This window comes from Anas platyrhynchos, chromosome 6 (genome assembly GCF_047663525.1).
Source record: "Anas platyrhynchos isolate ZD024472 breed Pekin duck chromosome 6, IASCAAS_PekinDuck_T2T, whole genome shotgun sequence".
Taxonomy (NCBI): Eukaryota; Metazoa; Chordata; class Aves; order Anseriformes; family Anatidae; genus Anas; species Anas platyrhynchos.
Window position 1 is genome coordinate 40,186,423 of NC_092592.1, and position 131,676 is coordinate 40,318,098.

General features: G+C 42.2%; 3 long non-coding RNA genes across 5 annotated transcripts; all 3 read left to right on the plus strand.

Moving 5' to 3' along the window:
- The first annotated feature begins 2,599 nt into the window (after positions 1-2,599).
- LOC113843931 (uncharacterized) lies at positions 2,600-10,665 on the plus strand. Its single transcript, XR_011810384.1, has 2 exons — positions 2,600-3,106; positions 9,846-10,665. It is a non-coding gene; the product is annotated as an uncharacterized lncRNA (long non-coding RNA).
- Positions 10,666-35,893: 25,228 nt separating this feature from the next.
- LOC106014879 (uncharacterized) lies at positions 35,894-98,700 on the plus strand. Of its 3 annotated transcripts, XR_011810189.1 has the most exons (10): positions 35,894-36,053; positions 42,590-42,720; positions 44,475-44,566; positions 44,815-45,905; positions 47,006-47,174; positions 56,841-56,959; positions 60,177-60,548; positions 65,506-65,675; positions 80,568-80,731; positions 96,378-98,700. It is a non-coding gene; the product is annotated as an uncharacterized lncRNA (long non-coding RNA). The 3 variants fall into 3 exon arrangements; XR_011810190.1 differs by lacking the exons at positions 35,894-36,053; positions 42,590-42,720; positions 44,475-44,566; ... (4 more) ...; positions 65,506-65,675; positions 80,568-80,731 and adding exons at positions 81,963-82,420; positions 82,632-82,729; positions 83,144-83,265; XR_011810191.1 differs by lacking the exons at positions 35,894-36,053; positions 42,590-42,720; positions 44,475-44,566; ... (4 more) ...; positions 65,506-65,675; positions 80,568-80,731 and adding exons at positions 82,032-82,420; positions 82,632-82,729.
- A 6,581-nt stretch (positions 98,701-105,281) lies between these two features.
- LOC106018537 (uncharacterized) lies at positions 105,282-106,339 on the plus strand. The gene is made up of 3 exons (XR_011810371.1): positions 105,282-105,358; positions 105,712-105,824; positions 106,243-106,339. It is a non-coding gene; the product is annotated as an uncharacterized lncRNA (long non-coding RNA).
- Positions 106,340-131,676: the final 25,337 nt, after the last annotated feature.

The window sequence follows — 131,676 nt, forward strand, 5'->3', positions numbered from 1 at the left end:
AATGAGACTAAACACAGAAATGAGACTAAATTTCTCATGTAATAGCTTTTTTTCTTTTAAAAAGCCTTTTCCTTGAAAATTCTAGTGGAATTTAACTTCCCAGGATTTATAGTCCTCACAATACATTTAGACATGTGAAAGACCAGCAGTGAACAGCAGTTGTTTTTCTGAGACGTTCTTCCTATATTCCCTATAATCCAGTGCTACACTTTCACCAAAACGGAGTTTATTCTTGAAGTGAAAGTACTGTGCTGCTTCAGAAACCTGGGATTATTTTTTCTTTGGTGTTCTCTCAACTTCTCATTGTGGGCCCGTGCTTTGGTAATGAGCAACACTTGAAATAGGTGGTACCATTTTTTTTTATAAATCAGAATTCATTGTAAAGTAACTCAATTTAAGTCAAAATGTCACGCTGTTCAGACAAAGCCAGACTTTCTGGAAATAAGCACTTTTAAAAGTGCTTTTCCCAAGGAGCACTTTTCTCAGTGGCTGTCCTGCCTGTGCCTGGATGCGGTGCCGGGTGGTGCAACTGGAGTATCAGCCTCCTGTGGCTTTATAGTATGAGTGAAGCATCATCACATCGGAATTTTGTGCCGGTGCAGTTAAAAAGCATTAGAAAGTGGCAGTATTTTTGCACTGCTGTGTTGTGGTTATACCCCTGCAGCTGGGCAATTTAAGACTTTGTACCGAGCATGCATGTGGGCTTTCCTGCAGCTGAATTTTTGGGTAGGATCTGCTTGTGTCTCAGCTTTCCTGGCTCAGGGAGGGATGTGTGGGTGGAGGCTGCCTCTCGGTGGTGGGAAGGTGTACGGCGTGCTCATGTGCCGGGCTCTGGGAGAGCAGCAAAACCGCACCAAGTGTTCATTATGCATATCCCATTACGTATCCTACAGTGGGTGTGCAGTTTGTCTGCACTCACTGTGAGATGGGGATGAGGTATTTAGCACTGAGGACTGCAGCAGTTTGAGGGTGAAGCAGTGCCAGTGAGAGTTCCCTGGTAGGTGCCTGAAACCGCTTAAGGTGTTGGTTCCTATTGCAGGTTTATGCACTCCTGTGAATACATTGCCTTCTGCAAATACATTTCTTGGTACTTAAAGTCGGCCTTTTGGGTCCTTTGACCTCCTAATGGAAAAGTACCGACTAAGCTCTTTGGCTGTTTTTCTGTAAATGGGGCTGAATTAGGCAGTGCGTTTCAGGGGGCACTCCCAGGCTTCTGGAGGTGGCCGGAGTGAGGCACGGGGTCACTGAGCTGGGAGACACCAAGGAAAAACAGAAGGGGTAGAGCAGTAGTGTTTGAGCTGCAGTCCTCTAGGTGGACTGAAGTAAGTGAGGTCTTGTACTTTTCGTGGTTGCCAAAGGGGCGTGTTTTTATTTGTTTATTTATTTATTTACCGGTGGAAAAGTATTTGTTACCCATGTTTGGTGCAGTGATTAACATCACCTAGCTTATATTCTGCTTATTTTCTCTTTCTCCCTTTTCTTTCCCTTGCTTGTCCAAAGATTTCTGCTAGATTCTTGTTTTCCTACACTTCCCTTCTAGGGTATAAGGAGAAAAGAAAACAACAAAAACAAAAAATTAGAATGGTCAAATGAGTTGCCTTGAGAGGTTGGGGCTCTTCAGAGGTGTTCAGGACTCAACTAGACAATCCCCCAAGCAACCTGATCTAATTTGACAGAGGGTCAGGCTAGATGACCTGCGGGGTCTGTTCCAACCTAAATTAGTCTGGTTTTAATGATAGAGCAGTGGAGTGCTAGTGAATAGTGAAGAGTGTTAGAGAACAGAGTGCAGAACGGGGCTTCTCTTGCCCTGAGTGCCAGCTCTGAGTCCTGCTGCATGGCATTAACTATCTGCAACAAGGCTGGTAACCAGAAAGCTCCTTTCCCATCACTTCTGTGCTTCAATAAGAAATACTTTGAAAATGCTATGATTTTTTTTTTTTTAAGGTAAGTGCCATATAGCTGAAGTAGGTAACGCAATATCGTTTTTAAATTAAAACTTAATCTGGAACTACGTGAATGTTGGTTAAAGGCTTCAGGCAGCCCAAGGAGAAATGCGATGCAGTTAACATTTTTAATTGGGGGAGCATTTCATTTAAAGTAATCACAAAGATACAGTATCTCATAGTACTGAGGCAGAAGTGGAGGAAAACTTTTTTTTTTTTTTTTTTTTAAGCTTAGAAAATAAGCTTTCTTAAACCTTAGAGCTTCTTCTTTTTTTTTTTTTTTTTTTTTTTTTTTTTTTTTTTTTTTTTTCCCCTTCTCTCTCTCTCTTTTTTTTTTTCTTTTGTAGTTCTGGGCAGCTGATTCAGTTGAGACTACCGAGTTATGCAGAGAGCAATCAGTGAGCACAGGGTTACCAAGCCTGCAAGCCTGCTTTCAGCCCATTTCTGACCAGGACTTCCCTTGTTTCCTTGGTGTGGCTGTAGCCTGCTCTGCTGCAGCACGAGCAAGGAGTGTAATGACTTTTGCCCAGCTTTGCTTAGAGGAAAGAACTGTCTGCCCGTTCTCCTGGCAATATTCATCTGCTCTGTCCTGTGCATGGTCAGGCTGAGTGGAGTCCCTTTCCAAGCCAGAGAAGTGCTGCCAAGTGTGACACAGAGGGCGAGGAGGCAGGAGCTGGTACAGCCCTTACCGCTTCCTTCCCATCCCCAGTTACCTGCGGGTAGGTCCTCCTGCCGCGTGTCTCTCAGCTGCAGCTCCTTTTCTCCTTCAGATGCAAAGGATCAGAGAACAGGCAGCAACAGCTGCTGCTGGTAGCACCAAGGACACTTGGTGACACCTGTGGTGCTGCTGACAAGGGAGTTAAGTGCTGTGCTCGCCCTCCCGCAGGGAAGGCAGGAGTTGAGCATGGTGGTGGTGGCTGCTGTCCTCTTGCAGTGCGGCTGTGAGCTGTGTGTGTCGGGGGAGTGCTTCCCCCACTATACAGGAACCACTCGTGCCTGTGGGCACACTGGCACTTCTACCAACCCTATTGCATGTGTACTAAGTGTTTAAGACCCCACAGAAAGCGTGCAGGAAGGGCCACACCTGGTGCGAGCCAGAGGTGAAGGTGGCTGTGGCGCTGCTGATCTGAGAGTAGGACGTGGGTCGTGGTTCATCAGAGCAGGTAAGTGGCTGGTTTTGCTTCATGGTCTCTTAAAATGCCTCTCCCATTGAGCCGTTTCCCATCTTATTTCCTATCTTAAATTGAGATCTGTTTAAGCTTTGACCCTCGTTAGAAGATGTGAAGGCACGGGGCAGGATGGCTCACAGACTGTCTCAGCCTCCTGTAAAGGTGCAGAGGAAGGCACCTCTTGAGTTCATGTGGTGAAAGGCTGCAGGCTGACCGTGTCTGAGTGCTGGGGGCCTCCTGTGTGAAAGAATACATTTCCAACACTCCTCCCATGTCCTGCACGAACACTGAGCAAGGCAAGGCAGCAGTGGGGCTGGTGAACAGTCAACTCCAAAACCGCTCCGGTGGGCTCAGAGCTCCAGGCCTGTCCTGGACCTGAGTGGTTTGAAGTGGTTCTGGGAGGCAGAGCTGCATGTCCTGTGCTGCAGCAGGCTCAGATCAGGGTGTTTGGGGGGCTGCAGATGCTGTGGTTGGCCCATCAGTGCCTTTGCCCTGGTCTCATCCCAGCCACTGCCGTAGCCATGAGATCCATCTTCAGGAAAACAACGGAAAACAACGGGGCAGTGGTGTGCAGCTGGGGGCAGGCGTGATGGAAATGGAGGGGTTGGAGCTGGGGGTCTGTGCTGAGCCCCTGGGGGGGGGTCCCGAGAGCCTGGGTGAGTGGTGGGAGCAGCCCCGCAGCTGGGGGGATGGCTCGAAACCCTGTGGTGCCAGGGCCCCTCCTGGAGGAGGGAGAGGCACACAATGTTGTCTTCCAACCTGGGAAAACTCACATGAAATTAAAAGGCCATACACTAGTGCTGCATGTGAGTCAGGGCAGTAGGGTATGGTCCTCAGCTGGCTTGGTTCGTAAACACTTATTTTTATAATCCCTCATTTGTTAGGAGGTGCTGTGTCATGTTTTACCTGTGATGTGACTTTTTGTACCAGGTTCAAGGTACAAAAAATCCATCTTTAGCCATTTCTGGATGGAGAGCTGTGATCCTCAACAGCCCCACGACCACTGGGCAAGCAGGGAACTCCTCATACATGGCAGGGAAGTCCAGTTGTTTTGCTAGGACAACTGAAAGCCCTGTGTCAGTTACTTCTCCCAGCTGTCTCTTTTCCCGTTTAATTTTTTTCCCCTGGATTACACACGTTTAACGCTAGATGGAGCCTTCTGTGCGCTGGAGGAACTGGGGAGAGTGAAGAGTTCAGAGAAACATCCTTCGCTTAGAGCAGTGTCTTGTGAAATGTGTTAATGGAAGTATCGCTGGCAATAAGGGTGTTGTTTAATGAGAAAAACACAGTGGGAGATTCCTTTTTACACCAACAGAAAGCAAAAATTCTGTGGTGCTTCCCTTTATGTGAGAAATACATCAGATCTCAGAATTAGAATGGTTATAGGTTATTCAAGGTTACATACACATCAATTTTAAAATACTTCTTGAAGTATGCAGAGAGGAGGGGCAGTGTCTGTGGCTTTCAGAAAACGTGCCTGCATATAGATGCACGTAGAATTGTTTCTGTCCTACAGATGTCTGTGGCTTTCCCTGACTGCTTCTGCAGCTCTCCTTAGAAAAATTATTCAAAATATGCTGAGTTGTTTGATGTTTCCTTAATAAGCTGCTTATTATGTTGCACTACAGCCTTGGTGTTGGTTGTGTAGCTGCTGATCTTTCTGGATGACGCAACGGTGATGATGCTTGTGTTGGGAAGCTCTTCGATATTATTCTTACAGAAGCTGGGTGGTGTCAGCATTCTGCACACATCCACAGCCTCTGAAAGCAACCAAGAAAGTAGATTACAGAAGACGAGTTTCCAAGAAGACAAAATTGCAACATCATTATGAAATGAACCATGTCGTCTTAATTCTCTGCAAGTTTTAGGCTGCATACAAACAACGGGTGCATCTTGCTGACATCAAGAACAGCTATAGGATATTGAGACAATGCAAATATAAAACATTTTAGGCAAATTACATGTTTGCACTGAGAATGTTAACTGAGAGAAATTCTGGTAGAAAACTCCCTGACGGACGAAGGTTGCCGTGCAAAGGATACATCCTCTGAACCAGATGATTGCCAACAATTTTCAAACCCCACAGGAAGGGATCTTTGATGGGTTAATGGCCTAGTTCTGCAAATATTTATGCATAGGGCTTTAATTTTATGCTCAGCTGAATAGTTCCCAATGAATTTACCAGAATCACTTCATGATAGCTTCTTAAGTGGAGGAAAAAAAAAAAGATAATTAAAACATGCATACTTCTACATGTATGGACATAATTTTTTTTTGATTCTTCCATTTAAGCAAATGAATGCTTAAATGGTTTTTTACTTAGAAAAAGAAAAAAAATAAAGGTCTATAATTTACATTCTTCTCAACCATTGTTTGCTTTGCTCTACCTTCATATGCTTTTGCACTGTGCAAGACACTGGTTTATTGCAGTAAGGGATGTAACAGCAGAGGTTGCCATTGACTTTGCAATCAGTCTATAAAATGGGCTGCGAGTCTCTTCAGCGAGAGCTAGCACACTGACTGCTCCCCCTGCTCAGCAACCCACCGAGAGACTCCGTAAGGCTTTGGGTTGAGGGATTCCATCTAGCAAAGTAATGAAAAACTTGAAAATAATGACAAAATAACCCACCGCATGTTTTGTCTTCGAAGTTAAACTCATTGCCAACAGCGTGTTGAATTTCCAATGAATTTCCATAAGTAATTCAGAACAATCTTATTACTCCTAAACCACCTGAACTGGCCTGTGCCTTCCTGAGTTTGTCTTGTAGAAGTCATCAGATATGCAGGCTGCTTTGACTAAGTAGCTTTCCCTTTGTTTCCAGGTGAACATGACTTGCACGTGCTGCTCAGAGTTTCAGTGCCCTTTTAAAAGATTATCACAGCCAATTGAAGAAGTAACCTGTCAAAGCTGACGTTCATCCCCTCCCCCCTAAATCTCTCTCTTCCTAATTCAGCTGTGCTGAGTAGCAAGGTAGAGAGGTATTAGTGGAACCAGTCCATAAAGTTCACTCTATTTTTGTATTAAAAAGTTACCTGTGATTCTGGTAGCGATAGGGGATGTGCTCATAATGAAAATACTGCTGTCTAGATCTTGATACTGATAATACCCCAAGGCATTGGCAAACAAGTAATTGTGGAGCTGATATTTGGCTGCTCTCACCAGGGGCTGCAGGGAAAGTGGTTTTAAGCCATTTGCAAGCTACAGATTGGGAGTCCCTTGGGGCATCTGAATGTGTCATTTTGGGGTCTTTGCTCAATCCCTTGTTGTCCTGGGGCTGGGTGTGGGCAGTTCTGAGGCTGGCTGTCATTTACAGTGACTTTAGGGCGCAGGGATGGGTTGTGGGGATGAGTAACCCAGGTGGAGCACTATGGAAATGCAGTGGGATTACTGCAGGGATGAAGCACAAATCTCACTGTTTTGACTCCCTGTAGCCCGTACGGGGTTATTGGCAGCCTGCTTGGTCACCTCTGCAAAGCTCTGAATTGTGCAAGCTGCACAGCCTGCAGCTCCTGCGTGTGTTTGGGTACACGACTCCTTTCCGTAGGCACCTAACAAGGCCAGCAACATTTTCTTCCTCATATGTCTGCTGAAGCATGAAGCATTTTTGATGGAGAGTACATAAGTGTTTTGGAGAGATCAATCACCCTGTAGGTAACTAGGCATTGGTCATGTACATGCATGGTTTTGCTATACTTTTTTCTTAGGAATGAGTGTTACTGAGGATGATCTGACCTCCTCTGTCCCAAGTACCTAAGAGGCTTTTACTGCAAACTACCTCCCTGGATGTGCATCCGATCCTGTGTGAATTCCCAGGGGATTCAGGGAATTCCTCGGTGGCACTGATTTCTTGCACTTCTTTTCTTCTTCTCTTACGTGTTCACAACTATCTGGAAATCCCAGGCACTCTCAGGCGTCTCTGCCCTATTTTCCCACTGCTGGGCTCAGGGACCGGAGCACAGCCGGCTTGGTGTGCTCTGGCTGTTGTCCCTTCTGTGTCTGCCCAGCTTCCCCTGCTTGCAGTTGACCTAAAACAATTTTGTCAGGTGCTCTCACTGCCTTGCTATTCACCACTTCTTGCAGGCTGTTAATGAATATATTGAAAAACACCAGCCCGAAGACTGATCCCTAGGGCACTACACTATTAACCTTTCTCCATGCTGAGAATTGGCCATTTATTTCCATTCTCTTTCCTATCTCTTAACTTGCTTTAATCCATGACAAGACTTGATCGTTCACCCGGCGGTAACCGTGTTTCCTTTGCAGCCTCCAGGTAGGTAGGAACTTTATCAAATGCCTTTGGAGGCATTTTGGAACAAATCAGCCTTCCCAGTCGTCCTTTGCATGATGTCTCCTTTGTCCTGCGAAAGGCTCCTGGTAAGCAGAGGAGGTGCAGGTCTTGAGGTGTCGTTGGGGAATGCTGCGGTCTGAACGTGCCAGCAAGGTGCCGCTTTTACAGTGCTGAGGGGGGGACGAAGTCAGCTTCTCACTTCTTGTCTTCCCGAATGTCCATATTTAATGTATCTCGGGGCTTTCATGGGCTGCGACATGTTGTGTGGCTTCTGCCCAGCCAGGGGATTTGAGCTGTGTTCTCTTCTTGCCCGGGTTAATGCTCTCCTGACTTTTTCCACAGACTTCCCTATTTTTGCATGTGGCGCCAGCTTGTGTTCTTTGCCCGGGGTTGTTGCTTAGATCTGATATCATACAAAGTTTTTTCTTACCACACTAAGCATGCGGAGGAACCGAAGAAATTATATATGTCAATTGGTTCATATCTCCTGTGGTTAAAAATACGTGGGTTTTACTGGAAATGTGGGTTGGCTGTATTGGAGCAACAATGGATATGGGCACTCCTTGCAAGAAAACTGAAGATGAGTGAAGTGACTTGGCATAACGCAGAGAAACAAGGACCTCTGCTCCCTGCTAGAGAGCTCTGGAGATGGAAACACAGAAAGCTGCCTTCTGTGATGGTGCAGGGACAAGGAAAGAGGACCAAGTGTGGGAGCATGTGTATGGGCAGGCTTCGGACAGGGGGATGATGGCAATCCTCACTTATCCTGGTTGTAGGGAGTGTGACACAGCGCTGCTGGAGTCACTGAGGATATTACACGCTGGTAGATCACGGTTTGCATGTGATCTGTCACACATCTAACATCTTCAATGGTAAAGTTCCCTTATTTTATAAAATAACTTGTTTATTTCTTGAATCAGGTCAAGCTATAATAAAAAATAATTTGGTTTGTGGACAGGGAAGGATTGTTGTAGTGTCTCTTAGTTTGGCAAATGAATTACTTTGTGTGAGATAAGTCACAAATTTCAACGTGGCAAAAGCTCCTACACTATTTATCAAGGGAATCAGGTTCGTGAACACCATTGCTTCAGAAAGTCCCTTCTGAAACTCCTGAAATATGGGTGATGTTGTTGGGAAGTAATGAGCACATAATGAGAGCACCCATTAGCTCTTTAAAAAATGAGTTTAGGGCGCTCAGCTCTGCAAAGTCACATGCAGATTAGAAGACTGAGTGGAAATTGGGGCGATACTTCCAGTTTTGAACCATGCAGCAATCATCTAAAACTAATACATCATTTTAGAATGAGTGGAACTGATATGTCCTATCTACCTGTGGGTGGGAGCACAAAATGCAGTGTGTTTTTTTTGGCCTCCATTTGAAGTATTTCAGAGGTGCTGATACAAAACAAAGCATCAACATTGTGTGCAGAGGTGCCTGTCTACACTTTAATTTTTGTGTGAGAATGGCTTGGAAAGCTATTTTAGGCTTGCAATGGTTGATGTATCATTAGGGTAAATATCTGGAATGCGTCTGGAATCTGGATGGCATCTGCCATCTTTTTCATATCTCTTTTGTCCTTGGCTTAACGTAATGTGTCTGTTCAGTGAAGATAGTGCAAAGAGAGAACTTTCTGAATAAGAGGCTGGTTTTGTTCAGTAGGACAGCCAAATAACTGAGCAGAGACCTTATTAGTTTCAGTTCAAATGCAATACAATCTCATCCCTGAAATGGAAATTTTCAAAAAAATGTTTTTTCTTGAAAGGTGTCTTTTTTCCCCTCACTTAACTTTTATACAGAATTCATTTCCAGTCACGTTGAGAACAAACACTACAATTTCTGTCTTTCAGGAAATGTTCTCAAATTCTTTAGCTAAGAACTATTTGAAAATCTATTTTGAGTTTTTTAAACAGGTTTGCCCGCCTCAAATGACTTTTTCCAAAAGAACAATCTTCACCTGAAAAGTTTTTCCCAGCCCCAGGGAAGAGCTGTATCTGCATGCTAAAGCATCCGAGGAGTGGTGTGCGGGAAGCTGTGGTGTGCATCTGTGGGATGTGGCTTTCTGAAGTAGAAAAGGGAGATAGGAAACCAACAGCGTGAGGGAGAAGTCATTTCACATTAGTGAAACCTTAATTCTTAAAAATAAATACAATACATTAGGCATTGATGCTCGGGAGAAGCAAAATATGAAAGAGAAGCACAGGGTTTAAACACAGCATCCTGGTAGTGCAAGGCATTCTCTGTTTCTTCTGTTCTCCTGAAAGCTCAGGTTAAATCATGTTTTCCTGTCTGTGCAAAGAGTGTTTAATGAGACAATTAGGCACTATGGACTCTAGCGGGCAATGGTAACTCCTGGGTTACCTTTTTTTTTATTATTTATTTTTTTTTTTCAGTACTTTTAGTTGGAAAACTGGTATTTTAGTGCCTTGTTTGTTTCTCCACCAAGTGACAGATCTGGATTTTGCTCACCTACCTCCTGGCTGAACTTTGGTGTCACCTGTGCCTGCAGGGCCGTGCAGCTCTGCAGCCGTGTTTCGGATGAAGCACAGGAATGAATGCAGACTTCAGATTCTCTGAAACAAAAAATGTGGTGCACATGCACTGAAATAATCATGATCTCATTCCCAGGCTGGAGCCTGTGTCCCTGCCTGGCAGCTTGTGCCCTGGGCAGGGAGAGCGGCTGGCGCGTTGGCACCCAGAGCCTGCGTGGGGACAGTGGATGTCAGTGCATTGGCCAAGTGCAAAAACAAAACAGCCAACAGCAGCCAAAATCCTCTTGTGCACCGTGTTCAGAAAGTTCAGAAAATCGTTGGCTTAAGGAAATACGATTTCAGCCTTCAGCATTCTCTTCTGGCAATATGCATTTCCTGTAAATAGACAGTTATTTCTGCCAGGGGTGGAATTTTTCTCTCTTTGAAGCTGAAAACTCATTAAAATCTGATGTTAAACAATTAATGTTCCTAGGGACAAATTGTTTCATGTACTAGGACTTCCTCCAGCCAGAGAAAACACAGTATCCCAGAAAATTACAGGACTCATAAAAAACTTCATACTAACAAAATGCTCGGCAGTGTTTGTTTCAAGCCCCAATATTTTTTACTGAACCTGTGAGAATCTGTTTGCAGATCTGCCATCTGCTTGCTGATGAATGATCTCGGTAAATAATGTGTCTTGCCATAGCTTATTCTGAGTTTGATGGACAAAGAATGAAGTTAAGCACGTTTATCTACAGAATCAGTATTAAAACTAGTATTAAAATTTGAAAACCAGTAGTCTCTTTTTTGTTTGTTTGTTTTGAAAATAGTCTCCCTTCAAACTTGAGGACCTGCTGCTCTGCTCGGTGTCTGGGAAGCCAGTCACCACCTTCCTGCTGCGCTCTCCAGCCGCGTTGGGCAGTGCAGGGTCTGTCCAGCCCTAATGGGCTCAGGGCTCCTAATGTCTTCTGGGGTCACCAGAGCCCTTCAGGCTTACACGCTTTGTGTGCTGGGGAAACCAAAATGAGATTCTGCTTTCCTTAAGGTTTTGTTGAAAGCATGAGAATTGGAGGTTGGGTTGTGCGTGTTGCCTTGGCTTGTTGGAGCCTACAGGTTGTGCCTCCATCCTGTGCAGCAGTGCTGTAGGGGCTCAACCTCTTGTCCTCTGGGGCAGGAGGAGGCACGGGTGTAAAGGTGCTCTATGGGTTCACAGCCTCCCTTTCGCATGGCAGAAAAAAGCCATAAACACTGTTAGACAGACTTATGGCATCATGTCAGGATGGAGGGGGACAGCTTTGGGTCGAGAAGGCCTGGGGGAGGACCAGGCTGGCACACACAGCGTCTTCTGTACTAACGCAATCCTGCGAGTGCAGAGCAGACACAGCAAATGTGGAATACTCACACGAGGAGGCAATCTAAAATATCGATCCTGTGTTCAGCTCAGGAGCGAACCTGAAGATGTGTTAGTGAATGGTTACGGTGTGGGAATCTGTAGAGATGAGCACACTGATCTGGTGATTTTGTCTGTTCATCTGAAAAAAAAATTTAGAGATTTCTCTGGAATTATGAAACTGTATTTATTGGCTTTAAACTTGACCAGAATGAACAAGTCCATTTACTGGCTATTTGCTGAATTTAGCCCTAAACATTACAAAGAATTGATCCAGAGAATGTAATGAGAATTCCATTTTAGATTGAACTATATTTTTCCCCATGTATCTTAATAAAAACAATTCAAATAATAAGAGAATTACTTAGGCAAAAACCCCACTTCCTAGTTCTCGCATTTATTGTCGTCATTACCCTCGGTTTGTGGGTAAGGGCATTGTTCATGCAAATAGCCTTTTACTACTGAACCTTATGGTCCTAATGACCGTTTCTGATCCTAATCCAGTTTGCTGCATTTTCTGACACAAGCTGCTGCTCTGAAACCTGCAGAGCCACGTGGAGACCGAAACAACCCTGTAGCTGAAGACTGAGTGTCCTGGTGGTAGGTGCTGGCACAGCCGTGCACCAGCAGCAGTTGTCCCTTCTCATTGTATCCCTAATTTTATATGAGAAACCAATTAGTTTTTTTTTTTTTTTTTTCTCCAAAATTTTAAGATCTCCTTTTCTTGCATCAAGATGAAACTATATCACACTTCATTAACCTAACTCCGATAATTCTCTTTTCCTGAGGGGCATGATGAGCTTCTCAGCAGTAGAAAGTAATTGGTCATTAAATGCTAGTTTTGGGGGCGCCCGGCACATCTCACACCCCCAGTGGCATAAATGGAACGTGGCCGTGCTGCTGATCTCCAGATCCATCGCTGCTGAAGGGGCAGGCTGCGGAGGGAGGAAGGGAGGTGACTTCTGAACTCATCCTTGCTTGCTCTTCTCAAACTGATTATGTCCTCCAAGAACAAACATTTATCACATCCAACTTTTCATTTACTTATTTTCCTCAAAATGGTAAACTGTTACTAGGATGTATCCTTATGTCCTCATATTATGTATCTCATTAATCAATTTCTTTGGAAAATGTTTGGTCTGGCTCTCTGGGAATGGGTTACCAAAAAGGCTACACTTCCATCCCAGCAGACCAACATCACCTCATCTGTATTCTTTGAGCTCCCTCAGTCCACGAGGACTCCACCCTACTCACATTAATGTTAATGCTCTCAAACAATTCTTTTCTTCTACGTTCATATGGATTTCTAATTGTTCAGTTTCTTCTAGGTTATAAAACGTTCCTGGGCTGCTTACATCACTCGTCTACTCAAGGCTTTTTATGTGCATCTCCTTCGGTCAATCACAGAGCAAATCCTGGTGGCTGTCTCACTAATGCTCATCCCTCAGACTTTAACTTTCTGCTCAAGCTTTTTGCTGTTGGCCTGGTTACATTTCTTGTCCACCTTGCCCTGACTGTCCTCCTCATCAGGTGTTGGCAATAGTAAATAGTGGGTAATCGTGATTATTTGGGAAACAAATCTCTCTCCTCCACCTCTCTTTAAGGCTCTTACACTTGACTTACCTAAAGTCTAGTCTTATTATTACTGTTTTAAGTCCATGCAAAAAAATTGTGACTTCTGTCCTTTTAATAGCAGCCTGCAGAACAAAGTAGCAGAGTTTGAAGTGTAGGAAACCCACGTATACCTGTGCTAAATCTTGCTTATTTATAGCAGCCCAGGGTTTCCTCGTGCTACAGCAGTGCAGCTGTAGCAGAAGTTTCAGAGTGAGCCACTGCAGTGAAAAATTTCAGTCTGTGTGTTCAGGTGTTGAGGTATTTATGTATTGGAGCCGGTTGCTTCTGAGGCATTGCAGGACTGCAAGCAGGTGACTGAGACACGACGCTCCTTAATAATTTAAAGCGGGGATGAACTACGAGACCATCAGTTAAAACGGATTCCTACTAAATCCTGGCATAAAATCAATGATCGGCAAAAACAAACAGCAGCCTTTGGAGCCTTTGATGCTGCTTTTGCAGGGACTGGACGTCAGCTTAGACCAGCTCTTGAATGCTGCGGAGCTGCCTGCTGCCCTAGGCACGTGAGCAGGCTCCCATCGGCTGCATGAGATGCTGCCCATCCCCATGGACCCTGGGCTGGGCGTCCCTCTGCATCCTACCACCCAGCCTGTGCTCGGGGTGGGAGCATGCAGCCAGCAAGGGCACCTGCCCTCCGTGCAGAAAAAGGAGCTGAGCAGCTTCAGACGGTTGAAAAACACATAACTGTAATAATTAGCTTATTATCTGCAACACGGTTGTAAACATGTTAATAATTAAGCAGCATCTATGTTGTATAGATGCTTTGGTTAATGTGGTGATGGTTATTAAAATGCATTAATGATTCTGAGAAAGTTGGTGTAGATACTGCAAATCCTTTTTCCAAGTTTAGCACTTTTTTTTTTTTTTTTTGGGTGTTCACAGCAATTGCATATTTTGCAGAAGAGCACATAAAGATAATTCTTCTGTAAACTACATTTTTTAATGTGTCACTTAATGTGCATTTTCCTAAAATCATTTTGTGGGAATAAAGATGATGTCTGGTAGCTAAATTATTTGTTATCAGACTCTATACCATGAAAAGTCTGATTAGAATTGCGGGCAATAAAAATAAAAAACAAAATATTTAATGCACCCACTAACAAAATAGTCTGCTTCTGTAAATGATCTTTGTGGGTTGTCTACTGTAAAACCAACAAAAAAAGAAGAATGAAAATTGAGATGAGATATTTTCCCTTACCCTGTGATATGAGGTAAAATGTATATAAAATACCCAAATGTAGCGCTAGCTTATGGCTGTCGGTATATGCCCAAATCCTGCAAACAGCCGTGCATATTTTAAGCACTGCACTTCTAAGCGAATGAAAATAGTAAGCCCTTAATTTGGGCTTTTCAGAAAGTACGTCTGGATATGATGGAAAGACGCATAGGAAAACACTCATCTGGTTCAAATAATCAATTATTTAAGACTGTGATCCTAGAAACTCGCACACAGACATGTAACTTTACGCTGAGGAGCAACCATCCCAATCAAGATGCGTTCATTTGACTTTAATTGCTTATGTGCTTCAAAATTTACATAATTAGATAAGAATTGAAATAAAAGAGGAGAAGGAATAACACGCATACAACTTGATCTGGATTGCAGTTAGGCGATGGTGTGGCTGGGAGGACGATGGTGCCTTGATCTGTGGCTGAACCTTTTATTGCTCCCTCAGTGGTCAGTCGCACCATATATTATTTTTCTTTTATTATTTTATAATATTCTATTTATTATTTTATAATATTCTATGATTTTTCTTTTCTTTTCTATGTTTTAATTTCCAATAAATACCATTTTCTGGAGGGCATCGCTTGCTGGCTCACATGCTGGTGATCATTGTGGCCTATCTTCCCGCTTCACCAGGGGTTTGTTTTAGCTCTGGTTATTGGTATACACGTTTTGAAAGCGTTGCTGAAATCCAAGTGAACGACATCCCTTTTTTTTCCCATGCCCACTGCTCCCATCGCCTCACCCAGCAGCAGTTCAGTGTGGGTGGGCACAGTGTGTCTGCACTGAAGCCATCCCCGTTCCCTTCTTGGGAACTTCTGTTGCATTCCCTCCCTTTCTAGCTCACAGCCTGTGTGTTTGCAGAGCTTTTCCCTGTGGCTTTGCCTCCTGGGGCTTTGCCTCTGTCTCCAGTGCCTGATGTGTTTTCAAGCAAACAGCACGTGTTTGCTGGCACGCGGACCTGTTTGTCTCCTGGTAGGTGGAGGAGGTGAACGTGTGGTTTTTGTCTTTGTCTTTGACCATGGACAGTGTTAATCTGGCTGTGAGTAACCTCTGATGTTTATTTTAAACAGAATCAAAGCGTACATTTATTTGTTTTGGACTGGAAATAGCAATAAGGAGTGACGGAGAGGTATTTTTCTGTCTTCTGGGAGCACAATGCATGTGTTCTTTTGCAATACAGAGCAGCCTTACCTGCTAAGCACCTGATCCTGACCCATAAACCATCCTTGCCATGCTTCGGATTGCTGGAATTTCATCAGGCTTTAGCCAGAAAGCCCCGATCACTTAATCAGAGGATTATTGTGAAGTACACAAGTAGTATAATTAAATGTCTTAGTACCTGATTAGACTATGGATTTAGAGATGGAGCGGAATTATGCAGAGATACAATGTAACTGGGTTAATAACAATCAACTGATTAATGTAGTACATCTCATTCAGGCCTAAAGGAGAATAGACCGAGATGATTAGCACAGTTGCAAATATGCTGGAGTGCACAAAGCAGAATGTATGCGACAAGACTGAGTAAATGAGGGGGAATTTCATCAGTGTACCAAAATACGAAGATGTTTAAAGGAGGAACAGTGTTAGACAACTTGCTGAAAGTAGCCTGGAAGCTGCAGTGATTCCTGGCATGTTTGTTGTGCCGCGTGCTTACGATTGCAGTGAGTGAGTGCTCGTAATGGAAGCAAACAGAACATTTTGTGTTAATAAACAAATCCGACCGCATTTATCTGTGGAAGGAAACAGAACTGAGTGGGTACCCTGATCTTAATGCTTGCCTGGCTAAAAAAAGTACTAGAAAACAAAACAGAGCAGAAACCTTTAAGGGCTGTGAGCCCCCTGTGCTAACCCACCAACCTGGCACAGGGTACAGACAGGGCAGGGCTCTGGAGAGGTCATGGGTTTGTTTCCTGTGGTGTCCAGGTGGTTTTGGTAGGCTTTTGGTAAATTCTAGGAGTTGGGGCTGGCTTAGCTTGAAATCAAGGAAAAACTTGTTCACTGACAGCCAAAGGAGCAATGGAAAGCTGCTCTTTGGTGCTCACAGTGCGCAGTGGAGATGGATGTGATGTTTGGGACTATGGAGAACACTTCTGAGCTGCTTTTTCATAAAACTCTCTGGACAACACCTATTGAACCTTTAGCAGGTTCCTCTGTAGGTCACCTCCTTCAGAAAGATCCCTTGTAGCTACCTCAGGGCCCGTGGTGTGCAGGAGGGGCGCGGGACCCCGCTCTGACCCTCCCAGGGTGATGCTGGTGCTGTGGGAGCTGGCAGCTGCTGCAGTGGGTGAGAATTAACCATCATCATCTGGGGATGGACGGCGGCTACAAAGGAGGATTTGTGTTGTTCCCGGATGCCTAATTCTCTTCTGCAGTTCAATGATTTGTTTTAATGGCACATAAACTGACGGATTGCAGAGCAGTGCTCTAGAGATAAGCCGTGCATACACAGTCAGACTTCTCCCTGGTCTTTCTGGTGATAAAAGACTGCATTAACGGAGGATAAGGATTATGGCACCTGCTGTAATCCACCTACCCCTGGGACTGCACAGCACACCTGCGTGGCACGAAGCAGGACCTGACATCTCGAGTGATGCCATTCAGGAGCTGGAGTGATGCCACATGGAGCTGGAGTTGCTGTGGGAGTTATCCCACCTTCTGCATTTTGGTAGCAGAAAACTGCCCAGCTACTGCCCATTTGTGTTTAAAGACCTTTGGAGAAGCCCTCCAAAATTTGTTTTTTTAAGACATGGGGCATAGGGGTGGGAGCTTTTAGGTGCAGCGTCATAATAAAGACTTTATTAATTAGCTGTGTATTAGAAGATGTATATTAGAAAGCTTAACTTGCAATAATAAATGAACAATAAAGCACAGTAAATGAAAGGAAAGAGGCTGTGAAAATTATATAGGATTTTAAACTATAAATAGAACTTAAGATGTTATATTGCCTTAGAAAACAGCTCCAGTCACCTCTGGGTAAGATGTAAAGAAAAGTCAGCATGTGTCTGGATTGGGGGTAAAGGGAGGGAAATAACTTCTTAGCTGATACAATCCAAAAGTGGAGGTGGTAATATAAGGAAAAGAGAAAATAAACATTCGCTTGAGTTATAGACTGAAATATGACTGTGATGTGATTTGGACCAGGTGATCTCTGCAGGTCTGTTCCAGCCTCATTCATTCTGTGGTTTGAGCTTGGACAGCCTGAGTTCTCATTTCTGCTGTCACTTCCTATCTTTAAAGGCTTTAGAAGGAAGATTGAGCAAGCTATATTTAGTTGGGCTTGAAAAGCACCTGTTTTTTCTTTTATTTTCCTTTTTTTTTTTTTTTTTTCCTTTTTTCTCCACACTGCATTTATAGGCTGCTGAGGTCAGGTACCTGAGAGGCAACTTTGATTGCTTCCTATTATTTTTTCTCTTAACTGTTGCTCTCTTGAAATGCAGCCTTACCTTGACCAGCAGCATCCTGCTCGTGCCTCTGCACAAGCTGCTGTTGCTGTTTGCAGATTCATACCCAGAAGGGATTCAAATATATCTTCTGCCTTACAGGAGCAGGCATAGGTAATAGCTTGTTTTTGGTTGCAAGCAAAATAGTGGAACAAGGGAGAAGCTATAGTGAACTAAAAACAAAAATTACGAGAAGAATCCTAATCTCATCATGTCTGAACCTGGTACAAATTCAAGTTAATGGAATCTCGCATTGGAATAGTTACTAAAATGGGTAGTTTTACCACTGACTGCTGAAAGGCCACGAGTTCACCTTCTTTGATTGTATTTGTGGTACGTAGGTGTGTGAATAAAGGCATCTGGAGACGTGAGTGCAAACCTTGTTCTGCGCTTGTACCTGCTACCACTGGTCGATCTGGGTGTTCCCCACAGGGCAGGTGATCTCTTGTCACCGTGTGCTTGACCCCAGTGTATTTAGATTTTCTCTCCCTATTTCTGTTTTGCATTTCCTTTCCATCTTATTTTCTTAGATGGAGGGAAATATCATCCATATCTAAGACTTTTATATATTATTCCCAATTATTAGAAGACGGCAAAATTAAATTAAATTTATCCCAAGTAGATGGATCTTTCTTTCATGACTTAACTGTCTTCTTTTGCCTTACACTCCTATCGTTTTATAAATCATGAAGCCTCTCTATAATTCTTTTCAACTTAGTGAACGTACTCCATGTGTTCTTTGGTTACATACAATTCTGTTCATTTCACATCTCCTGGGGCTTTTGTAATAGGATACAAGACACCATTATGAGCAATCTGTCTTCTTTCTCCAATACAGAGAGAAGTAGATCTGATTTTAGAGGTAGACTAATGTACGGTTTCTTATTTAGAAGAAAGATGTATTGTGGGAACAAAACAGATTATCTATGGTAGCTTTGATTCATAAAGCTGACAAATGTATAATTTATCATTTGGGATGAGAACATGTGATTAGACTTTATGGTAGAGTACAGAAGTCCCAGCAATTGTACGAACCAGTCTTAACCAGACTAAACGCTTTCCTTCTCTGTTGTTTCGGGTTCAATCCGAGTGATGGGGGCTCTGCATCAGGCATGCAAGACGGGCTGCTGTGTTTGACAATATTTGATGGAAGGTGAGAGAAGCTGACAGCAGAGAGAGAAATTTCATTTGTCTAATAGTCTGGGAGATTTAATTCTGGTTTTATTTATTCTTCCTTTCTGTTGAAAGGTGCTAAAACCCCTAACTTCAAGAAAATACAAAAATAGGCCATGCACTCTTGAACCTTAATTGATGTGGAGAATTTTGTAGCTTCTGAGTTGAGGAAAAGTGATGTAGGGAGCTACTGTGACTCCTGAGATCCGTGCACATTTGCTTGTAATTCATGATAAAAGACTTGCAATAGATCTGCAAAGGAACCGAATATCAGATATGAATGACAAAACAATAAGGTAGCAGTGAGTTCAGGGAATTTTGCTGTTTGACCCTGTCGTTTGTTACTGGTTTGTTTCTCTCTCTTGGAGATTTGTGAAGATCTGCAGGGGTGTGAGGGTTAAGACACTTTTCTTACCTGGACAGAGAAGGGCAGAGTAACAAGAAACACACTTGCCCCTGTCTGCACATACATCCTCCTCCTCCTCCTCACAGGGGGAGCTCAGGAAGGCCCCTTAGCAATTCAAAACCTTGGTGCCAAGGGCCGTGCAGAAGCAATGTTCCTCCTGGCAGCCTGAGATCTGGGGCTCTTCATTGGCCTGCCATCCGCTGCACAGCACCAGGGGAGGCTCAGGAAAAAGTCTGAAACAGGGGAGAATTAGAAAAAGGAGCAGGGTGATGAGAACCCGAAATGTGAAAGCTGCATCAGACCGAGGTATCCGCAAAGGCGCGTGTTAGGATGCAAACAAGGCCACTAATTATCATTCAGGAAGCCAACACTTCGGTGATGCAGGTGCCCTTTTCCCTCCCTCCCTCCCCCCGACTAGATTTTATGAACTTTATAGGAGTAGATTTATTGTTGAAGCAAGAAAAGAGGAAAAAGAGCTGAGATGTATGATTTATGTGCATTTCAAAGGGCCACGGGAAGTCACTCTGGATGTACTGTAAATCATGCCACATGCATCATTTTCTGGAAAGTGCGGCGTGCAAGGAGGAGATTCAGTGCTCGTTGGTTATGATGGGTGGGGAGAGCTTTCTTTAGAGCAGTGTGTGTAATTAGGTTTCCTACAGAGCACAGAGTGAATTGCTAATGGCATGATTTTTTTTTGTAGTCTCTCTGAAGGGCAGGTTGATCAGAAGTGCAGATAGTCTGGTTGATCCTTTATACAACACTATACCTCCTTCACAAAAATTACTACAGAGGAAATTTGATCAGTCACTTCCTTCTGTTTCTGTTATGTGGTCTGCAATCTCCTCTCACCTCTTTTGCTTTTCTCACCTATTTTTCTTTACTTACTTACTTATTTTTGCAAATACTTACTGCATAGTAGCCAAACATTAGAAGAATGCCAAGAAGCCATGCAATGGGAAAGGAAGAGAAGAAAATCTTTCCAGCTCCTGATTTTTGTGACTATACACATTTTATTTTATTTTATTTTTTCTGAAAAACCTCTGAAAACCTTTTGAAACCTCAATATTTCCCCTAATCAGAGGACCTGCCTTTGCAATACGTTGTATGCTGGTACTCATGCTGTGTCCTAGTTAACAGTAGACTCACCCTCATCAAAGAGATTTGCATGTAATCTCCTGATTTGGTGTACGTACCCAATATTCGGCTTCCTGCTTTGACAATGCACATAGTAATTCTGGAAAATACTTTAATAATAAAACTAGCTTTGACCATGTTGCTAAACACTCATCAAAACACCCAAGGTGTGATACAGCTTTTGCTACAGTGCTGATTAGCAAGTTGCCTGAACAAAAGTTGCCTCCTTTAGCACTGTGGTGTCCTAGGAATACTCTGATGTACATTAAAAAAGGATTTGAAAAAGCTGCAAAGATGAAAAATGAGTCGTTTCCTATCAATTATTTACCTCTCTAAGGGCATGGGATATGTTGCATCATGCAGATGCTAAAGTGCTTGTATGAGAATAGTCTCCAACGAGATCACTTGATACTGGTAGTTAATATAGTGGAATAATTCCTGAGCACATAATAAATCTAACTCTTCCTACATCAAATTCTGTAGCGTGGGAGGTCTTGAAGTGATATGTTGAAAAGCACCTGTTCCTTCTTAGAATAAATGCTAATTAAGTTTGATTCATAAGTCTATGGATAGTGTCAAGATGTGTGCAGCAAAGAACTTTGGTAATATGGCTGTGAAAGGCAGACAAGGTTTGGGATCCTTGGTATTCTATAAATGGGGTTTACATTTTTCCTTAATACATTTCAAAGTAAAAAATTCATTACTGAATTCTGTGTGACCATCGTATCTTGATTCTTCAATAATTATTTGTACATGCAAGTGTAAGACAACCATCCTCAGAATATACTGTGCTGTTGTCAATGTATGTAAAATCATTTTCAGTTTGCTTTAGACTTTGTAGGTCTGGATCACCATCAGGGACTATTGAGTTGTCTTTGTATGATTTTTTCTCCCAATTTCTCAAACTGGGTAAAACTGTAGAAGTAGAGGTGAAGTACTACAGAGTACACATCTGCTGACGTCAGTTAATTTTTATTGTTCCTACTGTACGGACAATTGGGAAAGACATCACCCAGTTGGACAAATTAACTCAAAAAGGAAGGCTTGGACCAAGAAGAGTTTGGTTTGAGTTGATACTGCTTCTGACCAGCAACTTCACTTCTCTGGGGAGAAAAGCAATTGTAGAGAAAGCAGCAATGAGATGAATTTCAACAGACTAAAGTACTGTGGTTCAGGATCTCTTCTCCTGGTAGGTGTGAGCAAGGGACTGAAGTTGTGTTACTGGTGCTGTACTGCTGGGGGACACCTTCAGCTGAAAACTGCTGCCTTGTTGGAAATACTGAAGGTTGACCTCAGTGTTAATCAGGTACGTTGATGTGTTTGTCATTCACGGCCAGGTTATCTAGAGTCTCCTTGCAATGGTTCGACTTTTCCTCAGGGAAATGAAAGGCTATTTATGTGCAGATATTTATGTATATCTTGTTGCTCAGTGCATGATGTCAACATGACATGTAATTGGTAGGAATAATTGTCAGTAACATGAGTAAATAACAGAGAATTAAGGGTTTTAGTAAGTAGCTTCTGCGGCAGAGAGATGCATATAATCCATTCGGTGGGGAGTTTACGCTGTGAAGAGGAGGAGCATGTCAGGCTGTGGGCAGTGGTTGCCCACACTGATTACCCCAGAACAGTTGCACATCAACTGAACAACAGTTTGGAGAAGAGTCCTCTCCAAAAAGAAGGTAGGGTAACCCTGGGGAATTTCCATTAGAAATTTCTTCTGGATGCTTTCTTCTCCTTTAAGAGATAAGAAAATGTATTTTTTAAAATCTAATCCTAGTAGCTGAATCTGCAGTTCTTGTGGAGATGGATGGTACTTAGACAAGTATTCAGCTTACGATCATTATTTCCTAATTGCCCAGAAGGGTTGCTGAAGGGATAGTTAAATACTATAGTAATTCGTTCTTTAATTTAGTTAGCTAGACTTTTGTAAAACCAAGTCATGTATCACAGAGGGTTATGATAATACAGGTGATATGATAAAAAGGAAGAAAAAAGTACAAATGACAAGAGGAAAGAAGAAAACGCCGCACTGAATGAATAGACCTGGAAGATGCTTCGGAACACGGTGTGTTATTGCAGCAGTAATTATTTCCTTCTCATCCAGTCCATTTCATGTGATGCTCCTTCTTCCCTTGTGCCTCCTTAAATGTTTTATAGCTGTTCATTATGAATATTTTTCTCCAAACCATTAAAAAAACATAGCATTGTTTCATAACGGTATTTAAACTATAGCGTTCCTTGAGTCTTGGCCTTTTATTTCCCATGGCGCCTCAGCTGCTTCTGGGATGTTTATTTATCATTTTCCCTGCAAAACCTGGCTTTGGAATATGCTGTTGATTACAGAAAAGCTCACTGATGGCCTTTTGACATTTTGCTTTTTCTAATGCTTGCCTTCACCATTGAATTCTATGGAAATTCATTGCATCATGAGCATTTTAAGGCTGGAAAAGTGCTGGAGGAAAAGACCTACTTCAGCCAGACATCAGAGGATCATGTATTGACCTAGCTGTGTCCTAATGAATTATTTGTGTCAGGAGTAAAGTGGAAAATAAGTTTTCACATAGTGCAAAAAGTTACTTCTAAAAAACAACAACAACAACAACAACAAAAAACTGTTTAGTTCTTAATAGCAGAGGCATGCGAGAGTAGCCCTCTGCTCTACCACAGAAGCAAGCACTTTAAAGATTTTAAAGATAATAATACACATTAAGTATGAGGGGCAGGTCTTCAGGCAGTGTAAGCTGCCACTCATATTGGTAAAAATCCAAAAAATACAGAATAAATCACTGACTCAGAGCCAGCCCGATAACTTCCAGAAAGTTTACCTTGTCCCTCCTCCTCTAATTCACTGCAACTTCTTCTTTCATTGCAGCAATTGGTGCCCAGTTAACTTCTGTCTTTTTTTTTTTTTTTTTTAACAGATTTGACTTATCAAGATCATTTAAGTTATCAAAGATAATATCAGTACAGTCTCTTTTTGCTCCTAGGCAAAGATGGTTGGAGAATGCTTAATCTTTAACAAGGCTTTTGAAAGTGGATGACAGCAGCGTAGAGAAAGTTACCGTGTCTCTTATTAGTGCTTTTGGAGAACACTTACTTTAGCCGAGGAAAACTAAGGTAATAGAAAATGCTGGGAGTAAGGAAGCAATGGCCTTGCCTTGAAGTACAAGTATTGTTAATTTGCCACCCCTCTCTCTTGCATACTTCTAAGATACTCAGCAAATAACGTAGTCGTGATTGTTCCACCTTCTTGACCTGCCCTTTCCAGCTAGCAGGTGTTGCTGTGCCTCTCTGTGGAATCAAGCACCATGGAATAATTGTTTCCAGGGGGGTTCTTCACCTCTGAGGCCTGGTTTTATGACCATTCACAAGAAAATTGGCTCCACCTTTCATGCGGCTTCTCCAAGTATTTGGCTTTCTCTGGAGTCAGAATTGATGACCTACCCTAGCAGGAATTTATTTTGGGCTGTCTTATTGCCTGGCACTCATGCTATTCAATTAGAAGAAATATTTTCTTCATTCTTTATATTCTGCAAGGTTTGGAAACAGCCTTCCGTTCTGTCACAAAGGAATTGGCTCTTCCCTGCCTAACCCATGGAAAAGTAACACCGCCTTTATTTTCCTGTTGGCGTCTTTGGAGAATTGACTTCATACAACGCTCTCTCAGCCTGTTTAAAAAATAACGATGTGTTGGATATCAGGAAAAATCTATGTCTGTTTTCTGATGGAATGTGTTAACTATAGTCTGGGTTCAAAAGTCAAAGGCAAATTTAGATCCTGCTGCTCTGCCAGCGTTCATCTCAAGTAGCCCTGTTAAAGAGCGAGGGGTAGGGGAAGGCAACGAAACGCAGAGAGGTGAATATGAGAGCGCACCACTAATGAGAACCCAGCGAGCTGAGGGCTGGAGAAAGCAGGAGAATGGGCAATAGTTCCCAAGGAGAAGACATTTCTTTGCCTGGGGTGGCAGGGCTCAACAAGTTGAAAGGCAATTAATCTGCGTGCCACTTGCAGTGATATACCTTAAGTGACCCCTAGGAAAGCTGAGTGCCTTTACTGACATTCTGACTTTAAAGCAGAAATATTTATGAATTCTTTAATTGGCTTTAAAAAAAAAAGGCATAAAACACAACATCAAAACGTGTCCAGTTCTTTAAAGAGCTTACATGAGGTGGCATCAAAATAAATTAAAAAAGGATACAAACAAAAGTGCTTCTCATCTGGCACACCGTTTACTATCCAAAGTAATGTGGTGTAGCTATACGTGGGCTAAGCAGAGCTGATCAGAGCTCTGGGTCCTTTCTGTCCATTTGAAATCCTGTATCTTATATCTATTTAAGTCAAGCGTACAAAAATATCTAACGAAGCACTCTGAGCAGCAAGTGGAGCACTCTGAACATTCACCCAGCCATGTCTTTTTCTCTTGGTTGCAAACTTGTATTGCTGTTATTGATTTTTCTGTTTCTGGTTAACATATTAAAGTACAATTCATTTTTAACCATATATATATATTTTATCACAGTGTGCCCTTTGAGAGACTTTTCTACATAATATTGAAATGCTTTCCTTCTGGTCAAGTACTGTATTTTATATTAACACCTCTGTTATTTCCCCCGACTAAGGTGCTGGGGTTGCTAGAGAATGAAAACATTGATTTCAAGACTAGCAGGGGTTTTCTCCTTGTTGACGCTGAAACAATCTCAGAGTGCTAAAAATCTAATTTCATTCTTTCTATTTTGGAAGCGGTTGATGAAGAAAATAAATTACTGCTGATGTTGCTTACTCTAATGACAGCAATAATAGCTACGGAGAGGTTAGCTCCGACGCAGCTCCGGCTCAGGGTAACAACACAACCTCTGTCCTGCACTGCGGTGAAGCTGTTACGTGGCACAGGATGGGGCTGTTACGTTTGGGGAGCACCAAAACAGTACAGGCTAAAATCCTTCTAGCTACTGTCTACCTGGATATTGTGTAGATTGTTTGTCCAGCTGAGTGGGAGAGTACGTAAATAATCGGTATTACTTGCTATAGAGTGGCTTAGGAAAACCAGAGCAAGATATGCATCAGTTTTCTAAGCCAGAATATTTCCTTTCTATTAAAAAAAATAAACCATAAGGGTGTGAAAGACATCTCTAATATCATTGAGAACAAGCAGTTTCTGGCTTTTTTTTTTTTTTATTGTATTTTATTTTTTTTTTATCAGAGGTAAGATTTTTGTGTTATTTAACACAAAAATCACAGAAGTGCAGATACAAGGACAAGATATGCTTTTTAAAGTCAGTGTGACTTCTGTAGCAACTTTTAGTAGAAGTTAAAGCATTGTCAGCTAGAATTCATTTACTGAAAGATTTGACTATATTTTAGGACTGTAGAAATCTTGGAGAAAATCTGTATGGAAAAACCTGTAAGAAGAGTCCCACGTGCCTCCTCCTCTGATGGAGGATTCAGGGAAGTGTGGGACAGAGACGACCAGATGACTTCTTGGCTTTCTTCCCTCTCCCTTGTTCATTTTAGATTATTTCTTCGGGAAGATTTCTCACCAATGGGACAAACTAACTTAAGAACTCAAATAGAACCAAAAATAGATTTAATGGGCTTGGCCATTAAATGTTTGTTTTAAACCCTGCACTAGTACCAATGCCTGGAGGATGGCCTCAGCAAAATGCAGCCCCCAGAGCCATGCAGCAGGGCGAGCAGGTCCATGGGGCAGGGACCCCAAACCTGGGGTCCTTATCAGCCACCCAGGATAACTCCACAGAGCTGTGGACCAGCTGAGGGCCGGCTCCTAAGTGCAGATAATGAGACACAAAACTAAAAGGTTGTTTTACATTACTGGATCTTCCTCTGTCCTGTGCTGCTCTAACTGCACACAGTTAAATTTTCATCATCAGAGTCCTTCCCAGTGCTTCCTCTTTCCATAGCGCACTGAGTTTTGTGTGCTAGATATTGCTGTTGTGATTCTCAGTTTTTATTCATTAAATTTACTGCGTCCAATTAAAAGCTGAGACTGATTTGCAATTTCAGTAAAACCAGCATGTAAATACATTTCATGCCATGTAACTGCAACTGGCAAAAATGTTGATACAAATTATAATTTGCAGACTAACCATCGTGATGATAGAATAAAAAAAAAATCAGAAAATGCTTTGCCTTTGGGGGCAAACTGTTAGATTTGCTTCCTGGTTTGAAGGTCACCATGACACTGCATGCTGTGCCTGGAAAATAACACAGGTGGGTATGGATGGGATGCTACCCAGCACCCTGAGATGGAGTTGACTGAAATCAGAAGAAGCAATGGTTTGATATTCTTAAATGTCAGAGGATAAAAGTGTTATTCTCTGCAGGATGTATTCTGAAGGTATTTCTTCCACTTTCTGTCCATTTCCTCCAACCCAAGGAATGGGGTTGGGCCAGTGACCCCTTCCAACCCCAGCCAGCCTTTGTTTTTTTGGGAAGTGAAGACCCTTCACGGCGTGTGGTGGGTGCTGTGTTCTCAGGTGGGAACCTGGCTGTGTGGTTGTTGCTTTCTGATGTGCTCTGATGAGACTTGAGAAGAAGGAGGGAAACCAACTGCTCTGTGGCTGGCTTGCAAGCCTGGGAGCTGAAAAGTCTGAAAGCCAGTGGCAAGGAATTCCCTCCTCCCAGGTTATGTGGAAATCTGACATTTGGAAGTTGGGATGCTTTCCAGTAAAAGGGTTTCTCAAGAGGTTTGTCTGCTACAACTAGGGTGATGTGAGCTGTGACTTGTTACCCAACCTTTTCTCCCAAGGAACATGAAATAAAGCCTGGAATTACTGCAAAATCTTAAGGAGGAAACAGAACCAAGGTGTGGAGGGGAGGAGAGCTCACCTGGGGCTGCCCTTCCTCAAGCCACGGAGCTGCCCCTCATTTCCCCCAGCGCACGGGCAAGTCTAATGGAGCACTCAGAGCCCAGCTGCTCAGCTGTCTGAGATGTTTCCGAATTTTCCTTTTTGTGCAGGGAGCTGAGAGCTTGCCTCCTTCCATACGTCTGGGCATGGGGAAGGAGAGAGAAATATGGGCTGAACTTACTGTCGGCTCTCTTAAAAGCTTTTTATTGTAGCTAAAATGTGTGATAATGGTACCCAGAACTATCATTATGGTTAATTAAAGGTCTGTTACATTTTATAATGTGAGGGTTTTATTTTCTGGAGTTGATAACATGGCCATAAAACCTTGCTTTAGGCAAAATCTAGGTATTCAAGGTCACAATTTAGAAGTAATTTTGAAATCGAAGACAAACACCAAACCAGCATAGAGTTCCTGTTATTTCTGAGCTGTGGAAGTACAGAGGTAATGATTTAGACCAAAAAAAGGAACACCAGCACCTACACACTGATGAAATGATGAAATGTTTGGTATTGATTGCTGCGGAAAGAGAAGCCTTCAGTTCTGTGATGGGCACAGAGGACGGGCTGGGGTAGCAGGGTTTGGGAAGCTGAGAACTTGCCAATCTTTGTTTGGGCTGAAAATGCAGAGCCTGGTTCCAGGGACAGGACCAAGTCTGGATGCAAACACAGAATTTTACCAAAGACGGAGATTTTCAGTCTGTGCTGAACAGAGCTTAATGCACTGCGGATGGGGGGGGGATGTCGTGGGGCGTTCCCACACCCCACTGCTTTCAGTGTGCTGCTAAGGCTCCCTCGTAGTGATTCTTGTCTCTATGCTTACAGGAAAAGAGAAATCAAAGCACAAACCATTGCTTAAATAACAGTCAGTATAGTGTTGCTTACCATGAACTTTTTGTAATTTTTTTTTTTCTTTTTTTCTTTTTTTTTTTTTTTTCCCCAGGTGTGGTTCTGCTTGCTGTTTTCCTAACTCTGATGTAGATATTTTTTCAGCATTACTAAATTTGAAAAATATAATCTCTCAACAACTAATCAGCACAGACTATAGTTTATTACTTTATCATTTAAGTGATATTTCTTCCTTCTTCCATTTTAGGGCCATCTGACAAGGCAGCAGGTGCTGTGTTGGACAAAATGACACTTACCCAAGTAAGAAGTGTGAAGCAAATGCTGGCATTAAGAGACTGAATCACTAGAGATCTGTTGAGGAAATTCTGAGCTTCCTGTTATCTAAAATACTTTTATTGAGATGGCATGGGGTGCTGCGGGCATGAAAGCATAAATTAATAATGGAAAAATATTTAAATTGCAATGTCTTTGGGCGCTGTCATGCCATCTGCTTTCACGCATGGAATGTGTAGGAAGGGATGGACACCTCTGTCCCCTGGCACAAACACCCTACGTGTGGCCGGGGGGTGTTAATTAGCCAAAAATCCTTGTAACCCTCTGCCTTTGAGCAGCAGTGCCTGCAGCTTGTAGGCATGGGGGCTGGGAGCAGCTCCGCTGCTCGTCAGCTGGGGATGCTCCCTGCCATGGGGCACTGCTGGAAAACTGATGTTACTGTGAGCTTCTGCTACGTTAAAGTGTGTGGGCTTAGAAACCTACGTGAGATGAGGGTTTCCATATAGGTGCCGGGAGCTCTGAGGCATGGAAGATGAAGGTAGGTAAAGACCTGGGGTGGAGAAGCGAAGGGCAGGAGATGGGGGGGTGAGAGCGACTGTGGGCTGGTGCGAGGGGTACACACATCGTGCCCCATGGTGTGGGAGGCTGTGCTGCCCTTGTGCCACCATGAATGCCAGGAAAACACCAACAGGAAGGAAAAAGCTTAGAAATGCATCATCTAGAGAGAAAAAAGTTTCTATCTGGTGATGGGGAAAAAAACTAACAGTGATTAACAGAGAATCGTATTAAAATTTCAAAAGGCTTTTTGAGTTTAAAAAGCATGAGTAAACAAAAATAGAGACAATTCCCCAGAATATAATCCTAACAAACATTGCTCTGCATCTTTGTGAGTTGTCACCAGCAAGCCTGAGTGTCAGGCCAGGACTGAGAACAAAATTCTTCACCCACATTTTGCAGGGCAGGGTGCTGTAAGGGCTCCGTCTCAGCTGGTAATGAATCTCACAGGACCACATCTGCATGGCTTTAGGTGAAGAACAAAATTAAATTCTGATGATCTTTGAGGAAAGTAAGGTACATCAACGAGGTGGGGCACAGGTCCGGCTGTGTCTTCGAGCAGGTGATTTCTGTTGGTGTTGATAGCTGCAGATGAAAAACAGAGGTCCTGGGGAATGGGAGATGGGCTAAGTGGCAGCAGCAGGGGCTCTGCTGTCCCTGAAAGGTGGGAGCTGGGGGCAGCTGGCATCACTTGCCAGCCCTGGCTGCTCCTCTGGGATGCTGCAGATGGCCTCATCCTGCCCCGTGGTTGTGGTGTCTGGGTGCCCTGAGCCAGGGCTCTGGGGCTGTTCGGGTTGCTCGAGGAGTGGGCATGCAGTGAAGGGATGGGAACGGTGACTTGGACAAACGGGGAGCTTTGTTCTGCCTGGTGTTGTGCACTGACCTCCTGTCGGTCTCTTGTGGAGAGCAGGAACTGGGCTTGTCCCTCATCTGCGGTGTCATGTTCACCCTGATTACTAAGGCTGCGCTAATTAATGAGCGAGCAGAGGACAGAGTGCGGGAGGTAGGAGGAAAAGAGCTCCTTGTGCAAGTGCAACTTTAGCCATGCATTCCTAATTGCTATCGGCGGCAAATGTGACACGAGGAAAACTCCAGCCTTTTAGAGAATTTCAGCTGAGTGAAATAAGAATCAGAGAGGCTATATGAATAATTCCTTTGTTCAGTTGTCTTTTATATTTAAATCTTAGTTACAGGTCAAAACAATGGGGACTGCATGTCAGAGGAAATGCTTGCTCGCTCCCTTCCCACTGCGGCACTTGGGGATGCTCCGAACTTGCTAATGTCAGGCTTGAAAGACAGCACACGGCTTCAGTGAAAAATGGGAATTAGAAATCAGAGCTCCAGACTCTGTCCAGTAATCTTCAGCAAAACATGGTGATAATTGGATATTAGAGGCAGTCTAACTGCAGCAGATCTGCACAAGGCAATTTTTTCCTTCTGAAAGCATAAATTAACGTGTCTCGTTTGCTGTTTTCCTGCCCAGACTGCTACCGATACCCAGCTGGCCTCTTCAAATCTGGCCAGCACCGTGCCTCTCTTGTTGTGGTGATACAAGCTGGAATTCAGACCTCCCCTGAAGGATTGGAAAATTGGGTATACAAATACATAGAAATGAATGAACAGAAATAAATGAATAAACTGAGCTTCCTTAGCTACAAAAGGATGTTGCTGTAGTTCTAAGGAAACCTTGTTGCTATCACATTTTTTAGGGTCATCCAAATGTAATGGTTTTGGAGAAGATATGGTGGTACTTCATCAGGAACCTTTGCAACAAGGAGTGTATAATAATAATAATAATAATGAGATGACAGCAGAAACAATCATCTTTCCAATCATTCCTTGTAAATCACAGAACTTGTTATAAGCATGAAGGGAAAATGCAAGTTATGCACACTTGCATGACAGGCCACAGAATCAGAAGTGGATTTTGTCTGCTCCTATTACAGGAGAAAATCAGAGGATTGTTGTATTCATGTTATTTCAACAAAAGCATCAGAGCTGTGAGTCAATACAACTTGGATCTTAAAGTATTAGGACTCCGGTCAGAGATTTTTTTGCTCCGTATCTGTTCTAAGGAAGTAAAATCAGCAGAAATGTAGAGCATATAAGGAGATTCTTGCTGTAACTCTAAAAATTACGTCTTTACATTGCTTAAAACAACACATAATGCTAGCTCCTGATCTTTTAAATACTAATTATTTTGGATGATCTTCAAAAATGCAAAGTCAAATATTTGTTGTACTAAACTCTCTTAGGGGAAAACCAAACCAAAACAACAAAACCAACCCTGATCTGTAGTCTTCAGTATTGTTTCTTGTCTCTGAAGGTTTGCTGCCTATGCAGAGGGATGAAGGCATCTCCTGGGTCTAACGTGGCTTCTTATAAATGAGTGTGAAATCAAGATGTATTTAAACCTATCCAACTAGCACAGATAGAAATAGTATTTCTAATACATGCATTTTGTGATGGATATAAAACTATAGCAGGAGCCACATTTAAAAAAATTAAGTGTAACCTTTATATTGCTGTCGGAAACCCAGACCCACCCCATCTCTCAAAGTTTCTATTGTAAGACCTTTTCTGCTGAAACTCTGTCTTTCTTGAAGCCAGACTAACCCTGAATGAAATAACGACTCCTTTTTGATATAAAAGTTCATAAGAGAGAGTAAGGTGCAGAGATAATTGTGTGTGCCTCTGACCTCCAGGGCAATTTTAAAATGTAGGCGTTCTGAGACTGTATGGGTGGTTTAATGGGAGATTTATCTCCCTTAGAGAAGGTTTTGATAGAAACCTCTACGTTATTGTAGTCTGCAATAACAAGGTTGCTTCCCTATCCATGAAAAGTTATTCTTATTTTTTTTTCTGCTTATTTTTTCTATAAAGGGCTCTGATTTCCAGGGCAAATTCTGAATTTTAGGAGCACTTATGGAAAATGTCAGTCTCTTTCCAGCAAGAGCAGTCTAGTTCGAGCTCCCTTTTGCCACGCAGCCTCTCACAGCCCCTGCCAGGCCAGCCCACGGGTGGCACCCACACCTGGGACGTGCCCACGGTGGCACTGCTCACTGGGACATGGCACCAGAGGCTCCCGCATGCATTCCACATGCAGGGTTTCCACCTTGAAGCTCGTGTTTTGGTGGAGGTGCCCAGCAGAGGAATATCCATCCCGCTGCAGGAGCCTCATCCTTAGATGTGCGGAAGAGCAGTTGGGTCACGCCATGGACTGTGAGTGCTCAAGTTCCTTGAAAATGCAGGGGATTGGTTGTTCTCCTATTCTTATTCCCCTCCTGTAACAATTAATTGATTTTTTTTTTTTCAGCCCACTGTGCTAATTCGTTTTCCTGGCTGTACCTTCTGCCGACGCCGTGTCCTCTCAAGGACACATGGCAGGAGCAGGACGGGCTGCAAGGGGTGTTCGTGTGCTCCTGCATCCACTGATCCTCTTCCTTGGGTCAGAGCCCCAAAACCCCCACCCTGGGTGGGCACCAGTGTGCTCCCAGCAGGGTGCTGGTGCATGGGAGCACCAGGGCTTACCCCAGCCCCTCTGCCCACCCTGCTGCCCCTGGGGAGAGCTGTCTCTGTGCTGTGTGTCACCGATACTGGATCAGCCACAGATCTGCAGATGTGACACAGGATTCAGGCCTTGCGTTACCCTCCAGAGACTTGCCTTCTCTTCTTTTTTTTTAATGAGAACGAGCCCGACACTTTGCTCTTTGCTGCTCCTCAGCTTCTACAGTGTCATTAGAATTGACATTGTTGACAGAAAATTTTGAAAATTGTTTGCGTGATGTGATAATAGCGCTCCATATTCCTCCTCCAGGTGTGAGATTTATTTTTAATAAACTGTCACACGGCACATTCGCAGCGGTGGCTCTTCCCACTGTGCAGATAGCGGGGGAAGGCTACTGATTCCTCGGGGCCGACTTACCCTGCACGGTGTGCTCTGCAGCAAAATACGTCATAAATCTACATAACTCCTAGAGTTTGCACCTACTTAAGCTGTAAAAGAGAGAATATCCAGAAAAATCTCTTAGTGCCTTCCCACTGAAGGGCTGCTGCTGTTGGAGTATTGATGCTGATGGACTTCTTACACACGGTTACTTTAGAGGAGTAATTAATCTCGGCTTTCAGAGTAGCAGCTAAACTCTATGAGCACCTACATTAATCTCGCTACTAAAAGCATCACATAAGAAATCTGCTTTAGCACCACAGCAGCATTTTTCTTTTTTTCTTTTTTATTTGGACCTGAAAAAAAAAAAGAAAAGGTCCAGAAACTTCAGTGACACTACAAAAAGTTATGGCGATAATTTTATTTCTGTCTAAAGAAGCCACTCTGCTTTGGAGAGCGCTATGAAAATAGTGGGCTTTTAAAATGAGTTATCTCTATAGATTGTGTGAGGTGAGATAAGCGATCATTTAAATTCAGACATCATTGCATGAAGCACAACTGGTCTTAAAGGGGATACAGAGTAAATCAGAGATGCGAGTTAAAAAAAAAAATTGCTCTCCGGAAAAGATGGAGGATGAGCTCAGGGAACAGCTTTCCTGGGTCGAGATAAGCTCTTTGAGCAGGAACTGGCATGTAGAAGCAAAAAGGATGCTTGGAAGTCGGTAGGAAAGCAGAGAAGGGGGGGAGCTCTCTTTAACCCACTGTTTAAGCTGGAGAAGCTGCTGTGCTTTCATAGCGCTAATGCTCCAGAGCTGTCTCATGGCCCCAAATCTTTTGACTGCGAAGTAATCTGCTACATCTCAGCGCATCAAAGGGCATTATAAAGAGCTGGGGAGCTTCCTGCTCGTCAGCCAGCACTTCGTCTTTCTTCTGGAAGAGACCCAGCAGCAGCTGGTTTTTTTTTTTTGGGCCATGGAGTGCCGGAGCTGCTGCTGATTCCTGGCCATTCGCTGCTGATGGCAGCAAGGGGGGTTCCCATGGGGCGGGTATATGAGAGCTGAGGATCTCTCTGCACTGCACTGGCAGTGCTTCCTGGGGTGTCAGGCTCAGTGGTTGTCTAAAAGTCTTCCTGTTGTGAAAAAAAAATGAAAAATGGGCTCTGCCTTGTCTGTATGTAATGAATAAACGCAGGCAAACTGACAGTGTTTGGTAAAGATAGTTTAGAGGGTGCAGAGTTTGATGGCTTTGGGGATGGGAAGGACATTTTAAAAAGTCCTTAAAAAAAGTTAAAAGCTTCTCAGTTCTCAGTGTTACAGAACTGTACTGTGACCCCCAGAAAGGTCCTGCCACAAAAACCTTTCCTCCCCCTGCAGGACATCTTCCCTTGAAGTGAAAATTAACACGGGCTGGATGCAACAGTTTTGTATATGGACTGTGAGATGGAAAATGAGGTGGCTTATAAAAGGGCAACTACATTTTTTTATGTCACCTGGTGGAGCGGTGATGGTGGTGGCATGCTGCAGTGAAACCAAGCCCACCCTTCTTGTGGCCGGGCTGTGGCATCGGCTTCGGCAGTGGAGACAGCGGTGTGAGAAGTGATGGTGCAGTGAAGCCCTGGTGGCCTGGAGGGGCTGAGGATGGCCTGGCCAGCATTCCCTGAGCTGGGTCAGCACCCAGCCTGGCTCTGTCATTCCCCTGTTATCTGTCACAAGCTGTGGAGGGGCAGCAGAGAGAGCAGCAGCAGGGAATTGGTGTGAAACGGGCGCTGGTGCGGCGCTGGAGCATCTGTGGGCGCTGCGGTGCTGCTCCCAAGCTGTCACTGCCCTGCTGAGCCCAACAGAGGAACAGCCTGGTTCTGAGCGGCAGCATTTGTCTGAAAAACACAAATCTTCCTAAAGTTGTACCCGTTATATGCGTGCACCACTGCGGACAGTCAGTGGTGGTGGTTGCAGCACAGGGTAACGTTCACTAAGCAGAGTAATAACTTGTAAATCACAGCACTATTGCCAAAACCTGAACGCAGTAATAACAAAAAGATTAGGAAGACATCAAAAATAAAGTTGTTTTGTCAGGCTCATTTACTCTCTGATCACAGAGATGATAAAGAGTGGCTCTGTGTTTAAGTGATAGACGGGAGCCGCTAATGTAATCAGAGACCTTCCAGGACTGTTCGTAGTCAGAATTAAAGGAGAAAACTTTAATGGTGTCGGATGGTTTTGGAGTCTAGAGAGCACTTGGGTTTTGTGGGAGGGTTGGTATCAAATACAGCCTCTTACTTTTATGAATTTCGGTATTGTTTTGTGCCCTATAAGTAGCTGCAGTGAATTACTGGGGAGAAAATCCCCTCGTACCTCCTCTGCTCAGCCGTGAACACCTCTTGGCTCCTTCAAAGGCCATTTCGAAAACCCTGAAAGAACTTTCTGACAACCTAGGAATCACTTTTATCTCTGTGATACTCCTGCATTTGAGAGTTTACTGGAGTAATAAGCCCCCTCACAAAATCCACAAAGCCTTGGTTTCCACAAAGCTCTTCTCTGTGAAATCCCGGACATCCACGGGCAGGGCACTGTGCTTGGGGTTTGCCTCTAAAACCCACCACAGGGGCACCTGGCCTTAAATTACATCCATGCATGAGGACTGACACATACACACGCTGAACTGTGCCCTGAGAGGAGTTTTTAAAACGTTGCTGGGGGATGCAACAGCACTGCTGGCAGCGTCGCGTCTTCTAGGGGTAAGCAGGGCTTGCACTACGTGTCTCGTAGAGCAGAAATGAAGGGGAAGGTGCTGTGAGGGTGTGCGAGCTGCCACACATCTTTTATGGTGGAAGAGTTGTTGTTCAATATTTTGGCTGATATTTTTTTGAATTTTGTGCCAGCTGCCAATTCTGCCTTCTTGCTTGTGCAGTGATACATGTTAGTGTAGGTATTCATATATATATATATGAATATATAATATATAAAAATATTTTTATATGTTAATATTTTAATAATAGTAATAATAATAGTAATTAATAGCAATATATTAATATTACTATATAAGAATATAGTTACATATTAATAACAGCAATATTAGCAGATAATAAATATTGTATACTCTAGTTTCATTCCACTTTCTGTTTCTTTTCCACTTTCATGTGTATGTTTTTTGTTGATTTTTGTTCTCCCCAGACACAGAATCTCTACAGCAGCATTTTGCAGTCAGGAGGAGAGCAGCATGTATTAAGTAAGCAGCGAACTTGTGGCAGGCTGTCCCCAGGGCATGTCACGAGGAGCACCCTCCCTGAAGGGCTGGCAGAGCCTCTGTACCCTCCGTGAGCGATGGACGTGGCAGCAGGTTGTGCCTGCATCTCTGTGAGCTGAGCTGGGTGGCTTTAGGAGCAGCTGGTGGCTGTTTGCAGGCTTCCTGACCTTGCTTTGCTTTTTGCTTGAAATGCTTTTTTTCTTCTTTTTTTTTTGAAAAGAATGGTATAGTTTGACCTTGCTGCCTGCATTTACCACTCTCACATGAAGGTGAACATCTCTAGCTCAAAGTGCTTTTGGATAACCTGTGGAGTATTTATCTCTGCTCAAGAGAACTCCTTTCAGCCATTGCTGAACATACAAATCTGATTCTATAGGTACAATGATAATGAATGAATTGGTGTCACTCAACAGGTTTTCAAAGAGAAGCTATTGCACCTCAAAATCTGAGGCTGGAGCTTGATAAAGATGATAATTAGTGTGTTGTGTATGGGCATCAACTGCACCCATAGTGTTGCTAACTTCCTAGGAGAAAAATCAGCACTTCTAGCATGGAAATATTAGTCAAAATGCTTTCAACATAACAGGAGAGAGCTTTAATGTTTCCGTGTTAGCAGGATGATAAATTATTTTATTTTACTTAAGACCTTTGAAATATTCTGTCAGCAAGCTGAATGATATTTATTGTAAAATGCAAAAAGAAGTGGCAAATACGGGAAGCAGAGAAACCTGCAAATTTAGGGACTCACTTTGTCATCAGTGAGGTCCGTAGGAGAATGAAAGGTGTGTTCAACCAGGAGAAAATCTTTCCCTGGGTTTCCCTGCAGCCCAAGCAAAGCAGGGACGGAGCTCTGGGGAAAAGGAAGAAATGTTTTTCCTGCTGCCATCTCTCTCCTGAGGCTTGTCCTCTGCCCGCTGAGATGGATTTTCACTTCACATCAAGTCTAAGGAAAGACTTCAGGAAGAGGTTTAATTAATCAGATGTAGCAGGAAGGTAAAATACACGACAAGACATATGTTAATGCCATGGCTTCCCACCGAGAGAGAGAGTGATATTTAATCCGAAGCTAAATGCCGCGTGGTTATGACCTATGGCTAATGAGCTGCTCTTTGGTTGAAGGCTGAAAGCCTTCTCGGGGAAGCATTAAACCAACGTGCCTGTGTGTGTGCTGCCTCGCCAGCACCTCCCGCAGCCGGTCACGTTCACCCCGTGCCCATGCCGAGGACGGCTCTGGCTCTCCTGGGGCTCTCTCTGGTTTTGCTTTCTCAGCGAGGCTCCAGCCTCAGATCACGTTTTCAGGGAGCCGCACTGAAGCCCGCGTTCAAACACACGGGATCTGAGCGAGTTTTCTCCCTGCTTTCCCTCTGTTATGCAAATGGCACAAACTCGCGTTTTGTGTGTTTTAAGCCAGGCGGCAGCTGGGCTTTGACTGTGGGATCTGTGAAATTACTGCCCGGCACTTTTGAAGCCAGAGCTCTGTTTTCTCCCAGGGGACAGGCACAGGTAAGCGTGACTGCCTGTGGATTGCAAGGCAGTGCCTCTAGTGCTTCCCAAAGAAGGTCCTTGGAAGTCCTGTGTGCTCTATTCTGGGCAGAAAAAAAATCAATGAAATGATGACATGCAGATCTGAACTGCAGACGATGAATTCCAATGGCAAGTATCTGAAATGACTGAAGTTAAAATCAAGGCACTCCAAAAGTGAGTCAGAACTGCAATGAGACCGACCGGGGGCCGTGCTGCCACCCAGCTCTTCCATTTGACCCTCGTACTGTGTAAAATGTGCAGGACACCTTGTCGCTTGAAAGCCATTTCTGAAGTTTACTGGAGGAAAGCAACCAGCCTCTATGCTAGGTGTTACCATCGCTCAGCCAGCAGCTGGGTTCTGCATGGATGGGAGGAAAAGGCCCCGCCGTGCGGGTTCCCCGAGCACAGAGCAGGGTCTGGGACTTTTCCTGGTGCCTCTTCTGATAGAGGTTAACCTCTGGCAGAGGTTAAAAGGCTGGGAGCGATGCTGGCTTGCAGGTAGCTCTGTGCTGCCTTTGATCAGCCAGCAGCAGAAGAAAGCTTCCGTGGTCCTCTGATCTTCTCCTGGTCTGTTCTGGCGACGAAGCAGGAAAATAAAATCAAGACAGAACAAAAGCTGTACAATACCTGAGGCTTGTTCAGAGCAGCCGTGTGGATGGACAACAGGTGGGTGATGGGCAGCTCCCTGGAGACAGACACTTCTTGTAACCCTGTGTGGACCTCAAATTTGGGTGTGCAGATGCAGTTGTCTGTGCTGATACAGAGGGAGGTTGCATCCACGTGGATATGACAGCAAGAAGTGAAAGGGGTTTAATACCTGACAGCCAGCTGGTGTTTATCCACAGGCTGCCTGGATGCCAGCAGTCACTTCTGACATAATGCTCAGGATGGGTTCAGCATTACATCCAAAGCAACTGGATTAAGAACGTTTACAAGGACGACACCTGGAAACCCTTGGTTGGATAATCACACAGCTTCACTTAGCGCAGCGTGGGGTTTTGGTGTCTCTGTTGCCAAAAACACAAGTCCTCCCAGGGACTGGGTGTGCTTTCAGGTCCCTGCAGCGTCTAATGCCTTTTCTAGAGGAAAGAGATTTCCTTGCTCTCTTTCCATTTTTCTGTTTTGTCTTTTTTTTTTTTTTTCCTTTTTCTTTTCTTCTTTTTTTTTTTTTTTTTTCCTGGGCCTGCTTTGTGGTGGTCTGATCCCTGTGGGGTTTAGCCTCTGCTATGAAAGGCTCAGAAGCTGCTTGACTCTTTATAACTCATGAATGTTCCCTATCATTTAAAAAAAAAAAAAAAAAGATGCAAACATTCCATATTCCAGTGTGATTTTTTTCCCCACTCAGTATTGTCTGTACCTGTGATTTTCTGAGCATCCTCTAGATGCTTCTCTCTTATTTTTTATTTCCCTTCCCTCTCTATTTCTCTGCGGATGCCTGGGGATACAGTGGTGATTCAGCCTCCAATTTACCTGATTCATCATGCTAAATCCACTGATGAAATGTGCTTGCTTTAAATCCTATACTGCTGTGGAGACAATCTGTTTTGTAGCCAAAATGTATTGTGGCTGTTAAGGTTTCCTACCATTTCGAGACTGCATCTTCAATAACATTATTATTTTTTGTTTTTTTGTTGTTGTTCTGGAGGAACAAAAGTCCTGGGAAGTATTTGCATTTTATTTTTCTCTGGGATTAAGGCCTATAAGTCTCAAAATCTCTATTTTACTGAGTAGCATCCGTGCCCCTTCTGAAACTCCATGTTGTTTTTCCCTCAGGCTTAAGCATCAAAGTCTTTTAAATGTCAGTTGTGTTGCTTCCTGGATGATGACGATGATTATTACCATTTTAGATGCTGCAAACTGAACTTGCATTCTGGATAAAACTGACACAGTACCTCACCTTTCCTGGCTTATTTTTTCATGAAGTAGGGTGGTGACGTTCAGGGGAGCTTGGTGGGTGAGAGGCAGCGTTTTGGAACAAAGTGCGTTGAGACCCTGTGAATCCTGGGATGCAAATATCAGGAAAATCCTTTCAACTGTTGGCAGTCCAGAACTGGCTGTGAACTGCAATGGGTATTTACTGACACAGCCTGGATTCAGAACATGTTTGCAGATGATTGGAGTAAGATCAAGAGCTACATGCCTTTAGTCTTTAAAAAACAACCAAACAGAAAATCTTATCTTTATGAAAGGAGATAGCATTTAGCAGTTGCAAATTTATGTCCAATTTTAATATTATTCTCCTTGCTGCCTTACAGCAACATTCATTTTAGAGTGGTGATGTCTTGTTCATTAGCCACGATTCTTCCTAGACTTTGCTGACCTCAATACCTTAGAGAACGACTTCAGTAATGATCATTAGCTCAGGCAGAACAAATTCGGGAGGCCCCTGTGTGCCTGGCACTGGCAGGGCAGGAGGCAGGGTGTGCAGATCCCTGCAACGAGGGGGCAGCCTCTCCTTGCTGTCCACCTTCCTGCTTCCTCTGCCATCGCTTGGAGATTAATGGTTGTCTTCAGAAGAGCCCTTATCACTGCTTTACACAGCAGTTCTTTTTATGGTCCTGCTCCTTTTGTCTTTGGGAAAATGCCTGGGGTTGGTGCTGTGAGTCTCTCTTCTCCCATTCTTTGCAGTTGGTCACAATATTTCCCAGTTTTATTTCTTCAGGGTCTGCCATAAGTTTTCACCTGTGAGCATGGACAGCCATCATCCTGCCTGTCCGTGGGGTCCTGCAGCTGCCCTGGCTGACAAACACACAACTTCTTGCAACGAGGTGGCTGCACAGAGAGAATCAGTCCAAGTGGTTTGTCAAAGGCACGCAGAAGGATACATGCACAGCAAAGGGCTCGGTGTAGGTCTCCCAATTCTCAGAGCAGCATCCTCTCTGTTGGATGTGCTATTTTCTTGGCAAAAATAACCTATTCAAGAGCTTGCTATTTGAAATATTGTCCCTCGGGAGAGCAAGATAGGATACTAATTTCTTGTTTCAGATAATAGTGCTGCACAGGTAATCTTTGCCCTGTTGAAGAGAGAGGTTTCAAATGTGCTTTCCAGGTCTAAATTTCATTTTGATCCTGAAGGAGTATTTTATCTGATGAGTTATGACTTACAGGACATGCTCCTTTCTCAGGACTGAACATGTAATTGACTTGCTAGACAGGACTGGTAATACAGCGCTGATTCTTTTTGAAACTTGAAAAAACTCCCTGATGTCAAATGTCTCCCAGGTTGCTTCTGTCGGATGATATCTAAAAACCTTCAAAGAACTAAATTTCCCTTTTAACCTACTCAAAATTTTGAGGAGAAAGGTACAAGGAGTTATAAGAGATGCAGAGACTGCCATGTATCTGCCCGGGCTGGTGGCGTTCAGAAGTTAATTATGAGACTTCTTTAAAAAAGCATTTTTATTTTTTTCTAATTATTTTTCTGTGAGGTTTATCTTGATAATAAAGCATCACCTTTTGAGAGTACCAGAGAAAAGAATGGTTTCCAGAACTGAAACAACACAATTTTTAGTTGCAACAGGCCTATAAGTCAGTCAAGAACTCTCCTGCTAAAAACTATTATTAACATAATAGGTTAATAAACACTGATGGCCGTAAAGTTGTCTCTAATGAGAGAAATAAGTGGGAAAGCAGAAGTGTGTGGTGGCCCTTTGCTCAGTGCTAGCTCAAAGAGCAGCTCGCCTCCCACTGTGTCACAGATGTTGTTTCTCTCAGCCAGCTTTGGTGTTTTTCGGGAGGTCGAGCATTTATTCTTGGTAGTCCTGAATCTGCTCTGTTTATCACAACCCAAAGGCATCGTTACAGCGGGGTAGCCTCCTGTGCTGGGCCTGTGAAGAGTGCTCCTAGCAGGGCTGTCAGCTTGGTGACCACGGAGAAACCTCCTGCAAATTTTCACTAAACCACAAGAATACCTGGCGTATTTTTGTTACATTTATATACTTTCCTATTCCACAACATGTGAAGTAGAAGATGGACAGAGCCATGGCAAATAGTACATTTTATTGCAGCAGGGACACCCCTCCTCCCTTCCAGTTTTTGCACAGAGCAGTGTCTTTTTGCTCTTGCCTTCTTGTTTTTTTGGACTGTAGCTTCAAGAGGAGAGTGTTTTTGAAAAAAATGAGAGAATTGAGAGGGAATGAAACACCAGTGCAAGAACACAGAGAAAAGAAGTGGAAGCAGAAGAAGTGGAAAAGGGGTAAAAAAAACCCACAACAAATAATACATGAGGTACAGCCATGTGTAGTCATATGGAAATGATGTGTGTGTAGCAGATCTATCTATAAATATTTTTAAACAAACAAGCTACAAATGAAAGAGGCAAAAAGTAACACAAATGGGCCATATTGCAGCTAGGAAACAAAGGAAAAAGGAAGAAAGGTGAAATGAAGCAATGACCTCGGGAGAGTCCTGGAGCAGAAGAGGTTTGATTCATGCCCAAGGTGCTGGAATAACACGGTTGTTGCTGGGGGACAAGGTGGTGATAACTTCTGTGGTTTTGTACACAATGTATTTTGTTCTCAAAAAAATGTTAATAACTAGAATTCAGAAGAAATAAGGAACTTGAAAGCTGCAACTGGCACATTTCCCATGACTACAGCATCCCCTGCCCAGTGCAAAGCATGTTGGTAAGGATGCATTTGAAATGGGGCAGGACATGGATGAAGCAAAAGTTTTTAGAACTGGAAAAAGTACTTTGAATCTTACAGAGTATTTCTGGATGAAAGGGACATGGTGTGGCTTTGGCTTGGTATAACCATGTTTTGATCTGGATGCTTAAGGGTCACTCTGTAGCAGGTTTCTTCACCCTGAGCTTGGTAATTGCAGGCTATGCAAGAAATTTTGGCAGACAATGGGAGTGAGCTGTGGAGCTGCTGACGGCGTTTGTCCCAAAGTGAGTACTAGATTAAGGTTAGTCCAGAACCCAGCCAAAGAGCAGAGGAATGGAGTGAGATAATCATATGTTTTATTTTATCCTTATTGTATGAATTATCCCTATAATGTAAGTCAAATTTTCAACTATTTTTCCTGACCTAAAATAAAATTTGTTAATCTAATTCCTTCATTCTCGTATTAAACTCTTATTTTTTCTTTTATTCTTCTTCTAGAAAGAGCCACAGCAACTCTGAACCCACTACTTAATTTGCAATCCTACAAATCCTACAAATCCTACAAAAGGACACTACAGAACTGTCATAACATTGGATGCATTTCTTCATTAAATCACTGCTTGTCCAAGGTAACTTTACTTTTTCATTTAATATCCTTGTGCTGCAAAACACAGAAGACTGGAGGGTTTCCTAACTACGTGTCTGTGTGTACCTGCCCTGTTTTTATATACTTCTCCAGCTGACTAGTATTGAAAAAGCTAGGGGGATTAGACTAGTTGATCTTTCAAGGTCCCTTCCAATCCCTAACATTCTGTGATTCTGTGGAAAGAGGTTACAGGGCTAAACCCACCTTTGAGCTCTGTGATATGAATGGTCCTGTGCATGTACATGCCTGTATAAGTAGCAAATGATTTAGTTAGTCAAACACAAAGTAAAAAAAAATAAATATATATATATATATGTATATATAACTGAGACATTTCCAATGGTGTCATGCTATGATGAATGATGATATGTTGCTGAGTTCAAACTGCCTCTTCCCCCTAAATATGTTCTATATACACAAATACATTTATTTATAAGATTATTATTTACTCCCTTATTTGTGTAAAACAAACAAACAAAACACCACAAAAAAAAAAAAAAATCATAAGTTAATAAATATATATGTAATTCCATGGTATGCTGCCTAGTATTTTGTGTAAGGTTGTCCAGTACCACTGTGGCCATACGGTAGGATGTCTTTGGATTGTACAGGGAAAGGAATGTTTAAAAAAACCCTTTGGTACAAGATCTGAGCACTTGCTGTTCTCTTGCTTTGAACAATATACACAGTGTTAGATTATTCTTTATTGCTTGATTATTTTTCTTTATAATAATTATATGACATACGGCTCATAAATAAATAGCGGGTATTTATTTCTCCTAGGAAGCACTCAATGTGAAGGGATGGAGCCTTCAGAATCTTTTATAAACAGCGTGTCAGGCATGGAGTTAATAGAGTTCAGATCTGTTGCTTCACAGATATCGCTGAAAAACAAGAAATTGTCTTAAAAGGCAAAGAAATATTGCCGTAGATAGGACTAGCTGAGGTACAAGCCAGTCTGTTTTCAGCGCTGTGTAAATAGGCTGCAGCTCCAAGCCAGCATAAAAAGAAACACTGCTGTGCGTTAGCGGTGTTACTAATGTGATTAGCTGTTGGCATTGCCCCGGTTCTTGCTATAATTAATTTCCCTCAAATGATGGGCTTATTAGATGCGAGAGAGATGGTAGCAGAAGATAATGATTTGCCGGCACCGTTTGGCAAACACCACGGGTGCTGCCAGGGCCGAGCTGCAGGCGAGGCTGCTCCCGGCCGCCTCTCCCATTCCCACCGAGCCTCGGTGCTGCTCCCACGAAGACGAATTGGACAATCCGTCTTCAAGGCAGGAGCTCTGATGATTTGTAGAAAAACCATCATCAGCGATAGGACAGCCAATCTATCACACCGGGCCATCTCCTTTATCCTTCATTTCATCCCTCTTTATTGCAATACTCTCACGCTCACCCTCTTGACACTTCTCTCCCTCACTCCAACTCTGCTGCTCTGTAGATTGCCTCAGAAATTGGGAAAATGGAAACATAACATCATTTAAGGCACACAAGTGTAGGTCTCCCTGCATGGGCAGGGATGCAGAGAATGCTGTTTCTCTTGCTTGCTGTCAGCAGGGCCACGAGCACCTCTGCCAGGCCAGCCAGGCACGCCGGCAGCAGGAGGCTGCTGGAGATTTACTCCTTCACTCCCTGGGAGTAAAAGGAGGCTTCAGGAGAGCCTCAGGAACTCCGAGAACCACATATGCTGGTCTACCCAAGGTGAAACAATGTTCTTTGCGTGTTAACACAGCTGGTTCTCTCGTCTGCAAGGCCAAAGATAATTGGAAATTTGCATTCCGGTCCTTCCTGAGGAACCGAAGCACGGCACCTTTAGCACCGAAGGTAACTTGCTCTGACTAATCTAAAGGTGGTGTAAAACGAGCTGTGTAAAACAGCAAACACCTGCAGCAAATTATGGTATCCTGATGGGCTTTTAGGAGCATCCTTGCCCTGAATCCCATTCTGAGAAAACACAAGCAGTTCTGTGGCAAGAAATAAATAATGCATCGACTTAATTCTGCGAAGAATTAATGCTGCTTCTTTAGAGGGAACAGTCACTCACACGTTTCTTTTAATTTGCTAATCTTCAGAATGCAGGGAATCACTGTCAGCGAAGGCGTTTCTGTGGGTATCTGGCTGAATCTCCTGTGTGGGTTTAAGCGAGGAGGCTGACGCGCAATTGGAGACCTGGATGGTGGCACATCAGCTGCCAGGAACACGGAGCAGACATAATGGGAATTACACACATCTGCTCTGATTTAAACTGCTATGGCACCGCTTCATTGCTTTGTTATGTAGTCTGTAGATCTTAATCATCCCCTGTGCCAACAGAGGATACCAGATTCAGGATACAGCACAGATAAATAAATAAATAAATAACTCATTTATGGGCTAATTTGAAACCTACCCGATAGGGTGCGGTGCATGAAGTGCTTCTCTGGGCAAGGAGTGTGTTTTGATTTTAGATTGAGTTCATGTATGGTCATTTTTCACTCAGTTTTGTTATGGTCAGCATGAGTCACAAATGTTGTTTTTTTTTCTTGTGTCTAATGTGAAAATTTTGGCTTTGCCATACCAGTTTTGCCTTCTGCCATCAATAATAGCCTTTGGCAGGGTTTTTTAAAACTGACAAACTGTTGGATATAAAACAGATTTGCCCATGGATGAAATATATATTTTGGTCAAAACCCTTCTCATATAAATCAGGAGCACCACTGCTTGTTTAATTTACAAATTTTAGAGCTCATTAGGGAAAAATGAAATAGCCGACTGATGGCAAGTTGTTTTGTTCATTTGCTTTTTATTATATAAATGGCATGTGGATAATGAGTGACTGAAACAGCCAACCAACTTTTGATTAATATATTTGATACAGTTGCTCAGAAGAGAAAACATTCTGAATAATTTGTTGTTGTTTGTAATGAGCACACGATATGACAGTAGTGATTACCTTAATGAATCAATTAAGCGCAATGCAATTTGAGTTGAATGGAGCTGGTGATGGCCAATTGTGCAGCCACCGCTGGGAGCGTTGCTCAGTAAACCATAGCACATCTCAGCCAGCCGAGCCCGTTGGTGCAGCAGAGGTGGTTTTTGGGGGTGGAGAAGGCGAGGAAGCAGGTGGTAGAGCCTCTGCTTGGGAGAGGAGCGTGCTTTGGCAACCCGCATGTCTCCGAACTGGGTAATTATCTCTGTTGTTTGGGTTGGACCAGATCTGGTCCCCGACCCTCTGGAAACAGCAGAGATGGCTTCTGAGCCACGTGAATTTCTCACCAGATGCTTCTATCAGCAAGGCTGGGTCTATTCAGAGGGGAGTAATATGGCTCACGTGGGAGTGGCAAGGGAGTTCGCATGCTCGGCACAGTCAACCATAACTTTTTAATTGAAATACCGTGTAACTGGAGTGTTTCTCTGTACTAAGTCCATGAAAAAAAACGTTAACGTAAAGTTGTCTTTTTGTCTTGTTTTGGGATCCATCACATTTTGCATCTGGGTTCATCTGGTCTGAGCAGTGTACAGCCTAGGCTGTGGGATTTCTCTGATATAACTCAGGTCCAAAAGCTCACGTTGAACTGGGATATGCCTTGTAGAGAAACACTCAGTCTTGAGTTAAAGACTTCCAGCAATAGAGCATCTGTGAGAACCTTCAGTAATATTCTTCAGTCATTAATTATCCACACCATTAGATCAAGAGCTTCTCTTTTCCTGTGTGATTCTGGCATTTTTCCACTTGTAGCCCCTGGAAATTGATATATAGTCATCTCCAGATTGAAGTGCTTGCTATAGCAGATTTCATTATCCTTTTGGGTTCTTAAACTTTGATCAAAGTTCCCCTTTCACCTTCTCTTTGATAAACTAAACAGACTGACCTCTGCAGATCTTTCTCTGTGGTCCTACTTTCTAATCCCTCAATATGTTTTCATAGCCTTTCCCTTAACACTCTCCAGCTTTGAATTATAGTGCACTGCTCAGATAAATCTTTTAAATGGTTGTTTTTTAAGACTTGAAGACTGGCCAGACCCTTTGCTGCTTTCAGTGATGGAAGGTGAAGAATTGGCCACTCTGTTTTTCTGTTCTGGCCCTGTCACTCAGTTGCCAAAGGACTTTCTCTCACCAAAACTCATGTTGTGTTCTTACTTTTAATGGGAAAAAACTCTTCTTTGTAACCGAGATAAATGTCATTTTACTTGCAGATAATTTAAGTTTGGATATTTAGAGTATTTGTTTTAAACCTAAATGACATTCTGAGGTTCTGATTGAATACCTTTGTTTCTTTCTCAGATGAAATTAGTTACATAGCTTCACCTGACTTTCTGCATGAGTTGCACACATGTGAACTGCTTTAAATGCAGATTGGCTGCTAAAGAGCCTTTTTCCAGCCTGAGCTAGATGCCTCCAAAGCATGTCCCATCTGGTGGGAGACTGGCGCAGCGCTCAGATCTGCTCTAAGGTTGCTGTGGAGCTTTTCTTAATCATTTTTAATAGTTTGAGGTGCTTATTAACTAGTCTGTACAAAGAATGCTTCCAAAAAATTGTACTGACAGCTCTCTTATCACTGAGCACGTCTATGTATGATCTGTTGAAGTTATTGGATATTTTATTTTATTTTTTGACATCGGGGGCTTTCTGTACCTGAAGTAGATGTCCAGAGACTTGCTCAGGAGTGGGCCAGTTCTACGTCATCCTCTCTTTATTTGCTGTCACGGTCCAAGTTGTTCCATCTTCCAGCAGTCGGAAAGGCAGTTACTGTATGCAAAGTGCCATGCTTGTAATAGGCTGTTTCATTAATTTGTTGGTTAAGAGATGAACCCATGAGAAGAAGTATTTCAGTTTTAATGTTTGTATCTTGGCTTTACATTTCTTTTTTATTCCTTGCTGGTGGTTGTGTAACTCTTTTCCTTCAGCAGGTCACCGTTATCTCAGATCTCGTGGCCAGTCCCTACTATATATTGTGCTGAAAGAACCCTTGCATGTGCAGAGATGAGATGCTGGAGTACTTTAATTAAAACCATGTTTCAGGCAAGCTGTTTGGTCTGCTGTACAAAAATTGAAAGCCTTATGTAAAACTTAATTTGAGAGACTTGACAAATTGTACAGGGAAAAAATCAGGTAATGGATTGCTTGCGAGCTCTGGAAAATATAAACACTTCTCTCACTCCTGCTGTTGTGTATGGAGGAGTAATGTGCAGTGCTAATGCTTGATTTGGCATGGAACACACCAGGTATTTTGTGCATAAAGCTGTGTAATTTGACAAAGAGGTAGGATAGAAGGGTGGGGGCGACAGAGGGCACTTACTTCCACAACAGCAGGATAAAGATGTGCCCAGCAAAGCAGGCAAGAGGGGAAGGCTGACCCACAGAAGGCTGTACTTTATCATGGGGTTCATACTTAACCTGGGGGAATTGTAACCGTGGTACAATGCAAAAAGCACGAACGGCTTCAGGAAGGAGGTAAGCACGTCTCTGCAAAACTGGGAAAGCCACCCAGGGAAAATAACCCTGCACGTTTCTTCTTATGGTCATGCATGTTGGCTAAAGGCTACTTTCAAAGGATAATGTTCTAGAAAAACCTCAGGTCTATCAGTACTTACACAGAAACTGCTTTTAGACACCATTTCAATAAAATCTATATTCTACTTATGTGCTTGTGTAATAGTTTGGCCTCTGTCACTGAACCTCTTCCCTGAAATTACCAGTTGTGCCTGAATAACTGAAGACAGGTGTAGGTAGTTCCATGTATTTTTAAGAAGATATTTTTTCTAGATCAGGAGTGCTTTAATATGTATTTATCGGGAGAAGCAAAAATATTGTATTTTTAATGGCTGTGGTGGAATTGACGAAAATCTTTCCTTCTTCAGTGCTGAAACTTTTTGTCACGTTTGAGTAAAAGTTCCTGCAGTGCCACAGGTTTCTAGGTGCTATTGGAACATGTGATAGTAACACCTTTTTGCTTGTTTTCAGTTAAGTAGCTATTAGGAAATACAAAAGAAGATTTACAATAGTCAGACTGGATATACTGAACTGTAGCATTAAATTAGCTTTACTGTAATGATACTTCACTGTGTTATTTACTCTGAGACTCCTACAGGACTGTTCTTCTTAACCAAAATGAGAAGTTTGAATGCATCACAGCTAGTTCCTCAACTCCTCTAATTTTCTCATGAAAGTTTTTGGTTTAATTTGCATCTGACATGAGTTTATTTTTCAAAGTAATTTGTATTTCTGTTAAATTTACACAGAAAGTTTAGATTTTTTTTTTTGAATCTGATTATGAGCATCCTAGAGTTTCCATTTTGACTGAGAACTGAAGACAGTTCTTCATCCCTAACCATTGTCAAAATCCAATTTAAAGCTTTGTCTTTCTATAAGTTTGAGTTACAACTGATTTTATTTCTTTGTAAGCACAGAAACAGGCAGTTATCTTTCAACACCTTTTAATGATGATATTTGCTGTACATGTCAATACTTCTATACTCTGTCATAAATGGCATATTTTCAAGTTGGTTATCAGTCATAATCCTTATGGTATAATATAGTCCATTTCATATAATTTTATATAGCCCATATGTATATACAAAACACTTGAGATGCGTTGGGCTCTATGCTGGGACTGTAGGAATTGTTGGAGTGATGCTCTCTGCCATGTATGATATCAGAATATCATGCTATCATGCAGGAATTCATTGTGTGGGTCTTGATCAATTTTATTTTTTTAGAAAACATGAGTGCTATGATGAGAGTATTAAATTTTAGGGAGTGCAATTTTTTTATTTTTTATTTTTTTAATGACATGGAAACTGGCTTGACAGTTTGTGTTCAAGTGAAGGTTAAGTATCTTCGTCTTTCATAACAAGCTTCCAGCTTCACAAAAGCATGTTAATCTTCTGAGAGAAGGAACATATGACAATCAGAAGAAGATCCTTGCCGGATAAATCTGTGTGATTTCTACAAAATGTCAGACACAGCCATAGGCTAGTAAATACTTCACAGATTTTTAAGCTGCTCAGGTGACAAAGCTGGGCAGACCGTGTGTACATATGGGCCACAGCTGCTGAGTGTTACACCTTCAGCCTCCTCCAGTTCCAAATGCATCGTGTCCAGTAGTTATTCTTATTTTAACAGGGAATCAGGTACAGTAGCATTACTGATACAGCAATGAAGCCCCACCAGAAAAAAAACAAAACAAAACACAAACTACAGAACTTCTATTCTTGCTTTTTCTGATAGCTCATTGCAATGTCATTGAAAACAAAACAACAAACAAGGAATTTTTATAATCTCTTTTTCTTTTTACTAGGTTACTCTCTCGGTTAAGCTACAAATCAAATCTAATTTCTTTCTTTCTTTTTTTTTTTTTTTTTTCTGTATAAAAATACATGCAAGAGAGACTAAAGCAAAATGCTGGTTGACGCCTGAAGAGTCATTTGGTTTTCTCAGATTCAAAGCCTAAATGAAATGAGAGCTTTCAGAGCTTTTTCTCATATAGCAGATATTTCTTGTGTGCATTGAAATATGTGTGCATATGGTGCTTCTTACTTTTAATACACTGTTTGCTTTAATTAATAATACACTATTGTATATGGGAGGCATATGGAAAAACATCAAAATTACTCTTCAAAAATAATGAACATTTCAAGCAGATCTCATTGCTATGGTTCTCCCTTTTTTGACATATATTGTTCCATTTCAAAACAGTGAATGAATGGTTTGGTGTGCACGAGAGGTTGAATTTCCAGCTGCTGCTAACTTTTTCAGATGAAGAATGGCACAATCTAGGACGCAGCTCTCTCCTTCCTCCCCTCCCTCTTCTGATAACTTTTGTGCTCTTGATCTTCCAGCGCTGCTTAGTGAATCAAAGGATGCTTGCATCAATTTGTCTGCTCAGTAGATGGTGATAGAAGTGCTACACTTGTTGAAAGCAACTTTAAAAGAGAACATGAGAAAACCAGCTTAAATGTAGGTGGAACTGCTGATACAAATGCAAAATGATGGATGAAGTAGTAAAATAAGTCTTTGGAAGCTTTTGAAGCTGACTTGCAACCTGGGAAATCGGCAGGTAGCTTTAGCAATTAACCACACTGTAAAGCAGGAGGGAAAGGAAAGAGAGAGGAGGGAGACTTGATTCATCTGGAAATTGGATGCTTCCCTGGACTTGCTAAATTCCTTGAGCATCCACAGAGGCAGTAGGAAACGCTGTTAGCAGTCACGGACGTTGGAGTCCAGACAAAATATCTGAACAAATGAGACTGCAACGAACTTTAAAAAGGAGACTTCAGTTGTTGCCCAACACAGGCTCGTTGTTGCAGTAAAATACTCTTCAAGCTTGCCCAGCAGGAGCGAAGCCAGCTCTGACGTGCCACATCCCTGCCCAGCAGTGTCGAGCATCTCAGGGTGGTGAGAGCTCCCATCTGCTGCATTGCCATCACTTCACTACCACAAGAGCCAACAGCTCTTGTGCTTCATTTTCTCTTTGCAAGCTTATGGCGTGTGCACTGCAGTCCCTTAGGCACACGCTGAATTCTGCCAGGCAGGCTCCAGTAGCAGCGCTGTGCAAAGTAGCGTCATCTGTACAACCCACCAGGGGAGGTGGGATAATATCTGGGGTTGGGCTGTGCCGTGTTTTCAAGAGTGTTCATGTTAGCTGCTTTTTAAATAGCTATAACCTACTTTGGTGTATAGGAGAGCTGGGCTGGAAGCTAAATTTTGAGCTGCATCTTTAGTTAATGTTGAGGCAAAGACGAGCTATAAACGACTGCTTTGCAGAGCTTTTCTATTAATGTGGTAGGAACAAAGAGCAGGCTTCAGAGCCATTAGAAGTCCCTGGAGTAAGCTTGGCAAGACTGCTCAACTTCTGAATACCAATACCCAAAGCATAAACAAGGCTGTGAGGAGGAAATTGGAAACAAAATGCTCTGAACAGTGCAATTGCACTGAGTTGTGCAGCTGTAGTGCAGTTACATTTGCATAGTGTTAAGACCAACTAGTAAGAATACATCCAGACAGAACAGCAAAGCAAGGCAGTTCTCCAAATAACAAAACACCGGAGGTGGACAAAGTTGTTTATTTCAGGGATGTTTAAAATAAAGGACGTGGTATGGTTTTCTTTTCTGACACCTTTAGTTGCACAAATCAGTGGAATACGGGTAATGTTCTTTGCTGTGTGTATGTTCTGGAAAGAAAAACATTTTGTGTCACCAGAAATGTCACTTGAGTGCTTTCTTAAAACACTATAATTAATGATAGTATAATTATAGAAGTGCTGAAGCAGATCTGAATTACTTCGAACACGAGATGTGCTTCAAGGAAGTCAGGCAGGGTCACAGATTCAAGGATGTTGTTTCACTACCTTCCACATCCCCTTGACCCAACACCCCCCAGAAGTTAATAAGTTAAGGTCAATTATTTTTTTTTTTACAAGTATTCTTGCTGTACAGTGACTGTTCTGCAGTGAAAGAGTGGCTGTCCTCTCTACCTGCTGTGCTGCTTAAGGAACTGGGTCAGAGAGGTGTGGGTGCATGATTTATCCTGCCCTGCTCCCGGCCGGCTGCGTGCAGTGCATGAGTGCAACCGGGTGCCTGGGCTGCTCAGGGCAAGCTCCCTCTTGGGATGAGGTCTCGATGGCAGAGAATTCAGCACACAACACACGCAGAAGGCTGTGGCTGAACCTTCCCTGCTCTTTCTATGGTAGATGGCTACATTAAAATTAGTGCCTGCGTGCTACCGAGCTACTATCGCCTGCCTAATTGCAGTGGAGATGTGCACTGCGTTGAATTTCACAGGTCAAATTATCCATAAAATCAACACTTGCTGTAAGAGAACGGTGGTTAATGTAAAATAATGTGATGTGTAATGCAGAGGACTTGTTCCACTGTGTCTTCTGAAGTGACCAACTGATGTATCTGTAGAGCCAGATACAAAAGATTGAAAGCAAACACCACAGAAAAATAAAGTGAGGGCAGTCCTAATAATTAAGATATAATTTATTTTATATAGAATTGTTTTTAGGATAAAACAGATGCTGAGGATAATGGTCACACACGTTATCGTACTTCTGTTTATCTATCCATGATGTGAATGCAGAGATCGTAAATCACCTTTAAATGTCTGAAAGTCAAGCAAATCGCTTTCAGTCACAGGGAAACAAACTCATTCCCAGCCAACCATATGTGCGATAAAGAAAAACTTTGCATTTCAGATGAAATACACCTTGGGATGTATAGATAATCTTGGTTAACAGCTGTGAATGTCTATATATAAAACAAAGGTCACAATTTTACAGGCAATGCTCTCATTTGAATGCAAGAGTTGGCATTTGTTTTTCAGTATTATAGTGTTTGCAAACAAGTTGGGAAAACATTTTCCCAATGAAGCTATGGTAAACATATGGGGGTTATATTACAGTATATAAATGAAATTTCAATTTGAAGAGGGCTGTAGTGGTAAAGTCCTCAGGAAAAAAAAAATAATTTAACAAATATTGGAAGGTTTTCACTGAAGAGCAGTGATGAGAAGCTTTGGTTCTATAGCTAGCTGCTGCCTCTCCTGTAACGTTTGTCACAAATTTACAACTTCTTTCTGTTTCCCCCCTCTGATGGCATGGAAACCACGCACATTTTGTCCCCTTTGATTGCACTCTGCCTTCAGCAAGGAAAAAAGCTGTTGCTGTAGTCCGAAGTCTCAGCCTTGCAGTCCATCCTGAGGCCTGCCCAAGCCCCAGCCCCCAGAGCAGGCAGCGTGTGGCTCTGGCAGGAAGGATGGGGAACGGGTCTGTCCTGGCCCGGACATACCCATGGTGATACCTGTCAAGGGGTGAAATCACATTTCATACACACATCAGCTGTGTTGGCAACTTTTCCCACCGGTGTCAGATTTATCATCATTTCTACAGCCAATTAGCTCCACCAGTCTTTTAAATTAGTGGCTAGGACCCCTCAGAAATACAAGAGTATTCCTTCCTCTCACTGTGGGGTTGTCTATTAAGGAGAGTCTTTGAAGTAATGGAGATAAATAACATGCAGGAATAGGTTGTTATTTGTTTATCTGTACTTGGACTGAGATCATTTGTATCTGGGGTATGTGTGGGACGTTTCATTAAACATTACCAATGCTTGTGCAATTGCAGGAAGGGCTGCAGCATGTGCCAGCCGTGGTGAAGGCTCCTCTTTGCTTTAAAAAAATATCTACTGATTTTTTTTCACCATTGTTCCTTCAGGAACAAACCTGGAAAAACCTCTAGGGACTTTTAGGAAGCTTTTAGCACTACCAGAGGCAGGAAGGCTGCCCCTGGTGAGGGGTGCGGGGATGGGAGACGTGGGTACAGGGGAAGGAGCACAGCTGTTTGTGGGGGAGAAGGACCCAGCACAACAGAAACTTCTGGTTGGTGCTGAATATTTTCATTGCTTTAAGGAGAGGTAAAAGGTGGTCAAGCAAAGTAATTGAGAATACCCATGGGTAAATTTTCAACCCCTATTTAGAGAAGCTATTAGGCACCTGTCAGAGCAATTAGCATGGAAAGTAATTTCCATCTAATTGCAGAATAATTGCAAATCTGCAGTAGCTTTTTTTTTGTTGTTAAAACTAACATAAGTTAATATGCTTCTGATGCTTCTTATGTATCCATGAAACACCTTAATCTACAATTAAAATGTATAAACATGCATTAATCTGAGTTGTGTCCTTTGTTATTTAATAAGAAGGTGAGCATAAAACCTAAGGTTCGTATTTCTGAACTACAAGCCCAGACCCAGGCAGCACCTCCAGCAGAGCACCACGCTTGTGAGCAGCCAGCACGGTGCCTGGCTGCCTGTTGCATGCCCCATTCATTGTGAAATGTAATGGGAAGGGGATTAGATCTGTTGTACCATTTTTCCTATGCTTCTCACGTCTGATCTGAGTAGTTTTGATCTGTTGCGTGAGCCTGACAAAGTGATGTTGTCCACTGATGGTTTGGGTTGGCTCATTACTGGGCAAGTGAGCCTCTTGGTGCAGACCTGACAGCGACCTTGTTCAAATCTTCCACATTCTTGAGTCCATTTTGGGTTTCTGAGGTCATATTTCAAAACTTAAATAAGGGGAGGGGGAAATGGGGGGATTTCCATAGCTGCTTTCATTACCAAGCAGCAGTGTCCCTGATAATTTCAAGCTTTATTTCAAGTTTTACAATAGTTTATCTCATGGTTGGGCTAAACATGCACAATTAAAAATGTTTTCCTCTTGAGCCCATGGCTAGAAGTCTGTTAGCAGGGCTATGAGATGCAGAAATAATTAAATGTAATGGTTGTATGTATGCTCTGAGAGAGCCAGGGCTGCTCAGCCTGGAAAAGAAGAGGCTCAGGGGGGTTTATCCCCAGCTCTCTCAGCCTCTCCTCATAGGAAAGGTGCTCCAGTCCCTTGATGATCTTGGTGGCCTTCCACTGGAGTCTTTACAGTATGTCCAGGTCTCTCATACTGACTCCTGGGAATGGAAATCTGCCCACGTATTGCTGGGCTGATAAGAAGTGTGATTCATTGCTAACCCTTTGGGGGACGGTTTACAAAAAAATCCAAGTCATAGCCTTGTACCGTGTCACGTGCAGGCATACACAGCTTTGAAATAAAAGGAGATCAATGTTCCCATTTAAATGAGAATTATTCTGATTTTGGGGGTCACATGAGAAATGCTGCTTTGCCCTTAAGGTATGTACTTGACTTGATTTAAGCAAGAGATGACCATGTCTGAAATAGCACTATCAGTTTTAGGACTATAATTTGCAAAATGAAAGCATTTTTGTTATTGAAGTTCTGAAAAATAAAGTAGCATTGTAGCTGGATATTTAAGTTAAGTAGGCAGCCAGTGATCAATTCAAATAACATAAAAACAACAAGACTACTCTCCCAATAATCTCGCAAATCAATACAGGTTGAGGAGCTGAATTTTTGTTGTTGTTAACATTATTTTTGGATTGAGCTAAAATGAAAATAATTTTACAGCGCCAGATCTCTACAGGTAAAATAAGAAAACTCTTCCTGTCCTGACAGTTGTGGCAGCCTGAAAACTGGGCGATGTTAAATGAGTACATTTGTAGGATTTCCTACCTCGTTCTGCAGAGCAGTGCCTGAGCTTGCATGTTATGACTATTTTTATTCATTTCATTTTTAACACACTCGCTGAAGCAGCTCATGTTGTCTAAAACCGACTTTCCTCTTCCACTGCCATCCTGGCATCCATTAGGAAGGAACGAACCTTTGATGGCAGTGACTTAGTGAGCATAACAAATCTTTATTTCTCATCTTCAGTGTTAGTACAAGCTGTCAAGTCTAAGCTGCCATTTCTACTCATTTTGGGGAAGGCACGGGTGATCTCTTACTTTTCTGTATCTTCCTCCTCCTCTTTGCGGAATGACCCGGTACTTGGGATTCTGGTTGTCTGTTACATGGGCAATGCAGAAATTACAGTTTTGCCACAAAATTGTGTGGCTGTTCTAAAGCCCGTTCCCAAACGGGCTGTTGCAAGGTGTCAGAAATATATTTTAATGAAAAGCTGCTGTGGGGAATGGAGTCTTTGCTGGTGAGGAGCGTTGGTTAGCATGCAGGTAGGCAAGAACTGCTTATGTCTTGGAGAAAACCATTGCTTGGAGTGGGTATTTTGATATTCTGCACTTCTGTTTAAGTCACTCATTATTAATATCTGCAGCTCTCCTGTGGTCAGTGCTTCAAATCTCTACTTCTGTCCCATCCGAGGCTGTGAGAAATGCACATACATGTCATCAGTTAGACTGAATAAAGCCAACAAACTTACTGGATTTGCCAATAAAGCAGAAATTTCTTTTGGCAATATATTTTTGTACAGGCAGAAAAGTATTTTTAAATTATTTTTTTTTTTACATAGCTTGAAGTAATTGAATGCTTAATACTTACAATATTTCTGCATTTACTTTCTATGAGTACTTAAATATTTGAACATAAAATATGTTCTTTCCCTGTGTTAATAAAATCTAAGCACCTAATAGTCACATTCATTGTAAAAGGCAATAAATCATCTTTGTGAGTTTACTTTTGCCTCCAATATAAATTCAGATTTATGAGCATTTCTGTTACCTGATATATTTGCATTTTTTCTTTTTTTTTTTTTTTTCAGGAAGACTATCACTATCTCCTTCTTCCCAAACATCAAGTGTACATAAAAAGTCATGAAAGTAATGAGGAATCATTAAAAAAATATATATCCTGTCACCGTTTTTCCAATAGACAGCTCAGGTAAAAATTTTTAGCTGGTCTATTGCAGGGATTTTTGAGTAGAAGAAAATGGTAGATCATTGAATAAGAAGAGATACTTGCCGGAGTCAAGTAGAGTTTGAGTACAAATGTAACTTTCTGCACTGTAGATGGATAAAGAGAAATGATGCAATTCTTCCATACAAAAATAGCAAAACATGCCTTTTATTTATACCTGCCCCACTATGTGCGTGTGTTGCTGCTTTTATTGCTTTGTTATTGACTTTGTATTACTGTTCAAGCCGCCCTGTATGCGTAGCAGTAAAACATTTTCCATTAGCGAACAATTTGTTAAATACAAATGTATTTTATGGCAGAAGAAGCTTGTATTTACCAATTGTTTTCTTGAACCTGTGGGATTTTTCATTGTTCCGTGGAGAACTACCTCAAAGCTTTTAGTTTTCAAGTAAGATCAGCCATTCTTGTTTTTCTGGGGCTCTGGAAGGATGTACATGGGAAAATCTCTGACCCTTAGGAAGGATTGTCAAGGAGAGAAATGTATTTATAGGAATGGAGAGAGGCAAAGAAGAGTTTTAAAATTGTGCTACTAATGCATTGTATGGCACTTCCATGAGTTTTTAATAGCCTTTGTGACTTTGCAAAGAAACGTGAACGTAGTTTTAATAAATCTATTAGGTTGCTAAGTGAGGATAGCTCTTTAAAGCAATCATTTATTTACCAGGCCATTAATGCATCATGCACATTATTATGTACATTGCGGTATTCTAATTTACAGATTGTAGCACTTAATCTGAACTAATTAAAGTTGATTTTCCAGTATTTCAGTTCACAGTGTCTTTGAATTACACAAAAAGATACGTACACTTTCTCTTTAGAGGAATTTTGTTTGCTTGAATGCTTCTGATGTCATGAGATGAGTCAGCCTATTTCATTATATAAATTTTTCACTAAGCTATATGTCTTTTTTTTTTTCTTTTTTAGGAAAGGGGGGAGGTAAAATGGGTCTATGAATACAAAATTACTCCTCAGTTTTAACTTCAAAAGATATTTGGACTGCTTCAAAGGATTTTTTTTTTTTTTTTTTTTTTTTGCCAAAGAGATACCATGTTTTTTGAAAATACATGTACCCCCCACACACAAAAAAAGGGCGGGGGGGTAAGAAAAAAGAAAAAGACAAGACTTTGCATATGTTTACAGTGAAAAAATTCATCCTCAGATGACTTAAGCAATTCTGGGCAGTAGTGATTTCACTATATTTGTAAGACTTACTCATTATGTAAGCTTTGATTGGCAGTGGTTGATGCCTCCAGGCTCTTTATCTATATAACTACATTTAAATTAAAAATAAGGCAAAACATTTAGCTGCAACACGTCCCTTATGCTCTGCATTTAGTATTCTCCAGTTGTCACAGAGGTTGCTAAGGGAAAATTTAATTTATCTATTTGCCCTTCTGGAATGTCTGTTTGAACATCCTTCACTGGAACTCTTTTAGAGTCTCAATTTCTTCAGCAATTCTATCTTTCATATTTCTACTTAATATTATTTAATTATTATAATATAGCCACAGGTGAATACGGTGTCATCTGCTGGTGTTTATTTACTTAAGAGAATCAAATGACACATTGTTAATAAACAATGCCTGCATTTTGGAAAAATAAAATAAAATAAAGGGACTCATGCAACACATTCCAATGTATGGTTAACGTTCCTCTTGATTTAATGAGGTATGAATCAAGCGAGAAGCGAATTATAAAAAAGAATAATACTTTTCATCTTGATGTTATCTCTAGTAGGTCACCGCGCTGACATGAATAAATATTCCTCGGAGTAACATGTTCCTCTGTGGTGTCTGTGGGTGGCGGAGGCAGATGCTCTGTGGTTCCTGAGTAGAAAAACATGTTATTTTCAGTAAAAAAAGATGGAGTTTTTCTTTTGAAAAACTGTTTTCAGGAAGCTTGCTAATACGCTTTCTTTTTTTGCTATTAAACCAAGTTGTTTCCTACACTAAAAATCCATGTATCAAAAATTACTTTTCACTTATTTTTACTCTGATTCCCACTATAGGTTGTCCTGGATTATTTCAGGAGAGATTAAGACATTTAAAAGTGGAAATTTGATTTCCTGGCTTCTAGAGTAAGATGCTTTTCTTCACCTTATCTCAGTATGGTAAATCTATAAAATTCTGGAATGTTAAAGTGGGTCAGGGCGTATATGCATGCATGTATCCACCTATAGGAGAAAGTACACCTGCGGACATCTGTCTGTGTGTGGCAAAACCCCACATTTACCCTTAGAGATTTGAAACTTCCATAAAAACAGCTATTTCTAAAAAGACCCCTGTTTCACCTGGAGCTCTGCCCCCAGACTCACCAGGCCATCCCCCTGCTCACACCTCACACACGCGGTGTCTCTGCCATCCTCAGAGGGCAGCCGCAGGCCCAGGTCCTCCCTGTGACCAGAGACCTGAACCGCCAAATTTTTGGGTGGCCACAGACTTTCTAGAAAAGTCTGTCCCGGACTTTCTGGGAGACAACGGGGTTGTCTGAGACCGAGGGCTCACCACCATGACCAAACCCAGCCGTGTCTGCCTCCCGCCGTCCCTGCACACCGATCGTTTCAGGTGCTGAAGAGCTATTTAAGAGAGAGGAGATTTGTTCCTTCCATTTCCCTTGCTGATCTCCCCTCTTATATCAAAATGACTTGATGACACATAAGAAAATGAAGTGCACTTGCTGAGCCTTTATTGAAGGAAAACCTGTATGCTGTTAAATGCTGGCGGCAGTGATAAATAGGCAGGCAGCAAGTGGCTGCGCTGCTTCCCTGTGTTTTTCTCCGAGAACCTGCAGCAGATTGCCTATAATTGCTCATTGCTCTCCATTAGTGTATCTCCCTCCTGGCAACTCTTTAATAGTTTACATCTCTTGGGGCTGAAAATTACTATTTTAATTAAAACAATTTGTTTCAAATGGGGCTCCCAAATCCCCACACGATGTTTTAGGAGCCCTGGGCGAAGAACAGAAAATGGAGAGGAGCAATTGTTTTTAGGGCTAAGAGTGAAGCTGAATGTAGGAGTTTGGGATTCGTGAGCCATTTCTGAGGCCCAACCTTGCAGCTGAGGAAAAGAACCCTCCAACGCGGAGGTCCAGTAGGACTGAAACTTTGTTTTCCAACTATTTTTTAATTGGCCATGGGAGGAGAAAACTCTGAGTTTCTGTTTAGCCTTTTTTTCTTTTGCAGGCTCTGAGAAGCAATGATTTTCTGGAGAAGAAAAAGAAAATGCCAGGAAAAGGAGCTCTGAGCACTTAAATGCTGCAACAACACGCTTTGGAAGTGGGAGGGAGCAGCCAGAGCCATGCATGTGCCATTTGTTCTTCCTGCACGTGCCGAGCTGGAGGCTCATGGTTGCTGTGCCTTTTCTCGGTTCCTGAGGGTTTTGTGCCTGCTGCCAGCTGTGCCCAGGGCTCCTGCTGCGTGCTGGAGCGAGTCCTTCGTCAGGCATCGAGGGGAAGGACTTGGGAAGTTTCCATATCTGGGGCTGGGCCCCGATGCCTGGTGTGCTGGATTCACCATACACCAGCAGCACAACGATCAGCCACTTCATTCCAAGCAGTATGTAATTTTTATAGGTGTCTATATATAATAGAATTTTATTAATATATCTTTACATTTTTTCCCTGAATTATAGCCATATGTGATTTAGTTATGTGTATAAAATATACAAATATGTGTGCACGTGATGTTATTCTGCATAAGCCCAGTGCTTGCTGTGCAGACAGGAGAGGTGGGCGCAGTCCTGTCCTTGGGCTGTGGCTCTCAGCCTCCTCGAGGGGAGCACCCCGGCATCCCCACCCCTGCGTCCTGTGCTAACTTGGTATGGAGCCAGGCTCCCATCTTCTCCCTCTGTAGTCTCATAAATATTACATTTCTCCTTCAGTGTTGGCTCAGCTTTATTTTATCATCCCTCTTCTGTGCAACTGCTCTCGCCATTAGTCTGTTATATTACAGAGGAGGAGAGGCAGCTCCCCAGCAGAGGCGAGCCCGGCTGCTAGGATGCAGGGCTGTGATTTAAGCACCACTTTGCAGAGAGTGGTTTTGGACTCTCAAACTGCATCACGCAGTTATTTAATTCATGTCTGCCGATATTGCCTGTTTCCCAGCTCTCCCGTACTCACTCCCACACCAGTGGCAGCGCCTCCATGGGAGCTGGGGGCTGTGGCCAAGGGTCTGATACGGGACATCTGTGGTGGGGGCTGGCACCCCACAGCAGCCCAGGAAAGCCAGATGGGGCCATGAGTATTGACTGAGAGGAGGCTGGTCTTGAAATGTCTTAATTGTTAGCTAAAAACTTCTTGATAACTGTGCCTGCCCAGGCACTGAGCACGCCAGGGTTAGAGCTGCCCCTACCTTTCCTGGCTCTGGCTGAGATGTTAACACACGAGGTCTGTGCTGTACCCCATGGCAAAATTTAAACAACAACCACTCTCAAAGGCTAGGATTACCAAGGGCTCAAGATGAGAAACATGGCACCATGCAGAACATGTGAGAAAGTCTCAGGTTGGGGCAAAAAACGTATCTGTGCTGTGCATGATGCAGCAGTCGTGGTGAGCAGCCAAAAATAACCAGAGACCCCCAGAGGAGCCCAGCTGCTGCTGCACTGCCCCAGCTCAGTGCAGTGGGAGTGCATGGTGAGCTTGCAGGCTTCTGAAGACAATTAAGCTGCTAGGGCAAGGAAATGTATTTTGCCCTCTGCAAAACCGATAGCACTTATTACCGTTCCAATTCTCACATTATTCTAACTCCAGTTTGGCTGCTTTGTCTACTTTCTTCCTGTTTTGTATGCTTCCCAGCTTGCCTGCCTTGCCTTTCCTTCTTCTCACCATTGCTTTCTGCATTTATGGCCAGGCAGTCGTTTCTGACTTCTTATCTTAAAAGGCAAAGAAACTCTGTGCATTGCTTTAAAAATCTGCCATATTATTAGGAATGCCTGGCTTTATTTTAGCTTTGTACCGAGCCTTATATGAATATTATTTATGCTGCTTACGCTGTTGGTCCCTACTGCTGTCAAATCTGTGAGGTCTGAATAATTTCTGGTACATGCTTAAATGATATTTGTTTGTTTGTGTAGCTCTGCCTGTATGCCTAGGGTCCAAACAGACTTCACTTTCAAGTGTGTTGATAGTGTAAGACCTAATTAGTTGCTCTGTAAGTGCCTGTGAACGTTCAGCCCTCTCCCATCATTATGCTGGGCCATTTTTATCTTTCTGCCACAGATCCTGTCCCAGTAGGTAGTGTCAGGCCTGCCAGGTTATTATGAAATTGCTGACCATCTGTTATCTGTGGGTTTTTGGTCTCTGCCAAGCAGTGCCCTGAAGGGAAGAGGCTGGTTTCTTCATTAAAATACATTTCAACTTTCTTGAGCTGTCCCAAAATTAGTTGCAGCTTTTGTTGCTGCAATAGAGCTGCCGTAGAGGTGGTATATGCGCATCTTCAAATAATTTAAACTTTGTCTTTAAGGAGGGCTAGGAAAAAAGATCTCTGTTGGAAATGCAGATTCCCTCGCAGGCTGAAGGAGCAGTATTTTTTCCCTCACTGTTAGCAGGCAGCCTTCCTCTCCTCCTCAGGGGAGCCAGGCTGGCTGCGGGAGGCTGGCGGCGGTGGCGTGTCCCAGAGCTGATGTCTGGACGTGAGCAGCTTCTCCAGGACATTCCTGCTATCTTGTTGCACTGCTGACAGTTCAATATTCAATGCTGGTGCCTGGTCTGGTGCTCTTTGCACACCCAGACCTGATGTTGATTTGTACCTCATGTCACAGGGGTACCTGGCTGGGTGCAGGGTCAGGTCTGGCTGCGTTTCTCCACCCTTCCTCCTCATGCCCTTGTGATGGTGACTTTGCAGAAACAGAAGAATACTGAGGGATTACCAAATAATCGTACAGGATCCGAGCAGCCCACAGAGATTGCTGGGGTTTAAAGTTTACGTGGCGGCCTGATTGCCCTGAAAGCTGCTCCCTCCGACCCGAGCACGAGCCCCACATCCAGCAGCAGCGATGCCCCTGCTCTGTCTGCTCCCTAGAAACAGCTCTGCTGCTTGGTGAGGTATAAACCGCACGAGTGGTGGGATTTTTTTGTTGTTGTTCAACAAGAAAAAAACAGTGTACACACTTTAGTTCAAAGAAAAACATGTACTATGATTCACAGCGCCTAATTACAGATGACAGGCCAGGTAGTTGTTGTTACCCGTGCTATTAGATGTTTTTCCTGATACATGATGCTGCCACTTTCCCGCAGCTTTGAACACGTTTCCCTTTCATTACACCAGGAGATGTTAGTTTGTTATCAGTATTTGTAGTGCTGGGAAGCATATTTACCAGGAAAAAATAAATGCAAAGCATTTGCCTTTTTTTTGTTGTTAGCTTTTTTACAAGCATGTATACGTGTGTATATATATATACATATATATATTCATAAAACCTACTCGTAGTTGTTTTAAATAACAGTCTTGGTTTCATAGCATGTCGTCTCTTAGAATTTTTTTTTAGACTTTTATATACAGGTTTTGGAGGCAGCATGGAAAAAAAACAAACAAACAAACAACAAACAACTTGGAAAAAGATTCGTTCTGCTGGACATATAATGATTGTGCCATGATTTGTGTTACTTTTAGGAAGAAGATGCAATGAATTCATTTGATAATTTGAACCCCTACACAGAAGTAATTTTATGCATTGCAGATATAGCACATGCATATCACAGCATGCACAAACTACCAAGAGCTTAAAGTCTAGTTAACTGAACTGTGCTGTGTGAGGTTGTGCATGTGTGTTTTTGTGAATATGGCATTGAAGAAAAAACTGAGCCTTCAGTCTAAGCCCTGAGTGTCTTTATGGCATCTGATGAACCAAAAGAAAGGAAGAATTTTTCAAGCACACAAATATCTGCAATGCAATTTACCTAAACTCTTACACTTTCCTACTTGGGACAATCTTCTTTTATCAAGTGGCATGGTGTAATCATTAAAACCTCTGTATCTGTGAAAACATATTTATGAAGTACAAGTAATTATTTGATTGACTAAGAATTCTTGCTAATCAAGTTGCAATGAGCATTAAGGAGTGCACTGAGCCTAGTAAATCCGAGGAAAAAAAAAGAAAAATGAGGAGAACTCAAGAAAATACCCATTATTCCTTCAGGATGTATTAATTGTTCTTGAACTCTCGAGTGCTGATAAATATTCAGATGCAATGGCATGTCCAACTAAGAGGAGAAACCATAACAGTTTTTAGAAAACCTGACCCGCAAGGTAAAATAACACATGGAAATACTTCTTATGAACTCATATATCACGTTCCAAAAATGATGGGCCTTTGGGCTGTAGCCTTTGGAATGACACTGGGCTTGATGAAGCATACAGGCTTTCAGATGACTCTGGTTTAGTGAATGGCCATGTTGGAGTCAATGTTTTGCTTTGGAGCTGAATGTCTCTGTGCAAGATAATGCAGGAACCTAGAGGATGGTGAATGCTTTCAGATATGATTAATGTAATTAATGTTAAGGGACTAATAAATCTTAGTTTAAACTAAGCTTTGAAAGTAAATGATAAGAATTCCATTATAAGAAAAATTAAGGAATCCACATTGATGTTTTTTCTTCTTCTCTTAGTATAATTCAGTGCCAGAAGCGAGGTTTTTATTTATTTACTTTTATTTTTTTAAATATATGGAGCCTACTATTATCTTAGATATACAAACGGAAGGAACTATTATATTAAAGTTATAAAAGCTTAAAATACTGTTTCCGTGATTGTCATATTAACTTCAAACTCAAATGTAGCTACCTCAATAAGCCTACAATAAAACGAGTAATTATTTCATGTCCTGCATAGCATAGTACTTGCTATGTACATAATGTTATCAGTTGCTGACACTGCTGTGAAAATATATATCTGAGAAAAACAAATCAAGCTTTCCAAGCAGCAATAAATGTTTTGTATTTTTCAGTGTTGGTTATTATGGAAAACATACTTTGAAGCTCAAAATGTTGTTTCCATCCAGAAAACTGCTTTCTTTTGAGTTTAAACAAGCAAGTAATCCTGTAAAAAATAATGGGATTAATTAAAATGCACATGTGTTTGGGAAGTATCCATGACCATAACAGAGATTTACTTTTTCATACCTTATTGCATAATTTTTCTTGAATTTCCTGCAAGATTTTTAAGATATTTTATGTCTTTGTTTATAAAAGGAAACTAGGGATTGCTAATCCAGTTAGTTTTAAGGCAATGATTGAATGAGCATATTCCAACATTTTGCAAAACATTTCTATTTCTTAGGTAATTATATTTCTCAGTAAATATATTATTAGGAAGAATTTACATCTTCAGTATTTCTAATTCAAAACAGAGATAATTTTATTCTGTAGTTTTTACTAATCTTTCGCTATATTCAGCTAAACAATGTGACTAACACCCATCGAAGAGCAGGCGTTTCAGCTGTTGATGCGAGCATATCTGACTGCAGCAAGAAAAAGCCATCCCCCGTTAATGGCACCTTCATTCTCGTTTTTACCAGCCTGCCTGCCTGCAAAACGTCCTTGCTCTGCGCTGATGGCAGCCTTTGTGATAGTTTCTGGGAAGCTGATGCTCGCACGTGTGCCAGGGACTGGCTGGTGAGTGCAGACAGGATTCCCTTCTGGACCAAGCCACCGACGAGATGGGTTTTTTGCAGCTCCAGCTGCACAGGTACAATGTAAGCTAAATATGCTGTCTGGTTTTCCGAAAGCTGAAAAATGTCACTATTGATTACCTGGAAGCAATCAGAAATTTTCGTCAAATTTTGAAAGATTTTGGTGTGCTTTTCTTTTCGGTGGCTGCATCGAAGTTCAGGGAAGGAAGGCTGCCCTCATAGCTGGTGGTTAATGGCAATTCTGCAAATAACTGACGCACGCAGACATAGTTAAGACTGGAAGAAGGAGCCTTCAGAGACTACTAAATAAGAAAGAAAGAGTGTTAGGCAGTTCCTGGAGTCTGTGAGAGTATTTTAGAGATATACAGGTACAAAGTACGTGCTTTCCCTGCTCTTACACTTCTCTGTAGACGTCCATTGCTGACCTTGGTCCCAGACAATAGAAATCTGGGTTTTAATTTGGGAGACGTTCAGTGTAAGGGGATTTGATTTGCATGTGTTCACCTGGGGCAGACAGCCCTCCTGTTCATGATTCACCTGATGCAAGCACTTGAGTGCCAAGCACAACGCAATCACCTGGTGGCTGGGACAGGTCTCGTGTGCTGGGGCGAGGACACCTGGTTCTCTTCTCATGGGTGGGGAAGTAGTCCATGGAAACAGGAGCACTGAGAGAGGGAGAGCAAATTCTTTCCAAATGTGATATAAAATCAAGGTGAGAGCCCTTCTTCTGGGGTGGGCAGAGAGGGGAATCAGGGACTTCAATGCAAGCTACCTATGTATTGGCTGAAAATCCTCAGGGCCAGGCTGCTGGGGGAAGGAGAAGCAACACATCCTCACCCGATGCTTCATTGTAATGAGAAAAACAGCTAAAAAACATTTTGGGTCATTGTAAACAATTTTCTTTTCCAGTTTGGCTACTGAACTGAAAAATCAATTATTCTTACAGCCCTGCTGGAGATCTTGGGTTCAGTCCTTGATTTGTCTGCCAAGGTTGCAGAGAAAAACATTTGTAAGGCTGTAATAGTAAATCAGATGCCTTTGTCTTCTATATGCTGCACTCCTAGGCTTTGGACCTAATTGCGCTGTTTTGCTGGCCCTTGCTGTGATAAAATATCCACAGATAATGAGATTTGAATTCTGGGAACTGGCTGCTGGATGAGGGAACCAGTGGAAGAGAGCATGAATTTCGCAGCTTCCAGTTTGTGTTGACGTTATTTATATAAGACATCAGCTGAAGACATGTAAGGTCAAGCATGCCGAAGTATATATATATTCTTTACATGAGATACGATTCAAAACAGCTATCATAAATAGGTATGAACTGTTCTGATCGATGTTTCTGAGCAAATATTCTCTAGCGGCAGTTTTGTGAGAGCTTTCTCATACCTTTCTGAGGTTATAGACAGAAAATGGGGTGGGATGAAATACCAGTCTGACGTATTATGATAAATACCAGGCATGTTTGGAATGCTCACAGGACTACATAAGCTCTTAGAGAGCCTCTGAAAACTGCAGAAGCTATTGGAGAAGGCATTTGTTACCCCTGTTGTTTTTTTTTTTTTTATTTTCTTTTTTTCCCCGTGGTATGTATTTGTATTCAAGTCGTGGAACCGGCAGATTCAGGACATTTAAGGAGTTGCACAGATATTCTTGCAGTATCCAAAAGCAGCCCTGAAGTAACCTGGCCTGTTCCCAAACTGCAACTGGGCTGTTCTTTGTTTAGAAGAAACAAAACAGCAGTGGCAAAATGCTGCATAAAGAAGAAAAATAAGTTCAAATGTTGAAGCCTGGTCAAACACTAAAAAGTAGCAAAAAGGAGCTCCAACTTTTCTGTTTTACTCTTCAGGACTTCACAGAGGCTATCACAGGTTTGTGGGGAGGCCGGTGCCCTATGCATTTTCCACGACTATCATTACAGAGGTGTGATGTTGGCACCATGGTTTATTGACTGATTGAGGCTGTCAAGTTAGGTATGTGCAACTCTTGGAGCTGACTGGGATAAGCATTGAATTTAACAGAGATTTTTGTTCTGAAAATATGGATGGATGTCTCACAGTCTTTTCCCAAAGGGGCCTGGTTCAGGCTGGAGCACAGCTCTGGGAAGTGTTCTCAGGATGGCGCTGGCAACTCCTGCTTTTTGTCTGTGGGAAGAAGATATTTCTGCTGCAAACCAACCTCAACCCTAGGGGTTTCTACCTATGCTATTAGGTTTTTACTTGTTAGCCCAGCAGGGACTGCTGGAAAGTGCACAGTTCATTGGAAAGAGAATTCATCAGCTCAAATGATCGTGAATGTTTCTTTTCTTTGTATATATTAGACCATAGACTAAGTAGTATACATTTCTTTCTGAGAAGAGAATATTTTCCCTGCTAAATATATATCTTTGGGATCCATTTTTTTTTTTTTTTTAAAGCAGATAGAGTGCTTAACTAAATTGTGGAACTACTAAAGAATAACTGAATAACTGAGGTGGAGATGAGTAATGAGATAATTAGTGAAAGTTATGGAAAATGAGCTCATCAGTGAGCACACAAAGATGCTGGTATCAAACATTAAAGGTGTAAGTGGCTGAAAGGCAACAGGGTGCTTCTGATGGCAGTTTACCTGTGCTGTAATGTCATCTTCTGACTCACCAGTTATTGTCCATCTTGAGATAAAATGTTAGGTAAACCTCAGAGATAGCCTGCCTCATGGACTGTGAGAGTAGAATTTGATTTGTTTAGAGAAGGTAAGTTGGAAGAGGGACAGATGATGATAAAAACTGATCCAGCAAGATGGGGTCAGTAATACATCATAAGATGTGTGTGAACTGTAGGAGGCTATCCTAATCCAGCAGCCCTAAAAATATAAACCAAAGAAATGACAGTCATGTAGTCTGCCATGGGGTTTTTACTGTGTAATGTCATTTAATGTCAGTCACTTCACAGAGATGCTTTTGCTAAAGGTGTGCTTCGTGCTGACGAGCTCACAGGCTTGCACTTTGCCTGATCTCTCAGCTCTGAGCAGACTTTCCCTAGAACCAGGTTAACTAGTCGTAGCAGAGCTGAAGCCAAATCAAATGAGCAGACGTTTACATTTCTGGGATAATACTAACCACATCTGGAGTGATACGAGCAAGAAATGCATAGAGGAAGAAAATTCAAAGAGTAATGTTTCTGCAGTTGTATCAATATTCCCTGGCTTGGCTGTACTTGAGGAAAAAAAGTCATTTAGTTCCTTTGCAGTTACATCTGCATTCTTGTTAAGTGTTATACAATAAAATGCATTGATCAGACACCTCACAGTTGAGAAAAAAAGTTGTTATAATGACTAAATTGCCTTAATTAAATACTTGCACTGGTCTGCTGGGTAGAAGCTACCTGACACCCTGAGTCAATCTGCCATGGTTCAGACTTCCTGGCTGCCCGTAGCATGAATTTTGGAAAAGAAAATACAGAAAAGGGAGAAAAGAAAAAGAGTCCAGCAACTTTCTGTGAAAAACAGCCCCTTTTGCAAAATAAACAATCTCCTGTCATGCCAGCAGACGATAAAAGGAGTGAGGTGTAGGGTAAATTAGCAGCTTGTCAAGGAAGGCTTTTGCATGGAGATGACATGATTGGACTTGAGGCAGCACAAACCCAGCAATTGATGTACACGTGCTGTAGCAAATCGCTATTTTCTTTCTTGCTGTAACAAGGATGAGTGAAGGTAAGATGAAAGGGGATGCCTGTCTTACCAAAAACTTCTTATTAGCTTGGTAAATGCTTATTAATTTAAGAGCACGCCTGGTGCCATGCCGTCAGTGACAACAAAATCCTCCCTGCGTGCAGTGGCTGTTTCCCAGGCCCATCATGAGGTCTCGGGCAGTAGTTTTGTCTCAGCTTTACATGCTTTGCTGCTGGGGTGGGGGCTCAGCACCACTTTGAGCACAGGTTTTTTTGGTGGCTGTGAAGCCCTGGTCCCTCTGCCCCTGCTCTCCGAGGCACCTGGGCTCTGTAGCCCTTTGGTGTGCTCCTCCTAGATCGTTTTGTTTCCTGGCTAAAGCACCCTAGCCTGTGTGGTCCAGCTTAACATATGTTGGTGTAATATCTGGAGTGCCTTTGTTGTTAATGTGTTCCATCCTATTTAACCGTTCCTACTTAGTTTTTTTTTGTTGTTGTTTTTTTTTGTTTTTTTTTTTTTTTTCAAAACCTCCCCTGATGAAGGACTTCAGGAAAAATTCTCCTGGTGGCCCCGCTGGATGCTGTGGCCTTCCCCAGCCTTCTCCATGTTCCCTTTGCCAGCTGTAGGTCTGTGAGGAAGGCTTTTCCCTCTAAAACCTCATCTAGGTCATTCTTATGCAGGTGTTCACTCCTCCTGTTTTTCACCGTACTCTCTACTAATCCTAGTCAATAGGACACTGAGGGTTATCCGGATACCCTTTAAATTAATTGGAGAGTGATCACAAATGAATAATTATTTGAACTTTCTTTTCTGTCCAGAGAGAGCAGGTTAGTACTTCATATACATATTCATACGTAGTGTGAGGCCTTGTGAAGCAAACAGGAGAGATGTCAGGGCAGCTCCTCGGTAATCTCTGCTGCCTGGGGAACGGCTTGCTTTGGGCATCGTCAGCTTTGAACAGGTCCCTTTGAAGCAGAGAAGAATTGTAGTTGTGTTCCCCTCCTCTGGGTTACAGGACTTTTGCCCAAAGAATTTAAGGAGTTTTGTGGCTATCTCTCTATAAAATTTATTTATAATTTGTATCGTACAACATGGTAATATGTTAAGACCTGCTTGCATGTAGGTGTGAAAGGAGAAAGTGCCATCGATAGCCCAGCTAGATTTAGAAAATAACCTTACAAGATCATCTGCCCTTGATATTTGCTCTTGCCTCTCCCTCCCCGTTCTTCTGTAGAAATTGATCCCAGGTGCTCAGAGTATTTAAGCATAAAACAAATTTTCTGCATTTCTAAGCCTTCCTGAGAGGGACTGCAGCATTGTTTTTTTGAAATTCCTGTTATGTTTTTGGTCATTTTTACTAGAAATCTGGGCTGTGCATGAAGCCAGGTCTGGAGCCCTCACTGTGGGGATTTGATTTTCCAAGTGAAAACCTGGGATGTTCCTCCAGGGACATCCTCACTGGGGATGTTCCTGTGCCTGCTGCTGTGTGGTGCTGCGTGTCCTGCACAGCATCCTGCAGCTGGCCTAATTGCAGGAGGAGGAAAGACAAATCCGAAAGTGGCAGGCTGGCTATAATGATGCTTCCCACAGCTAAATAATATTAGAAAACTATCAAAAAAACGACTCCCAAACAAACAGAAAAGTGCTTTTGCCTAATAAGTACCTCTGAACAAAATACTTGGTAAATGACTTGAGAACTAAAGCTTCCACACCTTCCAAATACATGGGGATTAGTTTCCTTTACAAACAGTTAAAGGTACACACCAGCTGTGTTTCAGCTGTGAATTGTGCTCTGTACAGGTTTCTCTTTGTGCTTTTTTTTTTTTTTTTCTTTAGGTTTATTAAGGTCTCTTTTGATTCCACTTTTTGTCTCCCACTCTTTTATTAATATAAATGGTGTGGCTTCTAAGTGGCAGCCACTGACAGTGACATATTTTTGGCTTATTTCTAATTTAAAACTTTTCAGTCACTGTTTTCCTGAAGTTTCGAGCAATTCCCCACCTGATGTTCAAAATCAGTTCCTGAAACATTGACTTCAATACCCTGCAGAGCCGTGTAAATGGGACACGGAGCAGATTTTGGCCAAGGAGGATCCTTTCTTTCCACCTGTTTGGGTGGCATCGAGCTGCGCAGGCCAGCAGAGCATCACCTCGCTGGAAGCAGGGGCAGAACAGCCCCACTGTGCTGCACTGCCTGCTTGTATAGGGGGATAGGAAGCATAAACTTTGCCTTTTTCTTTAGTAACATTTTGGCATACAAATGTGCTCTGAAAAAACACCTCGTAGCTGTCAGAACTGTGGTGAAGCAGGTCAGTCAAAATCTGCATGGCCAGTCATAATAGTAATTTTCCCATATAAGAGACAGGCTTCCAGTGTTTGCAGTGTCAGAGAACCTCAGTGACACTCCTAATTTTTCTGATTGGGGTATATTTAAGATGGTTCGGTTACTGAAACAGAACGCACTGAGCCTTGTCAAATTGACAAGAGCACATCGTATATTTTGCTTGCTCTTCAGAGTGACAAGAGGAAAAAAACCCAAACACTACAGTAATTTTTTTGTTTGTCTTTTTCAAAATGATAGACATTTGAAGCTGGCATAGCCACTAACACATTTTTGTGTTTTTCCATCTGCATGTGAAATCCATCTGTTTGCAGAAATTGTTTTTACACAGTTCATAATCCCATTGATTCTTAGATATTAGAGATTGTGTTTATAATGGCATAGGAAACCATTTTTATTAAGAATCAGGAACTGAATTAGATAATTAGATTTATTGATGGGAAATTAAATTTAACAGGGGAGAATTGCCTTAAGTTAGCGTAACAAGATTTTCATTATTCCTGATGTAAAAAGTTTCTGCTTTAGTAGATGCTTGCCAGCTAGTGGGACACGAGCTGGTGTGCCTGGAAAACGTGATTCTTTGATCACATCACTGCAGGTCATCCCAGCTGGCTAGATTTTTCTTGATTAATCAAACATTTTCTATTTTAACAGCCTTTTATATACTCTTTTTATACTTTTCATATGCTCGTATACTTTTGTTGTAAAACAAAACTGCACAACAGAGATGCTTTGTGTATATGACTCTCTTCTATATGAGGCAGAACTGATGCACCATTTCTGTTGTGTCTGTGATGTGTTTCGTGGTTGTAATATACATATATGTATTTCAGCTGTGCGTCTCTTAGCTAAATTCACTTGAATTTTCTAGGTGAAATCCACCATACTGGCTTGAATGAAGAGGTGAATGTTGAGGCCAAAACAGTTCAAATCCATGCATGTGCATTTAAAGAAAAGGAAAAAAAAAAAAAAAAGAATAACAACATTTCTGGCATTTTTCAACTTTTTAAAAATCAAAGTTACGTATGACAGGCAAAACGTGAGCAGTACATACGTGAGAAGGTTTGCTATAATTACTTAATATTTTAATCTGAGACTTTATAGGACAAAAGCATTGATGCTAACACCTGCAGGAGAGGAGGGAAAAAAACCCTGCTGGCTACACGAGACCAGCGTGCTCTGCCATCCCGTGCTGCAGCGTGCAGTTGGCGTAAGTACAAAGGAACAAGTAGAAATGTAGTTTGCTGGGACAGATGTCAGGAGAGGGTGCACAGCTTCCTATCAAGGCACTGCTGCAGGAAAAAAAAAGAAGTGATTCCTATGCCCCAGCTCTTGTGGGAAGCAAAAGCGTGCCAGATGGCAGCCCAGGAAAGATGCACGACTCATGCTGTCAGGATGAGAATCAGAAGGGCCTTCTTAAAATCAGTTTGTGCTTTTGCAGACAGCCACAGCGAGAAGCACTGCATTGCCATTATGTGATTACAGTTGCTTCAAATCCCTGCAGGCCACGGGAGCTGTGTGCTGCAGGAGGGCACTAGAGAGCCTCTGAAGATGGCAAAAAGCACAGAAATGCCTTAGTGTGACGTGGTGGTGGCTTTCCCCTGAGTGATGGAGCTCAGGCCATACCTGCACGTGAGGTGTCACTCTTATCAGCAAAGTTTCTGAGCAAATGTGATGAGCCTGACATGAAGTGTTTGTACATTTGTGTCTTCTAACCTCCCCTCCCAAGCCAATCTGTTTGGACTCCTCATAATGTTTAACTTTGTGCCATGCTCCAGCAACTGTTTTACTGCCTTGCAGAAGGCCACGACAGACACAGATCCTTCCTGCTTGCAGAGCTGGTTCACGTGCAGACCCCGCTCAAAGCATCCCACCAGCGATCAACGGGTGGAAACTCCTCCACTGGAAACCACACAAAGGAAGAGAAATACTAAAGAAAGACTGAAAAGCATGGCAAGCACAACTCATGCCAGGAAACACTCAGCAGGGCAGCATCACCTAGGAAGAAGGAACTGTGCATCTTCTATAACAATCTTCTGTTTTTCCATTCCTGTAAATTTTCCCATTTATTAGATTTTTTTTTTTTCTCTTGCAAAGTAACGGTGAACTGTTACACTTATGGTAATTCGCTAATTCCCCAAATGACTTATAACTTGACTTGTCCTTTCATTTTTCCTCTTCGTACTTAAAGCTACTTCACACCAGGTACATCTTCCATTCATATGCTAACAATACTCTATTGAAATCTGTAACAATCTCCTTATTATCTCACTGCCAGCTTTATTCTTTTTTTTTTTTTTCCACCTTTTGTTTCTTCGAAATAAAACATTTCTGCAAAAATACAGCTATTCAGATACTCCACACTCATTCATAAAATCTTCAATTCTGCCATTGTGATAGCTTTTCAATTGTGTTGTCTTTATTGAGTTACTTTCTTAGCTGCTATTTCAGATTTCACTATTTTAATATTTCAGTGCCTGTTTCTACATAGCTTCTTGATTGTTCACTGGTCTTTTAAGTCATAACTCAATCATGTTTTTCTGTATCCTCTCAAACTTCTGAATTGTTGGGCACACTTGCTTGGCTTTTCTCATATTCTCTTTAAGACTTTGTGATTGATTCTGGTAAGAATCTCTCTATCTTATTTTTCCTGGAAGTTCCTTTTATTATCTCTATAAAAACTCCCATGTCAGTTCAATTGAACAAACTGCATTTGTACCCGTGACAATGCAGCCATCCAGTTTATGATAAAATGTATTTTTTTTTTTTTTTTGTAAAGCATGGTATTAACTTTCCATTCTCATGCATTTGGAGATTTTTTTGTATTTTTTCCAGTTTATGCTGGCGCTGTTATTCTGTCTGAAGTCACATGAATTTTAGGAGAGTAATTTCAAACTGAGTGTTTCCTGTATGAGATGGGACTTTGACAGGAAGATGTGACTCTTCATAAGAGATGTTGATTCTCCCTCCCTTCAGCCACCCTCCATGAAGAGGTCCTCTTGTGACCAAGTTATCTTTTCTATGGTGATCCATACCGTACAACTTTTGCACCAGTACATGGAACTGGGAACCTGTTTTTGAAGTTCTTGTACCTCAAACATGTGTAGAATATCGCTAATTTCTGGACAGATTTGTTTAGTTCCAGCAAGACCACTGAGCTGCATGTTTGCTAATTTACCAACAGGCTCTAGTTCACCATTTGAGGAAATTTATGATAAGAACGGCGCTAGAAAATAGTATAATAATATAAGCAAGCAAATATACACAACTTTCACTTTTTTTTTTTTTTTTTTTTTTAACAGAATATCTCAAAGGATTTTATGGAGCAGTCATCATCATCATCTCTATCTGGTAGGGAGAATGGAGGTGCGGTGACTGATTTAACTAAGCTGTTGAGAGCAAGATAAGAGCACCCAAATCTCCAGGGTTTCAGTCCTGCCCTGCAATTCTGGCTGTGTTGGTTTTCTTTTGTGAGTTTCACTTTGTTTTCTCACTGGATATTTGTCTTAGGAGAAAATCAGATAGCAATTTTCTTACCACAGTGTTTCACAGTGCATATGAAAAACAATATGAACACGTTGTAAAGTGGGCTGGAAAAGTGGGCTGTGGCTGAGAGTAGGAAGATGCAGAATTGCTCTTGAAGATTTCCTGTAGCAGTGTGTCACCAGGGAGCTGATTAGCAGTGTCTGGGGACAGGCAGTGGTATGATACATTTGCCACTTACATTTTAATAGCCTATGAGTCAAGATATCTTCTGAGTCTGAAATTCCTTTCTGCCCTATTTCTTTTCTTTGGGTTGAAAAAACTACAACAACAAAAGTTCCTAAAAGAGCTCAAAAGTAATTTTTCTCTTTAGTCTACTGACTAGTAGGTGTGTTTTAAAGGGAATAGGCAGCACATAGAATGTTTGCTTACAAAAGATTTGTTTCACTTCCAGTATAATATGGATATTATGAAAGAGATGCAGAAGACGTGGTAGGAACTGCAAATGTTTGCAGTCTTAATGTGAAAAATGTCCACTCATGGTATGAAAAATCACTGCTTGCTTCGGTAAATTTTCCTTTAGCAGTAGCCATGTCAGTTGCCAAAAGTCAGGGAAATGTTATAAAATGTGAGACAAATGTGCCACGATGACTTTTCATCTTTATTAGACATGCATCCATATAAAATATGCAAGTGATGCAAATAAGCAGAAATGTGGAAGGTGTCTGAAGTGTGGCTGGTTTTACTGAGGCACCATGATTTTGGCAGTCACTTGCAAGATGAATGTTTTCTTTAAGAATCCAGGTATTGAGTTCCTTTCAAGTCAGGCACCTTTTTTTTGCCCAGCCGGGAGCTTTGATGGTTATCGGAGTTGTGGACGGTGTTGGGCTGTCACTGCTTCTGTGTGGCTGGCCTTCAGGTGGCCGTGGTGTGATTGGCAGTGCTGGGGAAGAGCATCCCTTCTGATGACAGCCCTGCCAAATGCTGTGTGTGCTGCCTTTGGGGGGATGGCTCTGCTGGCTGTAGACATGAACGAGCCTTTGCTGCTGCGTTTCGCCGTGACCCCCAGGGATGCTTTCAGTCCCACTGCGAGTCTCCCACAGACCTCTTGGGAAGGAGATTTTCCCCTGGGTTTGCAGGCAAGTCCTGTCATCTGCGAGTTCAGAAATTGCATTTGGCGCCTGGTAGAGGAATAGAGAAGAAAATGCATTTCTCATTTTCACCCTCTCTTTTTTTTTTTTTTTTTTCCTTTTTCTCTCTCTTTCTGCTCCTGTTCCAAGAAACGTTCCCCAAGAATTGCTGTATTTTTCTTATGGAAGGATAAGTGCTAAAAGCCTACTCAGCCTTGGTGCAATCTAAATAAGTAATGACAGATATCTTGTGATGAGTCCCGCTGTATAAGAGAGACCTTTTGAAAGACCACCTTTGTCCCTAAAAAAAAAAAAAAAAAAAGCCATTTCACATCTGAGACAAAAAATGAAAGGTGTTCTTAATCTCTTTTGGAGTGTCTAATTTAGATATTTTTGAGTCCATCTCCCTATTTTGCCAGAGGCTTTTAGAGAATTGAGGCTCCTTATATTCCAAATAATACCTTAATCATGTACCTAGAACACCCAGAGTGGCATCGCTGGATGTTCCTGCTACCTGCATGTCACCCGCGGAGGGACTACCTTCTGCTTTCATTTCTCAGGGCCCTTTCATGAAGGCTTCTGTTGTCAACTTTTTTCTCTGGACTTCTTACAGTAATATTTGAGAACTGCAGTGATGAGCCTCCCCTGTCTTTGCACATCATCTCCACGCTGTAAGGCTATTCATTTCAGCACGTACCGGTTAGTGTGGCCCAGGGTGCCATTTGTTTTCAGAAGCTGTAAATCCTTACGGATAAAATATGTTCCTTCTCCTGTGCATGAAGAGAGTGTGTTGCTTATTTGGCTAAGTGCCTGTAAAATATCAAGCAACGCTTTGCATTAAAAGAAAAGAATTATCTATCTGGGTGAACAGCCTCACTGGTTAGCTGCTTTGTTAATGCTCAGTAGCGACTATGTTTTGCTTTTCCACGTAATATTCTTTCTAGCATGCATTAGGGGAAAAGAAATGCTAGGGTATTTACAGGTGGAAATCCTTCCAGGGCTGTATTTGCACTATGCTTTTAATCTTACAGTGGGCAAAACTAATGTGTAAGGAAAAATGTATTTTGAGAAGTAGTTTGGTATCAAAAAAGTGCAGTGTGTGTTTATGCTGTTGGGCCCCATCTGTCATTCATCCTACATGAAGTAACTGACCTTTTTACAGAGAACTTCGATTTCTTTCTTTAAAATATGTTCTTGCTCTGTTATAAATTATAGTCTTCATGCAGGAATCACTTGATGAAACTTATAGCCTGTGTGATGCATGAGTTTGAATAGACCATAATGGTCTCTTCTGGCTCTAAAATCTATGAATCTTTGAATATCTCATCTAATTTAATAAGTGAAAAAGTACCACAAGGATTCGTTTGGGTCCAGTGCCTCCACAGGGATAAGTAAGAACAAAGCAGCTGTGTTGGGTCTGACCATCATCAGAAAGTGTGTGTGGAGCAGTGGCTGTGGGTGGTTACTGGGGGGGGAGTAGGAACAGGGCTTTGATGTGTCTTATTTTCTGTCAAATATTTTTCTTAATTTCTGTCGTGTTGGGTAGAGCAGACAGCTGCTTGTTGGGATGATCTTAGGATGCACCAAAACCATTCTCTGGTTTGTCATCGCTAACCCCATGAGAGAGGACTGTACAAATGTGGCTGCTCCTTGTCTGCTTCATCAGACTCCTCCAAGCATACTGATGAGCTTCCTCCTCTCATTTTAAGAAAGACATTTCCAATGATTCTTCCTTGCTGAGAGTTAATGTTTCTCATGAAGAGAGCAACCCAAAGATAATCTGTGTAACCCTGCTGCATCTGCTGCAGAAGACGATCGCTGACCCTTCCCCTCCACACACCAAAAAGTTTCATGAAAAGGGCCCTCTTTCTTTGTTGACTTTAATTTCTCTGATGAACTGGTATTTGTAAGCATTGACCCATGCTGGAAAGGTCAAGTGATCTCCTAATGATGTTCTTAAATGTGATGTTCACAGTATAGACATTTTTGTCCTGTACTGACATCTTCCTAAATCTAAAAGAGAGCCACTTCCATTTTTATGCATCTGAATCAGTCCCCCCCAAAACATCTAAATCATGGATCTCCTTTCCCACGGGGAGTGAATAACTACCATATAGGTCTTAAAATACTAAAATCCTGTATCGTAGTTCTCTGGCAGCTCTGTGAATGGAATTAATTTCTTCAGATTTACCTCTGTGTGACTATTCAGTGTTCACCTCATCACTGAGTGACTGATAATAGATATATTTGAAGAGACTGGTGTTTGAACAGGAGGTGCTTTGGTTATAATATATCCGGGGAGATCTGCAGAATAGCCAGCACATTTATGAGAAATTCTCTGATTATTTATAGAAGTTAATTGTCCTTTCCACCCCACCTTACGCCATCCCCTGCCTCATTTAACACAAAGCATGTTTTACCTGGAAAAGCAGCAATTGCCGCTGTTTGGGCTGCAGCTGTAAGGCCAAAGGTGCCTATACAATGTAAGTGGTGTAGCCAACATATCATATTTGCCTCTTGTAATTATTCTTCCTCCTAACCCTCTCTATGCGCTAGATTAATCAGTGCCACCTCATGCTGAACAGAGAGAGATGATTTTGACCAAGGGAGGTAAAATGGAACGTGAAATGAGAAAAGAAAAAAGAATTAGATCCTGTACTGCGCTCCCGCAGGTTTATATCCCTTTCCCATTTCTGAGGAGCAAACAATAACCATCCCAATTGCATTTCCTTTGCTTCTGCCTCTAGTCTGAAACAGCTCTGTGCATGAACATGTGATTATAACCCGAGAAAAACCTCCTAGAAAAACTAAGGTGGAAAAAAAAAAAACACAACAACTCGAGTATTTTGATATGGTTCTCTTGCTGTCTCAAGAAAACAAGTGATTTTTGGTGCAGCACTGAGCACAACACAGCTTAAGAGGTCCGCAGGCTGATGAGGCTGCTGTGGTGTGGTGCCACCACGGGATGCCTGCGGGGTCCAGGGCTGGATGGAAATTCTCAGCTCAGTGCAGCAATTCACACGGGGCAGTCAAGGTCAAGTGGGCTTTAAACACTTCAACTAATCTGAATTTTCCTTTTCTTTTCTTAATTATAAATGCAACATTTCACTTCTCTCTCTCTCCCCCTCTCTTTCTCAAACTATGCCAGTTGCCCCAAAACTACCCTACGTGTTTCCAAAGTTTGCCAAAACCCAATTTAAAATCACTGGAGCTTGACCTTCGAAGAACAACAGTTGGGGGAGTCATGACCAAATAATGCACATAATTTTCTCCCGTAGAAATAGTCAGATGTAGCAAAGGGATTTTTTTTTTTTTTTTTAACTACAGGCTTAAAAAGGAACCCAAAAAATTAAAATTAAATTTTAATTTGTTATTCATTCCCATAGTTTAATTATGCAGTGTTCCTCCAGCAATAAATGTTTTAGTCTAGAGTGATTGTTAATTTATGAATGTATTCTGTATTGATTTTTAAGCCAAGCTATTTAAGCAACATCACCTTTCTTTCAGCATTTTATCTTTAGCAGGCTTAGGGTATTTGAATTTCTTATCTTCCAGTTCTGGTTCAAGGATTTATTAGAGCAAAGGCCAAACATAATTACATTAAAATATGAAATAAGTCTAATAATTGCAAGCAGATTTCTGTAATACAACAGATGAAACCATGCCATTATGGTGTGTGAGGTTTCCGTGAAGAAGAGCTGTAAGCCTTTTCAGCATGTTTTCCCTTTTGTTTTCACAGTAAATTGATTGTTAACGTTCTGTATCAGAAATGTGGCTTTTTGGGGGTAAAGAAGTCTGGGTGACAGCTGATGAAGAACGATGGCTTTCGGCAGTTTCTAAATGGGGAACCCCATTTAGGACTGTGGAGCAGGAGCTCTGGCTTTTACAGCTAAGAGTGCACCAGGGGCTCACTCGCTGGGCTGTACCCATGAGAAGGCTTCTCCCCCAGTCTAGGTAACACTTGCTAGCTCTTGAAAATAAGGGTTCCTCGGCCTGAAGGCACTTCTCTGCCCAGGCTGCAGTCGCTCAGCCTCAAGTAACTTCTGCCCTTTATTTTCCCAGCATAAAAAATAAAGCAATGAAAGCAACACCTCGAAGTAATCTGGGTTGTAAAAGGAATAAAGGCTCTTTTTTGGGGCCAGAGATAGCTGTAGTTATGAATTTCATGTATTTCTCAGTTCGAGGGGTAGGGCAGACAACGGCAGGTGTCAGACTGGAGGATGGGGATGAGAAAAAGAAGGCAGGAAAAGTGCTCCATAACTGAGGAAGGAACCTTGCCAGTCACTTAAGAAATGTGACAAATAATAATAGAGTAATTGTGATGGTTTTTTGTTTTTTCCCTTGTTTCTGCAGCCCCAGAGACAAGAGCAGTGCTTTGTGGAGGAGTCACCGAGGCGCAGTGCACCAACCCCAGCGGGCGGAGGACGCATTGTGCTCGGCACCGCTTGCTGCCAGGGAGCCCGGCTACAGGAGGAGCCCTCGCTGCAGCAGCTGCAGGAAATTAAATCCACATAGAGGTAATTTTCTATCAGAGAGTGACCTTGGTAACCAAAGAAAAACTCTGCACCCTGACTCTTTTACTGCTTTCCAAAGGCAGACCCCATGTCAGCCCTTAACGTGAAGGCAGTCCCAGCAGCCTGGTGTTCCTGGGCATCCCTGGGTGCATCCCTACTCTGCTCAGGGCTGGCATTGCACTCCTTGGTGCATCTTCTAGTACTAGAATTTCCTGGATCATCATAGCTATGTGTTCTGTCACATCTAACTGCTTGCCTCGGAAGCAGCTCACTTTGGTTACAGCACAGCCAATAAGCAGGTTAATTAACCCAAAGCACATTGCCCAAAGTGTTCATTAGCTCCAGCCATCCTTCGTCTCAGATAAAGTCCTGGTTTCCCAGGTGGGCTGGGATGCTTTCCAAGCAGACTCTGGGGATTTTTCCAGCCCTCCCCATCCTCCGGGGACACAGCTCTGCACAGGGAGACCTGTGCTGCTGGGAGAGCTTCGTTTCTCCATTGGAAAAGCAAAGAAACTGTACTGGGACAACAGATTAAACCAGGAAAGGTTTTTGGGATGTAGGGGGTGTCATCTGCCCATCGGTGCCAGGGCTGGTCTGGACACAGGTGGGTAATGGGCAGGTTAAAGCAGTTTTGGAGATGGCCCAATACCTACGGGGACCTTTTCTACCTTTATTTCATTTATTTTTATTTTTATTTTTTTTGGTACTTGCACTTTCTGCAGCAATTTGAGGTTTATGTAGACCAGTAGCAAAGGCAGTGGCTTTGAAACATCACAGGTTGAGATGAAGAGGATTTTGCAGACAGATGGCAAGACTTGCTTCATTTTACAGAATGGGAATAATTCCAGGGAAAAGTGTGAAAAAACACGTAATGATTTCAGGTTCTTACTGTGGTCTCCTCCTCCCCATAATATGCATATTTTTATGTTATAAACTAAACAAATCCACCTGGCTGTAAAGTTTTATGTAGTCAAACTGTTTCACAGTGAGAACGATCATAGCGTGATCTTAAATGGGGCAAGCGAGATAAGCCTAATTGCTCATTTGAGCAGACTCTCTTATAGATTTCTTGAAGAAGAAGAAATAAAACCTGCAGGTATGGCAGAGAGAACAAAGAATAGGAAAAAAAAATCATTTGTTGCAATATTTATTTTGCCATCCAGGATATAAATACTACATGAGTTAGGGAGAGCTCTACACGCCTCTTAGCCATGGGATCCAGCAAGCAACGCTGTCTGCTGGTTTTGGGGGTTTTGCAGTTCCCAGAGCTGTTACATCATTTAATACCACGTTGTTAGTTGTCACACCTGGTTACCGTGGTTTACATCAGCTGCGTCGTGTGATGTCTCATGGAAATTGGCAACAACTGGGGAAATGTTAAATAAGTGCAGGCAAAGCCTGTTTTGGCCATTTTCGGTCCCTAGGACTGGAGGTTCCTGAGCAGGGGAGTCTCTGGGGGCTTGCCTGGGGCAGGCACTGCCAGCACGGGCTGGGATCTTCCTGTGGTGGCTGGGGACTGGTGCGTGGTGCCTGGTGGCCAGCAGTGGCCAGAGCTCGGGCCCAGGGCAGGAGGTGTCCTGCTGTACTGCCTGCATCGGCAGGAATCCTGCTAGTACAGCAGAAAGCTTCAAGAAAACTGTTAAAAATCTGAAATGCACACGGTGTGGTTCATGGAAGGCTGGTTTTCTACAGGTATTTATGCGCAGAAATCTTGCAGAAAAGGATTGTGCACTTACAAATAGAAAATTCTCACACTTACAGATTTTTGTTCTGATCCTTGTTTGCTTTCAGAAATAGGCAACTTGGCAAGTGCAATGTTGTGCCTCTTTCTTCTTCTCATCCCACATTTTCAGCATTGATTTTTTTTTTCACTGGGCTGGCTTCTCTTCTGTTGTTACTGCAGGTTTGTTCCTGCTCTGTAGCAGTCCGGTTCAGGCAACGTGTTTCCCCCCCCCCGTGGTGCAGGGGCTGCAGAAATGCGCTGACATCTCCCCCTACGCGGTAGGTGTCTGTCCTGCTCTCCATGTCCTCACGCAGCCAAACTGCCCTATGCCCTTGCTGCAAAAGGCGGATGCTCTGAAGCTGATGATAATTCATTAAAAGCCAGCATTAACCTTAGCAATTTACTTTGTTCTGCTTTCTGAGGCAATTAAATTTTAAACTCATTTTCTGATTGTTGACCCTCATATTTGACTGTTAGGAGGAGCATTGCTACAAACACAGCTGTACCAAGAACACTGTGAAGCTGGTCTACAATTTAATTTATATTAGAAGATCACCTATTAGGCAGGCTAATCATTTTTTATTCGTGCCTAAATAAAAACGTGCATATTTCTACTATGAAATTAATGAATTGATAGCTTCTAACCTAACCTGAAATCTAGGTGTTTTGAAACTGTTTTTGTATTTGTCCAGTGTTATTCTATAACAGGTGAACATATTCAAGTATGGAACATAATCTAAAGAAACCAGATTTCTCTGCTGCCCATAACTGAAATGATGCTGGAGCGTGCCAGCCATCCTGTCAAGCCCTAGGTGTAAGTTATTTTTGATGGTAAGCTACGTTCAGACCCTTATTTGTGTCATGGCACATGACCTGCTTCAAGGCAGGCTGCAGGAGCTGCTGTAAGGGTGCCAATCCACATGGACCAAAGGGATGCAGGTGCTCCAAGGGGCTTTCAGGTGTCTGAGCTGCTGGCAGGCAGGGGCTGCCCCATGGCATCAGCTCCCCTGGCATGGGGGGCACAGGACTGTGAGCTCCTCCTGCGCTGCACAGAGGTGCTTGTAGCTCCGCAGCTTGCCTCTCGTAGCTCCTCCTGGCTTTTATGAACAGACAGACCTTCCTTTGACTTTGTGGTTCTTCGTAGGTGAAAATAATTTCTCACAGAACATAATGTGTCGGGAAGTTATTTCAAGACCAGCTTTAGCTACATGGCAAATTGATTTGGGTGCAGCCCTCCCACAGCAGCCCTTATTGCAAAACACAGCTTTTTTGCTCATATTGCTGAAAGTTCACCAAAAATGATGGTTGCAGTTAAAGTGTTCATGTCTTGCTGCTGAGGAATCCTTGCTACGTAAGCATCTGCAGTTAAATGCATGTTGAGAGCAAGTGAGACCATCCCATGCCTCCTGAGCAGGTGCAAGCACTCAGTCACACCACTGCAAGCATCGCTGGGCTCCTCTGGATAGGGAGGAGGGACACCTTCACCCACCTTCTTCAGGTACCACTGACTGGAAATCATCTTGGACAACAGTTTCCCGAAAAGGAAAGGCTTTCCCCATTTCTGCCTTGAATCTATGAACTGCTGAGATCAGAACTTTGTTTGTGTCTTACAAAAAGACAAAGTCAGTGTCGGCCTTACAGTCTTATGGGTCAGGTAGAGGGGTCTGCAGGGTAACTGCACCACTACAAAGCTATCTGTGAGGGTAAAAATTTGCAAAGGAAAGCTATTTTTCCCAAGTTTAAGATAATTCATGGATAGACTGAGCTGATGAGAGACAAGGAGTTTTTGGAAGAACATGGTCTGCTCTGGGCAGGGTTTGGGGTGCAGTGGGTCAGGCTCTGGGCTCATCTCCTCCCACCACACCTTGCTCCCCTCTCCCAGGGGAGGATTAGGATTTCTTGTGAGGATCTGTGCTTGGAAAGCTCTGGATTCTCTGATCTGACAGACTGTAAGAAAGACCATGGGTCTGTGGATTAAGGTGCTTTGCATAGCTCTTAACAGCACCGCGACTGAAGATAAGATCTCCATTCCCTGCAAAGCTTTCTGCCACTTTTCATCTGGAGTTAATACTTTGTCAACATGAAGTTTTATGTAAAGAGTGGGTGCTACTGACAACACTTTTGCATTGTTTTTCATTAGCTATGTATGCAAATTCAAGCTGTTTCTAGGTCAGGGGGAGCCTTAGGCTTCCCATCGCGTGTCTGCACGGTGCTGTTCGGAGAGTTGTGCGCACGCACCTCGGGGTCTGCGTGTTTCTGCTATTTACTCTTCTCTTCAAGGCAGTGGCAGAAAACCCCTCCAACAACTTCCCTAGCATTAAAATGAAATGCTATCTCTAACATAATTATTCTTTTTTTTTTTTTTTTTTTAAATCCAAAAACAAACTAGATACATCTCCCTTGAAGCTTCAAATCAATAACCTAAAGTAATTGCTTCTCATAAGCTGGTCTCTGGATTGATGCTGATATTTCAAAGAGTGACTTCTCTTGCTAAATGAAATAATGCTAATGTTAGGGCAGAAACAATTACAAGCAAGGTGTAACTTTCTGTGGCTTCCTTTTTAAGGTAGAAGGTTAGGAAGCCAGACTTTTTTTTTGGGTGATACAAATGATTTGTTTAACAATAGAAAAGTTTCATTTCTCTTTTCTACTCGAATTTAACTCTTCACTGAAGATGCACAGTACTGTTTGTCTTGCCTGTGAGATGAAAGATCTTAATGCTTACAAATTGCTTTGGAAATTTGTCAGCTTTGATCGTGCAACCTTGTCATTAGTGGTTGCTTCTCAGGTGTGTACCGGGAGAGCTGCTCATCGGGGGTGGTGGGAGGTTCTCCGTCCTTGCTTGCTCATCCCCCTGTCCGTCCCCATCCCACAGCTCAGAGCTGGGCTTACACCTTCCCTGTTCCCCCCTTTGCCTACACCACGAGGGGAGCACCCCTGGTGTGCCTGGTGCTGGTGGTGCAGGCTCTTGGGCAAGCCTTGCTCCTGGAAGCAGGGTGCAGCACAGCTTGGTCCTAGTGCTGAGCAGATCCGAAAATACTTATCCACGATGCACCCTTTCTTGAATCATGTGCTATGTTTTGATAACTTTATTGAATTCCACTTTAATGAAAGTTTAATCAAAGTATTTTTCAGTTAAAGGGAGGCACGTAATTAATACAGAAAATATTTTTTGTATTCTGTGCACGCTTTTCCTGATTCTCAGGGTTCCTTCTTTTGGGGATGCGTTTCTAATGAACCTTGTTTTAGTTAATTATTTATGTCGGGTACCTTGTGTTTTTTTTTAGGTTAGAAAATTAACACATTCTGATGTCAAAATTCATTATATTGAAGTAATATCAACAAGGCCATATCCAGAATTTGACCTTGCTGATTAACTGAAGCCTCAGAAATATTTTTCTTCTTTGCATTAGGGAGTTTGTTCACTTTTCCAACATCTAGGACCTATACATGTAATGAATTTCATTATACGGATCTACAATTAGCTGCCAAGTATAGGTAAATGGGGAGAATTATTTTAATCTTTAACTACTGAAGTGTTAATGAAGGAGAACCCCCTGCTTTCTGTGAGTGGAGGTGTTCATAAATGCCAGGACGTATACTTTCTAAAGCAGCAGTTAGGTAACTTTTCTCATGTGTCCCTACAATACAAAACAGATGAACATGACAGATGAACAGTCTGTATATCTGGAACAAATGCTTCCATACGTGAAGCCTGTGCTTATATATTACACAGCATGTCTAGACTCTTTTTGCTAGGTTGTCTCCTCCTGTGTATTTCCGTATGCTAAACAAAATGTGACTGGTCCCTAAAGTCCAAGAGGCATGTCTCGAACCTCTTCTCCTTTTTCTGAGATGTGGGCTTGCTGCTGGTGATAAAGGATCACTCCAATCTGCTGGAGGTTGGCCTTGTCTGGTAAGGAGCAGATGTCTATGGTAACAGGATGGATGTAGTCATGGGACTTTTTTCCAACATGGAATATTTACCTTGCTAAAATGATTTTAGGACTGTTACTCTATAGGTGGCATAAGGAAATGCAGGTCTAAGGAGAATAAAACCTCACTTTTTTTTTTTTAAACCACATTTGAAAATTCCTAGCTATTTGGTTGCAGTCTCAATGGGATAAACTTTCATGTTCCAAGCTCAGGTTTTTGAATAGGCAATATAAGATGAGGCAAAGGAACAAATATCAGGAAATTTCAGAGCAGATACTCTTCTTTTTTTTTGGTCTTAATTTATTTTCCTTATTGATGGATTAAGAATTAATTTGTAAATAGATGTGTCTTCTGCCAGATGAAAAAAGCATTATAAAACAAAATTCCCCATTCACACAGGCTTTGTGCTGCAGAGCTATTCATGCTCACATAATTAATATTATGCCACATTTTATTTTCTTTAAAGCTCTGCTTAACTGAGGAATCAGACTTAATTTTTCAGGGTAGCTGGTGAAGTGCAGTGCGATGTGTTAGTGGTCTGACTGCTTTGCTAATTTAATTATCAGGTACATTCCCCTGGACAGCTAATTGACCAGCTCAGTGTTTTACATGCAGGCACCTTTGGCAAAAATATCTCTGTGCCACTACCTGACATCCTCTTCACTATGTCCTGTGTGCTCTGGGTCTCTGGTCCACCCTGGGAGCCCAAATGCATTGGGTCCACTGGGAGCCCAGTGAACATGCAGGGATGGGGAACATCTGCAAATACAAGTGGTGCCCCACTGACATGGCATGCTCCCGCCCCGAGAGGCTGCACGTCTCCCAAGATCAGGAGATGGTGTTATTCTAAGAGATGTAAGGGACAGACTGTTGGTGTTATCTGTAAAACATCACCCCACCTTTCATCAAGGACTGTTACTGCAGTGCGTAGCAGTTGCAATGAGGAGATTCAGGCAAAATAAGTGGGTCTTTGATTTGGATAGCTCTGTGAACCATGAGAACTGCTTCATTGGGCTACACGTCTGTAATCTTCATCAGCTGACACTACGAACCTTACTGGCTTTTTAAAACCTTTTTTAGTCAGCAAAAGTTAAGCTTGCCACACTTCAGCGTTATATCATCACCGGTTCCACAGTGTTATCGTTAATCTTGAAAAAAATAGTTTGACCTCTTCAATCTATCCAAGGAAGCTGCTTTAGCATGGGTAGCCTTTACAGGACATTAAGGTATATCATGCTCAACATAGCACCACTTTGATGCTTGCATTACATAGGTAATTGCATTTATTGGTTCCTTAACAGGGACAATACACCCTGCCTTCCACTAAATATCACATATTAGTGCACACACCTACATGATATGGTGTGATTATGTATTTATGTCAGTGATATACTGGTCTGTTGCAGAGACTAATACAAGCCTTAGCTGGGATGACTGCTTTCTGCTCGTTACCTGCTGGTTCTCCAACCTTCCTGTTGACAACACCAGCCACTAAACCGATGAGAGGCAGACGCAGACCTTTTGTCTTCTTGTGACAAAGACAGACTTTGGGGCTTTTTGTCCTTGGGGAAGCAGCAGTCAACTCTTGAGGCAAAAGTTTTTACACATGATGAATCTTGCTTTGTGTGTGTCGTTGATAATCCTTATACGCGCACGAGGCTTATTATCCTTCTTCCTTTCAGATCGTACTTGTCAGAAAGTGCTCATAGTTGGATGTCCATCACTTATGTGAAGCTCATTTAAAGTGCCACGTGTAATCACTGGCTCTACTGTGTGCAGGACAATAGGAGAGGTACCTGGACAAGAGGAGAGGTCCTATGTCACGTATGTTCCTGCCCAATGGGGAAGGAACCAAGGTGCCTCCAGGCCTCTCCCCTGTTCTTGGCCCTGGCACCAGGGGCTTCCTAAAAAAAGAGCACGAGGTTGGTTATACACTGTCTGTTCTCCACCAATAGACTTAAAAATAAATGAATAAATATGATTATTGTAAATTGTTTCATTTCACTGTTGACATCCAGCCTTCAGAAGCTGGCATACACTGCACTTGACATATGTATGCTGCATGTGTAATCATCGCCTGATGTGCATAAACGTACGTGTGTATATTGTTTCTAGACTATCATTAGTGGGCTGAATATTAAACCGGAGTTGAACATTTTAGGTTTCCAGGTTTTAATAACTCATTATGCAAATATCTGGCAGTGCAACAGCAATCAGATACTTCAGAAAGGTGCAGCTGGAACCTTCTGAGCTGGGTGATGTCTGTAGGCTGACCACATATTTTTTTATAATGAACTGTATATTCAGTTTTAAACTGAACTGTATATTCTTAAGGAAAAAAAAAAAAAAGGAGCTGAACTGAATATTTTTCATGAGTGTATCCCACTGTTAGAGAAATTTACTTTGATCCTCATTTTAATTTGGTCGTGCATCCTCTAGAGTTATTTATGCACCCTGCCGTTTCTCAACTTCAGGATTGTTTTCATTTAAATTGGAATTGCTTTGAACTGCTTTTATACTACAGAAAGTCTTGTGTACGTCTTGATCAGTGGCCTGGCTCGTGCTGCTGTTCTTACCTTCGAGAGCTCTATGCCATGTATGTTTCTTGGAGAAATCCCCTTGAATTAGTGCCATTCAGGGTGTGTTTGGTGTGGCTCCTTTTGTAGCCTGTGAAAAGCAGTGAGCCTGGGACTCCAGGAACCTCTCTGCACTGAAGCTTTTATTGAAGAATTGAATTTGAATGCATATTTTCCTCAGTTTGTTAATCAACCTCTGTAATGATTCAGTTCAGCATTAAGCCCAGTTGAGTGCCATTTTATTAGTTTCATCTGATATGTTGATACCTTTTTTTTTTTTTTAAACCACATTAATAAGATAATGTTAGCACGCGTGCTCTATCCTGTCAAGTGTATCATGAATTTCTAAAGTAGCTGACAATCAGCCACTCTCTTTACGTATTTCCTTTCATTATTTTATTTAGCTATGCAATTTTTAAGCTTTATTTTGAAGTTTTCTATATGTTTTGTTTGATCTGCTCTCAGCCTTATCGTTGACCCTGTTCTGATCAGGGTGGCATGATAAATTCACTTGCTTTGTTGGGTTGGAAGATGTGGAAGTAATTAGTTATGCTGCTGGTGGAAAATTAATAGCTAAGATTATAGGTCTCTTTTGTGAAGGACCCAAATGCTTTCCCACTTCTTATTTTTATTTTTAATTTTTCGAGCAAAGTTTTTGTAAACACTGATGCAAAAAGATATTGAAAATGAAGGATAGTTTTGTTGTTTTTGATTTACATTTCTCCAAACGTTTTTATTCACAAAAAATGTATTCTTAGTCTAACTAAAACCGTTTTCTGTGTAAAATATTTCACTTGGTATTTAGGTATTTCTTTTGAAATCTCATCTTACTGAAATAAGTATGATAGTACATAAGTAGATCAAATAAGTATGATAGCTGATAAGTAAATCAAATGCACCTTTATTTCATGATGTGACTGCAATAATATTATCATGTGGTAGATTTAATGGAGTCTTTTCACCTCCTCATACATTAAGAACAATTTACAAATACTGAAAATTTGTTAAGAAAGGTGAATTTATATTTTATTCTATTGCTTTATTTTATTATTTTTGTGTGTCATAGTTTCAAATTCCTATATTAAAATCCATTTATTTCAACTTGTATTATATAACCTCAGGGATGAACACTGAATTAGCAGAATGCTCTAATTAAGCCCGTGCTGTAAATAACTGTACACAGAGGAGCTTGTGGAAACGCCTGAATGCTTCTTCAAAAATACAGATAGATTTTCCACATGCAGTTTAAATTTTGTATGTTCCTGATAAGACTTCATTAAAAAAGATACAAAATAATAATAATTATTAAGTTTTTAACAGCAGTCTTGAAAGTTACTTTTACCAAAGAAATTATTTCACGAGAGATTAGTGTTTCTGATTGAGATGGTTTATATCCAGCACCTGACAGTTTAAGAGCCTTTTTTAGTTAGAGAAGCTTTTAAGGTGTTAGAAAATGGTGGGGCTTCAGTAATGTTAAGCCAAATTGCCTTTCCTTCACATGAACATCTATATTGTGTTGATTACTGCTGTAGAGACTTGCCAACATAATGTTTCTCTGTACTGTCGTCTTTTTTTCTTTATGTATAAGAAGTTCTTGGCAGGATAGTTTTAAAGGTCACTGCAGTACTGTGTTAGTTATTGCTAAATCAAATCTGAGGTTTGATATTGGTTAGGCAGTATCTTTTTTATTGTTCTACTGCTTGCTGTATTTTTAGGAGATTTCATTTATGAAATAGAGATGCGTTGAACTCTTTATTCACAGACTCTTACATAATGGCATATATTTTCCGAAGGGAAAGTTATATGCTCTGTGATTACTATCTGGTGCCTGGGATAGAGGAAGGAGAGAGGAAAAAAAAAAAAAAAGCTAGACATTTTTTTTTTTTTAGCTTATTTCAAACTCTCTGTAATGCTCAAAGACCTCTAGAAATCTTTAGAAACTTCTGATGGAAATCCATTTTGTCATTAAATCTATGCCTGTATTACAAATTGAGAGCTTTTCACCCTCCTTAGATAAAAGGATTACTGCAGACCTGCTTTATGAAATGTAGTCCTGGGCTTTTGCCTCGTGTACTCTGGCAAAGACGTGGTAGGTATCTCAAGCTGGAAAGGATAATATAAGCTTATGTTCATGTCCTGTGACATAGGAATTTACCTGATGAATATGATATTATCAGCGGCAGTGGTGATCTTTTTTTAATTTATTTTTTTCCTCTGGCTCTTCCAGTGGCTGCCCGGGCAGTTTGGTAGACCTGTTTTTTTCTCCCAGCGCGTCTCAAATGGCTTCGGTACCTTTTGTTCGTAACGTGCTCCTACATCTGTGGATTTAAAAGAGCATGTACTCTAAATATTAATTATCCTGGAGTTTTATGCTGTTTTCCCATATGTGGTATCAGAGTGCTGCTCCAAAACCCGGCTCATTAGGAGCTGGCTGGGAGCCCAGGGAAGCGAGCGCAGGGCAGTGGCAGCACAAAGGCAGCCGCGACTGCAAGCTCGGTCCCATCCAGCCCCTGCGTTACTTTGCCATTTGGCTTCAGATGAGATAAAACAGAATTACTTCTTAGCATAGAGAACAATGCAAAAGTCACTGCCAAAAAATTGCGCTGAGGTTAAAAAAGGTGTTAGAGTAATGATTTGTTTATCTGTGGGTTCTGAGCGTGGTAGGCTGGATTCAGGGTGTCCCTAAAGTGCTGGTTGCTGGGAGCTGTGGTGTTACAGCCAGGACTTCTCTACGTGGCTGCTGGTTCTTCCTTCCCTATGTGTTTGATACTGTGCTACTGGCCAGCCCAGGGAGAGGTTGGTGGTCTTGATGGGCCTTGGCTGAGTGAGGATATCACCAGAGTGATCTAAGGAGAACACCTGGGCAGGTCTGAACAGGTTTGTCCCCAGGATCTAGGGGAGAAGGCCAATATCGTGTCCTCTGAGAAATAAAAAATAATGTCTTCTCCTCCAGAAATCATCTCAAATGTAAAACAATTTACAGAAGTTCTGAGCAATATCTGTGCAATGAATACATGTGTCACGTAACTGCCATCTTGAAAAACATGACTTTTATTACAAAGGAGCTTAAAACAAGGATTAATAGAGCTTGGGGATGTGCTCCTGGCCGTGGCACATAGCTCAGTGCTCAGGGAAACCTCAGAGAGATTGTTCTGCTCCACCCGTCTCCTGTCTGTCCAGCCCAACACACAACCTCTGTGACCATCCAGGTAGGTGAGAGGGAGCTGGATAAAATCTTGTCTCTTAGCAGCTGCCTGGCAGGCAAAACGTGCTGTGGGAGAGCTGTTGGTCTGTCTGAGCCTGCAGTCAGGCTGGGCAGCCCAAGCCAACGCTGACACTGTGTGCCCCCCTCACCTGAAGTCCTCATTTCGTTATCCGTGCCAGGGTAACGAAATGCCTGCAATAAATAAATAAATAACGGGCGATGCCTGTCCTCCGTAGCTCTGAGCGCCCCGGTGTGCGCAGATATCGGGTGCTTCAAAGGCTGCTGCGTGCTCGCTGCCTGCCAAGTGGCTAAGCCAACGCTGCCTTTGCTGCTAATGGACCTTTTAGAGAACTGCATGCATTAAAGTCTCGGCAAATCTGGGCTGTGAACTTTCAGATGCAGTTTGAGGGACTTCTAATGAATGTAAATGTGTGCTGCAGCAGTCCTGCCTCGCTCCCAGGCTGCTTCCTTGAAGTACTGAAAGATTTTTATTTTGATTTATACTATCAGTTTCCTCGCAAAAGAGACATGAGGCAGAGAAACAAAACGGGAAAATAACGCTGGATGTGTTCTGTAGAAGACCAAATCCCCTCTGACTGAACGCACGCTGAGATAATCAGATAAGCAAAATGATTTCAACTTCCCATCCCCAATATGAGAAGCATTCAGTCAAATTTGCACTGATTATATAGCAGTGCATTACTAATAGGACTTAATATAAACCTTTTAAATCCAGAGCGTATTGCTAGAAAAACAGATCTCAGGCACTGAGTTTGTGGGCAAAATTCCCCTTGAAGTAAAGGAGCCAGAAGAGATAATTTGGTGCCACTTGGTTCTGCAGTCAGTATTTCACTCGATTACAGCATTTTGTCCAAAACCCATCCAGTTCAGTGAGCTCCTTACTGGGGATTTAGAATTATATTGTCTGAGAAATTTTGTTAAAGTAAGGACCACACTGACTGATGCAATTCAGCTCGTTTCAAAAAAAGCAGCGATAAGGAGATGAGGTGAAAAGCTGCAAAACTCATAACATCTTCACAGAGGGTTTGTATAAAGTCTTAAGTCTTGCCCATTAGCAACAGTTTGCACATCATTTGCTGTGTTTAAAGTCTGGCAAATTAAGCAAGATGTGTCCATTAGGACTCACCATGTGCCTGCAATGTCTTTGCATTTGTAAGGATATGGAGTTGGACATTGGAATTCATGTGTAACTGAGACACTGATTGAGGGATAAATGAGGTAAACTTTTGTGTTGTGTGCAGCAAACCACAACAAACACGGAAAGATAATTTGGTCAAATTTTGATGACTGATCAAATCAAGAAAATCCTGCAGATCTGGGTGCTACTACACAACGGTCTGTGATGGAGCGTGCTGCAGAAAAGCGAATGGTCATGGTCATTGTGCTGTGTTCTGTAATAATGACAGTCACAGCAGTGAGAATATATGAAAAGAACGACAGCAAAGCAGCCAAGAAGTCTTTGCGATGGCTCCTTCTGTTTCTTGTGGGTTTTAGGATGAGTCAGGGTGGGACAGGAGGTCTGGCCAGGGGCATGCTGTGAGGGAGCCTTGCTGCTGGGGTTCGCTGCAGTTTGCTGTGGCAGCTCAGCACCAGTGCTGTGCACTACAGCTGCCACTGAGCCCAGGAAATCCGTAAGAAAAGAGGGGTCTTTTGTGTCTCTGGCACATACCTAGAATTCTTCTGTTCTCTAATTTAAAAGATCAGACTCTGTATGTAGGTCTTGTTAAAGCTTTCTTTTTTTCTTTAGAAAAAAAAAATAATAATTGCAAATTTGAAGTTAAAGTTCTCCACTAGTAATGTAGACAAACTTTTGCTGCTATAAAGCTACCATACCTGTCTGTCTTCTCCCTTTTTTATTACGGAGTAGCTGTAGGGGAATTTATATGGGCAGTGATGTGCAGCCAGCCATGGGTTGCTGCTGCTGCTTCCATCCTGCATGGAGCAGAATAGGCACAAACAAGGGAAAACAGATCCAAGAAAACAGTGTTGATTGTTTTTCTGGGCTTCTCATGTCATTTTACCAGCACATTAGTCAGAAATCATAGACATAAAACCTCCTTTTAGCTATTTTGACTCTGTAGATATTTTCTTTTCCCTTTTTCCCTGTACGTAAAGCAAAAGCCCAAATGTGACCTAGCTAGCAGCTTTTATTAGGACTACCAACCTGAGTTCTTGCATGCAAATGAACGTCTGACCTTCAGAAGACGTGCCACGCATTGTTTGTGCCCCTTTTGGGACAGAGGCGTGTGTAGGAGCAAGAATATACCCGCTCTTGATCCCTGGCTGGGGTGAGGGGCTGCTGGGTTTTCGGGGTGCTGGGGTGGGGGACAGCCTGTGCTGCCAGCTCTGAGCCCCCAACATCCCATCCCTCTGCCGCCAGCTGCCCAGCCCTGCCCCTCCTCTCGCTTGGTGGCAGAACAACAGAGCTGTGAGGACTGGAGAATCCAGCAGGTATCTACTCTAATTAGTTATTTCAGCCTGTTGTCTTGCAACAGAAAGGGAGAACTGAAGCATTAAAAGGCAGCAGAGTCCGTGACCCTCGAGCCATCCCTTTTTCTTACACCTCCATCTCCCTCTGGTCCAGCGCACGCAACCTGCTGAATTCCTGCAGCTGCATTCCCACATGAGTACACGCAGGAGTGTTTGCCTTTCTGTACATTATTCATCAAAATGGAAATGAGATAATCCTTGACATTTAGCGAGTGCCAGGATCAGGGCAGTGTGTGCCTGTCGGCTCGAAGGTTAGCTCTGAACTCCTGGCAGCCAAACTTTGTGTGAGCCGCTCGGATCGGATCTCTGGTGCTGGGCAGGTGTTTGCCTTACAGATTTTTCCTGCATGCCTGGGTGTCATCTATTTCACTGGGCACAAAGCAAATGCTTTTCATTCCCACATTATTCAAAGGCGTGATCTGGTTTGTTTGTAGAGCTATGCAAGGTTTTATATGGCTGCTTGGCGTGAATTCTCTCCATTATATCACAGAGCCAAAAGTGAAGAGAAAGTCTCACCTAAAGGTAATGAGTGCTGAGACAATATAAATCAATACCAACTTCTGCAGGTAGTTTGCTTGCAGCTATTATATTAAACTGTTGTAATGTATCCGAGAGGAGTTTAGGCTTGCGGTCAAGGCTAGACAAAGTGTTTGTCATAGGATTTAATGAAAAAGGGTTGTTTTCAAGGTCACAACTTCTTTTGAGTGAAAAAGAATAGCAAGAGTAGTGCTAGCAGAACAGCTCTGCCAGCTAGCAGCAATGGATAACAGCGCATGCAGACAAAACTCTAGAGGGAGAGCAAATCTCACTTTCTGAGCTGAGCAGTGCATCTCGTTTAGCAATGTTATTTCTTCAGGATTGGCATGTGAGGGGTTTGGTGGTGTTTTAATTTTTTGAACCTTATGATTACTAGTGAAGACCTGAATTTAGAAACAGTAGGAAAAAAAAAAAAACAACTTAGCTGCTGACGTGCTATAGGTATGTAGTACCACATAGCTTAATCTTACATAATAAAAGTTCCAGTTTCAGGGCAATAACTAAAGAAATAATAAAAAGCTGTTAAAAGCATCATGAAAGGTGTTTTTCTAGCCATAGTCAAAACTGTAACTCTGTTTGTTTGCATATGCTAGCTTAGTAAACATGCATAACTTGCTCTGGAGAGGCTAGCCTATGATGATTTGCTTGCAGATGATTATTTGGTGAAATAAAAATAATGGTGTGAATTTTGGCAGGCGATCTGTGTCTTTTTTTAGATCCTTGAAATGTCCTGGCTTTAAAGATGCATCATGCTTTGTGATGCATAAAATAAATACAAAAAATGAAAGGAATGTGTTTCGACACTTTTAACTATTCTTGATCTGAGAACAGTGAGACTGAGGTGTGTGGAGGATGTTATTTAGTAAAATTAAAGTGAAAAATAAGTGCAGTGAAGTGAAACAAATGGTGGCATAATTAGTTTCTCAATTATTTTTTTTTTAGAATCATGTACTGATAGCGAAGTGCATTAAGCATAGCATAGCCCAGCCTATTTACAGCTGTTCTGTGTGAAGTAGTGTAACTTGTATAACAAATTAGTTGAATTAAGTAGGAGTTACTGCAGTCCCTTGTGGGAACAGGTAAGGGAAGTGCCTTACGTGTTATTGCATCTTAACTCTCCACAAAATGTTTTTTTTTTTTTTTTTTTTTTTTTTTCTGCAGACTGCTTCATCTTTGGACTTTCCTCCCGAGGAGCCAGGCACAGTCTTCAGGTGGCCAGGCCTCTGGAGCAGAGCAGGTGCCCTCCTTACTATACATCAGACGTGTCAGAAAGCCACAGCATTGCATCTGCACCTCTAAAACACGTTACAGGGGCAAGGACAAAGTGGCAGTGTTGTTCCCTGTGTTGTACCAAGCACAGCCTGGTATGTCTGTGCTGTTACTGGGTGTGCCAGCATCATCCCTGGGCACACCTGGTTGTGTGGTCAGGGATTGTCACCACATTACCTGGCTTGGCCTGCTCCAGAGCAAGGGCCAAAGGGGTTTCAAATTCTTTAGTTTCTGTCTCCACAGCACTGTTGGCATTTGACCACCTTAGCTGCTGACACTATAATTGGGACGATGGCCTTCCCCAGCTACCCTACAATTCCCCTGCTTCATTATTTTCCGTGGTTATTGTACAGTGGCACATTCCTTCCCCCTGTAAGCACTGCACGTGATATTTTGGGTCTAAAGCTTTGCAAGTAGCAAGCTCCTGATGTTGCAGCCATATTACTGACCAAAGTCCTGCTTATGGGATCTGGGCTTTCAGCTGCTCTCAGCTCCTTGTTGGAGCTGGGGTGCTGCCGCTGGCCATGCTGTGAGGGCTCAGCGTGCAGGGGAGCAGTGGTGCTGCCCACAGAGCAGCTCCGATGCCTTCAGCTGAGGTAGGTTGGCCTCACAATTTTTAGTCTTTGCTTGATTCTGAGTTCCAGCAGAGGCTGCAGGCCAGCTCAGCAGTGGCTGAAGGCAGGGTCCTGACCAGGGACCAAGCGCTGCTCTTGCTGGCAGCAAGGAGTCATGATCCCGATCGATAGCTGTGAAGGGAGCACTGGTGACAGGCAGAGCAGCCGTTCAGGCCGTCAGATATCTGAGTCACAGAATCGCTTAGGCTGGAAAAGACCCCTAAGATCATCAAGTCCAACTGAATCCATCAGTGCCTTTCCCTGGCAGTGTCACAGATCCTGTGAAATGGAAGGGACGTTAGCAAAGCTTTGCTGGCTTTGGGGAAGGCCCTTGGTCGAAGAAACCATCTCTTGTAATCTTCCCTGTTGATAAACTCAGCCTGAGATTGTCTCAGAAGAGCACTGCAAAAAATGCCATTAAATGTGGAACTTAAAAGTTGTTTTGATAACTCTAAAACATTTCTTAATATGTATTAGCCCCTGAGTTTGCAACAGAAGTTGGCTTTGAAATAACCAAATCTATATATTAAAAAAAAAAAAAAAAAAGGAAAAAATGTGTTTACAATTTAATGTTAATGGTCCAATTCTGTAAATTTTGTGTTACAGCCTTTTCATAAGAGCACTCTTCAATGATACATTGCATCTGTGGAAACAATATTGTTTTTAACTTCAGTCATATATGCAACATGTCAGAAAGGGAGCGTCTATACTCATAACATCTTCCACAGTTATTGAATTTCTCAGGTTACAGAAGCCATAACTAAAAAAACGTATTTCTCAAATATTGTTTGATTCATAAAGTTCTTAACTGCTCAGTTATTGCGTGCTAATGTTCATGACACTGGTGTAATTGAAGCAGTAAGAGGTTTCTCTTCATTTAGTGCCAAAACAAATATGAAACATTAAACCCCTGTGGGTGCAGATTATTGCAAGCACAGGCTGATGGGTTAGAAATTGTTGAAAGATGAGATTTCTGATGACTAGTATTGCTTCAGTTGTCAAAAAATCTTGACTATGAAATGAACCCTTTTTGGTAATTGACGAGGTACTTTTTAGATAGCGTACAATGGTTCTTCCTCTCTCTCATCTAATTTTATTGATTAAAGTACACGGTGCTTCTGGGGTTTCAACTTTCTAATGTCTAAAACCCTTGAAAACCTAATTAGTGACATTCTTTGAGCGATTTCCAGATTTTGAGAATTTGGATGCATTTTTTAAAAAAAAAAATTTTTTTACTGATATTTAAAATGTATCATCCTCTAAAAGAAACATTTTGGAAAAATCTGTACAAGCTCGTCTCTCTCAGCTTGCAGAGGTTCTGAGGAAGTTTGTTATTATGGAGATATCTAGAAAAGGAATATGTTGCAAAAGACGGATCGAGCAGAACTACTTGATTTATGCGTGTTTCTAATACATCCTTGCCACGTGCTTTCTTGTAGCTTTTTGGTTTGTCTGCAAGACTGTAAAATGTAATTCCTCCTGTAAGAAATTTATAAAAGAACTTCCTAGGTTATTTTATTAAAATCATTGAGACTAAAATGTTGATGTGTAATCTTTGGATAGATTTGAAAATAAATTCTCAGTAAACCTTTAAAAAGTAATTGCTGATGTTGACTGCTGTGCGAACTAGAGTCTGTCTGACATTAGCAAAAAAAATAATCCAACAAAACAAAATAAAATTGAGGCAATGTTGTAGTCATAGTATTTGTATAGAGAAGTCACAAGCCCTACCTTCAAACTTAGTTAATTCCCATGTTTGATTTATTTATTTTAGTAGCACCCATTTGTGGTTTTTATGTATAGTGTAAAATATTTTTTATTTTATGTTGTAAGAAATAATTTGCCTTGTTCATTAGAAATTACTGATTATTCAGCCTTTACAACTTGATTGCTGTTGTCACACCTGACAACATAATTGAATAGTTTGTTTTGTACAAGGCAACGTTTGCTGTCTAATACTGTAGTAGAAGACACTTTTTCTTTTGTCTTCCTTATCAATAAGAGAGAGGAAAGTACTTCACATTGTGCTCAGATTTTGAACACTTCCATTGTTAGTTAAAAACCAATATGTAGGTTGCTTAATTGGATATGATTACTTTTAAAAGCATTAACGCAAGTGCAGTGCAATTTAAAATTCATCGTGTAATTTTGTGGCATTTTGCTGTCTTTTTAGAAACTAAAAGAAGTTTACTTGGTGCTATTACATGGAAATCAATGCCTGATATTTGTCATTTGATTCTTGCTTTGTCTGTGCAGATGTAGGATGAGTTCAGAACAGTTAAGATCTCCTTTGAAATATTGTCCATGCCCGGATTGCTGCTGATGCTGGTGGGAGGGCTGCATCCCAGATTAGCAGAAAACATGTGCTAATGACAACAGTATGAAAACCTCTTCCTCCTTCACCTCCTGTACTTGTAAGAGCTTGGGAAGGTGGGCCAGTCTTGCCTAAGGGGCAAAGTTTGCTCAATTATCTCTTCTTCCCTCTGTTTGGACCACACTTTTTTCTTCTCCTCACTTCTACCTTCCAGGTTGTTTGTGTCTCACTGCCATTTTCTTTTGACTCTTTTATCAATAGTATTTGAACTGATGAAACCATTAATCAAAGCCTAAAATAAATGTTTATTGCAATATGCCCTAATTGCTTTGAAATTTAGGGTAAAATACTTTTATTTCCCTGAAATATATTTATAAAAATGAGTTTAGAAAATTCAGGATGCTTAGTAAGAGCTGGGAACAGATTCTTCTGTTTCAGCCTGTCAGGGTAAGGAAAGGTTTCCAAAGCATCTCGTTCTGCAGAACTTGTGGGGTTTTGATCACGCAGGCATCTTGGCTGGGCTTCCAAGCTTTATTCTACTGCTAGGGTCAGCTTTCTGTCCTGTGCTACCACATCATGCACAAGACCCAAAGTACAGTGACACTTTCAGCAGTTTCACACCTTTAAGGACAAGAGGTGTATCAGGTAGAAGTCTGTTTTCCCGAGTGTCTTGTTTTTCAGTTAAGCAAAGATGGAGACTGCTTGGAATGACTGGAAAATAAATTGTCTTGAAATGTCCCTTTCTTCCAAGGCATGAAAGGACAGTCTGGAAGATCAGCAGGGAAAGTGCTAGAAAGTAGCTGAGATGAAGTTGGTGGGGGGGGAAAAAAAAAAAAAAGAGGAAGTAAAATTCATAGCTTCCTAATTTCCTTTATTGTTAATGAAACAATACTGTGACAGAAAACAATTGCTCCTCCTGATGGCTACTTAGCATGAAAACAGAGACCTCATTCATAGTGTCAGGATCCTTGTCAGCCACATTAATGTGTGGTGTTAGGAGTCTTGCAGCTTTCTTCCTATTCTTGACTTCTAAAAGGCAGTGAAAAAAAATTTTTATTTTTCCCAGACCAAAGATATTTCCCAATATCTTCTTCTTATTAGCATGGTAAGAAGGGTGTGCAGGTGGCCTTTGCCTGCATAAGCCCTGATTGCAGCTTGCCAGGAAAGCAGCTGAGCAGCACAAGGCACTCAGTTTGGAAGGCAAGAAGTGCCTGCGATAACAGGCTTCAAACTTTCACCGTGCAGTTGTGAATACTTCAGAAGTTAGGTTGGTAATATTTTATTTGCTGTTGAAAGCCAAGATAAAAACATGAAGTGATTTTAAATTGACCTCTCAGAAAGAGTTTTACTTGGAAAAATATCTCCAGCATCAAGAAGTCTGGCATTTGTTTTCCAGTGCTGTGCTCCATCTTAAACATTGTGTTTCCGAGATGTTCAGTTCGGACATCAGTCACATAGAGTGCCTTGTACCTTATACAGAATACAGATTTGCTGATATTTGGAGAATCCTTCAATTCTACTTTTTTTCTTTTTCACAGAATATGGGGGAAAATACAAGAAATGCACGCAAAGCCTGGTTTGTGTGCAGAAGTTAGGTTTAGCTCACTTTGGATGAGCAAGTTCTAATACCTGCTTGTGTACAATACAGTGCAATGTCTCTATTGAGACATACATGGGTCTGGACTGTGCCTTGAAAGTTTGTCCCTGTATGTCCTTGCAAATTTGATTCATGTTGAGAGCAAGACAGAGATTTTTCAGTATGGAAGAAAATTGAGCTCTGCAATCACTTATTATTTTTGCAAACTTTTTGTTGTGAATACAGTAAAATAGGATGATGCAAAATATCTTTGGCAAAATAAGAAAGTGGGCAATTTTTCTGATGCTCAACCCATGAGGAAGAATCTGGACTGGATAATCCCACAATAAGCCATTGCTGTGCTGTGAGCATCGTGTAAAGGGCATGGAGGAGAGCTCTGCTCTTCCTGAGATGTTATTGCTGGTCTCCCTTTATGCCATAGGGTGACAAAGGATTCTCTGGAAAGTACAAGCCAAATTCCTTCAATATTTGCATAGAAAGTCCTAGTGAGCGACTTGGGCCACCCACAGCCAATTCTGAACTGAAGAAGGCTGGGGCTTGGAGTACTCTGTCCAAGATTTGAAGTGCAGGAGTGAATCGAAAGAAATCAAATAGGTTCATGGTTTTCAACACATTAATTTCCAATGTTCATATATTTCATTTGTGCCACAAAGATGCCAGTGATTTAAAGTAATTGTGGAGTGGATGCCTGGAAGCAGAACGCACGTCATGTTGAGTTCCTTCAGCGGGACTGAGTCATTCTTCTTCTTTATTGTACTTCCCTGTTACATCAAATGTAAATGGACGTGAAAGGTGTAATTTCCCTGGAGTCTGAGCTGACACTTTTGTCAGGTTTGGCCCTGCATTCTGTCACTCTGTTTCCTTCTCTGTCTGATTTTGTCAAGTATCTGTCTTAGTTTTCCACTGATAGTTACATAATTGCTTGAAGCTCTACTAATTAATAATTAGCATTCACTTTTCTCCTCTGCTTCTCAAACCAGTTTTATTTTTGAGGACTCTGGCAGAGCTGCTGCCTGTTAAGGGTGCTGAGCTGGGTGTCTGGTTCAGCAGAACTGTCACCGCTCGTTAAAGGATGCCCCATTAGGCCACCTTCAAAATGAAGTCAGTTCCTTGGCTTCCCTGTGCAAAGGATCCCACCTAAGCAACCTTTCCTTCCCCAGCTCTGCTTTGCAGCCATGACCAAACAACAGCCCTGCGAGGTCATTTTCCTAATGAGGGTGAGATGTGACCGGGACGGTGCTCTGATTCCCTTTGTGAGGTCGAGCAGCTGCTCAAAGTGTCATTCAAGGGACTATTTTAGCCGTCTTGTTCAGGTGTAACTCCAAATAATTTTGTGCCATGAAAATCTCTCAGAATAAAATTTAGTTTAAATATTAGTTATGGCTATATTTTCAAAGCAAATGGAGTGAATGAATATAATTCTCAATTCAGAACAATCCTAAACCTCTGTTTATACTGCTTGGGGAAGATTTTCTGCACATATTTTTTCGTTGAGTTGAGGCTGTTCTCCATTTGAGGGAGTTTCTGTTAGAAATGTTAATGAAATATTACGATAATATAAGCTGAAAGATTTTCTTTTTCCTAAATAATTTGTCAGTGAATTCCTCCTATTGTAGGGCTAAGTATGATTCCTGTTCATTAAACAAGACGACACGACATTAGAAGTTAAAATAAATGCTATGCAGGGTGCCCTGGGCTCTGAATGAACTTCCTGCATTTCACTTAAGTACCTTTAAGTTCCCACAATTTCTCTGATTTACATTTTCTTATGCTGCTCAATAGAATTGGATAGAGCCTTCTGAAGTTAGTGTGAAGGTCCTGTCGGCTTCAGGAGACTTTGGAATGGACCCTGAATAAAGAAGCACTAATCCTAAACAGTGGGTCTGCATTGCAGTTATGAAAAGATTTATTATTGTTATTGTTGTTATTATATTATTTTTTTTTATTTACTGTTGCCTAAGATATCACTAATTATAGTTGTCTAGGAAATTGTACTTTTTTTTTTTTAACACCAGATTTACTTCAGTTATAAAATCTGCATTGTAATTTCTTAGTGAAAAGGTGGAGAGAATCTATTGTCCCTGAACTAAACAGAAAAGTCTCATGCTGACAAAGCCTCTCTGACACTAATGCTGTGCCATCCTGTTTAATTCCCCACCTTTGGATTTATTCTGCTCTGTCAGTGGAGTGGCTGATGTCTTTAGTCCCTTAGCAGCAAGTTATGTCAGGAGCATCGTGGAAATCAGGGCAACAAGTACGTCTGCTTTTGTAAGAGCCAGCTGAGTTTAGAAGGAAGATTTCTAAAAGTTTAGTGTCTTGGCATTGTTAAGCCTCTCTTGATGCTACTTGTGAGCAAAAGAGTCCCTCTCTGTCCCCAGTATGTCTTACCACACTGCTAAAATTTGCCCAGTGACCTAAGGGTCTAACTCAAGGAGCTAAAATGTCAGAAAAAATATGTGCTGGTTTTGGAGTGCAACTTTTTTCTTTTTTTTTTTTTTCTTTTTTTTTTCTGAGCAGGTATTGGTGGGATCAGACAGGCACCGCTGCTGGTGGCAAGAGCCAAGGCAGCAGCACACCTTCCCTGCAGCTTGCTGCCCTGTGCTGGGGCTGGGCATCGCCTCCAGGTCTGGCCACCTGAAGTGGGGGGCAGCTGAGGGTCCCAAACTGCCAGGGGCAACACCCACACTGTTCTGAGAGAGGCTTCTGGAGAGAGCTAGAGTAGGTAACTTTGGTTACTTAAATTATATTCTTCCTGGTCCACTGTTACAGGCACGCTGATCAATACTGCAGAAGGACAGTGCAGCTTGCCCAGGGCTTGGCAGATGTTCAGCTAACTCCACACCCAGGGCAGTAACCTCCAGAGGAACTCGTGCAGTGTGCCACACCACTGTGATTTACCTACCCGAACAAAAACATCTGAATATTATCCCATTTCTCATATGAGAATCAAAGAACAGAGGTATATATTTTTTTGGCCATTTTATTTTAAAATATATATTATTAAATACTATTAAAACTTTAATAAGTTCTATAGTTCATTAAAAAAATATTTCTTTTTCAGGTCTTAGGAAAGATGCCTTAGGAAAGATACCCCAGGTAGACAACAACTTGTAATACTTTTTTTTCCTTCTTCTTTCTGGCTCTACATTCCACCTAGTTCTGAATTTACAATAAAATACATTAAAGCTTCAGAGACTTGTCCTCATGTTCTGTAGTGTTTTAAAAATGTTGAAGCTATTTTAAAGGTGTACATCCGACTTTTTGCCTGCAAGAAATTCAGATACGGCTATTTTGTGCTTCACTCCACATACAAACAAGATGTCACTGTGAGCAGAAAATATCTATTTAACTATAGGAAAATGCATTTCGCTTCTTGGTGTTTCTGTAAGGCCTGTCTGTTTGCAGTGATAGTGTAAATACCACCAATATATTTCAGTGAAGGAGTCAGTCTGTAGGCACAGACTAAGGCAAATGGAGTGAGTTTTAGATCCCTGTTCACTGGTGTGGAAGGCATTAAAGAAAAAAAAGAAAAGAAACAACAAAAAGACAACAAACATTTCTTGTAATGTGTGCTGTGTCCATTGTTGTTTGGGTTGAGCTCAGAGCCCCTTCTTGGATAAATCCCAGTTTTGGCTCAGAGCTGACAGAAAGAGCCATTATTTGCAGGTAAGAAGCAGCGAGAAGAGAGTCAGAAGGAAATAAGTTCCTGGGAGCTGGCCCCTGGGGCTGTGTTTCTCTCTGAGCTTGCTTTTCCTCCATGCTGTGGGATTCTCCAGAGTGTTTGGGATGTGCCTGTTTATTATCTACAGTTACAGAGCTCAGACCTTTGCTCTGCACCGAACCCCCCATGTGTAGCCTTTACATACCTGGTTAATTCAGTGCAGAAAACATGGGTTACTTCAGAAACAGAAAATGCCACGGAAGAAAATTAAAATATAGATTCAACACTTTTGTTTTATGACTGATTATGTGTGCACCCCTCAGAGCTGACGGTACAGAACTTGTGTTCCTGACGGGCACCCCAAAGAGCAGCGCTCGAGCTGTAGGGTGTCACTGGTTTCAAAAGTTTTCTTTGTTCCTGTGTTGCTTTTGATCTGGCTGCTTTGAGAAGTGGTTTTTGAGCATCGTACATTCTCCTTTCGGTTTTCTGTTTTATAGTCCAAAAGTAAATAGATTAAAAAAAAAAAAAGAAAAATTGTCTGCAAAGATGACCTTTTGTGTCTGTATAAAATGAGGATTTCCTACACTTAGTGTAAACCATTTTGTTTCATAGCAGACCTCGGCTGGTTTTTCCTTTGAACCGGAGGTGATGGCCAGGGTGCTGCCGCAACTGCTCCCGTCCTGGCAGGTACCAGCACTGCGGGTGTGAGTGGCTGCAGAAGGCAGGAGCAGGCCCATTTTTTCCTAAAGGATGTATGCTTTAATTTGGTTGGTGCTTTCCTATGGCTTGTGTGATGGCAAGGGAGAGTAAAAATGCACTTTCTGACACTAAAATGCAGAGAAATCTTCTGCGGCTAGTGTTTAAAATGGTCTGAGGGAAAGGAAAGTCTCTTGTTTTGTTGCTGCAATTGTTTGTGAAGTTTGCCCTACCTCCAGCATAATATCCTTGTAGGGAGAGAAGGGAAAGGGGATACATTGAAAGAAGTCTGTTTGTTTTAGATTTGGTCTACCAGGGTGCTTTTTTCTCCTTTCCTTCTCTAGTCCCAAGGAGCAGGAGGGCTGAATGTGACAGCGTGGACCAGTCTCTGGTTTCTGGCCCTATCTGGAAGTGCCCAATTTGCTGCTCTCATCCTAGAAACAGAACCTTCTTCTCAGTGAGCATCTCCTCCTTGATTTGGAAAGGTGTTATTGCATGTGCACAGCATGCAGCCAGGCTGGAAGGCAATGCCTTCTGCTGGCCCAAGCCTGAGCGTGGCATTGGGAAGCTTCTGTGGGACGTTAACTTCCAGAGGTGCGAGTCACAGCACTTCCAAGCCTGTCTCAGTGTGTGCTGGCTTTGGGTAGCTGGATTTCACTTCATTCTAGGAATAGTTGCCATGTGGGATATTTATAATTTTGTGAAGTGCTGGAAGATAAAAGTAACACTGTGTAACATAGCTGGCTTAAACTCATTAATTTTTTTTGGTAATGCTTCATGTAGTCTTGGAACTGGTGAGGAGCTTAAAACTGAAGCTCAAACTGCCTGAAGGCTATTCAGGCACTAGATTATCTTTTTTGCTAATTTATTTTCAGGTTTCTGTGCTCATGAACTATCCAGTTAAAAGCAGTAGGTGTTGCTCCTTATGGCATTAAAACCTCGAGTGGATTCTGGCAGCTAAGCTTCATATTTGTAAGTTATTTAAACAACATTGAGTTTAAATCTACCTGAAAATGAGTGATAAAAGGTGCTGTTCCTGCTGATGGTCACACATGCTGTTTATGAGATTACACACTAATTGATACTTTTTATTGATCATTCAAATGATATGGCTTTGCTTTATTTGTACATGGATTAGATGTGTTCACCAATCACTCCCAGTTGGGAGCAGTAACTTTTAATTGAGCTGTGATTAGCTTCTTAAACTACCTGCATCTGATGGCAGAAATACACTGCACCTTTTGTAATTAGGAAATTGATTGCTTGGTTGTGCCTTCCTGGTGGTAAATATGATAACCTTTAACATGGCAGTGGATCAATGGCTCAGGGGCTTGATTTCTTTGTTTTAAAACAACCAAACCAGAGTATATCCCAGCCCACTCTTTCCCTTCACTTCCTCACTCCCCCCACCCAAAATAAGGAAAGAAAGAAAAAAAATAAGGAAACAAAACAAAACCAACCAACCGACCAAACAAAACCACCAGCTTTTGAAATGATCTAGGAATTTTACACAGGCAGTATTGCGTTGTATTTTTTCTTGGTGGCTCACGCTTGGGATGCCGAATATCAAAATATGAAGCAGAAATTTTAAATTCTCTCTTTACTTTATCACTTATTTATTTAATTATTATTATTACCTTAGGAGTGTCTCCACCTCAGTGCTCTTGGTTTACTTTTTGCCTTCAGAAATGGTTGACAGATGTACACATCTAAAACTGCCAGGATTTGATATCTATGGTGTAATTACACCAGACAGCTGTAAATGACCCCTTTACCTACCACTTCCACATATATTACACAACGTTTCAGAACGTAGTGAATTGCATTATTTTGATTTTCACAGAAACTGAACTCACTGGTCTGAAACGCAACAAGCTGTGTTGCCTTGGGCTGTGCTGGCATATTTTATGAACCTTTTTGTTAAAAGCTGATTGAGAAAGTGAAGGGAAATTGCTTGTCATCAAATAGTCACTCACCCCGTTCCTTAATTGAAAGTCTTGGGTCAAATAGTTCCTGGACCAACTCTAATGCCTTCTCAGTTCTTGACTGCAACCTTGGTTGGTATTATGATAATGTCCTTTTATGTCACGGATCAAAGCTAAGCAAGCTTGATGCCTTTCCAAATGATTACCTAGCCCTTACAAGAAAATGGTTAAATCCTGTGAAATCAATCAATCTGCTTTAAGTACATATTCAGTCCTAACTTCTTCTAAGTCACTTTGTTGATATATATTTCCATGTCTTTTGCCTAACTTTTCAGTGGAAAAAAAAAAAAAAGAAGAAAAAAAAAAAAGATTATGCACATGCTTTAAACGCTTCCTTTCTCAGTATGAAGTTTCTGGACCTAAGACATTCCTAAGCTATTTTATCAGCACCTTGGTGGCTTACCAAATAGTCATTGTTAGAAATGTCTCCATACAGAACTGACCTTCAAAGTTGCGCCTGACAGCAGACTTTTTTATAGGCAAAATTGACTTACATAGCTCCTTTTAAAAACCATGCTCATTCTAGTTCCTCGGAGGACTTGGTACAGTGGGTTTGGGCAACGTGGAGCTGCGGCTGGTTCTTTATATTAAGCCTGTGCTCTTCACAGTGGCTTGAGGTCTCTTCAATATTGCATATGGTGAAATTCCTCAAAGACCTGCTCTTGTGAAAGAGCAGGCTTAATTTGAGGGCAAGGAGCACAATAAAACAAACTTGAACGACCTTTTTCCAGCAAATTTTAACTTTCCAGTTGAAGTGGAAGTATGTTTCAGCTGAGATTGGTAATGTTTTGTCATTCTTCCTATAAATCAGCTCTAAATTATACAGCGGGATGGTCAGGAAACTCAACTCCTGAAACAGGTGAGAGTGACAGGGACCAATTACTGTTAAACCATCAGCTATAAAAAAGCTGTCTATATTCAGCCTGGTACAGCAGACCCAGAACTTTAATGTCCATTACAGAAAAACGGTTACAATCCTATTTTTAGGTACATGTAGCAAAGCTTTCACATTAACAGCCTTATCTGTGGATGGAAACATTCTAACTCAAAACAGCCCCGAAAAGGTATCCTGCTCATCATTTCTTGTGAAAGACTGGTGCTCTGATAGGTCGCTTACAGGCCTCAAATCCCAACTTTTACCATTATTTATGTTCCACTGTATGTATTTTTCTCATCATTTCTACTTCAGTTTGAGCATTAGAGTCACTTATGGAATGGTAGTTTGATTTAATAGGTATCAATTTGGAAAAAATCCTAGGCGGAGAACTAAAGGTCCGACTAAGCAGAATAAAACCTGCTTCTTCCTTGTGGTTCTTTAAGATAAGATTTCTTCACTGAAATGAGTGCACTAAAAACTTTCCACTTGTCATTTATTGATTTATTGATTTTTAAATCTTATTAGTTACAAACAACCTATTTAGAAATAGGTTGAGCATTTTGCAAAATATGTGAAATGTGAATTTACATACTGGAAGTGACTGCTGGTGGGATGTCCTCAAGGGGAGGTTGTGGTGAGCTGGAGTTCTGCAAAACTTACTGACCCATTGGAGAGCAAAGCAATTAGAGAATATAGGAACTTTTGAGTTGACTTTTGTCTCTTACAACTGCCGGCATTGGCAGAGATGTCAACTACTTCTAAGCAAAAATTTTCTATTGATGTAGGGGAAATGGTCTGTCTTTCAAAAAAAAACATAGATAACCACCAGCAACATCTGCCTTTCATGTCTAATATCCACAGAGCTGTTCAACACCAAAAGAATCCACAACAAAATATTTTTCTAACAGCTTCTAAAATGTTTCTTTAACATCGTGCTCCCAAAGACCCATTCCAGTGGTCACTTATTGCTTGTAATTACAGGTCTATAGTAAAATACAACATTTTCTCACCATTGGAGGTGTAGTTCTGACGATGAAAGAGCAGAAGACTTTGAAGTAAAATAAACAGTGAGAATATGATTAGGAGGAAGATAAATGAGATCCCATAGGAGGTGAAAAATTGCTGTCACATTATGTTTTTAATTCTTGAATTCCTGTGGGCTATGTGATCAGCAGTGAAAAGATTTTGTTTGAAGCTAGTGTCCAGGATAACGGGTCAAGGCTCAGTGGACCATTATCAAATGCTGTTAGATTAAATAATACTTCATGTTAGCTAGAGATCATCTGGTCACCAGTGGTTTGAGGCGGGGCATGTCTTTGCACACATTTTCTGAAATAGGATTTTGGTCCATGTGATACATAATCTGCTTCATATATAATGGCTAAATGCTATTTAGTTGATGTTTTCAAAATGTCTTATCATTACTTATCGTTAGAGTAACTTTTCAGGTCTGATACCTTATGGATATTAACAGTTTATCTGCACTCAGGGCCATTCAAGGAGCATTGCAGTTTGAAATAGGGTTCATACATATCTTCTCCAAAGCCTTAGATGATACTCCAAGCTAAAATAAATGTGCAGAAACAGCATCGGCATTCTGAAACCCAACATAATTTAGAGCATATTGCGTGATTGAATTACAACCTGATATCTCATAATTTTTCCCACTTGTCAGAAAAGGTCATACAATGCTGTAAACAATCAATAGTTTTCATGTCTAAAACGAAGAAGTTCGAACAGTTTTTCATGAGCTGTGAAGGTTAAATGAGGCACTTGCCAAGATCTATTGAGAGTCATTGAGGCTTTACATATTTTATAGTATTCTTAGTGGCAAACTCATTACCATTACCATTAATGGCTTTCGATTAATCAAAAGAATTTGGTGTAGCTCCTGCACATGAAAATCATATAATTTATCCCATCTTCTGGGGATTATCCTGGAGAAACAGCTATATAAATGATCTTAATGTACCCTGGAGTTTATATGGTAGGTTACATGCAGCTACGCCAAACATTACAATCTTAGGAGGCGTAATGTGCTATTTGTGTGTAACATCACAGCACTTGCATCCATACAAAGCTTTGGTTAAGTAATTCTTGGTGTGTGTTATAAAACACCATTGTCATGCAGCCAGTCCTTGGCAAAACACATCATAGACTGAAACTTGGCAATTGGCTTCACATGGCTGGGCAGCAACTTAGGTTTTGCCAGTTTGGGGAAATACTGGAGTGGTTGTTAGTGCACTTCTATAAACACGTACATACGTATGTGATGCATGTTTACAAAGGCCCATAAGGAGGTCTGGATATCTGGTGTAGGAAATGGCAGGTGGGGATTTTGCTTCATGGCAGGTAGTTCAAAGTGACTTTGCAGTGGGTCTCAATGGAGGGAGCAAAACCCTTGCAGGGGGATAGTGGGTGTACTCGGAGTATTTATTCTGTGTGAGCCCCTGCTGCTGAAACTGGGGCTGGGGGGTGTTGGGAAGGCAGCGCTGATTTTCTGTGGGGAGAACATGAAGTGGGGGCGCAGGGCAAGAGGCTGCCATGGTGCCCACCTCCCGAGCCAGTGTGCATCGTGGTGCAGCGAGAGCTATCACTGCCTTTAGAGCAGGGCTGCAGGTATTGTCAGCAGCTTAAATCTTAGCCAGAGCGCAGATGATAAAGGATTAGGAAATGCAGCAGGACATCGGTTTTGCCACTGGGTCAGTTTATTGTTTAATCCCTGCTATCTCAATTTCACTCTCTGTAGATAGAGGAGCTAATATCTCTTTAGGTATCTCCTGGGGTCTTTGGGAGGATTAATCAGTGAGTGTTCATAACCTATTTTATAAGTGCTAAGTATTATGACCGATTTGTGGGGACAGCACAAACTAATAGCATCACGGCAAAACTGCGCAGTGTGACAAGTTCGCTCTCTGTTTTCTTCGCAACACTTCAAGAGATTAAATTGGATGAACTTTATTTTACTGCTTAGGACTTGAATGGTGACCAAGTGGTGAGCAGCACAAAGCTGCTCCTTGAGGAATATCCAATGAATTCTGTTCTCAATTTGCCAATACACAGCAAGGGTGTCTATTCTTAAAATAATAATAATAAAAAAATAATTTACAGCTGTTTATTTTAATATCAAAGCCTTTCAATAGTGTATCTTAGAAGATTATAACATTATGAAGCCTTTGTAGTGCTACCCAGAGATGGAGAAAAGTGGTTATGAATGTTTATAAGGAAAAAAAACAGTTTCTCCACTTCAGCAAATAACACTGAAGTTGCAAAAGGAAAAGATAAACCAATCTTGACCCAGAGCATCAATGCCTATTTTCCTTGTTTGCTCTGCACACCAGGTTTGTAGGATGCCCATGCTGGCACTGGGTAGCTCAGCTATAATACACTGCATGTGCGAGCAGCACTCCGCCACAAATTGTTTTACCATGATGAAAAGAATACCATATTTTGCTTATAAATGAGATGAAAGGCTTTTCATGAGAGGAACAGTTCAGCAGACAGAGAGAATGAGTGGGAAGGCAGACAGGTCGTAGATCAAAGTTAGTGCTGCTCAGATGGAAGACAATGGTCTCAGGCTCAGGAGTTGCCAAATTTGCTGATGATGTCGCTGATTGTATTTTTCAGTAAGGAAAAAAGATCGATTAATAATGTTGGGATTCATAAATAACCACCGAAGCTGTGAAAGCTCAGTGTGGAGTTAAAAGGAAGAGCCCATGCATGTAGGAAGCCTACCCTGTTTTAGCAGTGCTGAGCAGCAATGCAGAGCAGTCTTTGAACCACTGGTAAAGTCAAGCAAACTCTCATTCCTTAAAGTCGGGAGTTAAAACCAGTGTCCAGATTATTCACTGTGACAAATCTCAGAAATCTGTCAGTCTGCCGCAGGCTGCGGGTTGATCCCTTGTTGGCACAGGAGGTGGACGTGTGAGCAGGATGAGGGGCAGGACCAGGGCGTCTTCAAATTCCTCTAAGTCAGTGGAAGCTTTCTTGTGTGCATGCACCCTGGCTTTGTTATGAGCTCAAAATACCATAGGAATTGTGTGTGTGTGTGTGGTTTGGTCTTGTTGTTGTTCGTTTTGATTTGTTTTGCTTTGCTCTTTTTCTCCTAGTTTACAGTTGGAAAGGGGGTGGCAGAGCAGGCTTTGGGATGAATTAATGACTTTATTGGACTACTTGCATAATGTAATGTTATTCTCCATCTAAGGATGTCAGTGTAAATCTCAGAGAAAAGAAATTAATTTCAGAAAGATTATATATATGTAGATTATTTGCCTCCTAACCTCTGTGCGTGCCTCCCTGCTCCAATAAACAAGCAGCTTTTTTGTGCTACTGCAGTCTCAGAGGATATTGGCAGAGATAAATATGTGCTGAAGTTCTTGCAGGATGGAAACTCTCTAAAGAGCAGCAAATGGGAAGCAAAACAAAACAGGAATTGTGCCACCATCTTTCTGATTTGAAAAGAAGAGGTACTAAATTCCTCCTGTTGGGTCAGAAATACCCTCCTGGACCAGGTCCTGGCTCTGCATCTCCAGTCTGCTGTACTTGGTGGTAGGAGATATTTCCAGGTTACTTTAGGGCAAAATAAGAGTGACTGTGCTGGAAAAAAAATAAAAATAAAATCAGAACCTTTCCTTTTGAAGATGCCTACCACAACATTTATGAGCATTGTTCTCAGAACAGACACCTCGCACCCTCTTGAGATGGGGAAGAAAATCCCCCACCTCAAATCCCTAGGCAGTAGTGTGTCATATCAACCAACAAAAGCCCGAAAAAACAGTGACAGAATTATTCCCAGCAGTAGCTGCACTATTGAAACAGGAGCTCCAAGAAAACCCTTGGAGATTTTATTTTATTCTGCTTTATGAAGGAGGAGATCAGGCAAGACAATGAAAAATACTGGCTTAAAAGTCCCTAAAAATATGTGGTCAGGATTTATTCTCCCTGTTTAAACTCTGGCCAGCTGGGTGGGGTTGGCCACAGGGTGGAACCCCAAAGGTGGGAGCAACTTTTGAGTCCCAGGGAGGCTCTGAGCAAGTCCTCGAGGTTCACAGAGCCCCTGGGGCACACGGGGGATGCAGCCCCCAGGTGCACAGGGAAGGGCTGACCCCAAGGCAGCAGCACCATCAACGGGCTGTGGTTTGCCCTTGCCTCCTATGGGCCAGGCTTGAGGGGCTTTTCTTCTGTTACAATGCACCACATTACAAATATTTAGTATCTAGATGTTCTTAATGTAGAGGTGACACAATGTTGGATGTAATGAGTTTATTTAGCAAGAGCCTGTGCTCTGCATGTACAGTTACACCAGCCCTGGCCTTTATCCCATTGTGAACTGCAACTCTGGGCAACTTTTGCCTGCTGGGTAGCACAAATTAAATCCTTTCAAAGTGATTTCTCTTTGGAGGAAGCGTTGTTGAGAGCTGGTGTTTCTTGAAAATGTCCTGCTTGTTCACAGAACCTTTTGCCCTCTTAGTGCAAAGGGAACAGGAACTACTTTGTGTGTTTGGAAATGTATGGCCGATGAATACAACTTGTGAGGGAGTGGCTCATCCCTGGTCTTGCTGCTCAGATCGTCTCCAAGGTACTCTTTTCTCCTTTTTTTGCCCCTTGCTGCCAGCTTCACACAGCTGCTGCCAGCCTCCCCCTGCCCTCTGGTGCTGCAGCCCCGGCCCCGCAGCTTCGGCTGGGTCCTGCACCATGTTACAACAGGGGGGAACTGCACTGTGCCCCTAAACTGGAAAGGAAGAGGGCTCAGGCAGCAATGTGTAGGTGATGGCAAGCTCTGATGCCTCCCATGCTGTGATGAGGTTCAGTTATGGATTCACTGAGTGCCTCCATCTTTGCTGTAAAAAAACTCATTTTGCGTTGGTGGGTGGCAGCGCTCCCAGGTCCTGTAACACAATCCATCTTCTCCCAGCTCTGCTTCCAAGGCTGTCTCAGTAGCTGCTGAAGGCTGATGTCTGAAGAGATTTCGGTTGCACACATCAGGTTTCTGCTTGTGTGATTGAACTGTCTGCTGTGACGTTGCTGTGACTCAGGAGGAATTTGCTGTGAGCACCGGCCTGCTGGGAATGAGCTTTCGCTAGCAGAAGCTAATTAGCTAATGTGGCAGGTTTGTTTTTTTGTAACAAACTTCTGGCGTTTCTGCCAAAAATGAGTCATACCTTCAGCTATGTGGATGTGTGTGGCTACAGTTAGCCCAACAAAACCGTGCTGAGTCACCTGCACCTGCCTCCTGGAGGGGCATCTCCCATGGCAGAGGTGGAACAACAGCGCTGGAGACTTGGCGCTCCTGAAAATGCAAGTTTTGTCATTCTAGAGAACCCGTGTATCAAAATGGGATGCGGTGTGATTTCTGGCATATTTATTGAAAATACAGTTCTCTTCAGGCCATACTGTGTTAGATTTCTCCTTGTTCATTTAAACTTTGCCTGAGAAGCTCCCCAAAAAAATGTTACTTGGCATTCAGTGAGTCGTGATTTAAAAATGCTTCTGGTTTGCAGAAATAATAATCATAATAAAAAGACACCAGCAGGAAAGAGATATTGGGAACAGAGAAGGTCAGCTCTTGCTGAACGATGCCATTGAGCCATAACTGGCTCCAGAGGCTCCTGGGCTGCAGCCTGCTTCACCGCTGTGTGCGCTGGGCTGAGCTGCTCGGCGGGGCGGAGATTGGCTTTCCCAGGGAGGTGGGGAGCGATAAATAAATAACTGCTCAAGTAACTCAGAGAGGACACTTTCAATCTTCTATTATTTTCCTACAGCGGAGCAGGGAAAGATTTAAAAGGGGTGCTGCATCTAATAAATGGAGAGGTGGCTCCTGCAGGGGAGCTTTGTGCCGAGCCATGCCGCGGGTGCGCAGGCAGCGCGATGCCAGCCCCACGTGCACAGAGCCATGGCAGCTCTGCACGGCTGGGCAGAAAGCAGCAATATTTACGGACCTGCAGGAGCCACTGCTCCTCTCTTAGTAATAAATAGTTGATCTTAAAAGGTCAGGATCATACATAACATTCTCCTGGTTACGAATGCATAATGCATATCTTCAATTTCCGGGGCTGAATTTATCAGTGTTGTCCCGCTAGCGTGCCTGTGAGGTCAGGCACTGACGTGGGGGGATGAAGGATTTCTGCTGTCTGCTGCTGGGGCTGCAGGAGGGTTCTGCTGTGCCTGAGGGCAGGCACCAAAACAGCTGGCAGGCACCGAAACACCCGCAGGCTGTGCCAGCAGGGTGCACCAGGACAGCTCCTGCCCTGGCCATGGGTCTGGCTCAGGCTGCTGGGCTGCAGCAGGCCTCCAGGTGGTCCACTCAGTGCCTTGAAATCTCACATGGGAAACTGATGAATCACATCAGACTCCATGAATAACATGATAAGGAATCTGAGCTTGACCACAAGTCAATCACTTTATCTAATTAACATGGCACAGCCTCATCGCTTTGCTGTTGTTAACAGAGAAGCCATCGTGGCATCGCTCCTCGGCTATTTACTGAGTGCAGTGAAGCCCAAGCTGCCCCACTGCCCTGTTATTTATGTTATATGTATGTTATTTATGGTCATGGGACATCCAGGCCTCTACTGTGACCTTATTCAGGGTTCCTGCAGCACGGCTAATTACCAAAGGCACAATTCAATGGGAGGGGGACTGCACATCCTGAACCATAAACAACCTGAACTAAAAGTGAAAAAACATTTGAATCCCAGAAGATTACTGACCAAGAGACACTGGCATTGCACTCCTATGAATACTGACCCCAAGCACGAACTCCCAGAGCTCTCCAGGGAGTGCAGTAGGCTGCACCCCTCCGTCTCCCCCAGCCTCTCAGGGCTGGCTCCTCGAAGAACGAGCTTGTCCACAGCCAAACACTGATGGGACAGAAGGGTGAGTAATTCATATTAACGGGGATTTGGGAAGTGCATGTTTGGGGTTAGAGCTCCCCCAGGACCCTGCAGTAAGTCTGGGGTGAACCTTGCCATTCTCAAATCTGGAACTAAGTCGTCATTTGTATTGTAGGATCATTGTGTTAACTGACTACTGCTCAGATACTGATTGTTACTGTGCTGTTAAAAGTCTGACATTGTTTACTATAACATCTAAACTTGTCTGACCTTATTATTTACCGTGAAATTATATAATAAATCCTTAATTACTGCTACATTAAAGTTGTGTAAAATCATTTCCCCGACAGTGTTTAAGATGACACTGCTATAAAGTAAATGTTTGCCAACAGCTGTTACTGGGGAAACCTTTCTAAATGTGTATGCTTACAGCTGCGTCTTACGGAAGTCCTCATACTTGGTCAAATAATGCAAGAAATGAAAAATCTGTAATTTATTTTTAGCAGGGAAAATGCACTTCTGTAGTTGGATTACCTGGGTTTTTCTTTTGCACTTTTTGCCTGTGTTTCCTCTCCTTGACTGCTACCAATGTCCGTGTTGCTGGCTTACCCCCAGCAAATCACTTTTGGCACTTGTTATAACAGTTATGAGTTCACAACTCTTTAAGGAGATGTACAGATTACTGTACGGTTAATTTCCACATACGGCGCACATTAGGTGAATGAGCTGAATCTTTACAACAATTAACAGTTCGAACAACTTAGAACGAGATAAAAAAACAAAATACTGTTTTGCACACTGTAAGAAAGGCTTTCAATTGCCAGCACTTGTGGAGCAGCACTGGAAGTGCACTCAGCCTCGCTGATCGCTCCCACGGATTTTGGGGAGGAAAAGTACGGCCACAGCAGCTCACACCTTGGTCAAGCTTACATAAATTTTGTTCAATTAAATTTAAACTCAATTCAATTAATATGATATTGGAATTAATGCAACAATTAAATGAACTTAGAGTTTCATTTCTATCTGTCGTTGTGAAGATCTTCAGGTATCCCCAGCTCCCACCTGCAGTGTAGCTCCAGCATTTTCTGCTCAGAAAACCCATCATCAATATTAGCTGGACAGTTGCTATTCTTTGTAATGGCAGAGGTCAAAACAACGTGGGAGTCTCTTCTGCTGGTAAACTGAGTTTCAGTGAAGTGGAAAAATAATAACGCATCAGCACGAGTGATATTTAGTATCCTTAACCCTGAGGTTCTGGTGTGTAAAATGTCATTTGTCTTAAATACATTTTTTTTTCAGCAAATTGTGTTTTCTTGCCTCGGCTGTTAAAATGCAATACATCTTCAGTGTTCCCAAATAGCAGTCCTGTACCTGTGAGTCAGTGACTGTGGGATTGCAGGTCTCACCCCCGTGCCGTGTTGCTGCTCCTCTCACAGAGTTAAGAGATCCCTCGACAGAGATGTCATTCCTTCACCCTCTGGAGAAGTGAACCCTCCTCCTGCTTTTTGGTTCCAACAGTTGGGATGCGTGCACGGACCAGTCGTGGAAATAGCAATTTCTGTCTATGGCTTTGTTTCAGACATGAAAGTGCAGCGTAATGGGCTGTGTGCTTTAATGATGTGCTGAGAGTAGCAGAATGGAAGAGGTTTGTTCATTTGTTTGTTTTTTCCTGAATGTATAAAAGGCTGAGAATAATGAAGTGTAGAAGGATGAACTGTTTGAGGGGACTATTGTGAGCTCTTGACTCAGGCAGCTGGGCTATTTTATAACAAATCTGGTGTTTCCTGTAGTGACATTTCCTTTGATTTAAGAAGTTTGTTATGCCCTCTTAATTTTAACCCCTGTGATTAGAGTTAACGCTAATCTTAAATAATGTCTGTCCCAGAGGATCTGTGATAAATTGGATCTACTGGCACAAAGTAATCCTCAGCCTCCTAATGGCATCCAGTTGATAATAACTGTTTTATTTATTGATCACATTACTCACCTAAGGGTACACTGAATCTGTGGGAGAAGGCAGTCTGCACAGAGCTAACAGTGAGGGGCTTGAAATAGGGGGCTGGAGAACCCAGTTTAGAGAAAATCTGAGGAAAACATGGTGTAGAAACAGAGGAAAACAAAAGGTGTTTTTTTTTTTTTTTTTTTTTTTTCTTCCTATTTTCACAGCTGAGTGCTGGGAACTGCTGGAAGATGTTTAGATTATACTTTTTTTTTTTTTTTTTTTTTTTTTTTTCCCAATAAATAATATCTATTTATATGAAAAAAAAACAAGCCACCACTTCCATCCCCCTCTCCCAGTACTCAGAGATGTCATCACAGGCTTGCACAAAGCAGGCAGCTTTTGAACTAGTTGGTGTGGTTGTTTTGCCAGTGAGACTTCTAAGGTGAAACTTGTTTGGTTTTTGTTCAGATGTATTCAGATCTTTGCTTTTGGAGGAACCGATTATGTGGGTATTGTTTTTGTCTCTGCATTTCTTTCTTGTGCATGGGGCTAAAAGGGCTGTTGGCAGCCACTGGGCACAGCCAATCCTTTGTCAAGGTCCTGGCCAGCCAGGAATGAACCAGACCTCACTCAAATGTTTTGGCAAATGTTATAAATAATATAATATATATATGCAGCTCTCCTGATAGTAAAGGAAACACCCCATACACCTGTAAGAAACCATGAAACTTTGCAGTGATTTTCACTGCTGTTAGAAACGTGCCATAAAGCTCAAGTGAAGGGCAAGGATCAAACAACCAAATTATTCTGATGGACTGAGGATATTTGAATCCGGCATGCAAACTTCTAAATCTCAGAGGAATTTATCAGGTGCCACTATAAGTTACTTCTATTAGTCATTTTTTGGCAAACAGATTTGGTTTTTGTTCTGTGTTACCCTAGGTGGCAAGGGTGCCTGTGCAGTTTGGTGTGTGCAGGACGAGGTGATTCCAGTTCTTCTAATTCAGCCTAGAGTGTTAAGTGCATTATTTTCTGGTGAGATCTGAACTCGGTGAGGCAAAGTTTTTTCTTCTTGTTGGTAGAGAAACCCCGTGTGCCTGATCACCTGCTGGGAGGGCAGAGGAGGGACAGAGAGGACCCGCAGCGCTGGGTGCTCCTCAGCCTGCACCTCTGTTCCCTCTCCAGCATCTCTTATGGTGATTATACCAGCACAGCACACTAGTACCAGAGCTGCATGAATGCTTCTAGGATCAGAAAAACTATCCCCACATGCTTGTCACGTAGCACTTGTTATTTTTTAACTGCTTTAAAAATATTTTATGTAGTATTTTTTTTTTTGAGTTTTAAATAAATATTTATAAAGCCCTGTATCTCCTTGATATGAAACTAATTTCTCTTATGAGTCTCATTCAGAAAATTGCAGCCTTCTCAGCAGACATTAGGGAAGTCCTTGCCTACACCCAGATGAATGCTGCTTGTATCCCTTCTGCCTCCTGGCCATGTGCAGAGGAATCATTTTTTGGTTGCTTTCGAGGGTTACGAAGCACAAGCACAGCTTGACAGTCTAGCATCAAACAGCACATTAAGTCTCATGTGAATTTTGAGCACATCTTAACTTACCATTAGCAGCTCAGAATCACAATGCAAAGCAATCACATGGCTGGTCTTGGCTCTGGGCATGCCGGGGACTGATGTCGAGGTTGCTGCGGGCTGGGCTGCCAGGGGATCGCGCTGCCCGTGTCCCCCCAAGACAGGCAGAGCCTTGGTGTGATGCCACCGAGCTTCCCTGGTAATTGTTTTAGGAATTATTCATGTTGTACATGTGGCAAAACTCATAGAGGTTTCCTTGGGAAACTGCAGATCTTCAGGGACTCAACTAATTCATTGTATGCACAGAGCTCATTTTTTTTTTCAGAAATGTCCAATTTTGTAACTATTCGTTAAAAAATGAAGTAGTCTTTCCTTGTCTGAGTGAGAAATGCATTTCTCATCCAGAGAACATGTTTTCTTTTACATTTTGGCAATTGCACTGCAAAGCAGAACAACAACAACATGCCTTGGCTAACAGGGCTCGAGGCTGCTGCTTGTGTTAGCTCTCTGTGCCTCAAACCTGAGTCTGCTTCATCCAGAGTGAATTTGTCCCTTGGGAAAAAAAGGCAAAAAACAGTGGTCTTGTGGGTCTATGCTTCCCGAGCAATGCTGAAGTGTTGTTAATGCAGTGTGTTTCCTGTGCTCTGTCCTTGTTGGCTCTGTGAACTTTGCAGGTAGGGACAGACCTCAAGGAAGCTCTGGGTGTTTGCACGAGCTGACAAAATTTGCCCCCGGATCTGTGCAAAGCTGATGCATAAGCGTTTTGGTACATGGTGATGCTTCTCAAAGCAAATTCTGTGGTTTGCAAATTGTCCTGGAGATTTAAGCTGCAATATGGGTCTTGGAGAATCTGGTAAGGAAAGTAAGTCTGGCAGATGCCACCAGGACCAAGCATTGGTGACACATTGAAAGCTGCCCAGGTAATTTGGGTTATATCTGCTGGCAATCCTGCTTTATAGTCTAAAATTTCTCTTTCTGAGGGTGCATTTTTCAGTCACAGCAACTTGGAGCAGGATGGGGTAGAATGGGGGAACAAACTGACAAGCTGATGTAAACCTCACTCAAAACACAAGATGCTTTTGAAGTGGGATCAGTCCCCCCACAGTTCTGCTGTTCTCCTTTTTATATGTTTCTATCTTCTCCCTTTGTCTCTATGAAGACACAAGTGAATTAGCATGGAAACACTTCTCATGGTCTTGATAGGCAGGAAAATTGAATTTGGTGAGATTGTCCCACATAATGTTTAACCAAGTCTATTTTCTATCCACAATGATAGGGACGTGAATGTAATTGACTTCAGCATTGGTTGATTGATCTGCAAATATACTGTCCAACAGCTCCAGGTGGTTCAGCCAGGAAAGAGCCGGTAAATCCATGAGCACGTGTAAACATGCCCTGTCTTGGATCCAACCAAAACTTCCTTTGGAAAGTTAAATAAGAGGTGAGGTCTAGAGTTTTGTTAGGACTGATAGTTGCGTTGAATTATTTGGTCACCACTGAATGATTTTTTTTTTCTTCTTTACCCTCTGCCTCACTGTAGGGTAGCAGGGCTGCTACTGCTCCCGGGCTTTTGTTAATATTTTAGTCTATAGTGAGAAAAATGGAGAGAAAACCTCACTAACAGCCTTTAATTTTTTGTTTGTTTTGGTCATTTCCGTATTAATGGAGACAGTCTTAGCAAGAAGAACTAGCAAAGCCACCACAAAGGGCTAGGGGTGGATGTCCTGCAGGTGGAAAAGGAGATTCCATGCTTCCTGACCCAGATTAAGATGTGAATAAGCAAGCTGCTATAAATTACTTGTAAATAGGTTTCACTTTCTTTTTCTGCTCAGTTAGTTTTCACCTGAGATGATTGCACCTCATTTACAGATGGGTAAATCTGTGCTGGTAGAAGGAAAACTGTTTAACTAACTGCAACTTAATATAGATCTCTTTGATTTAGTTCACATCTCTGACCCTTTGGGATGCAAATTGTGTCTCCTTCACAAATGGGTAGGAAGAATGTGGCTGGACATGAACATTACTAAATAGACATAATTTGAAGCAGGTACTTCACGTTTTGTGTGAAGGTTCTTGCACCATGGATGAAAAATATGATTTGATTCACTTCCATGAGGCATGGGTACACGGCATCATTGCAGGAAGGAGCCCAGCCAAAGGTCCAGGGATGGAAATGCTGTCTGCAAATAAAATCTACTATGCTAAGTAATGCAAAACAGTGTTAAACGGGTACAACAGATCTGAGACTTCCTGCTCCAAGATCCTTGATTGGTCACCTTTGCAGGTATTATTTTAATTTGAATGTATTTTCCTCAAGAAAATTTAGGTGATGGTCTGGGTTTTGAAATAGGAACATACACTGTGATATGTCAAATAACACATCGTGTTTCTTAGGAAGAACGGTCCAGGGCTCTGTGAACAAGCCCTCCAGATAATGTCAGCCAAGAACCAAAGCAGTGAGTACTTGATAGGCAATTTTTGTAAGCAGAGATTTTCTCAAAACTGCAGAGCAAAGAGAAAAGCATATTTTTAAAACTTGCTGCCTCTCAGGCTGATGCATCCTGTCAGGTTGGATCTCTCATGTCGCGTTACAACCTGACTTCGGATGTCACAACCCAGCACATCAGCCACAAATCTGCCAAGCCCGGTCTTCACGTGAGAGTGATTTGAAGAACAAGCTTATGAGGAGAGCTTTTATTTTTGGATCCACTTCCCACAGAATATTTCAGACCAGCCACTTCTAATACACACCAGTGTGAAAGGGAGCGGACAGAGCTGAAACATCAAGCTCTAAGACCTTTGATTTGTCACTTTCACGGGCATTATTTTAATTTGAATGTATTTTCCTCAAGAAAATGTAGGTGATGTAGAAAGATGTAGCTTTCATAGATGAAAATAAGCGTGACATGTATATACTTGCATCATGCAAGGCTGTTTCAAGTACAGAATAATGTTTGATATCTTTTAGGTTTTGTTTGTCCCCTGCTGTCATTTCCCGCTGTGCCAACTATCAGGCACTTAATCACCATGGTATCCTGTACATGAGGCGGTGTTAATGCCTGTGGGACACGTGGGTTTGAAAGGACCTGTAGGTATGAACATCTTTTTCATCTTTTTTTCTTTTCTTTTTTTTTTTTTTTTTAATTTATTTTTTTATTTTATTTTATTATTATTATTTTTTTTGGAATTAAAGCTTTTGACATTTCCTTTCCGGGCCATATCTTCAGCGTGAGCAGAGTAAACCCACCACTTTCGGTCCAGGGAATCTGCTTATGTTGCCTGAGGACCTGTCCCAGGGCTCCTCTCGAAGCCGAGTTGTCTGCTATTTCTGTAAATAATGCACTTGGGCAAGCTTATGCTAGAGAAAAATGCTGACTTGGCAAGTACAGTGCTGAAAGTATTTTTCTGCTGCTATACACAACTGCGGGATGCGTTGGCCTTGTCTCCACAGAAATGTCTTCTGGCTGCACTGGAAAGTCTGCACTGTAATTTAGGCTCAGTGATTATCTGAGCTCTGCTTTCTAGTGATAAAGCACATCTCTCCCCTTAAGTTGTGTTGATCTTATGATGTGCATTCACATCACATTAAATAAATTAAAAAAAAAAAAAAGTTGTGTTTGAATGACAGAGCAGGTTTGTGCTATCACTTGGATTTTAGTTCTTACAGATGCCAAAATAAATATTCTATGCTAAATATGTCTGCATGTACTAGATAAGCTAGTTAACGTTTTGGTTAAAAGTTAACCTCACTGGAAGTTATTCAGTAGTTAGTGGTTACCTTGCTATTCTGTGGACATGAAAGCACAAATGACAGACAAAAATTCTTCATTTATGTGATCCAACAGAGATCTATCTTGCAATGAAATCCCATGCTGGTTAATTCCTTTCTCTCCTTCCCTTACGTTACCCAATGTCCCCTCACTGTGAGACCTGTATGGGCCCCAGAAGGGGGTAGGGTCAGGGCATGGGGCTACTGCAGAGGGCTGTGGCCAAGGCTGCACGTCTGGTGAGAGCTGGTCCATCACATCTGGCCAAATTAGAAAGGCTAATTTCAGCCCCAGGAATGATGAGCAGGTAAAAAATTAGTACCTGCTTATGCAGGATGCTTTTCAGAGCGCTGCTGACTCCAGGTCTCTGCTGTCCTGCTTCTGTCATCAAGGATCAGCTCCCTCCAGAGGTGAAAATGTCTTTAAAACGCTCTTTCTCTTTATTCTTCCTACTTGTGACTGTCCCCACTGACAAGTCTGTAATGTGTTCCCATTATGTCGTAAGGCCAGAGATCAGAGCCTGTGTGGATAACAGCAAAATACGTCCCCTTCATCCAGCACCAGCATCTGCCCTAATGGCAGACACTGAGTTGGCTGAAAGTAACGTTTTTTTACAACCCACTTCCTGCTCAGTTAATTAACCTTTCAAACCAGAGGCTTATGCAGTTTGTTAGGCAGAAATAGTCTTTTAGGACTACAATTTAATTAACATGACTAAAGGGAGGTGGCTGGGGGAGCAAGGTGTTTGCACAGGCACTGCCTGCCCAGCTCCGGGCATGTGGAGTTTGCCACGTGTAAATAATTGGGTTTGGCACCTGCGTGGTGCTGCACCTCACCTGCTGTGTCTCCAGATATGCTTCTAGGAATTACAATCATCACGTTGTGTTTCACAATGATTTTTAATGTATTATTGATAGTACCTTATAAAATTCAATTGCACCATATTCATAGTAATGCAGTTGAAAAGTTTCAGTCTATTAACGTTTTATTACTGGAGGGGATGGTAGCTTGTTGTTTGAGCTACATAATATATCCCAAAGGGCAAGAGAACTTGCTGAAAATATGGATAATATAGCTTTCAATAAATGTTTTAAATTGTTAATTGTTAGCTTGTTCATGGTAGTGGTTCACTTGCACAGTAATATGATTTTCTTTAACATTTTGAGCAGGCAGTGGTGCCTCCTGTGGTTTTCGCTGTGTGCTGCAGAGATACCACAATGCAGCAGGAGGACAACAGTTATTTAAGCCTCTTAATATTTCTCAATCATCAGTGTGGGGTGTTTTCTTTAGAGAAAGACCAATTCTTATACTGTAACTCTGCATTAAGACATCCACCAGATAGCGAAGCTTAATCTTCTTGAGGCTTGCTGGGAGCCCATTCTAGCCAAAAGCAGGAAATTGTACCTTTTACAGGCAGGACTTCTTATGCTAAGTTCCTGCTTGTTTTTAGAGATTTCCCAGGCATGAATTACTCACGCTGTTTCCCCTTAAATTCCAATTGAGATGCAGTGGTGGGGCGCAGGTGGATGCTGCTCTTCAAGGAACTTGTTCTGATGGTTCCTTGCAGGAACGAAGTGAATCCCAACCCTTGGCTTTGCAGGAAGGATGACCCCAAACCTCCAACCAGACCCACTGCAGAGAGCCAGCAGGAAGCTGGATGTGGGCTGTTGGCTGAATGAACTGCTTCTGCATGATGAGAGGTGTTTCTTCAATGAGGCCAGGAGTCCGTGTAGCAGAAAACTTGTCCCCGGAGAGGAGGAAAGGCAGTTTAATGGAGAAGTGAGTCAAACTTGAGTCAAACTTTATTGCCAATGTGGTTACTTGCTTAGGTAGTGGTGTTGCCATCACTGGCAAAATCAGTTATGTACTAAAATCAAAACCCTTGATTTGAGCTAAATAGGAATTGTGAAGTTAAAATTTGGGAAAAAAAAAAAAAAAAAGTAAATACAATTTACAGTTTAAATGGGAATTTTCTAATCCAAAGCTAGTGAAAATCCATATCAGAACATAAATTTCAGTAAAAGAAAGAATTAATGTTACAGTAATGTTGTTACACACACAAAATGTAAATAAATGAATGTGTGTTTATAATGATATAAATAAGAAAGTCCCTGGGAAAGGGCAATGTCTGAACAAAGCGAAGCACATCAGAGGAGGCGATGGTACGTTGTGGGTCAGCACAGTGCACATCTTCCATCACCTCCTGTCTGTCACAGGCTTTTTGATTTCTGGATGAGTCAGAAGTTGAACTATGCAGCATAAAAACCAAACTGTGATGAAATAGATGGTGACCTGGCATGTCAGATATCCAAACTATTTTATTTTTTTTTTGTACTGGAACAAGTGCATCTCTAGAATTGTCACACAAATGGAGAAAGCTGTTGTTTCACAGGTGGGGAAGTTTTTAAGGCCATATTTCAGACTTCATTCTCTGTCAGTTTGCTTTTTGAAATACTCACTGCAAGAGGATGATCTCAAAGAACCCAGCTCCTCCTGAGCAATGGCTGTTTCCCTATCAGGACTGCAGTTAACCTGCTTAAATGAAAATGTAGATGTGCAACGGATGCAGGGACTTTCACACCTTTAATAAGTTAAATAATTTCTTGGCAAATGGCTGGCAGGCCAAGCTTTGATTTGGAGAATGATTTTTATTCACTCTTTGTTTTTCATCCTCCTTCCCAGGTAAACAAAGACTAAAGAGTAGAGTACTTCCTCCAGAGTAAAGACTGGAGGAAGCAGAAATACAGCACTCACTTGGACTCAGCCTAAAGTTAAGCTTCAAAAAGCCTAGAGAAAAGTATAGATTAAAAAGGAATCTCACTAGATTTTTGTATTCAAAGGAGATAGTGCTCCCCTTCTGGTACCTGAGATCTAGTTTGCAATGCTGAATGAGAGACTGAACGTATTGAGGTGGAATCATCTGCAATGTGTGCAGGGGCACTTTTAATCCTGGCCTCTAACCTGAGGGAAGGCAGGCTTCCTTTGATGAAGCTTCTTCATTCAAGTAAAGATCGCATAATTACGATTTATAACATTTCCCAAGTAAGAAAAAATATATATAAAACTATTTGCTTGCTTTCTTCTTTTTCTCCCAGAGCTGCTGACTGTGCCCATGAGTGCTCGGTGGAGATTTCCCCTCAGCAGTGGGTCCTGGACCATTTTCTTGTGCCTGGCTGGGGCAGGGTTTGGGGTTTGGTGTTTCTGCAGTGCTAAGCACAGCCTGGCCCTGGGGTTCCCTGGAGCAACCGTAATGCAAACAATAACAAGGTACTTGGGCGGGGGGAGTGCGATACAGACCTGCATCGCTGAGCTTCCGGAGCTAATATATTCCCCAAAGGATCCCTGGGTAGCAAAATGAATTAGAGCAGCCTTGAAGCTGTTATAATTCATGCTCAGCTGGCGCAGAGTAGCCCATCAGACCTGGGAACAGCGAGCATCCCCCAGTGCTCTCCATCAAGGAGAGCCCAGCCATCAACAAGCATTCAGCAGAGGCTCTCTGGTTTTCAGCTCTGTATGAGCGTGGACAGGAAGATATAAGACTCCTGATTATTATTTTTTCCTTATGTAGCTGCCTCAGTTTGTTGTTGTTGTTTTCTTTTATTTATTTTTTTTCCTGTTGCAATTGCACTGTTTCAGTTGAAGCCACCACGTAACCTTTCTACTGGTGCAAGAGTGTAGAAAGCCAAGAACCCACTTGGATTTCTGTTCTCAGATTCACTGGATTAATAACAGAGGGAAGGGGCTGTTCTCTTCATTCTGGAGAAGGCGATCTCTGAAAATCTCTCACTGATGAGAGATCAGAGCAAAAAAGGTAAGAAGTTGTCCAAGGAAGTGACCACATGTAGGAGATCATAGCCTTTTACGTTGGGTAGTAATTTTAGAGGCAGATAGGATGAGATCTGCCTCCAGGCAAGCTTCCTGCACAGATAACTAAATAAGTAATTCTATTATGAAATTCTTTCTTCCTGTTTATTCAGGTACTCTGTCTATCTTTAGAAAAGTTTAATGTTTATGCTTAAGAAAACAAGAAAAATCTCTTAATAACAAAGAAAATGAGTGTATTTACTCTTCTTCCCTCTGCTGCAAAATCCCTGTCAGCTTCTGACTTCATTTTTCCAAAATTCAGATTGCTTTAGGTTGGACTGCTCCAGCTTCATGGAGGATCTTGGATTCTGAAATGGATTCTGCTCTTGTGTACTACACCAGAAGATGTTTCTTCTAGAGATATGAATATGCTATTGATGCGCTTCAGATCTGGTAGAATTTAGTGGAGTTTGAGAATTAATTACACTTGCAGCAAGAAACTTTGTTTTCCATAGAAGATAGCTTCAGAGCACACTAATCACAAATGTGGCACTCTTTACAGAAATGAGTGATTTTCATTACAGCATCATAAAATAATTATGTTTTGGAAACACACAAATTCAGAGCAGTTGCAAACAAAGATGCTGCAACAATGTGAATGGAAGCCAACAAGAAAGCTTTAATTTTTACTGTTAATGCTTAGCAATGATTTTAATTATGTATTTATTTGGGGGGACTGTTCAGCCAGGCTCCTTCCAGCGGAGCCCGGAGGCAGCAGGCACTGATGGAGCACAGGCGATCCCCCCAGCCCCAGCAGCATGTCTGAGCCCTGCGGTGCCACAGCCCTGGCCCAGAGCTTGGGGGGCTCCTTGAGGATGTCCCAAAGCCACCTGGATGTGGGGCTGGGCACCCTGCTTGTGGATCCTGCTGGGGCAGGGGGGGAACGCTAAGGTCCTTGGCCACCTCGGCCAGCCTGGGGCTCTGCGCTATGCTGGCAGCAGGCTTCCAAAGTGCCCCATTCCTCTGGCAAATGGAGGTGGCAATCTGCCTGTGGGACCTCCATGGAAGTGGGGAGAAATTTAATGAATTGGACAGCAATCTGGTGGAAATAGTGCTGGGCTGGTTGGCCCTGCCCTTGGGCAAGGTCCCTCCTGGCAGTGTCTCCACAAGGTGCCATGCGCAGCGCTGCTCCCTGCTCCCCCACGCGTGCTGGGGGGGCTGCAGGAGCACATCTGCAGCCAACAAATCTTTCCTGGGTTTGTAGTCCAATTTGCCAATGACATAAAGATTCACTCTGCAGCAAGAAATATGTTTATGAAGTTTGAAAGGATTAGCTAGGCATCTTTTTGCAATTCAATAAGTATTTTATGATCAATTTTAGCTAACACCAGCATTTCTGTAAGCAATTGGTCTCTGCTTTTGACAATGCTTTTGCTGGGTTTCGCTGCTATGAAGGAAAGCTGAAGGGTCTTAGTACCTGATGGGGATTAGATCGCTGAGAATTGCAATCAGTTTCTGAAAACTACAACTTCTGATGAAATTCCCAAAGCATAAGCAGCGATGTATTTAGCCAGTGTAAATCAGGGAAGTTCCACTAGATTTAGTAAAGCTAGCTTACATCACTTGAAGGTGTCAGCTTTTTCAGATGCTTTTGAGAAAATGGCAAAAGGGTTTTTGTGTGCATGTGTGTTTCTGAGCCTTTGGGATTATCAACAAAATAGGCCAACCAGGAATAATAATAAAAAAATAAAAACGAAGCAAAATGATCCAGAAAGTGTCTGTCATTCATTTATTCTGGTGAAAACTAGCTTTTAACGACTTTTTAATTAATCATTTTTCCAAACTCCAATCTGATTTGAATAGGATTCAAACTTCTTACAAGTCAAGGGTGCCTATGAAGTGTCCCCATATATATATAAACTATATATAGTTTAATATATAGTTATATAGTTATGGTTAAATAGTTATATATATATATATATATAAATGTGTGTGTATATATATATAAATGTATATATATTATATAAATATATATTATATAAATATAAATCTATCACACAGAATCACAGAATTTCTAGGTTGGAAGAGACCTCAAGATCATCGAGTCCAACTATCTAACTCTCTATATAAAAATAACTTCTAGGTCATAGATTAAGATGAAAATCTACATTGCCAGTGCTCTTGCTCCCTACGTCCTATAAGATGATAATGTTTAACTTCAGCAGAGGCTCTCTGAGGTTGCTCAGTCCTAAAGCTTTGACCACTTGTAACTTGAAGCTGGGGCCTGCAGTCTGCATAAACCCAATGTAATGGATGAATCAACACCAAATGGAGCGATTTTAGTAATAATACCAGAAATGTATGTCCTGGTTTTGGCTGTAATAGAGTTAAATTTCTTCCTAGTAGCTCATATGCTGTTGTGTTTTGGATTTAGGATGAGAATAATGCAGGTAGAGCAGTGATGGCTGCTGCAGAGCAGGCTTGCACAGAGGCAGGGACATTTCAGCTCCTCATGCTGCCCTGCCAGTGAGGAGCTGGGGGTGCACAAGGAGCAGGGAGGGGACAGGGCTGACCCATGTTGGCCCAAGGGATATATCCCATGCCATATGATGTTGTCCTGAGTAATAAACTGAGTAAACTGGGGGATTGGCTGAGGTTGGTACAGCCAGTGCTTGGGGATCTAACGGGCAGCGTTCAGCAGGTGGTGAGCAATTGCATTGTGCATCACTTGCTTCGTTTAGTCTTTTTGTTGTTCTTGTTATTGTTCCACCCCTCTCTTTTTTCCCTATCTAATTAAACTCTCCTTATCTCCACCCACCAGGTCTTGCACTTCTCCGTTCTCTCCCCCATCCTGCTGTGGGGGAGTGAGCGAACGGCTGGGTGGTGGTTAGCAGCCTGCTGGGCTGAACCACAGCAGTTTTGTCTCTTGCACGTGTCTTTCTGAACAGCACAATGCAGGAACTGCTCAGGCTACAGCTTTTTAAAGAGAAAAATAAATAGCAACAAGTAAAAGAATAGATAGAAACAGCAAAAAGGCTACGTTGTTGGCTGGGAAGTAAACACTGCCAGCTCTTCCTGAGCATTTTCATTCACGAGATTCAACACAGTTCAATTTTTAAATCAAGTCTAAGCTAATGCAATTTCATGGTAGCCAAATAGGAGAGACTTTTCTCTGACAGCGTGGATTACAGGTGGGTGCATGGCCATCTGTCCATCACCAGAAAGAAGAGAGAACCCCTCCGATGGGTGGATTGTTTTCCTGGGGGGACATCCCTGCGGCTGGCTGTGCTCCCCGTCTCGTGCCCATGGGAAGCAGCACATGGTTTGGGCAAGCAGGAGGAGCCATGAGGTTTGTCTGCTCTTGCTTGGGGAGCTGGGGCTGCGTGGGGTGCTTCCTGTTGGGAAATCCTCAGGAAAGGACTGGCCATAGTGAGGTGAGGGCCAAGAACACGTCCCGCTGCCCTGCCAGGGTGCCGTGCTGTCAGAAGGCAATGAGTATGTAATTCTTGCCGTGACAAGTTCAATAAATGCAAACTGTCATTTCTTTCCCAGCCTTGAATGGATGTGCAGAGACTAACTTCAGTCAAGCCGGAGTGGGGAAGCGTCTTCAAAGAGACAGGGAAGATTAAAGCACATTTCCTGAACGACAAAGTTCTGTGATAGCGGCAATTACTGTTCCGCCTAAGGGCTAGCTGGAATTTAACTTCCATTTTTGTTACGCAGAAATATAATGCTCTCTGTGGGGAAATATGAAGAACTCTGGTTTCTGCCTCCTTGGTACAGACTGTTTGGGTTTTGGCTTGGCTCACAGGGTGGGTATTTAAAAGCAATTACAGGGCAGGCAGAGCGCAGCTGCCTGCTACCTAGCCAATGTGGTTGGCAGATGAGATTTTGGGGTCAGCCACCTCCTGCTGCCATGAAATACCCTAAAAGAAGCTGTTGTTTTGATCTCAGAGGGAGTTTTAGTGCTTCCTCCTACCGCTCTGAATGCAGGCTCTCATGGCAGCCCAGGCTTCCCCTGGGTCCATCCCCCTCTGCTCCCAGAGGGCTTCCCAGCCGATGGATGCTGCTGCTGCCAGGCACGATCAACCCTCCCAGCCCCAACCCACACGATGGCATCACTTTTAGTGTGGTCTACACCAAGTCTTGGGTTTCCAGGGCCGTGCTTTGCTGGGGAGCTCTCTTTATGCAGCCTCACCTAGGATTTGTTCAGCTTTATGGTAACACTTCTTTAATTTTATGTTTCTGGATGGGCAGAATTTGTTCTCATGTTTTATGGAAATGTTTTTACCACTTCAGGATTATTATGCATCAGGATCAGTGATGTATTTTCATCCGCATGTGGTGCCTGTAATGAATTCTGCTGCCAAATTTGTGCTGTTTACCCAACGGGCATGGAAATCTGAGGGCTGTGGATGCAGGCCTCATTAGCAGCAATGATTTAATTTCTTAATCCAATATGATGTCTTGATACCGTGGTGCTAAGAGCAGTAGAAGTACTTGATTAAACCA